General features: G+C 36.0%; 1 protein-coding gene across 1 annotated transcript; it reads right to left on the minus strand.

Annotated features, from left to right (window-relative positions):
* Nucleotides 1–27484: 27484 nt before the first annotated feature.
* LOC128640711 (uncharacterized) lies at nucleotides 27485–102538 on the minus strand. The gene is made up of 34 exons (XM_053693138.1): nucleotides 102424–102538; nucleotides 101055–101139; nucleotides 100560–100946; nucleotides 99667–99774; nucleotides 99350–99532; nucleotides 98617–98802; nucleotides 98031–98216; nucleotides 97661–97846; nucleotides 97343–97528; nucleotides 96753–96929; nucleotides 96326–96502; nucleotides 96008–96184; nucleotides 95588–95764; nucleotides 94938–95114; nucleotides 94332–94508; nucleotides 93895–94080; nucleotides 93195–93314; nucleotides 92091–92112; nucleotides 91925–91975; nucleotides 62875–63233; nucleotides 36468–36854; nucleotides 35742–35849; nucleotides 35423–35605; nucleotides 34678–34863; nucleotides 34080–34265; nucleotides 33717–33902; nucleotides 33399–33584; nucleotides 32789–32965; nucleotides 32153–32329; nucleotides 31725–31910; nucleotides 31053–31172; nucleotides 29909–29930; nucleotides 29338–29406; nucleotides 27485–28840 (listed from the first exon to the last, which is right to left on the minus strand). The coding sequence occupies exons 2-33, from the start codon at nucleotides 101089–101091 to the stop codon at nucleotides 29352–29354; spliced, it is 5418 nt and encodes a 1805-aa protein (XP_053549113.1). The 5' UTR covers nucleotides 101092–101139; nucleotides 102424–102538; the 3' UTR covers nucleotides 27485–28840; nucleotides 29338–29351.
* Between the last annotated feature and the right edge of the window lie 41641 nt (nucleotides 102539–144179).

Consider the following 144179-nt stretch of genomic DNA (forward strand, 5'->3'; position numbering starts at 1 on the left):
AATTATATTTAAGTTAGGGGGGTGTTAGGGTTAGGGTTAGACTTAGCGTTAGGGGTTAATACATTTATTAGAATAGCGGTGAGCTCCGATCGGAAGATTAGGGGTTAATAATTGAAGGTAGGTGTCGGCGATGTTAGGGAGGGCAGATTAGGGGTTAATACTATTTATGATAGGGTTAGTGAGGCGGATTAGGGGTTAATAACTTTATTATAGTAGCGCTCAGGTCCGCTCGGCAGATTAGGAGTTAATAAGTGTAGGCAGGTGGCGGCGATGTTGGGAGCGGCAGATTAGGGGTTAATAAATATAATATAGGGGTCGGCGATGTTAGGGCAGCAGATTAGGGGTACATAGGGATAACGTAGGTTGCGGCGGTTTACGGAGCGGCAGATTAGGGGTTAAAAAAAATATGCAGGGGTCAGCGATAGCGGGGGCGGCAGATTAGGGGTTAATAAGTGTAAGGCTAGGGGTGTTTAGACTCGGGGTACATGTTAGGGTGTTAGGTGCAGACGTAGGAAGTGTTTCCCCATAGGAAACAATGGGGCTGCGTTAGGAGCTGAATGCTGCTTTTTTGCAGGTGTTAGGTTTTTTTTCAGCTCAAACAGCCCCATTGTTTTCTATGGGGGAATCGTGCACGAGCACGTTTTTGAGGCCGGCCGCGTCCGTAAGCAACTCTGGTATCGAGAGTTGCATTTGCGGTAAAAATGCTCTACGCTCCTTTTTTGGAGCCTAACGCAGCATTTGTTTGAACTCTCGATACCAGAGTTAAATTTATGGTGCGGCCGGAAAAAAGCCCGCGGAGCGTTAACAGCCCTTCTACCGCCAAACTCCAAATCTAGGCCTTATTTTCTTTGTTCATGATTATTTGGAAGAAGGGATTTATAATTTTCTGCAACTGGAATTTTTTTCTAAGGCCCCCAAAACCAATGTAACAGAATATTATGTATCACTTTGTGGAATCAAAACCCTTTATAAAAACTTATGTAATTATTTTCAACAGAAAAACACTGCTAAAGTCTACGGGGAATTTTGAAGATACATCATTTGATAAAAAAAAATTCTAAAGGGTTCTGACCAACCCCTTGATTTGGTATAGTGTGTAAACCATTATTCAAACGTGATATTGAAAATTATTCTTCAGTAGCTATTCCTAGTACATTTAGAAATGTCAGAAAATTATTCACTAAACCATGGGTTCATTTCTAAAATATGGAGGTTGATCCCAATTCTTTTTTTTTATTAATATTTTTTTTTATTATTTAAGAAACAAAAATACAGAAACAGGATATGTATCTGAACGCGCAGCGTAGAGATACAACAAAAATATGATTCACAGTCAGAAATACACTTAGTGATCAAAATCAAAACGTTGTTAAATAATAATAACTTTTTTAAGCAGAAAGCAGGAATTATTACAATTGCTATTTTCATTTAAAAACAAAATTAAAGCAAACCCAATTTAAACAAATAAACTGTGAGCTTTAAGTGCGTACCGATAAAAGTATCAAAGATAATTCCAAAATTAGTCAGGTGTCATTTCCTAATATACTTATGTGTCTTATATTTATAAAACACCAAGAAATGGTAGAAAGAGAAGAAGAGAAAAGAAAAAAATAAGAGAAAGAGATAATCCTGATGTGAATTACCTTACTCATTAACATTATTTTCTTATTTTTCGAGTTATATCCAATAAAGCACCCCACAAAATACCATTAAAAATTTAACCTATGATCCCAATTCTTTAGAAAAACTTATCTAATAACAGAAAAACACATATCTGTGCGAAAATAAAGCGCAACCAGAATCAAGTGTAGGTAATTAAAAATGAGCACACAACACTGTTGTATTGCACTTGCAATGTTGACAGTCTTTATTGCATATCAATTAATCCCAACGGGTCTTCTAGTAAGATGAAGGATGATACAAAGTAATGATGATAAAAGTTAAAACCAAAAGTCCCCCCGTGAGTCTTTTTTTTTTTTTTTTTTTTTTTTTTAAACCTCTTTATTGATTGCCGCACAAAAAGAAAAAAGAATGACAATAGACAAATCTTAAAATAAACTGTACAGTAAACAAGGATCTTGCCATATTGTCAATTACATTACTTATCAGGCTCTAAAATTTATGAACCATAGAAACACCTGAATCTGAAAAACAACATATACTAATCATTTGTCGGCATTTTCTTGTTTTTTTAGCACCTCATGGGATTAGCCAGGAGGGGCTGGGGAAAAAAAACAAAACAAAACAAAACAACACAAACCAAAAAAAAAAAAAAAAACACAACCCTCCTACTCTCTGTATTTATATCTCGGCAGGATTCCTAATCCAATTATATGGAAACAATTCTAATACTACCATCTCAATAAAACTAATGGAAGATAAGAAAGGAGCTAATATCTGTTTTTGAATGGCTGGAGAATATGTCTTAATAATAGAATACCACCCATATAAGAAATTTTTAATTCTTTTTTCTGAGGGAGTCTGAAGATGGTAAGATTCAAAAATAATCTGTTCCTGTATCATCTGAAAAACAATAGATAGAGGGGGAGCTCTTCTCGCTTTCCAACTCTTTAAAATACACTGTCTTACAACTAAAATTATAATATTTAAAGGGTATACCCAACGAAAATCTTGATTACTGGATGTCTTAAATAATAAGACGATATCCTGGAATGTGAGGGAGACAGATGAATTCTGAACGGTATTGAAACAGTAAGAGATTTTTTGCCATAACTGCCTTATCTTGGGACAGGCCCAGAACATGTGATACAGATCCGCATTTTGATAGTGACATGGACATTCTGCGGATCCGGCCTGATAAAATCTAGCTATTTTCGCTGGATGTAGATAGAAATTATTTATAAGTTTCATGTGTGATTCCTTCCAATTTGAAGGAATTCGGCACACATCCAAACTATTAAAACTCTGGTGGATTCTATCGTGATCTATATCTGGAATTAATGGTATCCAAAAATTACAAATCTTATCCAAGAAGCCTTGAGTTTGCTTTGACAACATAATATCATACATTAATGAAATTGATGTTACACCAGAGATAAATCTTTGTAAGATAATCCTGACATCGGACCACGCAATAGGCAAAGGCAACTTCCAATTTTGTGCAGCGATAAAATGGCGAGTCTGAAAAAATGCAAATTAATCAGATCTGGGTAGATTAAATGAAGCAAACAAGATTTCCCCTTGTAGTACTAAGTCATCCGGGCCTATTATTTGACATACCAGCTTTAAGCCTTTTTCTGCCCATAGCTTAAAGGACCTCTGGTTGATACCAGGTAAAAAAAAGTGGATTACCCAGAATAGGGAGAAATTCCGAGAAAGAAAAGTCTATCTCTAATATTTTACAAAATTTCTGCCAAGCAAGAACTATATTTTTTTTTTTTTTTTTTTTTTTTTTTTTGCAAAACCAAGCTTTATTGATGACAAATTGAGTTATACATTACATATTAAATCATTTACAGGCATAAAGGCTTTTACATATGAATAAAGTGCTGTAACTGGTTCCTCTAATGTGTCTACAGTTATTTATATAGTATTGTGGTCATAGAGAGGGTGTAGTCCAATATGCATTAAGATCTCAACCTTGTCAATTACTTCTTTCTTATTAGACATGACCATTGAGCTTGTTATTTCTATGTAAGATTAAAGTATCCTAAGATATATTAACTGATAAACTGAATATTAACATTTTGAAAGGTGCATCAGGCAGATTTTTATATATTGCTCAGGATTCCAGCTTTTCAGGGTCACGTTGCTGGAAGTTTCTAGATACCTGATGTTTACTCATTGATATGAGCGTAGACAAAGTCTTAGAAAAGAAAAGTTTAGGAGGAAGGTAGTGCTAAGCAAGTATATGTTGAGGGGGAGAGAGAGGAAGGGGGAGGAGAAGAAAAAAAAAAAAAAAAAAAAAAAAGGGAAAGAAGAGAAGTGGGAGGGAGGGGGGAGAATGGTAGGGAGGAGGAGAGGGGTGGGGGAGGAGGGCCAGGGCACTGGGTGTTTGTCAGAGGGTTCTTTCCTCGAGAACCTACAGGGTCTATATGAAGTGGGTTAGAATTCTCTACCCTCCCAAATCAAAGTCATCATTTCGTGTGTTGCTAGTTTGTCAATTTTTAGGAAGTGATAGCGTTCCAGTCTCAACAGTTCCCCCACCCTGTCCTCCCACTCCCTCCCGCTGGGGATCTGTGTGCTTTTCCAGTGGGCTGGAATGAGCCCCTTAGCTCCGCTCATCATCAAAAGGAAGAGAAGGTATTTGTCTTCTCCAATTATCTTGGGGTAACCATGGGAGATCAAGTATGTTGGCTTTGGAGGAATTATGATCTTAAGTCGTTTACTCATCTCTCCCAGCACCTCCTCCCAGAACGGCTGAATACGCGGGCAGTCCCACCATATGTGTAGTATAGTTCCTTCGCCTCCACATCCCCTCCAGCATTCCCTCCCGGCTTGGGGGTAGATCCTGTGAAGCCTCGAAGGGGTGAGGTACCACCGGCTCAGCAGCTTATAGTGCATTTCCTGCAGTCGTGCCGAAACCGAGGCCCTTTTGGTTTTCATAAAGATTTTGTCCCAGTCTTTGGGAGATATTTCTATATTTAGTTCATTTTGCCATGCAGTAGTGTATGACGGGAGTTCCGATCCACCCCTCATCAGGAGCATCCTATATATGCTTGAAATCAAGTGAGTTGGGGTCTGTTGCGTTACACACATGGATTCAAACTGAGTCCTTTGCCTGCTCAAGGCAGTGCGTTCCTTGTGCGTGGTATAATAGTGCATGATCTGCGCATACCTGTACCATGATGAGAACATGTTTCCATCCCATTCCATGAGGTCTGAGTGCGGTTTGAGTTTCCCCTGATGCAAAATGTTAGAGATTGTTGTCTCACCCAGAGTATAGCTGCCTCTCCGGGTTAGTGGCTCAGTTTCTATACCTAGGTCCGGATTGTCATGGACTGGTATATTGGGCGATGTCCTGGAGGAAATAGAGGGTTCCTTTACCAGGATTTTGTCCCAGATCTTAAGGGTATCAGATATCAGTGGGTATGACGAGACCTCCAGGGGGCGTTTCCCCTCTGTGATCCAAGCCAGTGATCCAGTGTTTCGCCTACCAAGGATCTCACTGTCCACCTGTATCCATCTCTTGTTTGGGGAATTTCTGCACCACTCAACAATATGCTGAAGAAAGATTGATCTCTGATACTCCCTCAGCAATGGTACCCCGAGCCCACCCCTCTCCCTAGGGAGGTAGACGGTGCGCTTCCTGATCCTGGGTCTGATCTCATTCCATATGTATGATTCCATAGCAGTTTGGATATGGTTAAGATAACCAGTTGCCGCCAGGGCAGGGACCGTCTGCATTATGTACAGAACTCTTGGGAGGATGTTCATTTTAACCACCCCGATGCGACCAAGCCACGAGATGGTTTTCTTTTTCCAGTTGTTGAGGTCTTTTATGACCTCCACACTGATGTTTTTGTAGTTCAGTTCAATAATCTCTGTCAGATCCCGAGTGATCATGATACCCAGGTAAGTAATGTTATGATCAGCTACCTTTATTGGGTAGCTTGATTTACCGTCGGCAAAGGCGTCCGCAGGCACCGTGATATTTAGTATTTCTGACTTAGATGGGTTGAGGAGGAAATTCGAGACCCGTCCGTAGGACCCGAACTCCTCCAGAGCTGCCGTCAGTGATTCAACGGAGTCTGAGAGGGTGAGGAGTATGTCGTCGGCATACATTGATAATTTATGTTCCGTTTTTCCTATAACAAAACCCCTCACCTCCCGGTTGACTCTAATTCTGCTCGCCAGTACCTCAATAGAGAGGGCAAAGAGGAGGGGGGACAGAGGGCACCCCTGCCTTGTCCCATTCCTTATTAGAAAGGTATTTGAAAGAGTCCCATTTACTCTCACCCTGGCGTTTGGGGCTGAATATAAGGACATAGCCTTATTGATGAAGCCAGGACCAAATCCAAATTTTAACAAGGTATTCCGAATGAACTGCCAGCTGACCCGGTCGAACGCCTTCTCAGCGTCGGTTGTGACCAGGGCCAGTGGCATATTGTTCAAATGGGCGTGGGTTATCAGTTGTAGTACTTTGAGGGTATTGTCTCTTGCCTCCCGATAGGGGATAAACCCCACTTGGTCGGTTGAGACGAGGTCCGGCAGGAATCTGTTTAGGCGAGTTGCCAAGATCTTTGCAAGTATTTTGACGTCTGCGTTGAGCAGCGAGATCGGTCTATAGCTCTCAGGCTTATCTTGGGGCTTTCCTGGCTTGGGGATCACCGCTATGTGCGCCTCGAGCATGGAGTTCGGTAGGGTGGGGTGCTCTGCAAGTGTGTTGAACAAGTTTGTTAGTTTTGGGACAAGAAGGTCTGCGTAGAGTTTATAATATTTGAGTCCGTAGCCATCAGGCCCTGGGGACTTGCCCGTTGGTAGGTCTTTTATAGCTTTGTGGACTTCCTCGTTTGAAAACGGGAGGTCCAGTGACTCAGAGTCTGGTTTAGAAAGGGATGGGAGCTCAGTGTTTTCAAGATACGTCAGGACGCGTTCTTCGTCAGTCTCAGCTGCTGGGGGTGCTTGTTCGTTCTGGCTAGGGGAGGGCAGGTTATATAAGGACTCATAATAGGTCCGGAAGCTTTCTGCTATTGAATTGCCGTCGGAACATACTGTTCCCTGTGCGTTAGTCATATGATGCACATATGCTTTTGTTCTCTTTCTCGCAATTGCCCTGGCTAGAAGCTTGCCAGGTTTGTCGCCCTGCTCAAAGTAATACTGCTTGAGTATAAGAGCTTGTTTTTGATAGCCTTCCTGGAGGAATTGCAGTAAAGTTTTCCTGGTGGAAAGCAGATGAGTCAATCGTGCTTCATCTTGGGGATGGGCCTTATGGGCCTCTTCAGCCCTTTCGACCTGAGAGAGGAGACTATTGTATCGTTCTCTACTAAGTCTTTTGAGCTTCGCCTTGTGCTTAATCAACAGACCTCTGATGGTGCACTTGTGTGCTTCCCAGATGGTAGTGGCTTTTAGTTGCTCGGAGGCGTTGATTTGGAAGAATTCCGTCAGGGCTTTTCGAATTTCTAATTGAAATATCGGGTCTGCCAGAAGCGTGTCATCTAGCTTCCACACAAAGGGGGTGATCGGAACCGTGGGCCATTGTATTGAGCAACTCACCGGGGCATGATCCGACCAGGTGATCGCAGAGATGTTGCTACTCCTAGTGATTATGAGTCCTGTAGAGTCAGTGAACAGGTAATCGATCCTAGAGTATTTCCGGTGCGGGTGGGAATAAAAGGTGTAATTTTTCAGCTGTGGGTGGTGTGTGCGCCAAATATCATGTAGTGCTAATTCTGCTAAAATAGCGGTTATGCGCCTCCGTACTTTCTGAGGGGCGCTTGAGATGCCGTTCGAGGTGTCAAGCATGGGGTCTAGTGCCGCGTTTAGGTCCCCACCAAGGAGGAGGACGCCGGTCCGAAGTTCCATTATTTTACTAGAGACCTTCTGAAAGAAGAGGTGCTGGGATGTGTTAGGGCAGTAGACATTGACCAGTGTTATGGGCCTACCATATAGAGTGCCAGTTAGGAGCAAACACCTACCCTCAGGGTCTCTGTGAATCTGTGTCATCTGGAAGGGTATACCTTCGCGAAAGAGGATTCCTACCCCATTCCTTTTGTGTGGGCTCGAGGCGAAGTATGCAGTCGGGTAATGTCGACTGATCCACTGAGGCTCATGTGCAGTCGAAAAGTGGGTTTCTTGTAGGTAAATTATGTCTCCCCCCATTCTCTGTAAGTCCCTTAACACTATGGAACGCTTGTTGGGGCTGTTCAGTCCTTTCGCGTTTATGGAGATAAGCTCCAAAGGGTGGGCTTGACAGGGACGTTGCATCTTGTTGTGGGGTAGATCCAGGCCAATAATAGGGAGAGAGGGGGAGTTGTCTGAGATAAGATCCCGAGGAGGTGTGCACAGGTGGGAGGGAAGCGGAGTAGGGCGCACGGCAAGAGGGGTAGGCGGGCACAGGGAGGGGAGCTGACAGGGAATGGGAAGAAAGGGGAAAAAAAAAAAAAAAAAAAAAAAAAAAAGGGGGGGAAGGGAGAGACGAGGAAGGGTGAAGAGTGGCGAAGAGAGTATGTGTAAAAGGGTTAGTTCAAGTACAGAAGAGGGTCCTTCTTAAGATGGGTATAGGGTGCTCTACTAAAAGTTCGCAACCTATGTAACAGTACAAGGGTGAGAGGAGGACAAGGTGGGGGAACCGGGAGAAAAAGGGAGAGAGAGGAAGGAATAAAGAAAGAGAGAAATAGAAAAAAAAGAGGTTTTTGCAATAAACAACAATATAATCAAGTTTTATATTTTACAGTGCAATACCAATATCAACTACTAAACCAAACAGGGGTAGTTGTCCCTGTATACCTTGCCAGAATCATAAACATATAAATAACTTTTGTAACTAGGAATGATCTAAGTGTGTTAATAGTAAGTACTTGTGGTAGGGGAACCTTGGGGGCATCTTTAACTAGATTGCCTATCTGTACTATTGTCCCCTACTACCCTTAAATTTAGGCGTGTGCATGTCTGTGCGATAGTCTAATGATGTTTGCCCATCCCATCCTATGTCGGATCCTTCTCGTGGGTAACAGACTGAGGAAGCATGTGTCACATGATCTAGTGGGGTGTAATGTTCTTAGAGCGTGAAGTAGCTTATTATGTGTTATGCTGGGGTTTCGGCCTTCTGAGAGACACTCCATATGTGGCTTATTTAGCTGTTGTGCTATTCTATGTGTATAACCCTGTATTCTTAAGGAATTATAATAAAACTCTCTGACACTCAAACAGGTTATTGGTGCTTTGTGGTTCCTACTTCTCTACTTATCGTTCCATTACTATTCTAAAGTTAAATGCCCTTGAAGTGGTCTACCTGGCTATGTATATCGTTAGGGGGGCTCTGGCATTTTTCCCCACTTAAATGGATGTATCACATTCCGTCCCAATTAGAGGGTATAACTTTTCATAGATAACAAATATCGGGTGCATAGTTAGAGTGACATGCAACATTGCTTCCTGTAACATTATTCTAACATGAGGCTGAGTGGTAGGTTAAGGCTAAACATTGGTACAAAGTTCCACCTTGTAGGCAAAATGTCTCTGCAAGGCCTGTTGTCCAAATGTCCTGTGTGATTTAAAGAGTCTATGGAACAGCATATATTATAGTTACAATTATACAAATAAACATACGACCTTAATGCTCTTCAGCTTCAGTCCAGGGATCAAGGACCTTGTGTGAGATGGTTATCTCACTGATGCCAGTGACAAGAGGTGGACTCATTTAGGGCAGTAGGGGTATGGATACCATACCAAGGACACCTATGGAAAGAGTGGGTTCTTCTGCTCATATTTGGTGAGCGTCATCCTGATTTCTGTGGTTTGGAGCAGCCTCCCCCTCTCTAGGTGGTCTGATGTCGAGCCCCAGTGCTTGCACAAAGCCTGGGATATCCTCCGGGGTTTTCAGGGTGTGGGTGGTGTTGTTCTTGGTTGCTATAATACTGGTAGGAAAACCCCATCTGTATGGGATCCGTTTTTCACGAAGAGCTGAGGTAATGTGCCTTAAATCCCTTCTTTTTTGTAGGGTTGCGGGACACAGGTCTGAGAACACCTGGATTTCCGTTCCCCTGAACCTTAGTGGGTGTGGATGCTTGGATCTTGCGAGTTTAAGCACTTCCTCTTTTTCTTTGAATGAAAGAAATTTCATAATGACATCTCTTGGTGGAGCTCTATTAGGGGGTTTAGGACGCAGTGCTCTATGGGCCCTTTCAATTTGTATATCTGGAGCTGTGGGGTCAGCTTTGAGATGTTTGACGAAGTCTTGTATATACTGCTGGAGAGCAGGGGGGTCCACAGTCTCTGGGATGCTTCTCAGTCTTAGGTTGCTCCTCCTACTCCTATTCTCAAGGTCTTCTATTCTCTCCATGAGGCCTTGTACAGTGCCCTCCTGGGCCTGTAAGTAACTTGCTTGCTGCTGCATATCCGAACTGAGAGTCTCTTGTTTTTCTTCGATCTGTGTGACCCGCCTGCTTACTGCTCCCATGTCCCTCTTAAGTTCACCAAACATATTCTTAAAGTCCAACATTGCGTTTTTAATGTCATCCTTTGAAGAAAGATGCATTATGTCGTTTTTTGTGAGATATCCGTGTGATTGCATAATGTGTGCTTGGTCATTTGCTTGTGCTAGGTTCTGCTGCCCTGTGTTATCTTGTGCGGGCTTGTTAGAGGGATCTGCAGCTATCAAAAAGTTCTCCATCACTGATGAATGCGTTCCCTTTTGGGGTTTGTTAGTCTTTTTACTTGTCATGTTGCTATAAAGCAATGCTATTGCAGAGTGCTTTCTGTGTGGCCCTGTTTTCAAATCAGCGAAGAGCTATATTTTTAAATGTAATCAACGTAGAGACATTAGAAGGTAGCTGTCTAGGTTTGCAATGAATTATGGCTGCCACTGCAAAAGGATGTATCAAAAAATATTCTTCTTCAAAAGTAGAATATATATTTGATTTAGCTAGCCAATCAATGGCAATTTTTACTAATGAGGCAATATTGTATAGTCTAATATCTGGAAATGATAGCCCGGCTGCCCATGATTTCTGTGTTAATCTAGCTAGTGATATACGCGTTTTTTTTTTCCCCCATATAAATTTCGAGAAATAAGAACACAATTTCCTTACATCGCTGTTACGTAAAAATAATGGTAAGTTTTGTAGGGGGTATAGCAACCGTGGAAAAATAATGGTTTTAACTAAATTGACTCTCGCCGTTAAAGATAACGGGAAAGAGGTCCATAGTTGCAGATCTACTTTAATTTTTTGAAATAGAGAAGTATAATTATCAATATACCAGTATTTAGGATTTTTATGCAGGACTAGCCCCAGATAATTGATGGACTCCACCTCCTTAAAAGCATTAATAGATAATCTGGAAGGAGATTTGCCTACAATCATCAATTCGCTTTTCCCAGTATTGACTCTATATCCTGAGAACAAACTAAACTCTTCCAGCAACTGGATCAAAATTGGGATAGATTGTTGTGAATCTTTTATAAAAAGTAATATATCATCCGCATAAAGTGATATATTCAAACAAGATGAACCTAATGGGATCCCAGTTAGATACTTTCTTACCTGAATCGCAAGTGGTTCTAACGCAATATTAAATAGTAGAGGTGATAGTGGGCATCCTTGTCTGGTACCACGCTGCAATAGAATTTTAGAAGAAGTAGTCCCATTTACCACTAGATACGAAATAGGTTCTGAGTATATTCTATGAATGCATTGTGCAAAATTACCTCTAATCCCAAATTTTCCTAATGAAGTAAATAAGTGCTCCCAGACTATGGAGTCGAACGCTTTAACTGGATCTAATGTTAAAACTGCCATGTCGTGTCTTCTGTTTAGCTGCTCATGATCCCATGCATAATCCACAAAAGTTGTTAATTTACGTATGTTCTTGCTAGAGTTTCTATTGGTCATGAACCCAGATTGATCTGGATGAATACGTTTTTGTAGACATAGCGCAAACCTACTAGCTAAAATAGCCGTTAAGATCTTGTAATCAGAGTTTAAGACCGATATCGGTCTATAAGAGGCTGGGTCCTCTACATCCTTGTCTTTCTTCAATATAAGAGAGATATTGGCCATTGAAAAATAAGTTGAAATCGGCGTATTGTCTGTATAGTATTTATTGAAAAGCTGCTCTAAAACTGGCACTAATTCTTCCTTTAGACATTTATAGAACTCTGATGGAAATCCATCCGGGCCAGCGGCTTTGTTACCTTTCAATTTATCAGTGGCATTGCTAATTTCTTCTTTAGTTATAGGTTCATTTAATATTTTTAAGTCATCCTCTGAACTTTCTGGAGTCACTATTTTTGACCAAAATCTCTCTTGATTATCAAGGTTTATTTCTATTGTAGAATATAGATTCTGGTAATAGGCAGCAAAAATTTCGCAAATTTTCCCTGTTTCATAATGTCTAGTCTCTTTGTCTTTAATGACAGGTATAAAGTTTTTTTTCTTTCTACATTTAGTAAGACTAGCTAGATATTTAGCTGACCTTCCATGGAAACCCCTATAAAATCTATTTAATCTTAGTTCCTCAGCTATCGATTTTTGTTTTAAATAGAGATCTCTTTCCTGTCTAATAAGAATATAACTGTCCCAGTTTTGCTGAGAAGGATCCTGTTGTACCTGAATGTATCTCTTCTGAACACATGTTGCCAATGCAACTTCTCTAGCTTTAATCTTTTTTGAGCGAACATTTAAATATGCTACAATCTCTCCTCTAAGCACAGCTTTAGCCGCTTCCCAAAAGATTTCAATTTTATTTCTATACTCAACATTATCCATCACATATTCATGCCATTTCATTTGTAGCCATGCTCGAAATCTGGGCTCAGAACATAGAGACCGAGGGAAAGAAAATACCTTATTCTGGGAATTACCTATGTTCTTCAATAAAATTGTTAAAGAAATTATTGCGTGGTCCGATATCAGGATCTCTCCAATATCAGGTTTTACTTGCCAGATAGAGAGTGATTCAGCCACTAGAAACAGGTCAATCCTGGAAAATGTTCTATGTGTACGTGATTCACAAGTGTATCTGAGACTATCAGGGTTTTGGATCCGCCAAATGTCTACCAACTTCAGTTTATTACAAAATTTCTTAAAGTATTTTGACATATATCTGTTACTAGCTATGTTTCTTTGTGAAAATCGATCCAACTCAGGATCTAATGTCATGTTAAAATCTCCACAAACTACTAAATTTTGATTTTTATATGGAAATACCTTATTTTGAATTTTCTCCCAAAAATCCACTGATAATCTATTCGGTGCATATATATTGCAAATTACAAACCTTATATTTTTAACTAATATTTGAAGTAGGATATATCTCACTTGACTATCAACCTCTATCTTGATTATTTTGTAATCTAATTGTTTATGTAATAAAATCACTACGCCGCATTATCTATTTGAACCTTTAGTAGAGATTACTTGACCAACCCATTTAATCTTTAATTTAGTTGCTTCCATCACTAGTTTTAATCACTAGTTTGCGTTTCACTGGGGATAATATCCCCCCCACATTCCAGGATAACATCCTCACACTATCTGTCATTCTGTTTATTACAACTCATCTTCCCGTTTTTTTTTTTCTTTTCCCCTTTCCTTTCTCTCTCTCCCTTCCTTCCCATTCTCTCTCTTTTGTCCTCAAAAGCAGCCAGAGCAAAAACACAACAAAAAAAAAACAAAAAAAAGGGAAAAAAAAAAAAAAAGAACTTAATCCAACCATAAACCTTCACTCTAAACATCAAGATCAAAGCGCAGACATTTTGCTATGTATTCTGGACATGTCTTTGTTATCCCACAGTTTTTAAAAATTCAATAATTTCAGTTACTTCATTAAATACTTGTCTGCTACCTTTAACATCTGTTACAATTCTAGCCGGATACATCAGCCATGCATTTATACCTTTATTTATTAACTGAGTACAGTATGGGGCCATGATTTTTCTTTTAGCAGAAGTTTCAGTGGAGAAATCCTGAAACAACAAAATCTTGTTGTTACCGAATATCACCGGCTCATTTTTCCTTTTCTTAAAAAGGTTCAATAATTCTATTTTATTCTGAAACTTCAGGAGTCTGAAGATAATCATTCTTGGTCTAGCTGCCCCGTTCTCAACATTTTTCCTGGGACCAGTTCTATGTGCCCTTTCCACAATCAAAGGTAACTGGTGTGATGGCATACCCAGGGCCTGAGGCAAAGTCATAGAAGTGAATGTCATGAGATCTTCAAACTCCGGGAGCTCCGGAAGGCCAATAATTCTTATGTTATTGCGCCTTGAGCGATCCTCCAGGTCCTCCAGGCGCAATTGCATATTACTTATTTTATCCTCATGTTTTTTAAGAATTCCTTGCTGTATGTTTGTCTGATCCTCTACTGCCGATATCCTTTCTTCGGCTTCAACTAATCTAATTGAAAAATGCTTAATTTCTGAAGTAAGTGTTGCAATGTCAGTAGAGATCGCACCTAACTCTTTTTTGATAGAATCAAACTGGGGTGAAAAAATGGCCGCCAATTGACCAGTTAAGGCCTGGGTATCTATAACTAAAGGAACTGAATCTGACATAGTGTCTACGCTAGTGTCTGCTGTCTTAGTTCTCTTATTTTTAGATTTTGCCAGCATTTTTGGGGAGCTAGAGCTTTTATGAGTAATACATTTTTCCATTGGTGGGATAGAAAAAAGGAGAAAAAGTACCAAGTGATATGAACACTCTCAAATTTGTGGGGGGGGGGGGGAAATATTCCTTCGGGGTGTTAAATAAGTGAATTAAGTGTTGAAAAAACCTGGTGATGTATAGCATACAACTGTATAAAAAAGAGAAAAGGAGAGGAGCGCCGACTCAAATGTAGGGATAAAACAATTTATTAAAACATGAAAAACGGTTCAAAAACACTCACAAGATAAGAGGGGTAAATTTCATATCTGGGCCGTCTGCCGTGAATATTCCCCTGCGGTCAGTTTGTAGTCACTCCGATGTTAGGAGGTGTATATTCTGGCTGTTAGAGTCTCACGCTTTGTAATCAGTCCTTGCCACACCGATCTGCAGTCGCGGGTGGTGACGTAGAGTTCAGCGTGCAGTCTCAGTGATTGAAAATGGATCAATACACTACGGATCCCTTGTAGGGACAAACGAGCCTGGATCTTTCTTCTACGCGTTTCGTCCTGATCGACAGGACTTTGTCAAGAATACTTGAACGGCTCTACTGGCACCTTAATATACCAGCTTTTAACCAATGCGGTTCAGGCTCTGGATTGATGTGACTCAGACAGGTCATAGATATTCACTAGCTAATTTGCAATTATTGTTAGAGAACTATACACCTTACAAATTTGCGATCTAATAATATTAAAGATACTAAAAAAATACTTACAACAGTGCGTATAAATAAGTATAGACTAAAAGGCAATCTGAATGAATATTCAAATGTGAAAATAAACACATAAATGTCACAAAACAGCAGCGAATGTATACTTAACAGGTATTAAATTTGCTATATATACTTCATAAATTATTAGTATAAAATCATTATATAATATACAAATACATACCTATGGTTCAAATATTAGATCATAATTTCTCATAAAAACATGATTCATAATAATCTTTTTGATGTGGTGGTGTTGGTTGTTGTATCTTGTAATAAATTTAACAGATAAATGTATTACAAGATACAACAACCAACACCACCACATCAAAAAGATTATTAATAAACACTGGAATGTGTTAAAACTTGATCCAGTATTACAGAAGGCACTTAGTGATAAGCCTGAGGTTATATTTAGGAAAAATAAGGATCTCAAAAACTACATAGCACCCACCAAACTTCGACAAAAAACATTAAATGGTACTCTTACTAGTTGGTGTGGTAGTAATGTAGGTCTGTATCCATGTAAGGTCTCTGAATGCATTATGTGCCCTTTAATTGATAGTAACCACACTACATTTACCAACTATAATGGCAAACGGACATACAAGTGCAAATTCAGATGCACTTGCCATACCACCTATGTTGTATATCAGTTGAGCTGTAAATGTGGAAAAATCTATATAGGTAGGACGAAAAGAAAAATTAAATACAGACTCAGAGAGCATGTTAAAAATATTGAGTCAGGTTTCGACAATCATAGTGTTTCGCATCATTTTAAAGTTTGCCACAATCAAAACCCAAAAGATCTTAGTATAAAAGTCATTGAATGGGTAGCACCAGACAAATGGGACACCAATAGGTTGTTGAAACTAAGACAAAGAGAAACCTATTGGATTAAAACTTTAGACTGCTTAGAACCTAAAGGGTTAAACATTGAACTAGATATACAAGCTTTTTTATGAATTAATTAATTTTTTAAGAAGTAATTTTTATCTTGTATCCCCATCACAGTTTTTTCTTTTATATGTATCCTGTTTTAATTGGTTCAATATATTTTTGTCTTAGTGATATGATACACAACTTTTATTGAAGTGTTATAGTTTTCCTTTAATGATTTTATCTTTCAGTGAATATATAGAAATCCCTATGAATCATGTTTTTATGAGAAATTATGATCTAATATTTGAACCATAGGTATGTATTTGTATATTATATAATGATTTTATACTAATAATTTATGAAGTATATATAGCAAATTTAATACCTGTTAAGTATACATTCGCTGCTGTTTTGTGACATTTATGTGTTTATTTTCACATTTGAATATTCATTCAGATTGCCTTTTAGTCTATACTTATTTATACGCACTGTTGTAAGTATTTTTTTAGTATCTTTAATATTATTAGATCGCAAATTTGTAAGGTGTATAGTTCTCTAACAATAATTGCAAATTAGCTAGTGAATATCTATGACCTGTCTGAGTCACATCAATCCAGAGCCTGAACCGCATTGGTTAAAAGCTGGTATATTAAGGTGCCAGTAGAGCCGTTCAAGTATTCTTGACAAAGTCCTGTCGATCAGGACGAAACGCGTAGAAGAAAGATCCAGGCTCGCTACTTCGTTTGTCCCTACAAGGGATCCGTAGTGTATTGATCCATTTTCAATCACTGAGGCCTAGATTTGGAGTTCGGCGGTAAAAGGGCTGTTAACGCTCCGCGGGCTTTTTTCTGGCCGCACCATAAAATTAACTCTGGTATCGAGAGTTCAAACAAATGCTGCGTTAGGCTCCAAAAAAGGAGCGTAGAGCATTTTTACCGCAAATGCAACTCTCGATACCAGAGTTGCTTACGGACGCGGCCGGCCTCAAAAACGTGCTCGTGCACGATTCTCCCATAGGAAACAATGGGACTGTTTGAGCTGAAAAAAAACCTAACACCTGCAAAAAAGCAGCGTTCAGCTCCTAACGCAGCCCCATTGTTTCCTATGGGGAAACACTTCCTACGTCTGCACCTAACACTCTAACATGTACCCAGAGTCTAAACACCCCTAACCTTACACTTATTAACCCCTAATCTGCCGCCCCCGCTATCGCTGACCCCTGCATTATATTATTAACCCCTAATCTGCCGCTCCGTAAACCGCCGCAACCTACGTTATCCCTATGTACCCCTAATCTGCTGCCCTAACATCGCCGACCCCTATATTATATTTATTAACCCCTAATCTGCCCCCCTCAACGTCGCCGACACCTGCCTACACTTATTAACCCCTAATCTGCCGAGCGGACCTGAGCGCTACTATAATAAAGTTATTAACCCCTAATCCGCCTCACTAACCCTATCATAAATAGTATTAACCCCTAATCTGCCCTCCCTAACATCGCCGACACCTAACTTCAATTATTAACCCCTAATCTGCCGAGCGGAGCTCACCGCTATTCTAATAAATGGATTAACCCCTAAAGCTAAGTCTAACCCTAACACTAACACCCCCATAACTTAAATATAATTTACATCTAACGAAATAAATTAACTCTTATTAAATAAATTATTCCTATTTAAAGCTAAATACTTACCTGTAAAATAAATCCTAATATAGCTACAATATAAATTATAATTACATTGTAGCTATTTTAGGATTAATATTTATTTTACAGGCAACTTTGTAATTATTTTAACCAGGTACAATAGCTATTAAATAGTTAAGAACTATTTAATAGCTAAAATAGTTAAAATAATAACAAATTTACCTGTAAAATAAATCCTAACCTAAGATATAATTAAACCTAACACTACCCTATCAATAAAATAATTAAATAAACTACCTACAATTACCTACAATTAACCTAACACTACACTATCAATAAATTAATTAAACACAATTGCTACAAATAAATACAATTAAATAAACTAGCTAAAGTACAAAAAATAAAAAAGAACTAAGTTACAAAAAATAAAAAAATATTTACAAACATAAGAAAAATATTACAACAATTTTAAACTAATTACACCTACTCTAAGCCCCCTAATAAAATAACAAAGCCCCCCTACCCTATTCTAAATTAAAAAAGTTACAAGCTCTTTTACCTTACCAGCCCTGAACAGGGCCCTTTGCGGGGCATGCCCCAAGAATTTCAGCTCTTTTGCCTGTAAAAGAATAAATACAATACCCCCCCCCCAACATTACAACCCACCACCCACATACCCCTAATCTAACCCAAACCCCCCTTAAATAAACCTAACACTAAGCCCCTGAAGATCTTCCTACCTTGTCTTCACCATCCAGGTATCACCGATTGGTCCTGGCTCCGATATCTTCATCCAACCCAAGCGGGGGCTAGACATCCACTGAAGAAGTCCAGAAGAGGGTCCAAAGTCTTCCTCCTATCCGGCAAGAAGAGGACATCCGGACCGGCAAACATCTTCTCCAAGCGGCATCTTCGATCTTCTTCCATCCGGAGCGAAGCGGCAGGATCCTGAAGACCTCCAGCGCGGAACATCCATCCGGACCGACGACTGAACGACGAATGACTGTTCCTTTAAGGGACGTCATCCAAGATGGCGTCCCTCGAATTCCGATTGGCTGATAGGATTCTATCAGCCAATCGGAATTAAGGTAGGAAAATTCTGATTGGCTGATGGAATCAGCCAATCAGAATCAAGTTCAATCCGATTGGCTGATCCAATCAGCCAATCAGATTGAGCTCGCATTCTATTGGCTGTTCCGATCAGCCAATAGAATGCGAGCTCAATCTGATTGGCTGATTGGATCGGCCAATCGGATTGAACTAGATTCTGATTGGCTGATTCCATCAGCCAATCAGAAAATTCCTACCTTAATTCCGATTGGCTGATAGAATCCTATCAGCCAATCGGAATTCGAGGGACGCCATCTTGGATGATGTCCATTAAAGGAACAGTCATTCGTCGTTCAGTCGTCGGTCCGGATGGATGTTCCGCGCTGGAGGTCTTCAGGATCCTGCCGCTTCGCTCCGGATGGAAGAAGATCGAAGATGCCGCTTGGAGAAGATGTTTGCCGGTCCGGATGTCCTCTTCTTGCCGGATAGGAGGAAGACTTTGGACCCTCTTCTGGACTTCTTCAGTGGATGTCTAGCCCCCGCTTGGGTTGGATGAAGATATCGGAGCCAGGACCGATCGGTGATACCCGGTGAGGTGAAGACAAGGTAGGAAGATCTTCAGGGGCTTAGTGTTAGGTTTATTTAAGGGGGGTTTGGGTTAGATTAGGGGTATGTGGGTGGTGGGTTGTAATGTTGGGGGGCTTGGGTATTGTATGTTTTTTTTCCAGGCAAAAGAGCTGTATTTCTGGGGGCATGCCCCGCAAAGGGCCCTGTTCAGGGCTGGTAAGGTAAAAGAGCTTGTAACTTTTTTAATTTAGAATAGGGTAGGGAATTTTTTATTTTGGGGGGCTTTGTTATTTTATTAGGGGGCTTAGAGTAGGTGTAATTAGTTTAAAATTGTTGTAATATTTTTCTTATGTTTGTAAATATTTTTTTATTTTTTGTAACTTAGTTCTTTTTTATTTTTTGTACTTTAGCTAGTTTATTTAATTGTATTTATTTGTAGCAATTGTGTTTAATTAATTTATTGATAGTGTAGTGTTAGGTTAATTGTAGGTAATTGTAGGTAGTTTATTTAATTATTTTATTGATAGGGTAGTGTTAGGTTTAATTATATCTTAGGTTAGGATTTATTTTACAGGTAAATTTGTTATTATTTTAACTATTTTAGCTATTAAATAGTTCTTAACTATTTAATAGCTATTGTACCTGGTTAAAATAAATACCAAGTTGCCTGTAAAATAAATATTAATCCTAAAATAGCTATAATATAATTATAATTTATATTGTAGCTATATTAGGATTTATTTTACAGGTAAGTATTTAGCTTTAAATAGGAATAATTTATTTAATAAGAGTTAATTTATTTCGTTAGATGTAAATTATATTTAAGTTAGGGGGGTGTTAGGGTTAGGGTTAGACTTAGCTTTAGGGGTTAATACATTTATTAGAATAGCGGTGAGCTCCGGTCGGCAGATTAGGGGTTAATAATTGAAGGTAGGTGTCGGCGATGTTAGGGAGGGCAGATTAGGGGTTAATACTATTTATGATAGGGTTAGTGAGGCGGGTTAGGGGTTAATAACTTTATTATAGTAGCGCTCAGGTCCGCTCGGCAGATTAGGGGTTAATAAGTGTAGGCAGGTGTCGGCGACGTTGAGGGGGGCAGATTAGGGGTTAATAAATATAATATAGGGGTCGGCGGTGTTAGGGGCAGCAGATTAGGGGTACATAGGGATAACGTAGGTGGCGGCGCTTTGCGGTCGGGGATGTGGGGTTAATTATTTTAAGTAGCTGGCGGCGACGTTGTGGGGGGCAGGTTAGGGGTTAATAAATATAATACAGGGGTCGGCGGGGTTAGGGGCAGCAGATTAGGGGTACATAAGTATAACGTAGGTGGCGGTCGGCAGATTAGGGGTTAAAAATTTTAATCGAGTGGCGGCGATGTGGGGGGAGCTCGGTTTAGGGGTACATAGGTAGTTTATGGGTGTTAGTGTACTTTAGGGTACAGTAGTTAAGAGCTTTATGAACCGGCGTTAGCCAGAAAGCTCTTAACTACTGACTTTTTTCCTGCGGCTGGAGTTTTGTCGTTAGATGTCTAACGCTCACTTCAGACACGACTCTAAATACCGGAGTTAGAAAGATCCCATTGAAAATATAGGCTACGCAAATGGCGTAGGGGGATCTGCGGTATGGAAAAGTCGCGGCTGAAAAGTGAGCGTTAGACCCTTTAATCACTGACTCCAAATACCAGCGGGCGGCCAAAACCAGCGTTAGGAGCCTCTAACGCTGGTTTTGACGGCTACCGCCGAACTCCAAATCTAGGCCTGAGACTGCACACTGAACTCTACGTCACCACCCGCGACTGCAGAGCGGTGTGGCAAGGACTGATTACAAAGCGTGAGACTCTAACAGCCAGAATATACACCTCCTAACATCGGAGTGACTACAAACTGACCGCAGGGGAATATTCACGGCAGACGGCCCAGATATGAAATTTACCCCTCTTATCTTGTGAGTGTTTTTGAACCGTTTTTCATGTTTTAATAAATTGTTTTATCCCTACATTTGAGTCGGCGCTCCTCTCCTTTTCTCTTTTTTATACAGTTTCTTGGGAACTTTGGAAGTCCTTTTTGGAGGAGCAGCGAGACCACACACATATCTGTTTATTTCTCTCTGTGACTTGGGAGACATTTCTCGGACTCATACACCAGCTATTTTGACTCTGGACTTTGTGAGTACCTGTGTACTGGCTGTATGTTTAATCCAGTTACCAGTGTACCCATATGTTGACAAATATTTTATACAGGGTTTTTATTAATATCATATTGTTTGGGATAAGTTTATAGCGCTTTACCATATATTTTTATATATACACCTGTTTCTCTATAGCATACAACTATTTGTTTGGTTGATAAGGGCCAGTGTGTATCCTGTTTACGAAAAGAGGAGACATTGAATGTCAATATATGTGAAATAGGAAAAGTTTCCTAGAAAGTGAGATTAAGTTTGTATTAGTGTGTGTTGAGGTGCTATGTGTGTACAGGAAAAATTATGTGAATTTGCTGGAAAAGCCAGCCAATACCCTATCGGGAGGAAAACCAGTAATATCAGTCTCTGTAAAAAACAACACAGGAAATCATTTTAGACAGCCACGCAGCAACAATATTGCTCAAATCTTAACTTATACACTATAACCGAGAGATATCTCTAAAGGGACGTAGTTTCATTAAATCCAGTTTTGACTACAGCTAAGTAAGAACTACCTTGTAACTTTTATTCTTTTCTTTTTTTCTTTTTTTTTAAAAAGCTCTAGTCCCTCTTTATATAGATTTAAGCTATACCATTTGCGTATTAGACAGATATACTAGCTTAACCCACTTATGCTCCCTTTTATGCAAACCAAGAAACAACAAAAAGAAAGAGAAAGAAACCAAGAGACTATGAGAGAACAAAGAGACTTGAAATAGTCAGTTTTTGTTTTTCTTTTCCTTTTTCTCTGTAAGCAGGGGAAAACAAAGTCACTCAGTTCACATTGCTTCAATCATAATTGCCATATGAAAAAGGTATAATCCACCCTTTATGCAATTCTTCGACCTGCTGCACCAAGATACTTAATTCAGAGTCAATCCTTTCAAAGAATAAATTCTGTCAAACTCTTTCCCATAATGATTTTAACCTTTTTTAGTCACTTTTAGCTTAGTGCAGAAATATGTTTCCTTTCGGTGATAGAAAAGAGATATACATTTTAACCCGTATACTTGCAGTTCAGGAGTGTGCACTTCTAGTGCCGGCTATACAAAAAGATCTGCCTTCTGGTCCGGAGCGCCTTCACCTGGATTTGACCTCCGCTACACTTGCAGCTTGACCGAGACAGTCACACGAAGCCTGCTTGAACGCTGTGGCCCACTTCCTCCTTGCAAACACTCTGGGCCTTTCCGGAACTTTAGCGTGAGCTGTTAGATATGGATCCTTCCGCCGCACCCGGGCGGCTCTCGCAGGGACACGTCACCAGACCAGGCAGTGACACACGACCCACTGCACAGGCTCCTAGGTATCACCGGGACCACGGTAATTATGCACTCCCAGCTTTATTCCTGCCGGGTCACAACTTGTGGCAGTAAATCCCTCTATGAGGGGTACACTCTTCGAGACTTGTTTTATATAGGCTTTATATAGACTCCATACCCAGAGAATTCTCTTGTACTGAGCGGGTGTTTAGAGTGAGGAGAAAAAAAAGAACACTTCAACAGTTAAGAGCAGGTATGCGGCTCAGCCGCTAGCCTCACAGGCCTTTTAGACTTTCTTTCTCCTGCACGACGTCCCTCGCCGTGGCCCCACGAAAACCCCAGGGTCTGGGGCAATAGAGCAAAGAGAGGGGGGATAAAATGATGGTAGTCAGCCAGCACGCCGACTTGCAACCTGCGGCCAGTAGTCTCCACCCCCCCCCCGTGAGTCTATCACTCATTCAAAATCCTTTTCCAGCGAATCTCAGTTTCCAACGCATACGTCCTCACGTCCTGCGTGTGACTCTAGCCTGTAGCGTGAATCTCAATAGCCGGGCTGAGAGGTGAAAGCAGGGTAGATCTTCTACGGTCCTCAGATGTACCAATAGTAGTCTCAACGCGTTTCTACCGCCACTGTGCGGTCTTTCTCAAGAGGGAATATATCCACAATGGGAAAAGAGTTCTTTACATAGCTAGTAATCTGTTTTTATTGGTCGGGAAACGCTCCAATCACCATTTTTCAAAGTCTTTTCAATTGAGAGTTACAATCTAAATTTAAAACAACTTAAAAACATATTTAGTACTTGGAGCTGATATGATTATTACACTACAATTCATTATACTTATTGTAAATAGCACCAAATTTCATAGCAAAAAACTAAAAAACATTATTTCACGCTACAGGCTAGAGTCACACGCAGGACGTGAGGACATATGCTGTGAGCGTTGGAAATTGAGATTAGCTGGAAGAGGATTTTGAATGAGTGATAGACTCACGGGGGGCCTTTTGGTTTTAACTTTTATCATCATTACTTTGTATCATCCTTCATCTTACTAGAAGACCCGTTGGGATTAATTGATATGCAATAAAGACTGTCAACATTGCAAGTGCAATACAGCAGTGTTGTGCGCTCATTTTTAATTACCTACACTTGATTCTGGTTGCGCTTTATTTTCTCACAGATAAATGTTGGATTCTACCCTGCTCCGGGTGGCTCGAAGGACACCTCCGGTAAATCAGCTGCAACGGGTCCCTTGGCTATCTTGTTGTATGTAAACCTTTGTGGTTTAGGGTGAGATTTCTTTTCATATTATTTTGTTTTTGCATTTATTTGTTATTTTATATTATATTATTTTGTTTTTATATTTTTTATTCTTTGATCCATCCTAATATCACAAGTGTATGATTTTATTTTATTTTATTTCTGTTAACCTTATTTTGTATGTTGTATTTTGATTTTTATGATTAATATTTTTCCTATATTATTCACCAATAAGCAATATTGTGATAAGTTCCTCCACCCTGGTAGCAACAAGCACTGTTTAATTCCCTTTTTCTTACTTTTAACAGAAAAACACAATTAAATTCTATGGGGACAAATCAGTGATCAACCCCATGATCTCCAATACCCAAAATACTTCACAGAGACACTTATGCATTTATTTCTGTGCTTGGCATTTCTAAAAGTTTATTGCAAACCAGAGGTCAAGTCTTACAAAAAAAGTGTGGGAACTCACCAAGACTTCCACCTCCCTTACAATTAATTTTGTTTTATAAACACACACAGAAACACTCTATTTATATGTATATAATCTATACACCTTGGTTAAGGAAAGCAAATTAAAACCATCAAATGGCTGCCTTTGGGCCTACGACTCCTCCTCTGTCACACAGTCTCACCCACTTAAGGTGCCATAGTACTATTTTTGATGAGGGGAGCTAAAGAACCCAAGAGCAAGCCACACAGAAATGTAAGCACCAAATGTTCCACACAGTGTGGGGTGATCACACAGCAGGACCGCTGACAGGCTTGCATTTAGTGTATTGTAGGAAGTGTTACTGCCCATTACTAGAGGATCTCACTATCTCTCTAGCCAGACTGTGCTCCAGCTCCTCCCACCACCAGCAGCAGTGTTTACTGAAGTGTTTCTGTTCTCTGTCCGCTTCACTTGACCCCTGTTGGAAATGCTTTCTCTATATTAGGTTGGGTAAGTGTAAAGCTATAAATAGGCAGCTGCATAGTTTTTCTAATGACCGGTAATACTAATAATTTTAAAGATTTAGGGCTAGATTACAAGTGAAGTGTTATCTTAACGCACACCCGTAATGGGGCAAATTTGCCAGTTTACGAGCACACGTTAAATAACCAGCCATTACAAGTGGCTTAGTGCAATTAATCAGTGGTCAGATCGCTGGGTTGATTAAAAAAATGTGCCCCAATTGCTCCCCAAATAAAATTGACAGCTCCTTTCTGTAGTTTTTACTTTGAATATAAATGTATAAACATATAAACACATAAATATATTTGTGTGTGTATATATATATATATATATATATACACATATACACAGATAAATATACTGTATATGTATATATATATATATATATATATATATATATATATATATATATATACATATAAACACATAAATATATATGTATATATTCATATACCTATATATTTTTAATTTGCTTCCCAACGCTGCGTGAATTACCCCGTGCGCTGCACTAAGTTCTTTGCCGTGTCTCACGGTATCAGAACGGGACCCCCACTGGAGCCTATGGAAGCGCGCTCTTGTGAGCGCACGGCTTCCAGGCAATATGAACACAAGTTTTCATATTTGCAGTGCGCCTGACTTGTAATACCAGCGCACATTTGTGTGAGCTGGTATTACTGAATGGAGGGCAAATATTGCGCTTGTGAAAGCACAATTTTGCGTCCCACTCATAATCTAGGCCTTAGTAATTTATTTAAAAAAAATATTTATTTTTATAACAGTATAGAATTCAATACAAAGTTTATAAATGTCTTTTTTTTCAACTTTTCCTATTTTTTTTTTCAGGTACTAGTACTATTTATATAATTTTTGAGCAGCAACCATACAGGGTCAGAGACAAAAGTACATTAAACATCTCAAGATATTTAGTAAAACAACTTTGCAATATACTTTCATTATTTATTTTGTTCTCCTTTCCTGTAATTTAATTCTGAATATTGTGGGCTTTCCAATTCATATGAAACATGGAATTGCAGACACAGTTATATTCCACACATTCATTGGTTGCACACTCTAGTAAACCATTCATAACCATTCCTAATTGGCCACAGCAGAAAAGGTAACCTAAGTTACAATATGGCGGTGCCCACTGCATTATGAACATTAAAGGGACACTAAACCCAAATTTTTTCTTTTGTGATTCAGATAGAGCATGCAATTTTAAGCAACTTTCTAATTTACTCCTATTATCAAATTTTCTACCTTCTCTTGGTATCTTTATTTGAAATGCAAGAATGAAAGTTTAGATGCTGGTCCATTTTTGGTGAATAACCTTGGTTATTCTTGTTGATTGGTGGATAAATTAATCCACCAATAAAAAAGTGCTCTCCAGAGTTCTGAAGCAAAAAAGAAGCTTAGATGCCTTCTTTTTCAAATAAAGATAGCAAGTGAACGAAGAAAAATTGATAATAGGAGTAAATTAGAAACTTGCTTAAAATTGCATGCTCTATCTGAATCACGAAAGAAAAAATTTGGGTTCAGTGTCGCTTTAACTTTACCCTTATTTTTTTAATATTTAAACAACTAATATAATTTTTAAAATACAAATACAAATTAATCTCAGGTTGATCTTTGTTCTGAATACATCACTGAAACAATGATTTATCTAGTGTTTAATGACCCTTTAATTATTGGCTGCTGGTTATTCTAAACCATGATTTGAATTGTATCTATGCTGCTGTTAATACCTACAGGGGTATTAGTATTTAGTTGCTTCTATCTTATATAGAATTGCCATGAATGAGCAATGTACATATTTACCTCAAATTATATGTACTTTAATATTGTAAATTTATAACTAGATCAGAATTAAAAATGAGTTACTTAGTTTATACACAAGTTTTTCCAAGCTACATGAATGGGTAAGATAATTCTTTGCCCATTATAACCTGCTGCTTAAACGTCTCGTTTGGATAATCTCAACCTGTTATCATATAGTAATAATGTATTTCAGCAATTAAAGGGACAGTCTACAAAAGTATTTGTATTGTTTAAAAAGATAGATAATCCTTTATTATCCATTCCCCAGTTTTGCATAACCAACATATTATTAATATATTAATATACTTTTTACCTCTGTGATTACCTTCTATCTAAGCCTCTGCAGACTGCCCCCTTATTTCAGACTTGCATTTTAGCCAATCAGTGCTGACTCCTAGGTAACTCTACAGGCGTCAGCGAAATGTTATCCATATGGCACACATGACTAATGCCCTCTAGTTGTGAAAAAATGTCAAATACTTTCAGATAAGAGGCAGCCTTCAAGGGCTTAGAAATTAGCACAAGAGCCTACCTTGGCTTTAGCTTTTATCTAAGAATACCAAGAGAACAAAGAAAAAATGATGATAAAAGTTAATTGGAAAGTTGTTTAAAATTACATGCCCTATCGGAATCATGAAAGTTTATTTTTGACAAAACTGTCCCTTTAAGACTATAATTTCCTTTTCTTTTATTAATTCAATTTTTAGAGCTTTTTGACTTTGCAACACAAACATCTTTCTGACTAAGCAGTGGTATATTCCCTAAGAGATCCAATACATGAAGTTGCTTTTATTAAATAGTATTGTTTTTTTGTGAAACAGACATGCATTCATAAGATTTCAATTCATGAATTAGTCCTTTGAATTAAAAACATACAACTGTAATATCCATAAACAACAATTTATTAAATACAATATTTTCACAAGTGTACAATATAAATAAAAAACAAATAATTATCAAATAAATAATACAATAATAATTACAAAATAAAAATAACAAGAAATATATTTACATTTATGATATTCTAATGTTTTTTTTATTTTTTATCATTACTTGCACAGCTACAATTCACATCTAGTATTGGTTCACTAAAGTGCCATTACTTTACGCCATGTACACACGTTTAATTTTGACTATTTGAAGTGTTATGTAGGCTGTGCATTTCATGAACTCATTTTGCTAAGCATAAATAAATTAAATCTCAATAATAACACACAGTGCAATAAATACATATTTTTAAAATACAACTGCAATAAAAAATGCATTTAACCCTTTCGTGACAGGGTTAAAGTGCCTACATCGGAACAACTGTTCCGATGTAGACAAATTGAAACTACGCGATCGTGCATACGATCGCGAGATTTCAATTATTGGATCGCATCTGGGGGGCGTCCCTACAATCCTAGGAACGCCCTCCAGACCGCGATTAAATCCCTGAAGCACAGAAGGCTTCAGGACAGCCGTTAGTTATGACGTTCCATTCCGTCATAACGGCTTTAAAGCCCAGTCTAATTATGACGGAATGGAACGGCATAACGGCTTTAAAAGGTTAATGAAGCTATCTAAACATACACCATGATAGACAAACGCTAACACTATCAATACATGACAGCAACAAAAAATAAATAAAATGACAAATAAATACATACTATTGACACAAAAAATAGCATAATACTTATTATGCACAGAACAATAGATGGTAAAAACAAAGATAAATACTTTTGTATATTTAATCCCATTGGGATAAACCTATTTTACAGTCTGTTTTAAACAGGTACCACAGTTGTCGTTTGACTTTGTATTAGTTTATAAAACTAATAAGTTAAACAAGAATTGAAAAAAAAAACACATTAGCTAATTGGCTAATGGTATTCTACAAATCCATTGCATTGATAGGCAAAATTCACTAAAAGGTCCATCCAGTATCTCCAATAGTTAAGATGGAGTTTAGCCGAGTTAGTATAATAATTTATTTATTTTGACATTTCTTTCTGAAAACTGTTCTAAAAAAAATGTAATTTGTACACCCTGTATCTCCATATATTCTTTTCTCCTAAATCCCTTTTAGTGCCCGGGAGTTCTGTTGGTGGAAGTTCATAGAACAAACCAAGTCATTTTATTCAACATCTCGAAAAAATGTTCTTTTGATGTGGGTTCTATAGTGTTTGGTATTGATGATGTCATAGACCAATCAATGAGCTATAACATTGGTTAGTACCACGTACATTCCGTTTCTTCTTTCCTATGTAAAATAGATATATAAATATAGTGATATTTTCAGGTTGGTTTACTCATTAAATTGAACACAGAATTGATAAATTATTAATAAAAAAAGAAAACTTTACCAATTTTTCATAAATTTTAATAACATTTTTAAATTTATGTGATTACATTCTTCTGTATTTTTACTCATGTACTATAATTGATTCTATTCTATAGTTTATTACTTCTAGCAGTTGATTAATATAACAATTTTAGGCATGAAGAAAATTAAAGTAATGTAGCAAGAAGAAACAATTGGTTAATAAAACCCATATCACAATATCACAGAATATATCTATTAGCATTGCCACTTTTCAACCCCGTACTTATGACAAATGTTTGTTTCTTTAATTTGATTAATAAAATTTGAGTCATTAACTGTTATTACATCTTTTTATCTGACCATTTTTTTATTTGTCACTGATATTTCTATTTGATTAGCCATAAATTAGTTAGCTACATTGACATAATATTTACCTTAATATGGAAAATCACACGTCTTCAGCATTCTGGTAAATGCCAGCATCTTCAAGGGATTGGCAGCTACTGTTAAGCACAAAAACAAGCAACTCGGTAAATCATTATGTTTCATATTACAAATAATTAAAAAATAAATAGCATGCTTAAAGGGACACTGAACCCAATTTTTTTCTTTTGTGATTCAGATAAAGCATGACATTTTAAGCAACTTTCTAATTTATTCCTGTTATCAAATTTTCTTTATTCTCTTGGTATCTTTATTTGAAATGCAAGAATGTAAATTTAGATGCCGGCCCATTTTTGATTAACAACCTGGGTTGTCCTTGCTGATTGGTGGATAAATTCATCCACCAATAAAAAAAATGCTGTCCATAGTTCTGAACCCAAAAAAAGCTTAGATGCCTTCTTTTTCAAATAAAGATAGCAAGAGAACGAAGAAGATTTGATAGTAGGAGTAAATTAGAAAATTGCTTAAAATTGCATGCTCTATCTGAATCACGAAAGAAAAAATTTGGGTTCAGTGTCCCTTTAACATAATATAATTTTTTTTTTAAAACCACTGGCTTACCTGGAAGGAGTAAATTTCTTTGCTGTAAAATAAAAAAAACAAACATTAAATATATTTTAAATCAATATTCACACTATGAGGTGGATCACAATAATTTAGAAAAATGTATCTAATGATTTATCTACAATAATCCCTATATACTTTAATAGGGATTTTCTGTGGATAAATCATTAAGAGGACACTGAACCCAAATTTTCTTTCATGATTCAGATAGAACATTCAATTTTAAGCAACTTTCTATTTTACTCCTATTATCAATTTTTCTTTGTTCTCTTAGTATATTTATTTGAAAAAGCAGGAATGTAAGCAAGAGAGCCTACCCATCCTTGGTTCAGCATCTGGATATAGCTTGCTGATTGGTGGCTAAATGTATCAACCAATCAGCAAGCGCTACCCAGAATGCTGAACCAAAAAATGAACCGGATCCTAAGATTATATACCTGCTTTTCAAATAAAGATACCTAAAGAACGAAGACAAATTGATAATAAGAATAATTAGAAAGTTGCTTAAAATTGTCTGCTCTATCTGAAGTGTGAAAGAAAAAATTTGGGTTCAGTATCCCTTTAAATAAAGTTTTGTAACAGATTATGAGCGAATCCTATAATAGCTAACATGCCTCTTAATTATTCTAGATATACATTTTCCTGATAGATCTCTCAGTGTCTCCATTTATAAAAATAAAACTGATTAATGTAAGGCCAGTATTTTAAGTCTAATGACCTATTAGTAGATACTGGACAGTAATTATATTTAACTGATTTTAAGAAAACAGACAACTATATGCATTGTTACTAGAAAAAGTGGTATATATTCAGTGGATAAATATGTAATTTATCATTAGCAACATACTGTATATGCTTTATTTTAATCTACATTAAAACAGCTATTTAAGTGGTCTATCTCAAACCTTTAGAAAAACATATCTATTGATTAATCTACAAAAATTCCAATACACTTTAATGGTGATTTTATCTTGAAAACCATTATATATTATATGTTTTTTTTTCAAATGATTGTGATTAACACCTAAATGGTTGTGACTTTGTATATCTAATACCACTAAATATGGTTTGTGATAAAACAGCTATTGTCTTGTGTGATAAATATTCTAATTACATGGCTAAATTTGCCTACTGTTCTTACCTGATTTCCGAAGACGTTTAACAAGCCAGGCTAGTAAGGAAGCAGTAGACAAGACAGATGCACCAGTGGCTACAGCTCCTACAGTAATCTTCAAAGTGGGATCATCAGGAACTTGGGGACCTGGAATAATGAAAAAATAATTGTTTCAGATAGAGCATGGAATTTTAAACAACGTTCTAATTTACTTCTATTATTACATGTTCTTTGTCTCTTGTATCTTTTGTTGAAAAGCATTGACATAAGCTCAGGAGCGTGGTTGTGGAACAGCATTTTTGCAACAATGTTATACATTTCAAAAGCCCTAGGTGGCAGCCCTATTTCCTGCCATGTAGTGCTCCAGACAACAAAGTAAAAGTAAATTGCAAGCTTTTAAAAATTGTATGCTCTGTCTGAATCACAATATATATTTTTTGGATTTCATATCCCTTTAATCTCCAATAACATTTTAATATTTATTTTAAAAAAAATAACTTTGTGTAACTATGTTGACTGCTTTGTGTCGGTTATTTATAAGAGATATGCTAGTGTTTACAACTGAAAAAATGTTTTCCAAATAAGTGGATATAGTAAAATTAGCTGCCTTATTAGTAATGTTCCAAAGTGAAGGATGCTTTGCTACCAAATACCCAACTGAGAAAAAAAATACAATTTTAGTCAATATAGCGTTATTACCTTCGCAAGTGGGAATAGTAGCGCTCCATTTGCCATCACTGCTGCACTCTAAAGTATTTGATCCATTTAGAAGCCATTCACTTTTGCAATCAAATTTACACACAGTGCCAAATTTGAAGTCTCCAAGAACATTAGTACAATTCATGATGCCCATGTCTGGAATAGGAAGAGTTCCACATTGCACAGCTGCAAAGAACAAAGAATAAATATATTAATATTTGTAGATTTTTGTTACAGAAGAAGCATCATAAAATAAGCTATTGGAGCAATGAGTTTCTTTGCTCACTAATCAATTAAAATAAAATTATTTTCTGGAGTATATTGTGGTTCTGAAACTTGTATCAATGAAATTAAATCTTAATAGCAGCCATTAACTATGCCTAAACTACTTTATCTATTATTACAAACCTACAGCATGTAACAGTTACCTTTACATGTTGGTGTAGAAGAGGTCCACTCTCCAGAAGACGCACAAGTGAGCTCTGATGCACCCATTAACTTGAACCCTTCTGCACAAGTAAAAGAACACCTGGAGTTGTAAGATGATTTTCCCTGGCAATCAATATGTCCATTTTCTGGGGCATTTAAAGATGGACACTGAACAGCTGTGAAAAAAAGAGAGATGAAAATAGCTAAATAAATTAATCTGAACTGTATATAAGAAAAGGCAAAGTGCAACAGATAAATTGACCATTAATAGTAAATGAATTAAATGATAGATAAACAAGTCATAAAACATTTATATTTATATATTTTTATTAAAGAGATATACAATACCCACGTACTATAAATGCTCTCTCTTGAAAATTATTTCAAATAAATTTGGAAATCCAAGTTAAAAACTTTCAATAATTACACATTAAGTTAAATATGTACTGTTTCACTGTACATATAAAATCAAATACAGTAAAAAAAAAATAATTACCAATCAAACAATGATGCTAAATAATAGACTTTTGCTTGAGAATAAATATATTATTTTGACTTATATATAAGCACACAAATTAATTCACTGCTGATCACATGCAAACAATGTTATTGTATGCACATGATGTAACAGTTACCTTCACATGTTGGCCCAGAAGAGGTCCACTCTCCAGAGGCTTCACAGTTGAGCTCTGATCTTCCGATTAACTTGAACCCTTCTGCACAAGTAAAGGAACATTTGGAGTTGTAAAACGATTTTCCTTGGCAATCGATATATCCATTTTCTGGGGCTTTCAAAGATGGACATTGTACAGCTATAAGAATAAAAATGGTAAAAATAATGTAATTGGTAAAACAAAACTGGACAGCTTTTGAGAAAGGGCAAAGTCCAATAGTTATCTGGGTTATAAATATTAACTGAATGAAACAATACCTATGTACATGCCTATTCAAATTAAACAAAATCTACCTATTGGTTCAATTAATTATGCAGTAGGCATGTATTGTTTCTAAAGTTCATGCAAAATCAAATGAAATAAAAAAAATATCCCTTTTAGCCTTTAATAAAATTATATAAATTGAGAATGTCAGTCAACATTTAAAATATGGTACAGACAAAAGTTTAATATATGTGAGTAATGAGCATTTGATTAAGGTATGTTAGATTTAAAATAATAAACTGTTGCAAATACTTATAGATTTATTACCCAAGTATATATATAAATGTAATTTATATACATTAAATACCTTGACACTCAGGTACTATGGCGCTCCAAGACCCAGATGAGGAACACTGCAGTGACTCAGTTCCAATTAAGACAAAACCTTCATTGCACTGGAAAGAGCAATTTGAGTTATATTTAAATCTTCCAAAATCATCTTCGCAGTCCATCGTAGCTTGTTCAGGGTTTGTAAGATCTGGGCATGACACAGCTATGAGAAAATAACAATATTGTTTATGATCATAATAATAAGCAGATTTTTTAGGATTTGTAAATATGAATATAGTCACTCTATACATGTATTTAACAGTTCTATATAGTTGTGAGAATATAGATTATTTACCTTTACATATTGGTGCTTCTTCTGTCCACTGTCCAGGAGCAATACAATGTAGAGAGGGCGACCCAACCAATGCAAAGCCTTTAACACAACTAAAATTGCAGGTAGCGTTTTCTGGTAGATTGTCTTCTGCATTAGAACAGCTGATTAATCCATATTGTGGTTCAACTGGACGCTCACATTGAATAACTGTCCAAATAACAAAAAAAAAATGGTTTATTATATATATAGTAGCACTACTTTTATAATTTTTTTAAAAAACAGATTGTTCTGAATCTGATACATACGATACATATCTGAAACTTTACAATATAATACTCTGGTGAATTCAAAATAATGTACGGAAATTATGATATTTTTGTATACCTTCACAGTGAGGAATTTCATTTGTCCACTCTCCTTGTGCTGTGCATTGGACGCTTTCTGATCCAATCAAAGCAAATCCTTCGGGACAATTGAAATGACAACTTGATTTATATGTGAAGTCCCCATTAGTAAGGCTGCAGGTAACTGTTCCTTGGTCAATGTTATTTATTGCTTGGCACTTGACAGCTAAAATAAAACAATGGTATTATTAATGCTTTATTAATAGAATTCCAATAATTAAGTTTTGTCTCTAAAACGTAACTACCCAATAAAGATAGTATTACCTCACAAGGACATTGATTTTCAATTAACTTTATTTGTACTTATTCAGAATTATAAGTCTGGACAAAGTTATTTTATGATAACATCAGAATATGTCTGTTTGGACAGTGAGGTATATTTATGCCCCTGTGTTTACACGTTTTCTATTTTAGGCTCATTATATTTAAGAATAAAAATCTTACAAAATGATGTAGAGATGTTTCTTACTACAAAATAAATAATACATGATTACTACATTGTAAAAATGTGTCTATTAACATTGTGTAAAATGGTGGAACTTATTTAGTTGTTTGTTTAAGACATGATCTTCTCATACCTGTACACTGTGGTACCACACCATTCCATTCAGAGTTTCCCATACACTGGAGTTTATTATTCCCAACAAGCTCAAATCCTTCATCACAGGAAAACTCACAGCTGGAGTTATACAAAGATTCACCAAAGGGGCCACTGCATCTCATGGATCCATGATCTGGAGTTTTCAAATTATAGCAATTTATCACTGAAAAAAATATGAGGGTAAATTAATGTAGTGCAAAATAATATGATATTAATATTTATTTTAATGTATACAAATGACTATATTAACAACGCTGTTTGAAAAGAGACAATTTGAAATATCATATCTCATTACTACAATGAGTCAGGAGTCTCACTAAGGATGTATGTAGCTCATGTAAGGCAATAATTATTCAGTCATTTTACCATATATTTGTGAATCAAATGTTTTTTTTGGAAGAAACTCTGTTGATGATGAATATTATAGAGATCAAGGGTTTATATATTGTTGCTTCATTTAAATATAAGCATATATGTAGCAAAGATACCTATCTTTAGAGGTACCTATCAATATCTATTGAGAATAGTCCAAAAGCAATGGTACAAACTGTTGATGCCTCTGAAGAAAGAGACATCAATTCTTAACTAATATCAGACAAGAACATTTATTATCATTGTGTTATTATTATGCGAGTTAACACCACTTGTCAAAAATTAGAGTTGGGAACTGGTTACCATGAAGGGGTTGAAGAAGAAAAAAATACTGGCTATGATTTAATTACCATTGCATTGAGGGGCACTTGAAGACCATCCAGAAACAGTGCAGTGGATTGTGCTATCAGAGTCCATATCGTACCCTTCCTGGCAGCTAAACTCACAAGATGTCCCGTAATTGAAGTTGCCATTAGGAGCAAAGCAATTAAATGATCCTTTATCGGGTTGTTCCAAAGGTTCACAGGTTACAACTAAAATGTAAAAAAAAAGACATTTGTTAACACGTGATTCCAATACAGTTTCCTACATACTCATTGCTCTAAATGTAAACGTTCAAGGATGTGTATTTATGCACTTTAGTTTAAATGAAATATAGAATGCAGTTACCTTTATCACACTCCTCTCCATAAAAACCTTCATTACACTTGCATGTATAATTATTTATTGTTTCAATACATTCTCCATGACCACTGCAAGAGGTAGCATTGCACGCAGCTGTAAAATAATGAAAATATATGTTAATCAGATTAGAGAGAACCTGTTTTCATGGGATAAACTTCCAAAAGAGATGGTAAAGATGACAATAAAGGAATTCAAGAATGCTTGGGATATCCTTAAGCCAATCCTATAAATTAAGCATACTCTGGTTTTCTGCCTTCTGCCAAAGTCTATCTAAATATATATATATATACTATTTCAAAATAAGCACTCACTGGACTTCAGCCAACTGTAACAAGTGTATTCTTTAATGTGACGTTTCGGGACACAAACAGTCCCTTCCTCTGAGGAAGGGACTGTCTGTGTCCCGAAACGTCACATTAAAGAATACACTTGTCGTCACAGTTGGCTGAAGTCCAGTGAGTGCTTGTTTTGAAATAGTATCATTGAGTTCAATAGTACACACCTGGACTGTATAGATTATATATATATATATATATATATATATATATATATATATATATATATATATATATATATATATATATATATATTTTGTGAAAGCAATTTTAAATTATAGATATCAATCAAACAATTAAATGTATAGGCATATATACAAATGCATAAATAGGTAAGGTTATAAATCGAACTAAGTTTGGGGCTATATTTTCATACCTGTGTAACACAAAGCAACTTTTCGGTTATTACAGGATTCATCATTCCATTTTCCAGCATCTGCTTTTCTTCCAACATACATCTCAACACAGTCCTCATCCTTCCTCTTGTTGTTGGGTTCGCCAGTGGCCCAGTTTTTTGCTTCTTTGGTAAGCATTTTGTTGGTTCCCACCCAAGTCCACTGGTTGTTGATCTTACGGATGCCGATCCAGTAGTATGCACGGTTGAAAGGAAGAATCTCATTCAGATACTTAATTTCCTCTTGGTTTTGAATTGCCACCAAATCTGTATAATGAGTTTTACAATAATTTCTTGCCTCTTGATAAGTCATGTTGACTGAAGAGTAGAAATAAGACCAGCCGTGTACTCCAGAAAACATTGAAAAACCTATAATAAAGGGCAGAATATAAATGAATGGTTTACAGATATAGCCAAAATGATCTACATTATTTGATAATTGATAAAGAACACTGCATCATGTCCACAATGGCTTACCATAACTTAAGATGGAGAAATATAACAGAGCAGTCATCCTTCTGTTTTATTTGCGAAACTGTGCAGCAATAACCAGTGACAAAATTCTGTAAAAATAAATGTATCAGTTATTGCTGTAAAATATCTCAGTGCAGCTAAGCACTAAAAACTTAAAGGGATACTTAACCCAAATTTTTTCTTTAATGGTTCAGATAGAGCATGCAATTTTAAACAACTTTCTAAATTACTCCTATTATAATTTTTTATTTGTTCTCTTGCTATCTTTATTTAAAAAATTTAAAAGCAGGAATCTAAAGCTTAGAAGTTGACCCATTTTTGGTTCAGAACCTGTGTTATGCTTGCTGATTGGTGGCTAAATTTAGATCATTTTCTTTTTATACTGGACGGTAAAGTCAAAATGAAACATTCATGATTCAGATAGAGCATGTCAATTTATATAACTTTCCAATTTATTTTTATTATCTAATTTGCACCGCTCCCTCCTATATCTCAGACCCTGTCTCCAGTTACTCTCCCTTCCGTCTCCTTCGCTCTGCTCATGACCTCCTACTCTCCTCCTCTCTTGTTACCTCCTCACACTACCACTTACAGGACTTCTCCAGACTGGCTCCCATCTTGTGGAACTCTCTGCTCCACTCCACAAGACTTCCACTAGTTTTGAAAACATCAAGCACTCCCTAAATACTCTACTGTTCAGGGATGCATACAACCTATACTAATCTTTCTTTAAACCGTTTCCTCTCCTCCATTGCTATCCCCTTGAACCCCCTTAGCATGTAAGCCTAAGAGTCCAGCTGTTTGTAGATCACCTTCTTTAGAGCTGACTACAACAGTACAACTCTTGCCAGGGCCCTCTACCCGTTTGATCCCTATAAATGTTTCCTTGTATTCCGCCTATGTTTATAGCGCTGCGGAATCTGTTGGCGCTCTATAAATAAGCGATAATAATAATAATGAAAACGAAGCATATTTCAAAATAGAAGTAAAATGGAAAATTGTTTTAAATTGTATGCTCTATTTGAATCATGAAAGAAAAAAAAATGTTTTATGTCCCTTTAATTAGCAGCTAATATCAGCTAACTATAAAACCTGTTTTTTAAAAAGTTAGAAATGTTTCCTCTGCTAAACTGACTTTGCTTCTATACAAAGCACAACACCAGTTTCATTTTCTTATCAAAACAACCTGTGTTCTTTTATCAATCTGTGTTAGTTTATAAGGGAAAATCAATTTAAAGAAAAAAATTAAATTTGAAAACTAAGGTAGCCATGCAAAATAATCACAATATAATAGTATCTTCTATTATCTGTACAAATTAATAAGTGTATTGCCAGATTAAGTAAATGAATGAAAAAGCTCTATTGATGTGCACATTACTATAAAGCATAGCTAAACATTACTACAGACATCGCATTACTGAAATAAAATAAAAGGCAGTTAGCAAAATACATTAATACAATATAGTATCACAGTCAAATGAGAGTGTTTATTTAAAGCATTAATAAATTATAAAAGAATATACAGAATATAATGATTAATTAAAAAGGAGTTACTTACAGTTCTTTGAAGAAAAAGATCTCAGAACAATAATTGTTAGCTGAAGTTTTAGGTGTAATTTTCTTCAAGAAGGAAATCCAAAAAAGGGACTAAAGAGCTGTTTGCTGGACTCCTGGAGTCTACTGGATACATTGTGTTACTGTCGCCGTCTTTTATACTCTATACTGCTGAGTTAGTGAGAAATTCCCCAATGACGTAGCTCATCTGCATAAAATAGTAGGATGTCCTTCTCTGGAAGTGAAGAAAGTCCTGGGAGAGACAGGAATTTTCCCTGAAATATCAGTATGGAAAAAGTCTACCCATTTAAATATCCGCAACCATTAACATAAATAGAAAACAAAATGATTTGTTTCATTAACCTTTTTCTATAATATTCCATAAACAGTAATGCAAAGTCCATACCAACAAAAGGCACTGTATTTAAATAAAGTCTACAACATGCATGTGGTTTATTTAAAATAGGCTAACATTTATATAATAAAAAAATCTATAATGTGCTTTATTACCCACCGTTAAAATGATCTCAGTTCCATTTTCAAATACAAACTAGGAATATTCCTTAAATTTAATTTCATTATATATATATGTGTATGTATGTGTGTGTGAGTGTGTGTGTGTATATGTGTGTGTATGTGTGTGAGTGTGTGTGTATGTATGTATGTATGTATGTATGAGTGTGTGTGTGTATATGAGTGTATGTATGAGTGTGTGTGTGTATGAGTGTACGTATGAGTGTGTGTGTGTATGTATGTATGTATGAGTGTGTGTGTGTATATGTGTGTGAGTGTGTATGTATGTATGTATGTATGAGTGTGTGTGTGTATGAGTGTATGTATGAGTGTGTGTGTGTATGTATGAGTGTGTGTGTGTATGAGTGTGTGTGTATGATTGTGTGTGTGTATGACTGTGTGTGTATGTGCGCATGAATGTGTGTGTGTTTATGTATGTATGAATGTGTTTGTGTATGTATGAGTGTGTGTGTGTGTATGTGTGTATGTATGTATTAGTTTGTGTATGTATGAATGTGTGTATAATAATGCCGGTATTACGAGTCTTGGAAAAAGTGAGCAGTACACGCTCTCCTGTCAATACTCCTACCGCATTTAAAAGTCAGTAGTTAAGAATTTTATGGGCTAACGCCGTAACATAAAACTCTTAACTACAGTGCTAAAAAGTACACTAACACTCATAAACTACCTATTAACCCCTAAACCAAGCCCCCCCCACATTACATAATAAATCTATTAACCCTTAAACTGCCACACCCCCGCCTCACAAAAACTAGTTAAATATTATTAACCCCTAATCTGCCGTCCCTAACATCGCCGACACCTACCTACATTTATTAACCCCTAATCTGCCGCCCCAACGTCGTAACAAAAGTACAAAAAAAAAAAACAATAAATTACAGAAAATAATAAAATAATTACAAGGATTTTAAACTAATTATACCTAATCTAATCACCCTAATAAAATAAAAAGCCCCCCAAAATAAAAAAAATCCCTACCCTATACTAAATTACAAATAGCCCATAAAAGGGCCTTTTGCGGGGCATTGCCCCAAAGTAATCAGCTCTTTTACCTGTAAAAAGAAACACAATACCCCCTCCCAACATTACAACCCACCACCCACACACCAAACCCTACTCTAAAACCCACCCAATCCCCCCTTAATAAAACCTAACACTAACCCCTTGAAGATCACCCTACCTTGAGACGTCTTCACCCAACCGGGCAGAAGTGGTCCTCCAGACGGGCAGAAGTCTTCATCCGATCCGGGCAGAAGAGGACCTCCAGATGGCCAGAAGTCTTCATCCAGGCAGCATCTTCTATCTTCATCCATCCAGAGCGGAGCGGGTCCATCTTCAAGCCATCCGACGCGCAGCATCCTCTTCCATCCAACGACTAACACTAAATGACGGTACCTTTAAGTGATGTCATCCAAAATGGCGTCCCTTCAATTCCGATTGGCCATCAGTATTTTATTTTGATTATTGAACTTAATTTGTATTTTAGAAAGTTAATTAGGGCTACATGTACTAAGCAGTAGATGCTGCTTTGGAGCACTTGCAGTACAGGGTCATTCATTTTTTGTCTTGTCAAGTGGTCCTAGAACTACACATATGGAATAAAATGATTTGCTTTAAGTCCAGTGAGATTCTACCGCTACTATATATATTGTATATATATATATATATATATATATATATATATATATATATATATATATATATATATATATATATATATATGGGGCAATAGATCCAGCACTAGTAGAAATAACCAAAGTTCATTATAGGTAATAAAGTGCACGTCTGCCAGAGGGTCCTGTGTCACCTCTTACATATAAATCCAGAAGAGAAATGAGAAATGGCGCCTGCACTGTGTCATCATAGAAGGACAGCAACGTTTCAGGTCACATAGACACACAGGGGTGTCCTTCTATGATGACAACCCAATAAATATTTTCAACTTTTAAAGAAACAGTGCTGGCACCATTTGTCATTTATCTTCTATCTTCTGGATTTATATATATATATATATATATATATATATATATATATATATATATATATATATATATATATATATATATATATATATCAGTATAATGGTATTCCAACTGTGTGTCATAATTAAGACTAGACTTTATCTTTCGATTGTATATAGTAGGTATAGTTAAAATATTTTAACTATTTAAATGTGTTTACTAGTTTTGACAATGTAGTCCTTTGCCATATTAAAACAACAAACTTTATGGTTGGTTACAATCTATTGTTTGATAATTACCGGCTAGTTAACAGGTGCCAATGAGCTGTTTCTATGTCAATGCAATCACAATTCACTTTCAGAAACCATTGTCTGCCAAAAACAAGCCAAGATGGGGATCAATCCCACCAATTCTCTCATTTCTGCTCAATCAAATCAAATATACTGGTTTATAAACAGTGGGACCAAATCATCTTTATAAAAGTCCTGTAGGACCAGGCTCAAAGACATAAGTATTAAAAAAGAGTTTGGCTTTTATTGTAAGTATAAACTGGAAATATTTAATAAATTAGGCATATCAAGGAACTGTTGTCCTAACTAGATTTTTTATTAGGCAAAATAAGGATTTGTACGAGAGAGTTTACCTGCTGAGTGATACCAATCAGCCTAATGTCTATTACAGCCACCATGTCTAACCTTTACTGCATAGTACACTTAGGTCCCAATTATCAAAAACTCACCAGCATAGAGAAACATCACTCAAAAACTATGGGGTTTATTTATTATTCCATCACATCCAAATCTTTGCAGAGTGAGATAAACAGGTCTGAAGCTAAAATTTGCATTTCTAAAATTCTTTGAGGGGCCTTATAGTACCATTGAGACTTCTTAGATAACCTAGCCCATTGGTTTTCAAACCTGTTCTCAGGCCTTCCCAAGAGGTCAGGTTTTCAGGATTAGTGCAAAGTTAGGATGTGGGTGCACAAGGGGGTTGTAAGCCTCTCTCTAGGAACCTCCTCAAAAAGCTCCAAAAGGGTATAAGATAGAGATGTAGTGTGGGAGAGGGCGTTAGTTAGCTTAAACACCAAAATTCCAAACTATATACTGTAAAAAATACCTTATATATGATGCTGTCAACCTCTATTGTGAAAAAACTCTCATATGAAAAATCTAAATAGCACAATGTGTAAAAAAAAAAAGATATATTATTTTAATAAGCACTAAGCTCAAGTGCTGATCTATACATATAAAATACAAATCTCTTTAGCATATGTAAAGTGCATGCAACTCAAAGTCCGTATTCAACCACCTTGCTTTAGAAAAGATAAAAAGTTCAATGTGTCCTTTTAAGGTACCATTGGCATAAAAACAATTGTGCTAAGATGCAATAAAGTGCTGAGTGAGCAGAGATTTTCCATACTCCCGGTGGTGAGTCTATTCAAGGCAAAACCCGAAGATATTGTGTCATTTGACATCTCTGGAAATCACTGAAAATCGCTCAGCACTTTATTGCTTCTTAGCGCAATTGTTTTTATGCCAATGGTACCTTAAAGGACAAATTGAACCGTTTAGCTTTTCTAAAGCAAGGTGGTTAAATACTTTGAGTTGCATGCACTTTACATATGCTAAAGGGAGACGTTCCTGATTTTTATTCAATGTAGAGATTTGTATTTTCTATGTATAGATTAGCACTTGAGCTTATTAAAAGAATATATATTATTTTTACACATTGTGCTATTTTGATTTTTCATATGAGAGTTTTTCACAATATGGGTTGACAGCATCATATATAAGGTTTTTTTTTTTATATAGTTTTGAATTTTGGTGTTTAAGCTAACTAGCGCCCTCTCGCAACACCACATCTGCAGGTTTTGAGGATTACCTTGGATGAGGGCAGATAAAATAACCGTTTACTAATCAGCTGATTATCTCACCTGTGTTTCACTACAGATATCCTCAAAATCTGGCCTGTTTAGGAAACCTGAGGACAAGTTTGAAAACCAGTGAGTTAGCCAGACAAAAGAGCTTTAGGGAATCAAGCCCTCAGAGACAGCCGACTTACAGTCTGTTCTATATAGAGAAATCTTTGTACAGACTCAATGAAGTGGTGATGATATTACTGGAAAAACATGCATGGAATTGAGTAATCTGTGTCCAGATACACAACAAATGTATATTTGTCTCTGACTGATACATTCTTCTAAGTCCCAGGGCAGTAATTTGGTTTCATAATAGGCTAAAAAAAAAAAAAAAAAAAAAAAAAAAAGGACAATGCAACTTTAGAATTCAAAAGAAATTGTACTGACTTGTTTTCTATGTAACAAAATCCAAATAACATAACTGGAAAAAAAACAAATTTGTATCCTAAGTGCAACAACGTACTATTGTATGAGTAAGACCCATAATGACACAGTGTTGCCCAAATGTCTTTTTAATGAAATCACAATAAAATAAATATTTTTTTTCCTTTTGAGTGTAGAACACTTTTTTTGGTTCAACTATAAACTGAAATCACAGTTTTTAAATGTTTTCCATTCATCACAAACGATCTTCTAGACCAGCACATAGAGATCTGTCTGCTTTGTGGAGTTGTTTTAAACAAACCTAGGGTTAGTAACAAAATAGTCAGGGTCCATTTACTATGTAGATCTGTTTCTCAATCTACTGGTTTATAAAAGTGGTGCTGTTCCACATATTTTTTTGCAAAACACACTTACAGGGGGAAGCAAGTACTTATAAGCAGTTTGCTTATTTACAGAAGAGAAAATAAGAGTTCAAACAATGTAGGAGCCACTTACAATTGTTCTCAAAAGTCCAACTTCCTTTTTTCAAGATGCTCTGCTTTTTTCTACTTACTGGCAAACTTCTGAATTCCTCATGGGAGACTGTGAAGTGAAATAAAATGTGGTCATTACTAGCATAATGAATTTTGTGTCATACACAGGTTCTGCTTGACTCCAAAGGTGCACTGAGCCAAACTGAACGACTGTATGACGCATGAGAAATGTGCATAATGCGGTGATATAAAACCATCATGATGGTAAATTACATGTGAAAATCTTATAAACACACATGTGGTAGACATTTTGGGACCAATTCATCAAGCCCCGAAGCTTGATGCAGCTGTTTCCACGCAAACCTTCAGGCTCATCGGAAACAGGAATTAAGAAGCAACAGATCATGTCCGTCCGCACTTTCTAAAATCGGCCCCATAATATCATTTTAGTTGAAAGCCCAGTGATAAACAAGAAACTGTAAGACAATAAGGCAAGACATGACACATTTGTCAATGCATTTTCTCATAGCTTCACTTTAAAGTTAATTATCTTTTACTTTTTGTGTGAAAAAATACTTTTAACGTGTTTAACTGCTGCTACTTCATATACATGACAGAAAATGTTTCAGATCTATGTCCTTTTTTTGCTAAACCTATTACATACTGTAGTTCAGCCCTAGGGATTTAGCCATTTATTTCTGACTAATATCTTAGAAGTAAAATGTGTTGGATATATTACTTGTACTCTGCAAGCATTAGCTATGCTTAGGCGTTTATAACTTTGTTCTGAAAAAAAAATCGGACTTGTTTTTGACTGCTGTACACTGAGGGCGAGATTACAATTAGCGCACTAACGGGTAGATTACGAGTTTTGTGGTAAGCTAAAAAAAGCAGCGTTAACAGGTGCTAACTGCTTTTTTACTACCGCTGTTATTACGAGTCTTTCAGGTATAGGGGCACCGCACACTTTTTTGGCCTTACCACAAAACGACTTACGTAAACTTCGTAAAGTCTTTTTTCTATGGGACTTCCATAGTGCTGGTATTACAAGTCTGTCCTGGGAGGCCAAAAAGTGAGCGGTACACTCTATCCTGTCAAGATTCCTAACGCATTTGAAAGTCAGTATTTATGAGTTTTATGGTACAACGCCGTAACATAAAACTCATAACTAAAGTGCTAAAAAGCACAGAAACACCCATAAACTACCTATAATAACATTTTTAACCCCTAATCTGCCGCTCCGGACATTGCCACCACTATAATAAACATATTAACTCCTAAACCACCGCACTCCCGCCTCGCAAACACTAGTTATATATTATTAACCCCTAATCTGCCACCCCTAACATCGCCACCACCTACATTATACTTAATAACCCCTAATCTTCTGCTCCGGACATCGCCGCAACCTACATTATATTTATTAACCCCAAATCTGCCGCCCCCAACATCGCCGTAACCTACTTACACTTATTAACCCCTAATCTGCCGCCCCCAACGTCGCCGCCACTATACTAAATGTATTAACCCCTAAATCTAAGTCTAACCCTAACACTAACACCTCCTAACTTAAAAATAATTTATATAAATCGAAATAAAATTACTATCATTACCTAAATAATTCCTATTTAAAACTAAATACCTACCTATAAAATAAACCCTAAAGCTAGCTACAATATAACTAAAAGTTACATTGTATCTAGCTTAGGGTTTATTTTTATTTTACAGGCAAGTTTGTATTTATTTTAACTGATAGAATAGTTATTAAATAGTTATTAACTATTTAATAACTACCTAGCTAAAATAAATACAAAAGTACCTGTAAAATAAAACCTAACCTAAGTTACAATAACACCTAACACTACACTATAATTAAATGAATTAACTACATTAAACTTCCTCAAGAGGTAGTAGCAACAAACACTGTGGGGGACTTTAAAAATGCATGGGACAAGCATAAGGCTATCCTACGAACTAGATAAGTTTATACTGTTAGGTAAGGTCGGGCAGACTTGCTGGGCCTATGGCTCTTATCTGCCGTCAATATCTATGTTTCTATTAAATACAATTAAATACATTAAATTAAATTAGCTAAAGTACAAAAAAAACAAAACACTAAATTACAGAAAATAATAAACAAATTACAAGATATTTAAACTAATCACACCTATTCTAATAGCCCTATCAAAATAAAAAAGCCCCCCCCCCAAAAAAAAAACAAAAAAAACCCTAGCCTAACTAAACTACCAATAGCCCTTAAAAGGGCCTTTTGCGGGGCATTGCCCCAAAGTATTCAGCTCTTTTACCTGTAAAAAAAAATATATAAACACCCCCCAACAGTAAAACCCACCACCCACACAACCAACCCTCCAAATAAAAGCCTAACTAAAAAACCTAAGCTCCCCATTGCCTTGAAAAGGGCATTTGGATGGGCATTGCCCTTATAAGGGCAGTTAGCTCTTTTGCGGCCCAAAACCTAATCTAAAAAATAAAACCCACCCAATACACCCTTAAAAAAATAGAATAGAATTCTATCAGCCAATCGGAATTAAGGTAGAAAAAATCCTATTGGCTGATGCAATCAGCCAATAGGATTGAAGTTCAATCCTATTGGCTGATCCAATCAGTCAATAGGATTGAGCTTGCATTCTATTGGCTGATTGGAACAGTCAATAGAATGCCAGCTCCATCCTATTGGCTGATTGGATCAGTCAATAGGATTAAACTTCAATCCTATTGGCTGATTGCATCAGCCAATAGGATTTTTACTACCTTAATTCTGATTGGCTGATAGAATTCTATCAGCCAATCGGAATCTAAGAAACGCCATCTTGGATGACGTCACTTAAAGGAACCGTCATTCAGTAAGAAGAATCCGGATGAAGAGGATGCTCCGCGTTGGATGGATGAAGATAGAAGATGCCGTCTGGATGAAGACTGCTGCCCGTCTGGAGGACCGCTTCGCCCGGCTTGGAAGAAGACTTCTCCCGGCTTCGTTGAGGACTTCGGCCCGGTTAGATGAAGACTTCTGCCGCTTCCTTGAGGATGGATGTCTGGTCTTCAGAACAGTAAGTCGATCTTCAGGGGGTTAGTGTTAGTTTTTTTTAAGGGTGTATTGAGTGGGTTTTATTTTTTAGATTAGGGTTTAAGGGCAATGCCCATCAAAATGCCATTTTCAGGGCAATGGGGAGCTTAGGTTTTTTAGATAGTATTTTATTTGGGGGGTTGGTTATGTGGGTGGTGGGTTTTACTGTTGGGGGGTGTTTGTATTTCTTTTTTACAGGTAAAAGAGCTGATTACTTTGGGGCAATGCCCCGCAAAAGGACTTTTAAAGACTATTTGTAGTTTATTGTAGGCTAGGGTTTTTTTATTTTGGGGGGGGGGGGCTTTTTATTTTGATAGGGCTCTTAGATTAGGTGTAATTAGTTTAAATATCTTGTAATTTGTTTTTTATTTTCTGTAATTTAGTGGGGGGTATTTTGTGATTTAGATAATTTAATTGTTTTTAATTTAGTTAATTTAGTTAATTGTAGGGTTAGGTTAGGTGTTAGTGTAACATAGGTTAGGTTTTATTTTACAGGTAAATTTGTATTTATTTTAGCTAGGTAGTTAGTAAATAGTTAATAACTATTTAGTAACTATTCTACCTAGTTAAAATAAATACATACTTGCCTGTAAAATAAAAATAAACCCTAAGTTAGATACAATGTAACTATTAGTTATATTTTAGCTAGCTTAGGGTTTATTTTTTAGGTAAGTATTTATTTTGAAATAGGAATTATTTAGTTAATGATAGTAATTTTATTTAGATTTATTTAAATTATATTTAAGTTAGGGGGTGTTAGGGTTAGGGTTAGACTTAGGTTTAGGGGTTAATAAATTTATAATAGTGGCGGCGACTTTGGGGGCGGTAGATTAGGGATTAATAAGTGTAGGTAGGTGGCGACTATGTCGGGGGCAGCAGATTAGGGTTAATAAAAATAATGTAGGTGGCGGCGATGTTGGGGGCAGCAGATTAGTGGTTCATAAGTATAATGTACGTGGTGGTGATGTCCGGAGTGGCAGATTAGGGGTTAATAAGTATAATGCAGGTGTCGGCGATGTCGGGGCGGCAGATTAGGGGTTAATAAGTGTAAGATTAGGGGTGTTTAGACTCGGGATTCACGTTAGGGTGTTAGGTGTAAACATAAATTTTATTTCCCCATAGGAATCAATGGGGCTGCGTTACTGAGTTTTACGCTGCTTTTTTGCAGGTGTTAGACTTTTTTTCAGCTTACTCTCCTTGTTGATTCCTATGGGGAAATCGTGCACGAGCACGATACACCAGCTCACCGCTGACTTAAGCAGCGCTGCTATTGAAGTGAAATGTGGAGCAAAATTTTGCTCTACGCTCACTTTTTGTCTTTTAATGCCGGGTTTGTAAAAACCTGTAATACCAGCGCTGTAGGTAAGTGAGCGGTGAGAATAAACTGCTCGTTAGCACCGCACCCCTGTTACCGCAAAACTGGTAATCTACTCGTATATATATGGGTTAGCGTGTATATTAAAAGTTGAAAGTAAAAAGTTAGCACAAGAGGAAAACCCGATGCGTGCTAACTTCGATTTCGGATATCCCAATAGACTTCAATGGAGTGCGCCTAAAAAAATACATTTATAGATTGCACGCTATCCCGGAGGTAGTAAAGAATATTTCACATTCCAATGTTCTTTGCATTGAAGAAAATTTTATTTTTATTTTTATATATATAGATATACTAGGCGATAAGCCTGCCCAGAGGGTAGTCTATTTAAAAAAAAAACTACAACTTCAAAGCTAAAATTACAAAAAATAAAAAATGTAAAGTTAGAGAAAAAATAAACAAAGCTATCCAAAATAAACAATTTTAACCTAAACTAATACGCCTATAAAAATAAAAAAATCCCCACAAAATAAAAACACCCCTAATCTAATACTAAACTACCAATAGCACTTAAAAGGGCTTTTGTAGGGCATTGCCATAAGTTAAACAGCTCTTTTACCTAAACAAATGACCAATTACCTCCTAACAGTAAAAACCCCGCACCCATCAAACCCCCCAAAATAAAAAAACTAGCACTAAAAAAAATTTAAACTACCCATTGCCCCTAAAGGGGCATTTGTATGGGCATTGCCCTTAAAAGGGCATTCAGCTCTTTTCCAGCCCATTAAATCCCTAATCTTAAAAATAAAAAAAGAACAAAAATAAAAAAAAATCCTAACACTAAGCCCGAAATAGGTACTCACTGTTCCTGAAGTACAGTGGAGAAGGTCTTGGAGCGAAGGCCGTGTGGAGCGGAGGTGCGGAGCTGTGGATCCTCAGTGGCGGTCCTCACCAGTGGCGCGGAGGTGCGGAGCTGTCTTCCCTGATGCGTGGATCCTCAGCTGCTGTCCTCAACGGCGTCAGTCGTTCTAAATAATCTATAGAATTCAAAAACGCGCATTAAAGTTAGCAATTCTTCATGTGCGCCAACCCAACTCTGTTAGACCTAAATCGCAAAACCCAATGCACGTTATGCATATTTTACATTCCTATGTTCTTCACATAGAATTTTTTTTTTTTATTATCAAATATATGTTTCTATATATATCTGATAAGGTTAATGTAAAATAAATATCTATACCTAAATATAAATATATATAGAAATATGTATTTACAAATAAAAAGTATATTGTTCTATAAGTGAAGACCATTGGAATTTTAAATATGTACAATACATATATAAAGGAAGGGACATATAAATACTTAAATACATATATACACACAGCTGTACATATATATATATATATATATATATATATATATATATATATATATATATATATATATATATATATATATATATACACCGTATATTAATGCATACATACACATATTTAGACATGTCTAAGTATGCATATATATGCTAAAGCCCTTTGCAGCCCTTTTTTTTTATCAAACAGCTTATACCATGAGCCCTTATAACTTTTTAAATGGACAGACTACTCCAGAATATTTATTATTTAACCCCTTCATGACCAGACCACTTTTCAATTTTCTGACCGTTTGGGACCAAGGCTATTTTTACATTTCTGCTGTGTTTGTGTTTAGCTGTAATTTTCCTCTTACTCATTTACTGTACCCACACATATTATATACCGTTTTTCTTGCCATTAAATGGACTTTCTAAAGATACCATTATTTTCATTGTATCTTATAATTTACTATAAAATAAATTTAAAAATATGATGAAAAAATGGAAAAAATACACTTTTTCTAACTTTGACCCCCAAAATCTCTTACAACCATGCTAAAATTCTAATTTTTGTCCTGAGTTTAGAAATACCCAATGTTTACATGTTCTTTCTTTATTTTAAGTTATAGTGCAATAAGTACAAGTAGCACTTTGCTATTTCCAAACTATTTTTTTTTTTTCAAAATTAGCGATAGTTACATTGGAACACTGATATCTTTTAGGAATCCCTGAATATCCATTGACATGTATATATTTTTTTTAGTAGACAAACCAAAGTATTGATCTAGGCCCATTTTGGTATATTTCATGCCACCATTTCACTGTCAAATGCGATCGAATAAAAAAATCATTAACTTTTTCACAAACTTTAGGTTTCTCACTGAAATTATTTATAAACAGCTTCTGCAATTATGGCACAAATGGTTGTAAATGCTTCTCTGGGATCCCCTTTGTTCACAAATAGCAGTCATATATGGCTTTGGGGTTGTTTTTTGGTAATTAGAAGGACGCTATATGCTGCTGCACACCACACTTATATTATATTATATTATTATTAAATGCCGCTGTGCACCACGTGCATTATGCCCAGCAGTGAAGGGGTTAATTAGGGAGCTTGTAGGAAGCTTGTAGGGTTAATTGTAGCTTTAGTGTAGTGTAGTAAACAACCCAAAGTATTGATCTAGGCCCATTTTGGTATATTTCATGCCACCATTTCATCGCCAAATGCCATCAAATAAAATATTTTTTCACTTTTTCACAAACTTTAGGTTTCACACTGAACTTATTTACAAACAGCTTGTGCAATCATGGCAAAAATTATTGTAAATGCTTTTCTGGGATCCCCTTTGTTCAGAAATAGCAGACTTATATGGCTTTAGCATTGCTTTTTTGGTAATTAGAAGGACGCTATATGCTGCTGCGCACCACACTTATAGTATGCCCAGCAGTGACAGGGTTAATTAGGTAGCTTGTAGGGAGCTTGAAGGGTTAATTTTAGCTTTAGTGTAGAGATCAGCCTCCCACTTGACACATCCCACCCCCTGATCCCTCCCAAACAGCTCCCTTCCCTCCCCCACCCCACAATTGTCCCTGCCATCTTAAGTACTGGCAGAAAGTCTGCCAGTATAAAAAAAAAAGTTTGTATTGTTTTTTTTTTAAAATTATATATTTTCTGCAGTGTAGGATGCCCCCTTACCACCCAATCTCCCTGAGCCCCCCCCCCCCAAACAGCTCTCTAACCCTCCCCCTTTCACTATTTGGTGCCATTTGGGGTACTGGCAGCTTTCTGCTAGTACCCACTTTTCAAAATAATGTGCCCATTCAATAAATAAATATTTAATATTTAAAACATAATTTCCCCCTCCCTCTCCTAACATCTGCTCCCATCAAGACTTCAACGCACATAAGTGCAGCTCTCTCTGCATCAGTGTGCCAAAAAAGGTATTGCTGTGATGCCTCAACATCGAGGCATCACGGCAATACCTTGAAACCCCTGAGGACGTCCTTGGTCGTTAAGGGTATTTTTTTGTAGGGCGTTCCTGGCACGTCCTCGGTCGTGAAGGGGTTAAAAAGATAGATAAACCCTTTATTACCCATTAACAATTTTGGAATAACCAACATGGTTAAATTAATAAACATGCTAACCCCAGTGATTACCTTGTATCTAAGCCTCTGCAGACTGCCCCTTTATTTCAGTTCGTTTGACAGACTTGCATTTTAGCCAATCAGTGCCCTCTAATAAGTAACTCCATGGGCGTGAGCACAATGTTATCTATATGGCACACCGGAACTAAGACCCTCTATCTGTGAAAAACTGTCAAATGCATTCATATAAGAGACGACTTACTTCAAGGGCTTAGAAATTAGCATATGAGCCTACCTACGTTTAGCTTTCAATAAAGCATACCAAGAGAACAAAAACAAATGTGATGATAAAAGTAAATTGGAAAGTTGTTTAAAATTACATGCCCTATCTCAGTCATGAAAGTTTAATTTTGACTAGACTGTCCCTTTAAATAATTTATATCAGGCATTTCTTTAAATGAGTGTATCTGTACTTTTAAGTGTATTTATGTTGTGTTTCATGCAACTTTTTTTTCTTCCCCTACCCTTTACGCAAGCTCTCAAGTCGCACTAACCCAATGAGCAGAAAAAGCAATTGCGCTTGAGTGAAAAAGGAAAAAGCTTTCATTCTATTGGCTGATTTTAATTTGAAAATTTAAATCAGCCAATAGGAATGCAAGTTACCCCCATATAAAAGGGGTACCTTGATTTCACTATTCAGTGTGCGGCTGGAGACTGCATAAAGAGGACCTCCTTGTTGAAGGTCAGAAGAGGACCACCAACGTCGTCTCTGCCATTGCCGCCGACACTGGGAAGAAGATAGTAGATAGACCACAGCCAAAGATGGACCCTCGATAAAGATGGATGAAGATGGAGCGCCACCGGGATGAAGATGGATCACCGCCCATCATCATCGATCATCGATGAGTACCAACTTTGGGGTTAGTCTTATGTTTTTGTTTAATTTTGGGGGTGTTTACAATAGAATAGTATTTTTTTCTTTTTTTGGGGGGCAGCAAAAGAGCGGAATTCCCTTTTAAGGGCAATTCCTATCCAAAAGCCCTCACTGTCTCACACTGACCCAAATGGATGAGAAGAAAACAGTGCATCTGCGACTCAAAGCTTCTGTTTATTAAATAACATAAAACGCAAGAGAAAATTGCACTTAGAGTATTTAAAAGAAATATAGTAACATCAAGGTCAGCTCTCTTTGAGAATCCTCTCCCCTGTAGATGCCCTGAATGCCGACCCATGGCTCCGGTTACCACTTGGGAAATCTCAACAGCTGGAGCGTCCTTAACAGGTGTAAGCATCCGGGCTTCTACCGTGATAAACTTCCCCTACGCATTTCGTCCATGCACAAATGGACTTTCTCTAGGGCTTGTTGAATTATCGGATGCCTGGGACGCCTGCTCTGATATTTTTAAATATTCCGTTAGACCTGCCTTTTGTGACGTAGCCACCTACATCAGTCATTAGTCAGGATGGTGTATCGGGTGTAAGTTACAAAAACATTTGGAAACATCTATAAACATTTGCTGCAAAACAATAAATTTGAAACAGTAAGTTTAACATAGAAGACGTTGACATCATCAAATTACCAGTTAGAAATATATGCAAATTTCATAGCAATTGTAAATATAATGTGAATACATTTGTTAAAAACTCATGACAGATACCACAGTCGGTAGTTGATCAACTGTGGGAAAGGTGTCAACGCACATTTCATAGCAATTGTGGATATAGAGAATATTAGTACATTCAATAAAAGTAACTGTCTATTGCACATGCTATCGTATTGCAAATGCAAGGAAACTACTTATATTTCATAGCAGCATTTCATTGTATCACTACATTTGTTAAAAAAACACACACACATAGGACAACTATTAAAGTCAGTAATCTACCAATTCTAATATATTAATTGGAGAAATGTATACCTAATTTGATTGTTAAAAAACTAATACTATAATTTAGATCAAAATCAAATTTAAAATATACGAAATACAATAGAAAAGAATGAATGATGATTTAATTTTCCCACTTATATATAAAAAAAAACACGCCCAATTTTCTTAAAGAACCTAATTTTCCTTAGAGAGCCTAATACAGTACTGTTGATTAGTAAATCAGCTACTAGTACACTTGGTGATGGCAGGCGTCACCAGGGTACTTATAAGAGGCGCCTAGGGGCAAATAAAATTGCCACAAAGTAAATGTAGGTAATGAGTAGTATGTTAGGATAACTAGGTGATTCAGTGAACCAACAATAAAACAACGACAATATGTGGGACTACAGGGAGTGCAGAATTATTAGGCAAATTAGTATTTTGACCACATCATCCTCTTTATGCATGTTGTCTTACTCCAAGCTGTATAGGCTCGAAAGCCTACTACCAATTAAGCATATTAGGTGATGTGCATCTCTGTAATGAGAAGGGGTGTGGTCTAATGACATCAACACCCTATATCAGGTGTGCATAATTATTAGGCAACTTCCTTTCCTTTGGCAAAATGGGTCAAAAGAAGGACTTGACAGGCTCAGAAAAGTCAAAAATAGTGAGATATCTTGCAGAGGGATGCAGCACTCTTAAAATTGCAAAGCTTCTGAAGCGTGATCATCGAACAATCAAGCGTTTCATTCAAAATAGTCAACAGGGTCGCAAGAAGCGTGTGGAAAAACCAAGGCGCAAAATAACTGCCCATGAACTGAGAAAAGTCAAGCGTGCAGCTGCCAAGATACCACTTGCCACCAGTTTGGCCATATTTCAGAGCTGCAACATCACTGGAGTGCCCAAAAGCACAAGGTGTGCAATACTCAGAGACATGGCCAAGGTAAGAAAGGCTGAAAGACGACCACCACTGAACAAGACACACAAGCTGAAACGTCAAGACTGGGCCAAGAAATATCTCAAGACTGATTTTTCTAAGGTTTTATGGACTGATGAAATGAGAGTGAGTCTTGATGGGCCAGATGGATGGGCCCATGGCTGGATTGGTAAAGGGCAGAGAGCTCCAGTCCGACTCAGACGCCAGCAAGGTGGAGGTGGAGTACTGGTTTGGGCTGGTATCATCAAAGATGAGCTTGTGGGGCCTTTTCGGGTTGAGGATGGAGTCAAGCTCAACTCCCAGTCCTACTGCCAGTTTCTGGAAGACACCTTCTTCAAGCAGTGGTACAGGAAGAAGTCTGCATCCTTCAAGAAAAACATGATTTTCATGCAGGACAATGCTCCATCACACGCGTCCAAGTACTCCACAGCGTGGCTGGCAAGAAAGGGTATAAAAGAAGAAAATCTAATGACATGGCCTCCTTGTTCACCTGATCTGAACCCCATTGAGAACCTGTGGTCCATCATCAAATGTGAGATTTACAATCAGGGAAAACAGTACACCTCTCTGAACAGTGTCTGGGAGGCTGTGGTTGCTGCTGCACGCAATGTTGATGGTGAACAGATCAAAACACTGACAGAATCCATGGATGGCAGGCTTTTGAGTGTCCTTGCAAAGAAAGGTGGCTATATTGGTCACTGATTTGTTTTTGTTTTGTTTTTGAATGTCAGAAATGTATATTTGTGAATGTTGAGATGTTATATTGGTTTCACTGGTAAAAATAAATAATTGAAATGGGTATATATTTGTTTTTTGTTAAGTTGCCTAATAATTATGCACAGTAATAGTCACCTGCACACACAGATATCCCCCTAAAATAGCTATAACTAAAAACAAACTAAAAACTACTTCCAAAACTATTCAGCTTTGATATTAATGAGTTTTTTGGGTTAATTGAGAACATGGTTGTTGTTCAATAATAAAATTAATCCTCAAAAATACAACTTGCCTAATAATTCTGCACTCCCTGTATAAATGTGCAATAAAGGACAACAATATAAGCAAGTAAAAACCAAAGGGCGGATATATATGAATATACAGACTTTATAGTCCAATAAGTGATTGGTTAAAGAAGTCCTCTTATATGCAAATCCAGAGGGTATACAATGGGGTACATCCAGGATAAGTAAGCCGCTCCTCCAGGGTGTCTTGCCACAACACAGGAAAGAGAATCTAAAAGGAACAGAATAAAGGGCGCCACATAGTGCAGATCAAAACAACTTTGAATGGTGAGCGATAAGATAAGTGAAATCCTACTCACACAATGTAAAGCACAGATGTGCAGAACCAGCAGTCCAGAACCACACGTCGTCCGGTAGACCAGCAAAAGATATCACCAATGGGAGTCCTCGTCTCACCAGGGAGAGTCCAGAGATACCCAGATGGGAGTGGTCAGAGTATGCCAATGGAGCAGGAGTCAGTGGGGATCAACCAACAGGTCCAGAGGTCCAATGCAGCGTGTCAAGAGGGTCCAGGGGATATTTCACCAAGGACAAATGTAATAAATCAGCAGCAGATGGAGAGTTAAAAAAGGATTAAAATTTATTATAATGATAAAAACAACAGCAACACGTTTCTCAGTGCAACACACTGTTTCATCAGGCTATACAAACCAACTCTCAGCTGCCATATTTAAAACTAAATTAGACCAATCATGAATCAGAAAAAAAGCACACCCCAAAAAAGGAGCAAACCAAAATAACTGTGGGGGGTGAACAATTTACATGAATACAAATAATATATTTGAGAGGACTAGTATTGTGATTATATAAATATAAATAAAGACCAACTTAATCAATTTCTAAAGACAACAGATCCCTAAAATATGTATATCTGTAAATAAATAATATCAGTGTATTTGTTTGATTTATTGTAGTCATCAGGGAACCCTGGAGCTACCTGGTAATGGTATGTTCCATTGTTCATAGATAACGTTTCATTAGAGACATATGGGCCTAGATTTGGAGTTTGGCGGTAAAAGGGCTGTTAACGCTCCGCGGGCTTTTTTCTGGCCGCACCATAAATTTAACTCTGGTATCGAGAGTTCAAACAAATGCTGCGTTAGCCTCCAAAAAAGGAGCGTAGAGCATTTTTACCGCAAATGCAACTCTCGATACCAGAGTTGCTTACGGACGCGGCCAGCCTCAAAAACGTGCTCGTGCACGATTCCCCCATAGGAAACAATGGGGCTGTTTGAGCAGAAAAAAAACCTAACACCTGCAAAAAAGCAGCGTTCAGCTCCTAACGCAGCCCCATTGTTTCCTATGGGGAAACACTTCCTACGTCTGCACCTACCCCGAGTCTAAACACCCTAACCTTACACTTATTAACCCCTAATCTGCCGCCCCCGCTATCGCTGACCCCTGCATATTTTTTTTAACCCCTAATCTGCCGCTCCGTAAACCGCCGCAACCTACGTTATCCCTATGTACCCCTAATCTGCTGCCCTAACATCGCCGACCCCTATATTATATTTATTAACCCCTAATCTGCCCCCCTCAACGTCGCCGACACCTGCCTACACTTATTAACCCCTATTCTGCCGAGCGGACCTGAGCGCTACTATAATAAAGTTATTAACCCCTAATCCGCCTCACTAACCCTATCATAAATAGTATTAACCCCTAATCTGCCCTCCCTAACATCGCCGACACCTACCTTCAATTATTAACCCCTAATCTGCCGAGCGGAGCTCACCGCTATTCTAATAAATTGATTAACCCCTAAAGCTAAGTCTAACCCTAACACTAACACCCCCCTAACTTAAATATAATTTACATCTAACGAAATAAATTAACTCTTATTAAATAAATGATTCCTATTTAAAGCTAAATACTTACCTGTAAAATAAATCCTAATATAGCTACAATATAAATTATAATTATATTATAGCTATTTTAGGATTAATATTTATTTTACAGGCAACTTGGTATTTATTTTAACTAGGTACAATAGCTATTAAATAGTTAAGAACTATTTAATAGCTAAAATAGTTAAAATAATAACAAATTTACCTGTAAAATAAATCCTAACCTAAGATATAATTAAACCTAACACTACCCTATCAATAAAATAATTAAATAAACTACCTACAATTACCTACAATTAACCTAACACTACACTATCAATAAATTAATTAAACACAATTCCTACAAATAAATACAATTAAATAAACTAGCTAAAGTACAAAAAATAAAAAAGAACTAAGTTACAAAAAATAAAAGAGTATTTACAAACATAAGAAAAATATTACAACAATTTTAAACTAATTACACCTACTCTAAGCCCCCTAATAAAATAACAAATCCCCCCAAAATAAAAAATTCCCTACCCTATTCTAAATTAAAAAAGTTACAAGCTCTTTTACCTTACCAGCCCTGAACAGGGCCCTTTGCGGGGCATGCCCCAAGAATTTCAGCTCTTTTGCCTGTAAAAGAATAAATACAATACCCCCCCCCAACATTACAACCCACCACCCACATACCCCTAATCTAACCCAAACCCCCCTTAAATAAACCTAACACTAAGCCCCTGAAGATCTTCCTACCTTGTCTTCACCATCCAGGTATCACCGATCCGTCCTGGCTCCAACATCTTCATCCAACCCAAGCGGGGGTTGGCGATCCATCATCCGGTGCTGAAGAGGTCCAGAAGAGGCTCCAAAGTCTTCCTCCTATCCGGCAAGAAGAGGACATCCGGACCGGCAAACATCTTCTCCAAGCGGCATCTTCGATCTTCTTCCATCCGGTGCGGAGCGGGTCCATCTTGAAGCAGGCGACGCGGATCCATCCTCTTCTTCCGATGTCTCCCGACTAATGACGGTTCCTTTAAGGGACGTCATCCAAGATGGCGTCCCTCGAATTCCGATTGGCTGATAGGATTCTATCAGCCAATCGGAATTAAGGTAGGAATTTTCTGATTGGCTGATGGAATCAGCCAATCAGAATCTAGTTCAATCCGATTGGCCGATCCAATCAGCCAATCAGATTGAGCTCGCATTCTATTGGCTGATCGGAACAGCCAATAGAATGCGAGCTCAATCTGATTGGCTGATTGGATCAGCCAATCAGATTGAACTTGATTCTGATTGGCTGAATCAAGTTCTGCAGGGTTTTTTTTCAGCTCAAACAGCCCCATTGTTTCCTATGGGAGAATCGTGCACGATCCAATCAGCCAATCAGATTGAGCTCGCATTCTATTGGCTGTTCCGCTTGGGTTGGATGAAGATGTTGGAGCCAGGACGGATCGGTGATACCTGGATGGTGAAGACAAGGTAGGAAGATCTTCAGGGGCTTAGTGTTAGGTTTATTTAAGGGGGGTTTGGGTTAGATTAGGGGTATGTGGGTGGTGGGTTGTAATGTTGGGGGGGGGGTATTGTATTTATTCTTTTACAGGCAAAAGAGCTGAAATTCTTGGGGCATGCCCCGCAAAGGGCCCTGTTCAGGGCTGGTAAGGTAAAAGAGCTTGTAACTTTTTTAATTTAGAATAGGGTAGGGAATTTTTTATTTTGGGGGGATTTGTTATTTTATTAGGGGGCTTAGAGTAGGTGTAATTAGTTTAAAATTGTTGTAATATTTTTCTTATGTTTGTAAATATTTTTTTATTTTTTGTAACTTAGTTCTTTTTTATTTTTTGTACTTTAGCTAGTTTATTTAATTGTATTTATTTGTAGGAATTGTGTTTAATTAATTTATTGATAGTGTAGTGTTAGGTTAATTGTAGGTAATTGTAGGTAGTTTATTTAATTATTTTATTGATAGGGTAGTGTTAGGTTTAATTATATCTTAGGTTTGGATTTATTTTACAGGTAAATTTGTTATTATTTTAACTATTTTAGCTATTAAATAGTTCTTAACTATTTAATAGCTATTGTACCTAGTTAAAATAAATACCAAGTTGCCTGTAAAATAAATATTAATCCTAAAATAGCTATAATATAATTATAATTTATATTGTAGCTATATTAGGATTTATTTTACAGGTAAGTATTTAGCTTTAAATAGGAATCATTTATTTAATAAGAGTTAATTTATTTCGTTAGATGTAAATTATATTTAAGTTAGGGGGGTGTTAGTGTTAGGGTTAGACTTAGCTTTAGGGGTTAATCAATTTATTAGAATAGCGGTGAGCTCCGGTCATCACATTAGGGGTTAATAATTGAAGTTAGGTGTCGGCGATGTTAGGGAGGGCAGATTAGGGGGTTAATACTATTTATGATAGGGTTAGTGAGGCGGGTTAGGGGTTAATAACTTTATTATAGTAGCGCTCAGGTCCGCTCGGCAGATTAGGGGTTAATAAGTGTAGGCAGGTGTCGGCGACGTTGAGGGGGGCAGATTAGGGGTTAATAAATATAATATAGGGGTCGGCGGTGTTAGGGGTAGCAGATTAGGGGTACATAGGGATAACGTAGGTGGCGGCGCTTTGCGGTCGGAAGATTAGGGGTTAATTATTTTAAGTAGCTGGCGGCGACGTTGTGGGGGGCAGGTTAGGGGTTAATAAATGTAATATAGGGGTCGGCGGGGTTAGGGGCAGCAGATTAGGGGTACATAAGTATAACGTAGGTGGCGGTCGGCAGATTAGGGGTTAAAAATTTTAATCGAGTGGCGGCAATGTGGGGGGAGCTCGGTTTAGGGGTACATAGGTAGTTTATGGGTGTTAGTGTACTTTAGGGTACAGTAGTTAAGAGCTTTATGAACCGGCGTTAGCCAGAAAGCTCTTAACTCCTGCTATTTTCAGGCGGCTGAAGTTTTGTCGTTAGAGCTCTAACGCTCACTTCAGAAACGACTCTAAATACCAGCGTTAGAAAGATCCCATTGAAAACATAGGATACGCAAATGGCGTAGGGGGATCTGCGGTATGGAAAAGTCGCGGCTGAAAAGTGAGCGTTAGACCCTTTAATCACTGACTCCAAATACCAGCGGGCGGCCAAAACCAGCGTTAGGAGCCTCTAACGCTGGTTTTGACTGCTACCGCCGAACTCCAAATCTAGGCCATAGTTTGTACTCAATAATGATACTTGTTTTGTGTTGCCAATCAGCTGATACAGCCAGATTCAGGGAACATGTACTTATTATAGAAAAGTAATTAACCAGTTTATACGTGTGTTTAATAAAAAGAGTATTGTGATCGGGTGATGTCAGAAAAGAGGAGGGGATTACATAGCAGGATCGCCATAATATAATATAAAGGTGCCGAGAATGTCATAAAAATAAAATACACAGACCTCAGATTACGCTTGCAGAGGCTGAAGGACCCCTCGTGAGTTAAATACTTAACCGATCAATCCCGTGATACAATAGAACCATAATATTGTAATGTACAAAAGGCTCCTTGTTGCCATGGCTACGGGGGTATGTGCAGCTCATACAGAGCTGATGATGTCAGTAAAAGGGGCGTGACGGTGCACGCAATGGGTGATAAAGAATCTAAATCGTTAATACCAACTGGTCAGACAGGAAGAGGATTTGATCTCCCCTGAGTGACTATTATTTGGTTATATGATATGGACAGATTACTATGTCTGTAGATTCTGGTATGCGTAATCATAAATAATCAAAGGGGGGGGTGTCAACGTGACGTGTATACTGTACACAAATGGGCGTGAATCAACATGCCTGATGTAAAGGATATATAATAATAATGGTACACACATATAAAGCTTAAACATTTCAATTTTGCATAATAATATGTGAATGGGTTATGTTAATATTTATACTGATGACCGTGCACAATAAGCTATATGGAGATTCCGAGTGTGACTAGGGATCATGAGAGGGGAGTGGTGATACCCATAATAATAAGGGTGTGACTGTGTGAGTATTAACCAATAAGTGGATCCCTGTCTATTGGAAGGGGTAAATAGAAGTCCAATCATGAATGAGGTGAGGTGATGATTGGGAAGTGTGTAAAAAAAGAGATCTTAACCGAAATGAAGCTATGAGTGTCAAAGAACTGATAAGGGTTAGAATAAAAGACACTAATGTGAGTAGATTAGTGCCGATCTATATATATAAACAACTAAAGTGGTGAGAAGATATGATGAGGGAATGGGGTGTGGAACCTTAAGGGAGAGACCGATCAGAACATCGGTAACTATAAATCATCTACAATAGGGCAGTCCCAATGTGCAATAAAAAGATATAAAGATATAAGTGGGAATAACGCTATGGGGGTATAAGGACATAAATCCCCATATTATTGAAAGTGATAAATGCCATGGTAAGCATATATAAAATGAAGGATATATATATATATACACACAAGGTTGTGTATTGGGATAACAGCAGTGGAGGAATATTACCTATGTATACAATCAATGAAATGTGAATGCCCATCAAGGGCATATAGCGAGTGAGGTGAATGGGATGAAACAAGGGTACCTATTTGGGAATGTGGATGTTACCAGTTATGCAGTTGCTAGCAGGAAGGGGGGAGGAAAGGTGAAAATTACACAATAAAGACTATATAATAAAAGTGGGGGTGTGTACGTGTCTCGATAGTGATAATAAACATACATTCTCAGTCCACAGTGCATATAGTCATGCAAGGTGGACAACATGGGGTTAAAAATAGAATATGATGAATATGATTAAGAATTCCATCTAATGTAAAATGCCAAGATATTCAGAAATTGATTCCAGGACTAAACATCCGTGATAAAGGGATGGATCCTATGACATGAGATGATACCAGGGATAGTGTGTTAAAAATAGGGGACCATAAACCATAATGCATGTACACAATATATATGGGTAATAAAAAAGCCGCTAGATCCATATTAAGGTTGAGACCAGAGGGAAACAGGGTCTTCAATTTGTAGATCCAATAGGTTTCCCTCTGCCTCAACCTATTAAATCTATTATATAGGTGAGAATGAGGGATCATCTCAATTGGACAGATGTTAAATGTATTAGATGTTTGATTATGTGTATTATTACAATCTCTCGGGACACTGTGGTTTTGAAATTTATTTTTAATGTTTCTTAGGTGTTCGTTCCATCTATTTCTAATAAGCCTACATGTACGACCTACATATTGAATCCCACAAAGATTGCAGGTTAATTGGTATACTATATAGGTCGAAGTACATGTCAGAAATTGATGGATATTATATGGATTTTTTGTGATACTAGATGAAAAGGTGTTACAACCAGGTTTAATGTATTTACACATATTACATTTTTTAAGGGAACATTTTCCTATTCCGTTCTTTTTAGATTGCCTGTGTACCTGGGTTCCTTTATTGAATTTGTGAACTACCACCTTACTGGGAGCTAATACGCTTTTAAGTGTCAGCGCTCGTCAAAATACACACTTTGGTTCAGGGTCTACCATTTTTTCCAAAATTGGATCCTTCATCACCAGATTACAATGTTTTTTAATTATACGTTTAATCTTAGTATGGTTGACGTTAAATTGGGTAATGAACATTGGGTTGGGTTGATCTGTTATCTTGTTATTCCTAATGTTTTTGTTAGTACTCTTTAGTTCGAAATAAGAATCTCTGTTGTCGAATTTAGCCCGTTCGTACCCAGTATCAATTATTTGTTGGGGGTAGCCTTTTTCCCTAAATCTGGCCTTTAGGATAGTACTTTGTTGTTCAAAATCCTCAATATGGCTACAGTTTCTGTGTATCCTCTTAAACTGTCCATATGGGATGTTGTTGAGCCATGAATTATAATGATTGCTTCTATAGTTGAGGTAACTATTGCAATCAACAGTTTTGAAATGTGTAGTGGTGATAATTCTGTTGTCATTAGAAAAAGACAAACATAAATACAAAAATACTATAGATTGATGTTACATATTGCTTGAAAAAGTTAGGCCCATCTCATTAGAATTTAAATAAGTGACAAAAGATTTGGCAGACATAGCATAATATGGGGATTTATGTCCTTATACCCCCATAGCGTTATTCCCACTTATATCTTTATATCTTTTTATTGCACATTGGGACTGCCCTATTGTAGATGATTTATAGTTACCGATGTTCTGATCTGTCTCTCCCTTAAGGTTCTACACCCCATTCCCTCGTCACATCTTCTCACCACTTTAGTTGTTTATATATAGATCGGCACTACAGTAATCTACTCACATTAGTGTCTTTTATTCTAACCCTTATCAGTTCTTTGACACTCATCGCTTCCTTTCGGTTAAGATCTCTTTTTTACACACTTCCCAATCATCACGTCACCTCATTCATGATTGGACTTCTATTTACCCCTTCCAATAGACAGGGATCCACTTATTGGTTAATACTCACACAGTCACACCCTTATTATTATGGGTATCACCACTCCCCTCTCATGATCCCTAGTCACACTCGGAATCTCCATATAGCTTATTGTGCACGGTCATCAGTATAAATATTAACATAACCCACGCACATATTATTATGCCAAATTGATATGTTTAAGCTTTTTATGTGTGTACCATTATTATTATATATCCTTTACATCAGGCATGTTGATTCACGCCCCTTTGTGTACACTATACACGTCACGTTGGTGCATTTCGCACATTACAATATTATGGTTCTATTGTATCACGGGATTGATCGGTTAAGTATTTAACTCACGAGGGGTCCTTCAGCCTCTGCAAGCGTAATCTGAGGTCTGTGTATTTTATTTTTATGACATTCTCGGCACCTTTATATTATATTATGGCGATCCTGCTATGTAATCCCCTCCTCTTTTCTGACATCACCGATCACAATACTCTTTTTATTAAACACACGTATAAACTGGTTAATTACTTTTCTATAATAAGTACATGTTCCCTGAATCTGGCTGTATCAGCTGATTCGCAACACAAAACAAGTATCATTATTGAGTACAAACTATGGCCTAGATTTAGAGTTCGGCGGTAGCCGTCAAAACCAGCGTTAGAGGCTCCTAACGCGGGTTTTTTACGCACTCCGGTATTTAGAGTTTATTTACCGCGACTCAAAATACACCTAACGCTCAACTTTCTACCGCCACCTCAGACCCAGTAGTAAACATATACCGCACAAAAAAACATCCACGAATCACAAAACAAATATTACACAAAGTACACTTACACTCATACAAACACAACACTATCTTTATTTTTCGGAATTGTTATTTTTTCTTTAAAATACAAAGGATTAAAGTTGCGAGATCTCGGGTGTTTGAAAAAAATCCACACAAATCCATTTTCCCATTGACTTACATGGACATACGGGAAAAGACCCTCATATACCTACATCTAACGAATAACATTATCACAAACATACACTCATCGATGCATACAAACAATATACACCACATTACATACACAAAATATTTATTTATTACAAAAAGAACACGATTTAGTTACTTTTTCACACAAGCTCATGACGTCACTCACTTTACGAGGAAAACCAGTCTTAGAAAAAAAAATATAGAAATCTTTGGAGCCTCCATTGACTTCTATTGGGAAGACGTGCTCGTGCACGCGAAACCCTCATTTCCCTAACGCACGCAAATAGCGTAGACGGAAAAACTCCAAATACCAGCGCTAGAAAATACATGCTTTTATGCGTTAGACCCAGCTATGATAAATAGATCAAGAAATGACTATTTCCCTATGGTGGATTTATGTTTTTTAATATTAAATATTCACCACACCATAAATATTTTTAACACTTTTAGATTACATCAACTACAAATCCCCATCACTAGTAACACATTATTATTTCAATAAAATTACATTTACAATTAAAATAAAATTCAATACACATTTCTGGATTCACAAACACTACACAATGGGAAACATCTCTCATTTACCTTTATTATTGCATTTCTGTTATTCAACTCATATGCTTGCAGCAACTGCATATCTACATAGGCTTAACACATGATCACTCATGGATGCACATACATTACTTTTAACATTCACTCATACATGTGCATTCAAATGATGGGGGAAAAACACATTACATTCTCTCGAGGAATCACAAAACACAACATATGGATTTTACTGTACTTTTAACATCATGATTCCATCACCAGAAACCATTAGGAATTACCTACAACAATAACATCATTACACCAGATTACAGATGTCACTTTATGGGAAGGAACAACAATGCCAGACCGCTATATAGAAGTCAGCATATGTGGGACACAATCACAATATATACGTACATGTACATAACACGCATCACCCATCACGCAACCACAAAGCACACATTTAGATTTTATTCAGCACACAATAACAATGTAGCACAATACAACAACACAATGAGGATTTCACAACTACATAGGCAGGTTAATAATATCATGACGTCATTACAAGATTCAACCATACACATCACAGATTCACCACTGTACCGCCCCTTTAGGAACTTTAACACTCAATACTACAATACAACATATACGTAAAACACACTTTTGAACAGCATTATTATGGAGATTTCAATGGGACAATTCAGAAATATTGTCAGATCGCACATCAATTATATATATATAATACTACAGATGGCAGCCGGAAGTTATTCAGTATTCGTGCAATTTTTATGGGACGCATACAATATCGTCAGATCGAAAATCACTTATATATATAATACTACAGATGACAGACGGGAAGTTCGGAATTATTATTGCGATTTTAAAGGGACGCGTACAATATTCACATCTCGGCAATCACTTATATATACAATACTACAGATGACAGCCGGAAGTTATTCAGTATTAGTGCGATTTGAAAGGGACGCGTACAATATTCACATCTCGGCAATCACTTATATATACAATACTACAGATGACAGCCGGAAGTTATTCAGTATTAGTGCCATTTGAAAGGGACGCATACAATATTGACAGCTCGGCAATCACTTATATATACAATACTACAGATGGCAGACGGGAATTTCGGAATTATTATTGCGATTTGAAAGGGACGCGTACAATATTTTACAGCTCGGCAATCACTTATATATACAATACTACAGATGGCAGACGGGAATTTCGGAATTATTATTGCGATTTGAAAGGGACGCGTACAATATTTTACAGCTCGGCAATCACTTATATATACAATACTACAGATGGCAGACGGGAAGTTCGGAATTATTATTGCGATTTTAAAGGGACGCGTACAATATTGACAGCTCGGCAATCACTTATATATATAATACTACAGATGGCAGACGGGAAGTTCTGAATTATTATTGCGATTTTAAAGGGACGCATACAATATTGACAGCTCGGCAATAACTTATATATACAATCCTACAGATGGCAGATGTTCCTTTATCATTTACAAACAATATTGCAGCAACATTGATCGATCACATTTGATGCACATTATACACAACTATGCACTTTCATTCATGTTAGCCTGGACGTGTGCTTGTTACTATAACATCGCGTTTAGGAAATATTGATTACGCATATGAACAAACATTACAAACATGCACTGTATGTGTGATATTTGACACTTTCACATTGAGAATCATTGTTTGAAAATAACATTTCAGCAAACAACAAATAAACGCCCACTGTGAAAGCATTCGCGCCGCTCACATACAAACAGGTGAATACAATCAGCAATCATTACAAACTCACTACCATTGGACTAATTGTACTATAAATCCCCCAAACAACATGGCCAATGCATCACTTGTGATCCACATCAGATCAAGTGCTTACCTTGTTACGCTGTTTTGAAAGATGGATGACGATGACATGGTAGACGCTGCTGGTGGTGCTATTGGCGAACTAGCTGTTGGTCGAATCAGGCAGCCTCGGCGGCTCAGACCGAGACGAAGGGGTCGTCTGGTTCGAGGTCCTCGTGTCTACAGGGTGAGACCCACCTTGGAAAACATGAGTGACTTTGAGGTTTTTGATAAGTATCGGCTCGATCGCGAACAGCTCATTGGCCTTTACGAGCTTCTTAAACCTCATTTGGAGCCACGTATACAAATAAGGACTGCTGTTCCCCCCATGAGTAAGATGCTAAGCTGTCTATACGTCCTGGCCTCCGGGAGTTTTCAATCCGGAGAACTGTACATGCATGGCCTGGCTCAAGGTACATTCTCTGGGGTGTTTGATAACTTTCTGAACGCCATGGTACGTATCAGTAAGCAATACATAGGATTCCCACAGAATGATGGTGATTGGAGGCGCCTGAAGCGGGAATTCTTTGATATTGCTCAATTGCCCAATGTCTTGGGAGCCATTGATTGTACCCACATTGCGCTGCGTGCTCCAATTGATGACTTGCCCTTCAGAAATCGCAAACATTTTCATAGCCTCAACGTGCAGTATGTTTGTGACGCACGGATGAGGATTATGCATGTGTATGCGAATTTTGGAGGTGCTTGTCATGATGCCCGCATCCTCTCTCTGTCGTCCCTGTGGAGACAGTTTGAGGAAAGACAAATGCCCCCTGGTTATCTCGTTGGTGAGTATTTGTGCACAACATGGTTAATTATTTTGACAATTGCCCCTGTATTTTTTAACTGTTAGCGTCATGTTCAGCTATAGGATTAAATTTAACCATTTGTTATTTACCGACGCTAATGTCTATTTTTATTGAAATGCAGATATGTAGCATGTCTTACCTTAAGTGTTCAGATAGAGAATGCAATGTAAACATGTAGTTAGCATTTTACACAAGGTTTGGTTTAGGAGAAATACGCATATGTAGCATGTCTTAGATGAAATGGCAAGATATTATCTCATGCAATTTAACCCTGTCATTGTCTTTTTCTGCTAATGTCTATTTTTATTGAAATGCAGATATGTAGCATGTCTTACCTTAAGTGTTCATATAGAGAATGCAATGTAAACATGTAGTTAGCATTTTACACAAGGTTTGGTTTAGGAGAAATACGCATATGTAGCATGTCTTAGATGAAATGGCAAGATATTATCTCATGCAATTTAACCCTGTCATTGTATTTTTCTGCTAATGTCTATTTTTATTGAAAAGCAGATATGTAGCATGTCTTACCTTAAGTGTTCATATAGAGAATGCAATGTAAACATGTAGTTAGCATTTTACACAAGGTTTGGTTTAGGAGAAATACGCATATGTAGCATGTCTTAGATGAAATGGCAATATATTATCTCATGCAATTTAACCCTGTCATTTTATTTTTCTGCTAATGTCTAGTTTTATTGAAATGCAGATATGTAGCATGTCTTACCTTAAGTGTTCATATAGAGAATGCAATGTAAACATGTAGTTAGCATTTTACACAAGGTTTGGTTTAGGAGAAATACGCATATGTAGCATGTCTTCGATGAAATGGCTAGATACAGATTTAGATATAATTTTTTATTTTTTTTTTATGTTTCTGACAACTTTTAATATGGATTATGGTTTTTAAAAAATATATTTATACAACAATATACTAGTTTAAGTATTCTGTTTGAATTATGTTCTGTTCTAAATTTATAGGTGATTCTGGGTACATGAGCCGGCCTTGGCTCATTACCCCCTTGCGTAGCCCAACTGATGTGTCTGAGGAGCGCTACAATAGGGCTCATAAGAGAACCAGGGCGGTGGTTGAAAGGATGTTCGGGCTCCTGAAGATGAGATTCAGGTGCCTGGACCGTTCTGGAGGAGCACTCCAGTACAACCCAAAGAAGGTGGCTAAGATCGTTGTAGCCTGTAGCGTCCTGCATAATATTGCACAGCGGGCTGGGATGCTGCAGGCCGTCCCGGTGGACAGAGACCTCCTCAGAGATGAGGAGGATGATCCTGTTCTAGAGGGGGAATTCCAGGACGAGGGACTTGATGTCAGAGCAGACGTCATCAACCGCCACTTTAGACGGTAAATAATAGAAGTTACACTGGAGTATTTTCAATAGATGTGAACTCTAGGGAAATGACAAGTAGAGAATTGTGCAAACATGTTAGTATTGATAAAATGTTATAATAATATTTATTTCTCATAATATAGGTGATGCTCTGGGCATTGGGTCCTATAGCGAGTCTTTGCCACCTGGTTTTTATAGAGGACATCAGATGGTAAGTAGAAATGTATGGACTGTTGCTGGCATGATTTGTACACAAATACATAATATGGCATAAATTTTTAAAAATATAACTTTGTTTACACATTACTTATGTACATAATCAGAAAGGGATACTCTAGAATGACTATGGTTCAATGTCACACAGAGGTTTGTTCTGCTCAATATGACTCATCTTCACACTTGATAGAAAATAACACAGGTTCATACACAGGCTTAGTAAGCTAGTGATAGATATTTATTATGAAATGGGGGGTGGGAGAGGGGTACAGAACTGATTCACACACTTGTATGAAATCTTTATATATAATTTCTTACATTAGGGAGATGACTTAATATAAAGACTGAAAGGGAACAATTTGAAGCCTGACAGTGAAGATTTCCAAGACTGACAGTGGGGAAAAAGCCAAGATTGAAATTGAAGTATACCAATGGGATCATGTCTGGCATATTTAAATTCTGCTGACCTTGAAAACCATACAAAGACATGTTCACATGGTAAGTGCAAACTATTTGATAGAATAAGGCTGTGGAGACATCCTATTGGAGACACTTAGATGATTTTCTATTTTGTAGATGGTATTTCCCAGTCCTCTATTTAATGAACTGATGAATAAGACACCTATTGAAGATCAACTGTTTACCCCTGAATTGACATTCAAAGACCATGCATTGTCCAGGTTGGTGTACCAATGCATGCTAGTGAAGACTGTAGAATATTAGTAGCTTACATACATTAGTCATATTTAGTTCTTAATTAGATATTTAGGGATCACAATCAGACACTTAGATGATTTTACTTTTTTAGATGGTATTTCCCAGTCCTCTATTTAATGAACTGATGAATAAGACACCTATTGAAGATCAACTGTTTACCCCTGAATTGACTTTCAAAGACCATGCATTGTCCAGGTTGGTGTACCAATGCATGCTAGTGAAGACTGTAGAATATTAGTAGCTTACATACATTAGTCATATTTAGTTCTTAATTAGATATTTAGGGATCACAATCAGAAAAAGGAATACATATTATAGTTGATATAGAGGTATTTGAATGGACATGAAATATTACATTTATGTTCAGCATACATATATTGTTTACATGTGATATACATTATTATGTATAAATTTAATTTTTGAAATTTAAATATTATTTTTAATCAACAATATAATGGTGTATGTATTTCATTAATTTAAAATGAATGTAATGATTATCTTTAAAAAATGTTGATCAAAGTTAGAGCATAGACACCATATGATTTTAAATGTATTTTATGAATATTTTACAACGTGTGTATTAACTTTGTTCCATTTTTATTATTTGTCATTTCAGATTGGCATCTGATGACTTCATGGAATATTTATTTATTTTCTATTAAATATATATTTTTTTTTTAGCAGATTCTAATATATATCAATATAATCTGTAAATAAATAAAACTTGGACTCCCATGACTGGTAGTTGGCTATTTGACAAGCACATGCATAAGAGAAAATAATGCATTAATAGTAGAAAATAAAATTCTTCAGAGAATATTAAAAGATATATTTTAACATTAATTGGGGAGTCATATTCTTCAATGCTTTTATATTGAAAAAGTATATATTAAAAATATTTAGGATATGTATTAATATTATGATTGTTTTAACATTTAATAAGGTGAAGTGGTTCAATTACATGAAAGTGACAGTGTTGTTGAATGTAAAAAGAATTGTATAAGATCATGTATCTTCCTTAGGTATCTCAAAACATTATTAGAAAATATTTTACAATTATTACATTTATAAATGGTAGGTCATTTAACTTTATAATTTTTAATAATTAGTTATTGGATGCCAGGTTAATCTATGTAATTTTCTAGTGGAGTCATTTAACTATACTTAGTAATATTATGTATTTATTACAATCTTACCTCTTGGGTTAGACATCAAATATCTATATAGAATGTAATTTCCCCTTTAGTTTATTTTGTCAATGTTAAATAAAAATACAATATGTTTGGGTCCTTAAAGGGGTCATTCAAAATGTATATTTTGTATACATTGTTACAAATATCATACAAGAATTTAAACATATTTAGAATGTACTATAGAATTACATTCAGTCTTTAAATATACTTGTTAAAATAAAAATAAATGCACATATCTTAGTGAATGATATAAGGCATCTATATGCAAACAACAATCAGCATCAAAATAGCCTATGTAGAGATGTATTTAATCCACGAATATATATAATTACAATATAATGATTGAATAACAAAACATATTAAGTTGGTCAAATATAAGATTATGATACAAAATGCATACATAACATATAGCTTAATGTCCCTCTACGCTGAAGGCTAAAAAATACCTCATTTAATAAATATATTTCAGTCAGTGTGTAAAACAATCTAGAAGTTAATCTAAATTTGCTTTACTCATATGTTAGACTCATTTAGCAAAAGGAAGGTGCCTAGGTTTATGATATATTAAGCATTATTGTGAAATGTTTATTTAAAGGGACATGAACTCAAAATATACTTAAAGGTAGCCATTTAAAAAAACAATGATTTATACATTCTGAATGAGTATTCTATTTTAATCAACTTTAAAACTTGTCTCATATTATGAATGCTCATTGTGATGTTGCTATCATTACTTTAGAAATAAGGCAGTAAATAGCTAATTTATTTGCTTCAGTACTCTGGACAGAACTTGATTGTTTGGAATAATTGATGCAACAATCGTCAAGGACAACCCAGGTTTTTATTAAACAATTGTCCGTAATATAAAATATCATTATTGATTTTCAAAGAAACATAACAAGATAACTTAACATTTGATAATCGTATTAAATAATAAAGTTGATTAAAATTTAATGCTCAATCACCAATGGTAAATTTGTTTGGACAGTGTCCCTTTAAGAGCTTGAAATAGTGTATTTACTTCTCTTCCTATCTTGACATACTTTGCTTGAAAAGCATATCGAGATAGGCTCAGTAGATGAAGATTGGTGGATGCACAGAGATGCCTTATGTGATTGGCTCAACCATGTGCATTTAAATTTCTTATGTTGAGGATATATAAATACTAAGAGAAAATGATTTACATTTTAAAGTCTAAACAATCTTCTATCTCTACAGATCATTTGATACAATTGTTTGTAATGTCTCTTTAAAACTAAAGACGCCATTGCACAATAACATATATGAGCACTTCAGAGAAATACAAGCTCGAGGTTTATTTGCGAATAACAAAGCTGTAGTTTAACATTTATAAACAGATTATCAAAGTTACTGACATTCTTCCCGGAATTTTAACATTAATAAATATTGCGTTGGAAACGCATCTTCAAACACCAGATTAGCATATTTAAACATTAGTGTAATGTCACGCAATAGCACACAATCAATGTGCATTATAAATACATTTAATAGAGCAATGTCAATACTTCACAATCAATTTATTTAAAGAACAATAAAGACATACAATATTAAATGTGTATTTGTATTAAAGAAACAGACCGTTATTAAACCGAGAAATGTCTACAACATTAATAATGTGACAGGATGAGATTTTAAAGAGTATTTAATCATTAATATTTCACGGATCACGGATATTAAATCTGCGTCACACATATCCGCATGACAGGCCCATGAGTTACAAATAAGTCTACATGAAAAATGAAGTTACAGCACCACCAAGCGGTATGTGTAAGGAAGTTACTAAGATATGAAACATTAAGGAACGGCCAATCAGAGTTCATCACACAAACACAACTTGAGTCAGGATGGTCTCACAGACATTATAACAATATTTCAAACTTTTATCCAATCAGATGTACAGATAAATTGTCCCATGGTGCATCTCATGTTTACTTCACCATATAAAAGTCCATTACACGTTGCCATCTTTGTCAGTTCTCTAATGCATGCAGGCAGTCTTATATATTAATATTATTATAATATATTTAGTAGCCAACCGAGCAGGCATGTCAGTTCCCAGGTTCACCAAGGAGGAGAGCGCTGCACTGGTCCACGCCGTCAAGGACTTTTATCCCCAGCTGTTTGGGAACAAGAGGAGCTCGACAGATGCGCCTGTTAAGAAGGCCCTCTGGGAGTCTATCACCAATGCGGTTAGATTGGTGTGTGACGTCCAGAGGACCCAGGATCAGATCATGAGGAGATTCGGAGATATGAGGTTGCGTTTATCGAAAAAAGTCAACCTCATAAGGGACTGGGTACAAGCCCGTAAAAGAGGGGGCCAAAGAAAGGCCCCGCGGAAACTGTACCTACTCCCTTATGAGGTGACTTTATGCGAGCTCCTCAATCTCCGGGTCCCCAAAAGATTTAGATCCTCGCCATCCTCGGCCTCCTCTTCTTCCCTCCCAGCTGCGGGATCTGAAAGTCCTGACGCGGGGGACAGGGCAGATGCTTCTCCGTCCGGTGGCCTGGGAGGACCCGATAGAGAATCTGAACCAGGTAATTATCCAACTTCATATAATATTTATAATGTTAAAAATCCAAAATGTGTATTTAGTCAGATACTAAACCTATACAGATCTCACAACATACACTACATATGATGTTTAGATATCTGATTTTACATTAGTGATACATGAAATTGGAATGATGTTTATTGCGCTCTACAGAATATGCGTCACAGAGCGGAAATCTAATTTCGCATCCACGTTAACATGGGTTTGCGGAAAGTGGCATTGCTTTATACATGTTGGTCAAATGACGGATGCGTAATTCCGCTTGGAATCATTGCGCAATGATCGCGAAAATGGCATTTCTCATCCACGTTAACATGGGTTTGCGGAAAGTGGCATTGCTTTATACATGTTGTTAAAAATTAAATGGAAAATCTTAGATTAGTGAAGAATACAGTATTCTTATTTTAAATATTATATCTAATAAAAAACGAATAATACTAATAAATTATAACATATGGCCATCAATTGATGATTATGTAATAACAAGCATATATTCTTAAAGATACAGTAAACAACACAACTGATTGAAAATAAGAGTCCAGGATATATTTATCATTCATTTAATTGCGGAAACTATTAACTCATGGGACTACCAAAGGATTAATATTTTTCTATTGATTTGTTATTAATGTAAATATTTTAAACATGGCATGATTAGTATTAATGATATGCAATCCTCATTTAATATATTACAGATATGGATGTGGCTGCTGGATCCTCAAGCCAGGGCTTGTCACAGTATGGTATGTCTCATTTTAATTGACATTTGTCTTAGAAACATGGAATGAACATTACATACTAAATACACATTGTTCTATATTTATATGTAATGTCTATTTAATAGATGAAAATTATATAATTATTCGGATATACTTAAATAACATATTTGATTTTAATTGCATGCTCAATACCATTCATTACATCAACATATGGAGTAGATAATTCATTAACAAACAACAACATTGTGGAATCTATTTAATTTTAGATTAAAGGGATACTGAACTACAATTATTAATATTGTCTTTCACATACAGTATGCAATATTAATAAACATAAAATATAATACTATCATCATATGTGACATATTCTATTGCTAAATGTATTTTAAAATAAATAAAGTACGTTTATGTGCATCTAAATATTTGTTGACCAACCTGGGTTTATATTGATGATTGGTGGATACCTTCAACAAACAATATTTATTGAATCCAATATTCCTTATCTGCCTTTAAGATTAATATCGAACAACATTCGAATTATAATAGGAGTCAATGTTAAATCATTTTTTACAGTTTGAACATAGAAATCAATTATTTAAATTAATCATGTCAGTGTCCCTTTAAGACAAAATAGATTCATTCATCATTACATTATTTTTATTAAAAACTATTGATATATAAATCTAATTATCTGTTGGAGTTACTTTATATATATCTGCATACTCTAACAGCACCATGATTACATATTTGTAATAATAAAGTTTGTTATGTATTGTGATAAATATGTGTTGTGTCCTAAACAAGATTACTGTACATTGAAAAAATGGCTCGATGTGACACATGTTTGTTTAGATTTGTCAACAGATGCTCCTCAATATGTGGTTTGTGTGTATTCTTGTAACTTCTTAAGGACATATGACGGAATTATTCCGTCATAAAACAATTGAGCTAAGTGAAAGCTGTGTCCTTAAAGGGTTAAGAACATTGATCATTGGGTATATTTAGATATGCAATAGCAGCATCTGAGATGAATTTGATGTCTAATGTAGTCTGACATTAAACATATGTTGAATACAGATATGTTTACAGAATCCCCTTGATTCAATCAAGCATTTTCTGGTGTAATGACTGCTCTATTCTTCACATTTTAAAGTTGATTAATGTTAAAATTCTAGACAGATGTGATTTAGTGATATCCAAAATGTGTTTAATAATATATATCTATATCATTCATAGAGAGAGTTGGTGTGGGGAGCCCACAGGAATCCAGCAGTGACATAGAGCCGCCTTTGCGGTCTCCTGGTAAGTCCATTGACTCATTTATATGTAATTGAAGGTGTATTGCTAATCAATATTATGATCATGATTCCGATGAAGCATAACATTATAAAAAATCATAGAATTTATCTTCTGATTATATATTTATTTTTTATATTGAGCGATTAATAATTTCTACTTTATTATTCTACACATTTGTTATTCATAAGATGTCTAACATATGTTTTTTTAAATTATTTTTTTTTAACAACAGTCATCAAGTGATACACACATGAGAAATCTTAAATGTTCTATGTACTATGCTTTTATGAATTTAACATTAAGACAAACAATACATTAATATTCTGATTTATTGACAATAACAAATCTATTGTCATTTGTATGCTCCATCAAAATGATGTAAATCATAACTTTGTGTGTGTATATCTTTAATGCAACATTGATGTGCGTATTTGAGCAACAGTAACATATGTTATAATATCTGATCTTAAGGTGTACACAACATGTTATGTTTTACAGAGATTGATGTCACATGTGGGATGGAGGAGGAAGAGGCTGCCTTGGAGTCTGATGGTATGTGAAATATATCTATCATGTTTCCAACATGTTTCTTTTTTTGAAATCATTTTATTGAAGACATTCAAAGTCTACAGCTTTTTCCCTTTAAAAAGGAATATTATTTGTCTGTTCAAATACACTACTGCCCCCTTTCTATATCAGGCAGCATGAAAATCTGCTTGTATATATTTTTTTAAGAATATATAATTCATGCCATCATTATGTCACATGCATATTCCATGCCAAAACACAATAATAAGTTTCACATTGTACAGACAGTCATTGAGATTCATCTGAGTGCCTATATAGATACCATATCCTCATTTCAGAATAGTTTACAGATTCAAACACACTTCGAGGTATATTGAAAACATAATCAATTTTAAATGCGTTGATTTGATGTCAGGATGTATGAGATGTTAATATATTTATTTTACATTTTCAGATGGATCCACCACTTCTGGTCATCTGGATTCCGCCCCTGCCCAGTCACAGACCCCTCCCCGTGCACACACCCCTGACCATGGCCACACCTCTGCACACACCCAGAGCCCTTCCCATCACCAAACCCATGACCATGCCCCGACCACTGCCAGCCCTTCCCATATTTCATATCCTGTCCCTCCCAAAAAACGCCCATACACCCCCCTTCGCCGCTCTCCCCGTATTCTGGCCCGTACAGCTGCCCAGACCCAAACTCCCCACTCCCCAGCTGTACGGCCTACCCTGGAGCAGCAGCTCACCACTCCCCAAGCCATTCCCATCCCTCCCCGAGCCAATCCCATCCCTCCCCCCTGTTTAAACCTTCATTGTCCTGGGTGTCAGATTGTCCTTCCCAGGCACAGCTGTAAGTATCATTCTAAATACACTTTATAAGATACTTAAAGGTACAGTGAAGTTAAATTGGTTAAATTGTGATTCAAATCCAGCATGCAATGTTAAGCCAATGTATAATAGAATACTCTTATGAATTATTCGTCATTCTCTTGATATATTAATTGAAAACAACTTATTCCTATAATTAGTTTAAACAATAAAATAAATGTGGCCATCATTTCTTTATTGTTGGATGAATGTATCCATCAACCAGCATGCACAAACAAGGTTCATCAACAAATATTGGCTTCCATAAAAACCAACATTCTTGCATTCAAAATATAGCTTGACAATTAAAACATATAATGAATATGTGTAATTTCTAAAGATTTGTCATGTCATGCTCTATCTGAATCAGTCCATTAAATATTTAGGTTCAGTGTCCCTTTAATTGGATATCACTACATATACCAAACACCACTACTTGGATACAAAATTTTATGTCCAAATGTGGATACATTATCTCTTGTCTAACCCAGTGGGAATGTAATTTCTTCTGGTTGCTATGTTTACACAGCTTGTCCTCAATGCCAAAATGTTTAAGGATATGTGTGCCTACCACAGTCTAAATTGAATTTTTAAATTGCTAATGTAAGTACAATGTAAATCCTTTAACAAGATTTGATACACTCAAGCTGTATAAGTGGATCATCTAAAACCAATTAAAGGGTTCAACATGTTTGAGTAACATGAGCCTTTAATGATTTCTGTCTGTCTGAATAACCTAATTCATGTGTAAAGAATATATGAAAAATAATTGATGTAAATAATTATTTGTCTTTATGATGACAATGTATGTATTAAAATCTTTTATTCTGTTGTGTAATTATCCTTAATATTAATTTTTATTTTATTTTAGGCTGTGACTCAGCATGGCTCATGCTAGAAGGGATAGCAAGAGTAGAGCAGGCCGTGTTGAGGAACGCAGCTGTCCTGAGAGGGATGAACGACACCATGCAGGCCCAGCTCCGGGTTCAGGACTTGACTCTGCGTGAAATTATGCAATTACGTTCAAGGCCTGAATCTGGAGCTGGACATGCACAGGACAATGAAGAGGATGACCAGTAAGTGGAGGATCTGGATATGCTCCATGGTGGCAGATAATAATCCTCTGTCCACATGTTGAATTTGTATTTATATTGTTGCCATTTGGCCTTTTTATGAGTTTTTTGTTGTGCCTGTTGCACTCTTTTACCTTGTCATGTGTCTCCAATGAGGCTATGCTGGCCCTTGGCAACTCTCTTCATGGACTGTGATGCACTGTGTTACCTTGTCATGTGTCTCCAATGAGGCTATGCTGGCCCTTGGCAACTCTCTTCATGGACTGTGATGCACTGTGTTACCTTGTCATGTGTCTCCAATGAGGCTATGCTGGCCCTTGGCAACTCTCTTCATGGACTGTGATGCACTGTGTTACCTTGTCATGTGTCTCCAATGGGGCTATGCTGGCCCTTGGCAACTCTCTTCATGGACTGTGATGCACTGTGTTACCTTGTCATGTGTCTCCAATGAGGCTATGCTGGCCCTTGGCAACTCTCTTCATGGACTGTGATGCACTGTGTTACCTTGTCATGTGTCTCCAATGAGGCTATGCTGGCCCTTGGCAACTCTCTTCATGGACTGTGATGCACTGTGTTACCTTGTCATGTGTCTCCAATGGGGCTATGCTGGCCCTTGGCAACTCTCTTCATGGACTGTGATGCACTGTGTTACCTTGTCATGTGTCTCCAATGAGGCTATGCTGGCCCTTGGCAACTCTCTTCATGGACTGTGATGCACTGTGTTACCTTGTCATGTGTCTCCAATGGGGCTATGCTGGCCCTTGGCAACTCTCTTCATGGACTGTGATGCACTGTGTTACCTTGTCATGTGTCTCCAATGGGGCTATGCTGGCCCTTGGCAACTCTCTTCATGGACTGTGATGCACTGTGTTACCTTGTCATGTGTCTCCAATGGGGCTATGCTGGCCCTTGGCAACTCTCTTCATGGACTGTGATGCACTGTGTTACCTTGTCATATGGCTCATATATTCCTTATTTTTACAAGATTATTTATAAACGTTGTGTATGTTTTCTTACATACTAATAAAATAAATTTTATTTCACAAATATTTGTCCTCATTCTTCCTGTTATTTTTTGCAAGCTCTAGTTTATGTTGTTTATCCTTAAAGGGACCTAACAAATCTATTTGTTATAATGAAATCATATATGTAAGACAATAGTAAATGACTTTAAGATTAACATCTCCAATGTAATCTTATTATTTGTGTTTATATTATTTTCTCTTAGCTCTATCATTGCCTGATTATGATTAGCAGAGTAATTTCTTTATATATGTATATATATTTTTGTATTTGTGTATATATGTATATTTAAATGTTCATATCCATGTGTGTATTTATAAACTCTGCATGAATTGATGCACCTTTACCAAATGATCTGAGTATTGATACAATGATATAATCCCTGTAAAGTGTTCATTTTATTTAAATAGTATTGACTATGTGTATGCTCTTTTTAAAAACAAAATAATGTCCCTTTAAGTGATGTTGATCACTATTGTAAATGAATGTATTTCCATTTGTAAAGCGTTTTTGTCCTTTTTACAAGAACAAGGACATATAGTTTTATTAATAAACAATCTTATTGTAATGTTGACAGCACCTGTATTTCATTTTCTAATCTATATTATTGTCAAAGTGTAACCAAATCAATCTCTGTGTGTAATACAAATAATGTAGATGATGAATATTAGTTAACTAATATGTTAACAAAATACATCTCCTCCCATATATGGCTATAGGTAGGCTGACCATAATTAAACTTGAATAAATGACACGTTTAATCAATACATGTATAACTATTGTTATTCAACAACAATCCAAAGATATCTTAAAACATCAATGGCATATGTATTTCTCATGTGTATCTTTTAAATGTTAAAGATATACACCATAGCTATAGTTCAAGGGACAGTCAAGTCCGAAAAGATGATTCATGATTTGGTGACATTCCTAGATAGCAATCTACACACATACTAGTTCCTAAAATATAAATACGTTTCTTAATGATATGCCAAGATGTCACTGAGTCCTTGTATTGTCTGCGGTTTTTCAGCGATCTCGGATGCGCCATGTTGCTTAAGACGTCACCTGCCAGGCTGTCCAATGATTCCTTGTATTGACTGACGTTCTTACGTGATCAGGAATATGCCTTTTATTGGATTGCGTTTTGACGCGATCAAGGATGCGCCTTTTTTTTTTGGGCGTTCTTACGTGATCAATAATGTGCCTTTCATTGGATGGCGTTCTTACGTGATCAAGGAAGCGCCATGTTAAGACGGCACATGTAAAGTTAAAAAAACGTGTGATTGGATTGCGTAGTCCCGCAATATTTGTGCACGTTAAAAACGTTTGTGACTGCATGCAATTTTAAAAAGCTTGCGAATATGTATTATTTGCATCATGTTACATTGTTGACCCGTAGCTGATAAAGACCAACACATTCTCTTTTGCTGGATGTCTGGTTGAATCAACGAACGAAAGCAAAATGTTTTCATGCATAGGATATTTCTAGGCAAGTGCAAATCTCTACAGTCCATGTTTAATATGTTTGTCAACAATGTTCCTTTTTCTTAAAAATTAATGTTGTGTTTAATGTTGAACATATCTAATTAATAAATATGCGCTATTGTGTTTGAATAAAGTAATCAATATGCATTTATCATATGCTAAATATATGATGCCGACTTCTTCTAAATGTAATTTCGTTGTATATTTTATGAAAGGTTCATTAGACACTCACATTATAAATAAAAATATTTGATTTTGTCTCTAGTTAGATAGTCCATTGTTTAACCAATAGGTTTATTTTGTCTTGTGTTGTAAGAAAATGTAAGTAATTTTCTTACTCCTCGCAAAGCCAATGAGTTTCATGTGAGTACCATCTCCAGCTTTGTCCAGTTTGTGTAAAGGTTCTTTTCATATGTTAATGATGGGGTATTGTGTTTTACGGTTGTAATGGTGGTTCATCTATATTTAAAATATAGCTAACCCTATTTTATTTGCAAGTGTTTGAAGATTTTTAATATTGCTATCAGTATATGGTAATCTTGTTGTTTGTAGTAGTGTCTATTACATACAGTTATGTAAAAAATATAGGATACTGTCCCTTGAATGCAAATGTTGTTTTTTTGTATCATGTATGAGATCCACATAGTTTAATCTTCAAATATATTTTTGTTAGCATATTTCACCCCCCCACTCCTAAAAGGACTTTAAACCATATTCATTGTTAAAATAAAAATAGTTACAATAAAATATTAACACAATAATGTCTCTTAAAGAAAATAGACTTTATTTAACACGTCAATATAAATGTGATTTTCAAATATTTTTTTTTACAAAGTACATGTAGATATAGCAACAAGCTTAAAATGTGTTAGCATATGTAATGTTGTTAAAGGGACAGTTTCGAAAAAAAATATTTTTACATTATTCGAAAAGTCAATTCTGTAATAACAAGGATATCAAATGTTTCTCAACAATTGAACATTTGCTATCTAAATTTGCTATCTAAACCTATGAGGTTGGTGTGCTCATTTCTTAAATCTTGAAGAGTGCTTGTAATCATTATACAATTTGAGCACTAGAGGGCATTTGGATAGCATTTGTATATGTAAAATCTTGTGCTCATACAGCATATTATTGACCATGTATTGATCATTGATATCTAAAATGTTGTTATGTCAGAACAACAAATAAGTGGTCATTTTTCATAGTCATAGATACAAGGGTAAGCACATAAGTCACACATGTATTTCTCCATGTTTTGTTGTTTCAAACTTTATAATGCGTAATACAGTGTTTTCTTTGTAATCAATAATTTTCTGACTGTCCCTTTAAGCTGTGTTATTGGCATTCAAACAGTAATATGCCATCATGGATAATTGTTATGGTAATTTAGTTAGCGATTCGGGAAACAGTTTGGACATCACATCACAGAAACCAATCAATATCATGAACAAGGATAGGTATGTGATGATGTGGTTTTCACACACTTATAACCCACACTCTGCAAAGAATCTTCCTCCATGGACCCGGTCCCATAGAAGTCGATTATATACAGAGTGTGGTCCACAAGTGTATGAAAACCACATCATCACATACCTATCCATTACACAAAAAACAAAATTTAAGATGGAAAAAAAAAATTACTTCCTCTTCCTTCCCCTCTTCCCACGGGGCTGAGGCTCTGGGAGAGGCAACTGCCGACTCCGAAGAGTCCTCCTTGGAGCTGTTGTGGGAGGAGTGGAAGGAAGAGTACTGGGACGACCAAGGTGAGGAGTAGATGGCTGAGGAGGAGGAGGAGAAGATGGCTGAGGAGGAGGAGGAGAAGATGGCTGAGGAGGAGGAGGAGTAGATGGCTGAGGAGGAGGAGGAGATGGGCCGGCAGGAGGAGATGGCCCAGCAGCAAGAGGCCCAGCAACAAGAGGCCCAGCAACAGGAGGTAGACCAGCATGCGCCTCCCGGAAAAATGTGAACATTTCCTGATGAAGATTGAACATTCTTGTTTGTCCTTCTTGTATTGTATTCAGTATACTGATTATTTCGTTTTGGCCTTGAATTATTTGATTCTGCCCATCAAGTATTCTGCGTCGTCCTTCTATGTTTTCTATCCGGGAGGTACGCATCTGGTCTATGTACTCCAGTAGAACCCGCACCTCCGCTATTTCTTCTTGTTGTGCCTGTTGAACCCGTGCACGGCGGGGTGCCCGTGCACGGCGGAGTGCGGGTCTTTGAGGGACCTCGGGTTCCGCGGCTTCAGCGGCATCCTCCTGTGCTTCCGGGGCCTCTTGATCATCTCCCGTGCGCTGTTCGTCACGGGGGGCCTCTTCCCTCCGAAGTGGGAATTCCTCACCACCACTCTCATCCCGGGGAGATGCAGGAGGCTGTGCTGCCTCGTCCCCAGACTCTGTATATTAAAAAAAAAATAAAAAAAGAAATGTATATATTAGCATATTTGCAAATAAAGGTTTAAATGACTTAGCTTACGATACAATTACAAATGCAGAATCATTAATCCACTTTGAAATCTAACAAACAATCAATACGATTTCCGCTTTTTCTAAACAGTGTTTGTGATATCTGGTCAATGTGAATGTTTTTGCGTTTGTTTTCAGTCTGTTTAAATGCACACCTAACCTATAGCCTAGATACTGATGTAACCGCTAAGTAATAGAATGCGTGTAAACAGCGTAATAGCATTAATCGGATCCTTAACACATGAAACCCAATGTTTTATCTTTCATGATTTATAAGCATACATTTAGTATCAACTTTCGAATGTACTTTTGTTATCTAATTAGCTTCATTCTCTGGATATTCTTTGCTGAAAAGCATATCTAAATATGTTTATAAGATTCTGATTGTTAGCTGAATATAGCTGCCTCCTGTGATTGTTTCACCGTGTGCATGGCTATTTCTTCATTAAAATATATCTCAAGAATGAATCAAATTATGTAATATAAGTACATTTGAATGTTTTGTCAAATTGTATTCGCTACCTCAATCATGAAAGTAAATGTTTGCGTATAGTGTCCATTGAAATACATTCGTATGTGAAATTATTGTTAAATGAGCTTACCGTCAGATGAGAGTGGCAGGTTCCCGGTATCGATTCCTCCGATACCGACTACTTCCACCTCGGAGATGCTGGGCCGCAACATTTCCTCCCATCTGCAGTACTCCATTTCAAGGGCAGGGCCGCCACCGGTCCCTGCGGCATGTCGGGCCTCCAGGCTTAACTTTTTTTTAAGTTCAAGTTTACAGTCCCGGTACCGATGTTTGATGGAATCCATATCCCTGTTCCGGCAACCCACTGCATTGACTGCATTCCGAATCTCGTTCCAGAGCCTCCTCCTGTCAGTCGGGGTAGTCTTCTGGTGCTGCAGCATCCTATACCTGGCCATATAGGCCTCTACGAGGGCCTCCTTCTCCTCCATCGTAAACCTCGCCTCCCTAGTCGCCTTGGCCTTCCCCTGTGACGATGCCCTCTGTTTCCCGGACTGTGAAGCCCTACTCTGACCGCCACTGGGCCCAGCCACTTGGTCATCTTGAACCAAGTGGCTGGGTCCACCCACCGCTTCCACCCCCGCTTCCTGCCCCCCTTCCTGCCCCCCTTCCTGCCCTGTTCCTCTCCCCCTCCCTCTACTCCCCCCTCTACCTGTCCCCTGCCTGGCCTCCATCTCCTCCCTAAACTAAACCCCAAATAATCAAAAAAAAGTGAGTGTGATGAAATGAAAGGGGGTCAAAATAAAGAACTAAAAAGACAAAAAAGGTGCTTAAAGTGTGAGGGATGTAAAAAAAAACAAAGAGGGTAAGGAGTATTTAAATAAACGAAAAGAATAAGACTAAAAGGAGGATATGTAAACTAAATGTAACTAGGGGATGGGTATGGGATGGGTATGGGGTATGGGATAAGAGTAAATGGGATGAAAGGGAATGGGACTACAAGGAATGGGGTATGGAGTGTAGTATGAGGGGGTAGGGGGTATGGAGTGTATGTAGTGTTATTGATAAGTGTATGTATGTATTGAATGTGTTTGCGTGTAAATGTGTTAAGTGTACAGATAAATCACTCGCTCGCTAACTAACACTACTTCTAATTCTCAATAACAAACACTCCCACTAACGCTCACTAACTACCACTAACTGACGCTCACACTAACAACTATCACTAATAACTCCCACTAACTCACTCACGCTCCCACTAACAGACTCTCTCCCACTCCCGCTACCTCCCACTAACTCACTCACTCTCTCACGCTAACACTACCAACTGACTATCTCACGCTAACACTACCAACTGACTCTCTCACGCTAACACTACCAACTGACTCTCTCACACTAACACTAACTCACTCTCAAAAAATCGCAAAATCTCTATTCTTAACTCTCCAAAGACCCACCAGCAACACAGTCAAAGAAGCCCTGCTTGTGTGGTGCTTATATACCCTGTGTAAATGTTTAATGATGTCCCAATTTCCATTGTAATTAGTGTTCAGGTGTGCTTTATTAGCAATTAATATTATTGCAATGTGTATTAGGTGTGTTAATTTGCGCATGCTCATTTTGAGTTGGTATTTGTGGAATGTGTAGAATGCGATGATGTCATAGTGGTCGTTTTCTCTAACATTGTCCAATAGTATTCTTTTTAAATGTGAATTTGCGATGGTGTGTTCTTCGTGAAGTGTTGTATATGTATGTTTTTCATAATATATAATGATATTGAATGCGATTTTTTTTTTAGTGTATGTATATATTTTTTAATCCTTGTTGTTATTGTGCGATTTTCCGCATCTTAAAGTATATGCGTATTCCCCGTATAAATAGTATTAAAACTTCCCCCGCTTGTGAATGTGTAATGCTTGTGTGCTTTGTTGATTGATTGATGTTGTGACATTTGCGGCGTGTTATTGTTGTGCATGATGTGGTATGCGTCATATGACCGAGCTGTGCGTATTTCTCGCGAGATCGAGTGTTAGGTGAAAAAAGCTATTTTTTGCCTTTCCCATTGTTCTCTATGGGAGACTGTCTAACGCGGGCAGGATTACGCGTGTGACATACACGCGTTAGGAGCATCGTTAGATGGTCTTATATTAACTCTAAATACCGGAGTCAAACAATGCCGTGCGTTAGACATAAAACACGCGTGGCGTTAACAGCCCATCTACCGCCGAACTCTAAATCTAGCCGTTAATGTCTCTAATGAAACGTTATCTATGAACAATGGAACATACCATTACCAGGTAGCTCCAGGGTTCCCTGATGACTACAATAAATCAAACAAATACACTGATATTATTTATTTACAGATATACATATTTTAGGGATCTGTTGTCTTTAGAAATTGATTAAGTTGGTTCCTAATTATATTTATATAATCACAATACTAGTCCTCTCAAATATATTATTTGTATTCATGTGAATTGTTCACCCCCCACAGTTATTTTGGTATGCTCCTTTTTTTGGGGTGTGCTTTTTTTTTCTGATTCATGATTGGTCTAATTCAGTTTTAAATATGGCAGCTGAGAGCTGGTTTGTATAGCCTGATGAAACAGTGTGTTGCACTGAGAAACGCGTTGCTGTTGTTTTTATCATTATAATAAATTTTAATCCTTTTTTAACTCTCCATCTGCTACTGATTTATTACATTTGTCCTTGGTGAAATATCCCCTGGACCCTCTTGACACGCTGCATTGAACCTCTGGACCTGTTGGTTGATCCCCACTGACTCCTGCTCCATTGGCATACTCTGACCACTCCCATCTGGGTATCTCTGGACTCTCCCTGGTGAGACGAGGACTCCCATTGGTGATATCTTTTGCTGATCTACCGGACGACGTGTGGTTCCGGACTGCTGGTACTGCACATCTGTGCTTTACATTGTGTGAGTAGGATTTCTCTTATCTTATCGCTCACCATTCAAAGTTGTTTTGATCTGCACTATGTGGCGCCCTCTATTCTGTTCCTTTTATACTGTTGATTAGTACTTGTTAGAGGTCAATTAAAATTGATTTAATTCATAAAAGCTTGAAGGTCAAGGTCTATGTTTAACCCTTTGGGCTCTAAGCATTCTAAACGGTGAATTCACTTGGTTTCACATTTTCTTAATAAAAGAAGTCTTCTGTTTTCACATGGACCTCGTGCAATCTGCTCCAGAGCTCTAATATTAAGTCCTGTGTGGTTTTCACCATGTTTAATGTTAAAATGGTTTGAAACGCTATGTTTATCAAACCCTATCTGTGTTCATACTATCTTCTTTTTATACTTCTTTTCGTGCGGCCTACATAAATTTTGCCACATTTACACAATAGCTGATAAACTACATGTGTTGCTTGACAGTTTCCTCTGGAATCTATTTTGAATGTTTTAAAGCCATCCCAATTCTTTGCCTCATTACCCTTAATGACATTACCACACATAACGCACCCTTTCCTTACACATCTATATGTTCCTGCTTGTACTTTTAACCAGTTTGATGTGATCCTTGGGTTTGCTTTTTTGGATTTCAATCTTGAGGGAGCTATTAGGTTTTTTAGATTCTTGTTTTTCCTAAATATTATATGTGGGGGTCTCCCCTATATTATCCTTTAGTATGGGGTTATTAAGCAAAATATCCTAATGTTTTTTCAAAATTAATTTGGCGACTTTTGCACCTTCGCTGTATGTGGTAATGAACTTGGCTTGGCTATTGTAGTCATTATTCTTAGTTTTTACTTTTTTAGAGTGTATGATTTCTGTTCTTGGGATGTCAAGACATTTGTTTTTTGCTTCATATATTAGACTGACATCATATCCTTTCAGTATGAGTTTATTCCTTAATATATTGGCCTCTATATTATAATCTTCCACATAGGTACAATTTCTCCTAAGTTTTCTAAATTAGCCATATGGTATATTTTCTTTCCAGTTCTTCATATGGCCACTATTGGCATTTAAGAAATCATTTCTATCAGACAGCTTTCTACAGTTATTTTACAGCTATTTTGTTCTCACTCGTGAAAAAGGTAACATCCAGGAAATCTAGTTTATCATCACTAACATTTTCAGTAAAAGGTAAAATAAAATTATTTTGATTCATATGTTCAACAAAAGTACTAGCTTCATCTTTAGTCCCTATCCATACAATTAAAATGTCGTCTATGTACCTAAAGTATCTCCATAGCTTGGACTCAAATGGATTATTATTCCATATATATCTATATATCTATATAAATCAAATTAAGTATTTTTTAATTTAAGGGTCAATTGCTGCTATTATTGTTATTATTGATTTTATAAATGTACCCATATCCTTTTACCCACAATTATAATGAAATGAGTATACATTTCTCCAATTGGTATATTAGAAATTGGTAGATTACTGCCTTTAATAGTTGTCCTATGTGTGTGTGTGTTTTTTTAACAAATGTAGTGATACCATTTATAACCGCATTTGTAATACGATGAATTGCTGCTATGAAATGTGCGTTGTTTTCTTGCATTTGCAATACGATAGCATGTGCAATAGACAATTACTTCTATTGAATGTGCTAATATTCTCTATATCTACAATTGCTATGAAATGTGCATTGACTCTTTACTTAGATATTCCCGTAATTGATCAACTACTGACTGTGGTATCTGTCATGAGTTTTTAACAAATGTATTCAAATTATATTTACAATTGCTATGAAATTTGCATATATTTCTAACTGGTAATTTGATGATGTCAACGGCTGCTATGTTAAACTTTGGTTAGTGTGGTCTGGGCTGTGGCATGAAGTGGATCGGGTAAGCTCCCTCTCCAGTGGGCAAAAGAGAACTATTAACCCTTGAACATTTTTTTCAAGGAAATAAATACTGACAAATTTTCTCAGTATTTTTTCATTTTCTTAAATTTTTTGGTGCATTCATTCAGATATTCATTTTGTTAAAACAAAAAAAAATCTGATTATAGTTACAAATGTTTATTCGTACAAAAACATAAAGCCATATACTGATTCTTTAACCTAAGGCTGACCTTTTTAGTATTTCTTTATATCATATATGATAAAATATTAATTTAAGACATATAAACATTAAACACTTTGAGATGGTAATATAAAATGATAAATATCATATATATATATATATATATATATATATATATATATATATATATATATATATATATATATATATAAAGATTGCAATATGCTTTCATTATTTATGTTGTCACCTTTTCCTGTAATTCCATTCAGAAATTATGAGCTTTTAAGTTCCTGTTAAAAATGGAAGTGCAGAACACTGTTATATTCCACACACTCTAGTGACTTATTTATAACTGTCTTTAATGTAACCTACATTACAACATGGCAGCTCCCATTGCTTTATAGACACTAAAACGTTCCCTCTATTTTGTCACTATTTAAACATCAAATGAAACTTTCTCAAACTAATCTTTTCTTTGGATGCATCATTCTATCTAGCAATAATTTAGTGTTTATTGTCCCTTTAATGTGATATTTCTTAGTGTTCTAGGTTTCAAGCCTAATATACCAATTGTTTTAATAATGGTATAATGAGATAGTGAGGTAGGTTTGTGGATTAAAGTTGTATTTTGTTTTTATAGTAAAAAATAATTTAGTACTCCACTTGCAATCTAGCACTTATAAATTAAACAAATACTAATAATTTTGTAGCTTTAGTAATTCATTTTAAAAATATGTTTAATTTAATTATAGAATTAAATACAATTTTTACAAATTTGCCCCAAATAAATGTATTTCTGTTGCTATTAATGGGACATTAAACACCTCAATATAGTAATATAAATTCTTTAATTACATGTAGTAAAACAACTTTTCTTCAAACTTTCATTATTTATTTTCTTCTCCTTTCCTATAATTTAATTCTGAATATTGTGGGCTTTCCAATTTATAATAAATATAGAAGTTATATTCTGCACAGTCATTGGCTGCACACTCTAGTAAGCCATTAATAACCATTCCTAATTTATAACTAGATCAGAATTAAAATGAGTTTTTACAGAAGGGTTTCCAAGCTACATGTATGGGTGAGATAATTCATTGTCCATTGTAACCTGACGCTTCTAGAGTTTTTAAATTTGCAACACATTTATCTATCTGACTGAGTAGTGGTGAAGTTAATAAGAGATGCAATATGTTAAGTTTATTTTAACTTAGTTAAAAAGTATTGTTTTCTTGAGAAACAGACATGCATTCATAAGATTTCAATTAATGAATTAGTGCTTTAAAATAAAAACATACAATTGTAATATCCATAAAAAGCAATTTATTGAATGCAATATTTTCATAAGTGTACAATATAAATAAAAAACAAATAATTATCAAATAAATAATACAATAATAATTACAAAATAAAAATAACAAGAAATATATTTACATTTAGGATATTTTAATTATTTTTTTTTTAACATTTCTTGCACAGCTACAATTCACATCTAGTACTGGTTCACAAAAGTGCCATGTACACAAGTTTAATATTAATGACTATTTGAAGTGTTATGTAAACTGTGCATTTCATAAACTAATTTTGCTTGGCATGAAATTAAATCTCAATAATAACACGCAGTGCAATAAATACATATTTTCAAAATACAACTGCAATAAAAAAATGCATATAATGAAGCTATCTAAATGTACACAATGAGAGTCAAACCCTAACACTTTTAATACATGAAAGCAACAATTTTTTTAAAAAAAAGACAAATAAATAAATTTTATTGACACAAAAAAACATAGCTTAATACTTATTATACACAGAACAATAGATGGTAAAAACATAGATAAAAATAAAAGCAATTTATAAATATACGTTTATACTTTTGTATATTTAATCCCATTGGGATTAACATATTTTACAGTCTGTTTTAAACAGGTACCACAGTTGTCATTTGACTTTGTATTAGTTTATAAAACTAATAAATTAAACATGAATTGAGAAAATGCATGTAATTGGCTAATGATACTCTACAAATCCATTGCATTGCTAGGCAAATTTCACTAAAAGGTCCCTCCAGTATCTCCACTAGTTAAGATGGAGATGACTTTTAATGAGTTTAGCAAAGTTAGAATAATAGTTTATTTATTTTGAAATTTCCTTCTGAAAACTGTAAAATGTAATTTGTACACCCTGTGTCTCCATATATTCTTTTCTCTTTAATCACTTTTAGTACCCCAGAGTTCTGTTGGTGGAAGTTCATAGAACAAACCAAGTCATTTTATTCAACATCTCGAAAAAATGTTCTTTTGATGTGGGTCTTATAGCGTTTGGTATTGATGATGTCATAGACCAATCAATGAGCTATAAAATTGGTTAGTACCACGTACATTCCGTTTCTTCTTTTCATGTAGTACTCATATTTCATTCCAGACAGAAAGAAGACTTCCAGGTGCCATTAGTTCTTGTAATAAGTTTATTGTAGACTTCCTCTGTAAAATAGATAATTAAACATAAATATACAAATTTTCAAAACATTTTCAGGTTGGTTTACTCATTAAATAGAACACTGAATGTATAAGTTATTGGGGGGGGGGGAAGAACCCTTTACCAATTTTTGATAAATTTTGAAAACATTTTTAAATTTATGTGATCAAATTATTCTGTATTATTTTTACTCAAGTACTATAATTGATTATATTCTATAGTTTATGACTTCTAGCAGTTGATTAATATAACAATTTTAGGAATTAAGAAACTTGAAATAATGTAGCAAGAAGAAACAATGGGTTAATAAAACCCATATTACAATATCACAGAATATATCTATTAGCGTTGAAACACTTTTTAACCCCGTACTTATGACAAATGATTGTTTCTTTAATTTGATTAATACAACTCCAGTCATTAACTGTTATTACATCTTTTTATCTAATCATTTTTTTTATTTGTCACTGATATCTCTATTTGATTAGCCATAAATCAGTTGGCCAAATTGACTTAATATTTACCTTAATATGGAAAATCACACGTCTTCTGCGTTCTGGTAAATGCCAGCATTTTCAAGAGTTTGGCAGCTACTGTTAATCACAAAAACAAGCAACTCGGTAAATCATTATGTTTCATATTTCAAATCATTAAAAAAATAAATAGCAAGCTTAACATAATATAATTTAAAAAACCACACTGGCTTACCTGGAAGGAGTAAATTTCTTTGCTGCAAAAAAAAAAAAAAGAAAAAAGATTTTAAATATATTTTAAATAAATATCTAGACTATGAGGTAGATAACAATAATTAGAAACATGTATCTAATAATTTATCTGCAAAAATCCATATAGACTTTAATTGAGATTTTCTATTGATAAATCATTAAAGGGATACTGAACCCACATTTTTTCTTTCATGATTCAGATATAGCATACAATTTTAAGCAAGTTTCTAATTTACTCCTATTATCAATTTTCCTTCATTCTCTTGGTATCTTTATTTGAAAAAGCAGGAATGTAAGTTAATGAGCCAGCTTATCTTTGGTTCAGAACCTGGTTATAGCTTGCTGATTGGTGTCTACATGTAGCCACCAACCAGCAAGCGCTACCCAGGGTTTCTGAACCAAAAATGGGTCGGATCTTGAGCTTATATTCCTACTTTTCAAATAAAGATGCAATAAGAACAAAGACAAATTAATAATAGGAGTAAATTAGAAAGTTTTTTTAAAATTGCATGCTCTATCTGAATCATAAAAAATAATAATTTGGGTTCCATATCCCTTTAAATAAAATTTTTTAACGAATTGTGATCGACTCCTATGATAGATCTCACAGTGCCTCCATTTATAAAAATAAAACTGACTGTTGTAAGCCCAGTATTTTAAGACATGTCTAATTATTTATTAGCAGATACTGGACAGTGATTATATTTTACTGATTCTAAGGAAAACAGACAAATATATGCATTGTTACTAGAAAAAGTGGTATATATTCAGTGGATATATATGTAATTCATCATTAGCAACATATATGCTTTATTGTAATCTACATTAAAAAAGCTATTTAAGCGGTCGATCACAAACCTTTAGAAAAACCTATCTATTCATTTATTTACAAAAAATTCCAATACACTTTAATGGTGGTTTTGTCTTGAAAACCATTAGATATGTTTTTCTAAATGATTGTGATCAACACCTAAATGGTTGTGACTTTGTATATCTAATACCACTAAATATGGTTTGTGATAAAACAGCTATTGTCTTGTGTGATAAATATTCTAATTACATGGCTAAATTTGCCTACTGTTCTTACCTGATTTCCGAAGACGTTTAACAAGCCAGGCTAGTAAGGAAGCAGTAGACAAGACAGATGCACCAGTGGCTACAGCTCCTACAGTAATCTTCAAAGTGGGATCATCAGGAACTTTGGGACCTGGAATAATGAAAATATAATTGATTCAGATAGAGCATGGAATTCTAAACAACGTTCTAATTTACTTATATTATTACACTTTCTTTGTTCACTTGTATCTTTTGTTGAAAAGCATGAAGCGTGGTTGTGGAACACTATATGGCAGTAGTTTTGCAACATTGTCATCCATTTCAAAAGCCCTAGATGGCAACACTTTTTCCTGCCATGTAGTGATCCAGACAACAAAGAATAAAATGTGAACAAAGCACATTTGATAGTAAAAGTAAATTGCAAGCTTTATAAAATTGTATGCTCTGTCTGAATCACAATATATATTTTTTTGGATTTCAAATCCCTTTAATCTCCAAGAACATTTTAATATTTCTTTAAAAAAAATAACTTTGTGTAACTATGTTGACTGCTATTGGTCAGGTATTTATAAAAGATATGCTAGTGTTCACAACTGCAAAAAATGTTTTCCAAATAATGGATATAGTAAAAATTGGCTGCCTTATTAGTAGTGTTTCAAAGTGAATGATGCTTTGCTACCAAATACCCAACTAAGAAAATAATACAATTTTAGTCAATATAGCGTTATTACCTTCACAAGTGGGAATAGTAGCGCTCCATTTGCCATCACTGCTGCACTCTAAAGTATTTGATCCATTTAGAAGCCATTCATCTTTGCAATCAAATTTACACACAGTGCCAAATTTGAAGTCTCCAAGAACATTAGTACAGTTCATTATGCCCATGTCTGGAATAGGAAGAGTTCCACATTGCACAGCTGCAAAGAAAAAATAAAAAATATATTAATGGCTTCAATACTTGTAGATTTTTGTTATGGAAAAAGCATCATAAAATAAGCTGTTGGAGCAATAAGTTTATTTGCTCACAAATCCATTAAAATAAAATTATTTTCTGGAGTATATTAAAGTTCTGAAACTTGTATCAATAAAATAAAATCTTAATAGCAGCCATTAACTATGCCTAAACTACTTTATCTATTATTACAAACCTACAGCATGTAACAGTTACCTTCACATGTTGGTGCAGAAGAGGTCCACTCTCCAGAAGACGCACAAGTGAGCTCCGATGCACCCATTAACTTGAACCCTTCTGCACAAGTAAAAGAACACCTGGAGTTGTAAGATGATTTTCCCTGGCAATCAATATGTCCATTTTCTGGGGCATTTAAAGATGGACACTGAACAGCTGTGAAAAAAAAGATGAAAATAGCTAAATAAATTAATCTGAACTGTATATAAGAAAAGGCAAAGTGCAACAGATAAATTGACCATTAATAGTAAATAAATTAAATTACAGCTACACAAGTCATAAGACATTTACATTAATCTTTTTTTAATAAAGAGATATACAATACCCACATACTATAAATGCACTTGCTTGAAATTTAGATTTAAAATAAGTTTTGGAAGTCCAAGTTAAAAAAACTTTAAATAATTACATATTAAGTTAAATATGTACTGTTTCATTGTACATGTAATATCAAATACAGTAAACTATAATGCTAAATAATAGACTTTTGCTTGAGCGTTAATATATTCATTTCACTTGTAATATAAGTACGCAAATTAATAATAATAAAACGATGTTATCGCATGTACATGACGTAACAGTTACCTTCACATTTTGGCGCAGAAGATGTCCACTCTCCAGACGATTCACAGTTGAGCTCTGATGTTCCGAATAACTTGAACCCTTCTGCACAAGTAAAGGAACATTTGGAGTTGTAAAATGATTTTCCTTGGCAATCGATATATCCATTTTCTGGGGCTTTTAAAGACGGACACTGAACAGCTGTAAAAAAAATAAGAAATAATAATATATAAATAAATAAATACTGTGCAGCTATAAAAAAAAAGTACATATAAATGATAAAATTAGCTAAATAAATATATGAGAAAAATGCAATAAATAAATTGATTAATAGTAAAGGAAGTAAATTAATTTTAATATAATACGCTCATACTATAAATGCACTCGCTTGAAAATTAAATTTAAAATACGTTTTGAAAAATCCAAGTTATAATCTTTTTTATAATTACATATTGTTTCATTGTACATGTAAAATCAAATACAGTAAAAAAAAGCATTACCAATTAAACTATATTGCAAAAGGGGTATAAACTGACAATATCAGATGTTGTTGCATCATAGACTATTGCTCGAGCGTTAATATATTATTGTCACTTGTAATATAAGCACGAAAATTAAAGCACTGCTGTTCACATGCAAACAATGTTATTGTATGCACATGACGTAACAGTTACCTTCACATGTTGGCCCAGAAGATGTCCACTCTCCAGAGGCTTCACAGTTGAGCTCTGATCTTCCGATTAACTTGAACCCTTCTGCACAAGTGAAGGAACATTTGGAGTTGTAAAATGATTTTTCTTGGCAATCAATATATCCATTTTCTGGGGCTTTCAAAGATGGACATTGTACAGCTATAAGAATAAAACATGTGAAAATAATGTAATTAGTAAAACAAATCTAGACAGTGTTTGAATAAAAGGGCAAAGTTCAATGGTTAACTTGATTATAAATAGTAACCGAATAAAACAATAGCTATGTACTTTCAAATTCAAATGAAACAAAAGCTACATATAATGCTAAAGAGATATAATATTTCAGACAGCTATCAGTTGTTAGTCTAACAAAGTTTGAAATGTACATGATGTAACTGTTACCTTCACATATGGGGATATCCGATGTCCACTCTCCAGAGAAGGCACAAGTGAGCTCTGACGCTCCAATTAAATTAAAGCCTTCTGCGCAAGTAACAGAACATCTTGAGTTGTAAAATGGTTTTCCTTGGCAATCGATGAGTCCATTTTGTGGGGCATTTAAAGATGGACACTGAACAGCTGTAAAAAGATAAATAAATCAAAATAAATATATAAATACTGTGTAGCTATAAAATAGTACATATAGATGATAAAAGTAGCTAAATAAATATCTGAGAAAAGGGCAAAGTGCAATAGATAAATTAATAATGTGACAGTTACCTTCACATGTTGGTGCAAAAGATGTCCACTCTCCAGAGGCTTCACAGTTGAGCTCTGATGCTCCGATTAACTTGAACCCTTCTGCACAAGTAAAGGAACATTTGGAGTTGTAAAATAATTTTCCTTGGCAATCGATATATCCATTTTCTGGGGCTTTCAAAGATGGACATTGTACAGCTATAAGAATAAAACATGTGAAAATAATGTAATTGGTAAAACAAAACTGGACAGCTTTTGAGAAATGGGCAAAGTTCAATAGTTAACTGGGTTATAAATATTAACTGAATGAAACAATACCTATGTACATGCAAATTCAAATTAAACAAAAGCTAGCTATTAACATATAAAGCTAAAGAGATATAACATTTCAGACAGCTATCAGTTGTTAGTCTAACAAAGTTTGAAATGTACATGATGTTACTGTTACCTTCACATTCGGGGATATCAGATGTCCACTCTCCAGAGGAGGCACAAGTGAGCTCTGACGCTCCAATTAAATTGAACCCTTCTGCACAAGTAACGGAACATCTCGAGTTGTAAGTTGATTTGCCTTGGCAATTGATATTGCCATTTTCTGGGGCATTTAAAGACCGACACTGAATAGCTGTAAAAAAAAAAAAAAAAAAAGAATAAAAATAAATAAATAAATACTGTGCAGCTATAAAAAAAGTACATATAAATGATAAAATAAGCTAAATAAATAAAACTGAAGTGTTTTTTGAGAAAAGGATAAAGTGCAATGGTTCAAATGATTATTTAGTAGGCATGTATTGTTTCTAAAGTTCATGCAAAATCAAATTAAATAAAAAAATATTCCCTTTTAGCCTATAATGTTAAAATGATATACATTGACAATGTCAGTCAACATTAAAGATATGGTACAGATACAAGTTTAATATATGTGAGTAATGAGCAGTTGATTAAGGTATGTTAGATTTAAAATAATAAACTGTAACAAATACGTATAGATGAATTATCCAAGTATATATATAAATATACTTTATATACATTAAATACCTTGACATTCAGGTACTATGGCGCTCCAAGACTCAGATGAGGAACACTGCAGTGACTCAGTTCCAATTAAGATAAAACCTTCATTGCACTGGAAAGAGCAATTTGAGTTATATTTAAATCTTCCAAAATCATCTTCGCAGTCCATCGTAGCTTGTTCAGGGTTTGTAAGATCTGGGCATGACACAGCTATGAGAAAATAACAATATTGTTTATAATCATAATAATAAGCAGATGTTTTATAATTAGTAAATATGAATACAGTCACTCTATCCATGTATTTAACAGTTCTATATAGTTGGGAGACTATAGATTATTTACCTTTACATATTGGTGCTTCTTCTGTCCACTGTCCAGGAGCAATACAAAGTAGAGAGGGCGACCCAACCAATGCAAAGCCTTTAACACAACTAAAATCGCATGTAGAGTTTTCTGGTAGATTGTCTTCTGCATTAGAACAGCTGATTAATCCATATTGTGGTTCAACTGGACGCTCACATTGAATAACTGTCCAAATAACAAAACAAAAACATTATTTATTATATATATTGTAGCATTGCTTTTATATATATATATTTTTTTTAAATAGATTGTTCTGAATCTGATACATACGATACATATCTGAAAATTTACAACATAATACTCTGGTGAATTCAAAATAATGTACGGAAATTGTGATATTTTTGTATACCTTCACAGTGAGGAATTTCATTTGTCCACTCTCCTTGTGCTGTGCATTGGACGCTTTCTGATCCAATCAAAGCAAATCCTTTGGAACATTTGAAATGACAACTTGATTTATATGTGAAGTCCCCACTAGTAAGGCTGCAGGTAACTGTTCCTTGGTCAATGTTATTTATTGCTTGGCACTTGACAGCTAAAATAAAACAATGGTATTATTAATGCTTTATTAATAGAATTCCAATAATTAAGTTTTGTCTCTAAAACATAACTACCCAATAAAGATAGTATTACATCACAAGGACATTGATTTTCAATTAACTTTATTTGTGCTTATTCAGACAAAGTTATTTTATGATAAAATCAGAATATGTCTGTTTGGACAGTGAGGTATATTTATGCTCCTGTGTTTACACATGTTTTCTAATTTAGGGCCATTATATTTAAGAATAAAAATCTTACAAAATGATGTAGAGATGTGTCTTACTACAGAAGAAATAATAAATAATTACTACATTGTAAAAATGTGTGTATTAACATTGTGTAAAATGGTGGAACTTATTTAGTTGTTTGTTTAAGACATAATCTTATCATACCTGTACACTGTGGTACCACACCATTCCATTCAGAGTTTCCCATACACTGGAGTTTATTATTCCCAACAAGCTCAAATCCTTCATCACAGGAAAACTCACAACTGGAGTTATACAAAGATTCACCAAAGGGGCCACTGCATCTCATGGATCCATGATCTGGAGTTTTCAAATTATAACAATTTATCACTGAAAAAAATAAGAGGGTAAATTAATGTAGTGCAAAATGATATGATATTAATATTTATTTGTAATGTATACAAATTACTATATTAACAACGCTGTTTGAAAAGAGACAATTTGAAAAATCATATCTCATTACTACAATGAGTCAGGAGTCTCACTAAGGATGTATGTAGCTCATGTAAGCAATCATTTTACTATATATTTGTGAATCAAATGGTTTTATGGAAGAAGCTCTGTTATTGATGAATATTATGGAGATCAAGGGTTTATATATTGTTGCTTCATTTAATTATACGCATATATGTAGCAAAGATACCAATATTTAGAGGTACCTATCCATATCTATTGAGAATAGTCCAAAAGAAATGGTACACACTGTTGATGCCTCTGAAGAAAGAGACATCAATTCTTAACTAATATCAGACAAGAACATTTATCATCATTGTGTTATTATTATGCGAGTTAACACCACTTGTCAACATTTAGAAGTGGGAACTGGTTACCATGATGGGGTTGAAAAAGAAAAAAATACTGGCTATGATTTAATTACCATTGCATTGAGGGGCACTTGAAGACCATCCAGAAACAGTACAGTGGATTGTGCTATCAGAGTCCGTATCGTAACCTTCCTGGCAGCTAAACTCACAAGATGTCCCATAGTTAAAGTTGCCATTAGGAGCAAAGCAATTAAATGATCCTTTATCGGGTTGTTCCAAAGGTTCACAGGTTACAACTAAAAATAAAAAAAAGACATTTGTTAACACGTGATTCCAATACAGTTTCCTACATACTCATTGCTCTAAATGTAAACGTTCAAGGATGTGTACTTATGCACTTTAGTTTAAATGAAATATAGAATGCAGTTACCTTTATCACACTCCTCTCCATAAAAACCTTCATTACACTTGCATGTATAATTATTTATTGTTTCAATACATTCTCCATGACCACTGCAAGAGGTAGCATTGCACGCAGCTGAAAAATAATGAAAAAATTATGTTAATCAAATTAGAGAGAACCTGTTTTCATGGGATAAACTTCAAAAAGAGGATGACAATAAAGGAATTCAAGAATGCGTGGGATATCCTTAAAGTGAATGTAAACTTTGACGAATGTGTGCCCGTTTTTTAAAAATCCTATTAAAAACAGGGGCACTTTCATTCATCAAAGTTTACATATCAGCCGTTTTGTTAAAATACTTACCTTTTCTTCTTGACAGTCAGACCAACAATTCCCCCGCTTGCTGCGCGTTTCTTCTTATGTCAGAAATTAAGAATCTGGCTTCCTCCAATCACAGCTTCCTCCCCAGAGCAAACATTGCCAGAGGCCATGCCATGATTGGAGGAAGCGGGATTCTTCATTTCTGACCAATGAAGAGACACGCGGTAGGCGGGGAAATCACTGCTCCGACTGTCAGAAAGAAAAGGTAAGTATTTTAGCCAAACTGCTGAAATGTAAACTTTGATGAATGAAAGTGCCCCTGTTTTTAATAGGAATTTTTAAAACCGGGCACACATTCGTCAAAGTTTACATTCACTTTAAACCTATCCTATAAATTAAGCATACACTGGTTTTCTGATAAAGTATATATATATATATATATATATATATATATATATATATATATATATAGTTTTTTTGTGAACGTAATTTTAAATGATAGATACCAATAAAATAATTACATTTATAGGCATATGTACAATGCCTAAATAGGTAAGGTTATAAATCTAATAACTTAGTTTGGGGTGATATTTTCATACCTGTGTAACACAAAGCAACTTTTCGGTTTTTACAGGATGCATCATTCCATTTTCCAGCATCTGCTTTTCTTCCAACATACATCTCAACACAGTCCTCATCCTTCCTCTTGTTGTTGGGTTCATTGCTGGCCCAGTTTTCTGCCTCTTTGGTAAGCTTTTTGTTGGTTCCCACCCAAGTCCACTGGTTGTTGATCTTACGGATGCCGATCCAGTAGTATGCACGATTGAAAGGAAGAATCTCGTTCAGATACTTGATTTCCTCTTGGTTTTGAATTGCCACCAAATCTGTATAATGAGTTTTACAATAATTTCTTGCCTCTTGATAAGTCATGTTGACTGAAGAGTAGAAATAAGACCAGCCGTGTACTCCAGAAAACATTGAAAAGCCTATAATAAAGTGCAGGATATAAATTAATAGTTTACAGATATAGCCAAAATGATCTACATTATTTGGTAATTGATAAAGAACACTGCATCATGTCCACAATGGCTTACCATAACTTAAGAAGGAGAAATAAAATAGTGCAATCATTCTTCTACTTTATTTCAGAAACTGTGCAGCAATAACCAGTGACAAAATCTGAAAAAAAAAAAAATGTATCAGTTATTGCTGTAAAATATCTCAGTGCAGCTAAGCACCAAAAACGTAAAAGGTCATTATCTCTAGAAAATGACTATCTCAGATATGAAAGTGCAGATAAACATGTACATACATTTAGCAAAATAAAATAATGTGTATATATAACTAGAGAGAGAAAAATGTGTTTGTGCACAAGCAATAATGCTCTATCAATATGCACTGGCTCTATGGGAGAGACAAACAAGCCTTCACAAGCCTGTCAAGACAAAGTTGGTTTATTCAGTGCAGGAAGAACCCACAAACAGTATAAAAACATAGCTAAACAAATATGTAAGCAACAGTGCAATATTAAAAGCCTCTAACACAATAGATCATTTTCTTTTTATACTTGTATGTTCCTTTAATTGGACGGTAAAGTCAAAATTAAACTTTCATGATTCAGATAGAGCATGCAAATTTATACAACTTTTCATTTTATTGTTATTATCTAATTTGGTTTGTTGTCTCAGTATCCTTTGATGCAGTCAATACCTAGGTATGCTCAGGAACAGCAATGCACTACTGCGATCTAGCTGCTGATTGGTGGCAGCACATATGAACTTGTGGTCATTGGCTCACCCAATATGTTCAGCCAGCCCCCTGTAAGGCACTTCTTCTCCTTCAACAAAGGATGCCATGAGAGTCAATCAAATATAATAGAAGTAAAATGGAAAATTGTTTTAAATTGTATGCTCTATTTGAATCATAAAAGAAAAAAAAAAGTTTTTTATGTCCCTTTAATTAGCAGCTAATATCAGCTAACTATAAAACTTTTTTCCAAGTTAAAAATGTTTCCTCTGCTAAATTTACTTTTCTTCTCTCCAAAGCACAACTCCAGTTTCATTTTCTTATCAGAACAACCTGTGTTATTTTATCAATCTGTGTTAGTTTATAAAGGAAAATCAATTTAAAGAAAAAAATTGAATTTGAAAATTAAGGTAGCCATGTAAAATAACCACAATATAACTGTATTTTCCATTATCTGTACAAATTAGTAACTCTATTGCCAGATAAAGTAAATGAATGAAAAAGCTCTATTGATGTGCACATTACTATAAAGCATAGCTAAACAGTACTACAGACATCGCATTACTGAAATACAATGAAAGGCAGTTAGCAAAATACATTAATACAATATAGTATCACAGTCAAATGGGAGTGTTTAATCCTATTTAAAATAAAGGATTAATAAATTATAAAAGAATATACAGAATATAATGATTAAATTAAAAAGGAGTTACTTACAGTTCTTTGAGGAAAAAGATCTCAGAACAATAATTGTTAGCTGAAGTTTTAGGTGTAATCTTCTTCAAGAAGGAAATCCAAAATAGGGACTAAAGAGCAGTTTGCTTGACTCCTGGAGTCTACTGGATACATCGTGTTACTGTCACCGTCTTTTATACTCTATACTGCTGAGTTAGTGAGAAATTCCCCAATGACGTAGCTCATCTGCATAAAATAGTAGGATGTCCTTCTCTGGAAGTGAAGAAAGTCCTGGGAGAGACAGGAATTTTCCCTGAAATATCAGTATGGAAAAAGTCTACCCATTTAGATATCCGCAACCATTAACATAAATAGAAAACAAAATTATTTGTTTCATTAACCTTTTTCTATAATATTCCATAAACAGTAATGCAAAGTCCATACCAACAAAAGGCACTGTATTTAAATATTTAAATAAAGTTTAGAACATGCATTGTGGTATATTTAGCATAGGCTAAAATTTATATAAAAAAAATTCTATAATGTGATTTATTACCCACCATTAAAATTATTATTTCATTATATGTGTGTGTGTGAGAGAGAGAGAGAGAGAGAGAGAGAGAGAGAGTGTATATGTGTGTGTGTGTATGTCTGTGTGTGTATGTGTGTATATGTTTGTGTGTCTGTATATGTGTGTGTGTGTATGTCTGTGTGTGTATGTATATGTGTGTGTATGTGTGTATGTGTATGTGTATGCATGTGTGTGTGTATGTATGCATGTTTATGTATATATGTGTGTGTATGTGTGTATGTGTATGTGTGTGTGTATGCCTGTATGTGTATGTATATATGTGTTTGTATGTGTGTATGTGTATGTATGAGTGTGTATATGTGTGTGTGCGTATGTGTGTGTGTATATGTTTGTGTGTCTGTATATGTGTGTGTATGTCTGTGTGTGTGTGCATATATGTGTGTGTATGTCAAAGAAATTAGGCAGACACTCAGGAATCAATTTGAATCAAGATTTCTTTACTGTATATGTGTGTGTATGTTTATGAGAGAGTGTGTGTGTGTGTGTGTATATGTGTGTGTATATGTATTACAAGTTAGTAAAAAGTTTTCGCATGCCCGCTAACTGGATGCGTTCAAAATGCTGAAGTCCGAATATCGCGACCGTGTTAACTTATTCCCTCATAAACTTAAATGAAGCTCGAAAAGTGAGGAAAAACTAAAATTCTACTCACACGCAAACCCAATCACATTTTTTTTAAAGGTGCGCTAACCTGACATGAAATATTAATATGTCACATTCCAATGTTCTTCACATAGAAGAATATGTTCTATTTATTCATAAATTAAAAATTTCTATAACTATTTGATGGCATTTTGGAGAAATATATATCTATACCTATATATATATATATATATATATATATATATATATATATATATATATATATATATATATATATATACAGTATATATATAATTATATAGATATAGATACGTATATACAGATATATGTAGTAATATCTATTAGAACATATTCCCTCATGTGAAAAACATTGGAATGTGAAGTATTTACAGTAAATAAATAGTTAATCACTTTAATATATATGAATATGGCATACATTTTACAAGTTTTCAGCTACTTAAATGCAAGGACTACAATGTACTTATATATACATATACCTGTATATATGTCTATATATGTATACAACATAGCATATTTGCATTATTAAAATGATTTACAGTAAATACAAAGTTAAAATCGTTATTAAAAATGAATATTGCGGGGGCGGAGCCGACCATGGACTGAAATGGCCGCAGATAAGTGAAGCTCTGCAATCATAAAGACACAAATGGGGGCTAAAACCTTATATCTTCAAGTTAGACCTACATAAGCATATCGGAGCAGCAATCTAAACTACAGTGTTTAAAATAAGAAGTCAGAGAGAAAGTGAGTGTCTCATCTATACCGCGCACAAAGATAATACCGCCAAACACAGTGGGGGATCATGGCCGCACAGAAGTAAAACTTCTCAAAACACCAAGACCTTACACAAGGATTCAGCTTTGACACCCGGTTCTGACAATGCTCTGTTGGAGATGACAGCACTGACCGGGAGATTGTGCAGGCGCTAAAACGGAGTGAAAGTGAAAACGGCACTTTAAGGAGCGGCCATTACAGCACTAACCCGCACTGTAAGGTGAGCGTCTTAGCATAACATAATATTACAAGGGACTGTGCAAACTTATATTGCCACTTACCGGAACATTAAATATACGGCCACACACAAGATCTACTGGGATAGACATAATTTTGCTTTATACTGGCTGTGTTTCCACTGAGCTCCACGTTGCAGCACTGAAGGGCAATGTGGGGTTTGACAGAGGCAGCACTGTGACGCAGCTAAAGGCTTGCTGTTAGGCCTTTACACTCTTTAATCACCATAAAGCTAAAAGTGCCATCAACAGGACACAAGATACTGAGAGCTGTCTTTAATACACACTTACTAAGAGAAGAATATTTAACTTAAACCCACATGCAACTCTAAATAGGGATAAAAAAGGAAAAATCTGCTATTTATGATAGCATTTAGAGTGGAAAGGTAGTTAGTGGGTTGTGCTGTACCCATTCTATAACTTCTTCAAAATTGTCTGACACACTCGCTAAGGATATTTCTAGGAAGTCTGCAGCCTGCAGAGCTCCAAGTCTCAGTTATAATAAGGAGTTAAGAGATCCCTGACATTAACCACAAATTCTGTATATAAGAATCCCACAATCACTGGTTTCAGGAAGGAATATAGCTCACTAGAAACCTTCTGAAATATCAAATATGGCGTCAAAAAGAACACATAAAAATGACAAGACTCAGAAAAACACTCCTAATAAGATGAATATGTTCTTTAAAACATCACATGCTCTAACAATGGAGGGAGAGGATTCATCTCAGACTCCAGATGAGGCTGAAAACCAACAGGAGGTGACAAACGATACACCACTCACAAGGGCCGATTTGAAAGACCTTCCTACAAAGGGAGACTTTACATCCTTTATACAGCAAGTGGGCCGTATGATTAAAGATGGGCTAGCGGAGGTAAGGAAAGAGGTCAATGAGTTGGGGAATAGAGTGGAATACCTAGAGGAGCAATCTGAGACGCAAACCACAGATATGGATCTGGTGAATAGAAAACTTCTGGCCCAAGAATCGCAAATATCCTTCCTTCAAGAAAAATTGGAGGACTTGGACAATAGAGGGAGGAGACAGAATATAAGGATTAGAGGTCTATCAGAAAAAGTTGTTTCCGAAAATCTGCACTCCTCCCTCCAGGATTTGTTCAAAATCATCCTAAAGGACCCAGAATACACAGAAATCCCCTTGGATAGAGCCCATAGGGCATTGCGCCCACAACCCAAAGACACAGACCCTCCAAGGGATGTAATTATAAAGTTCCACAAATATCTAGATAAAGAAAAGATAATGAAAGCAGCAAGACAGCTACACTCATTGACCTATAAAGGAAATCAACTGCAGCTCTACTCCGACTTAAGCCCACTCACGTTGCAAAATAGAAAGGAGACAAGATTCTTGACACAGCACCTTCAGGACAATGGGATCCCTTACAGATGGGGCTTTCCATTCAGCATTAAAGTGATGAAAAATAACCGAATCTATATATATAAATCCCTGGAGGACTTAGAAACCTTCTGCACACAAATTGGAATACCACAGCCTTCCTTGCCGTCTCTGCATGAGACAAAAGCTCCAAAGGAAATTAACCCACTACAACAGAGACCACAATGGCAAACGGTTCAACGAAAGAGAACAAGAGATCCCGCCACAAGTGACTCAACACTTGCTCAAGAACCAGATGAAGACTGATACAGAGCCCTCCAGATCAACACATGCCACAGAGACATCTGGGAGATTTGAAAGTAGTTTATGAACTGTTCCTGGATTTAAGAGAACTTTCTACATGCAGGTAATACGATTTACTATTGCTTTTGTTTGAATACTAATGGCATGGGACACAGAGGAGGATTTGTGACTTTCTCTTTTCCTCTTGAAGCCCACTTAACTTAGAAAGACTCAACCTCAATACCTAAGTATTAGAGACACTGGAACATTACAGATTTGCCATCTATTATAAATATTATAATAATAATATATTAAAAAAAAAAAAAAATTAGCTGCTCTAATAAACAAATACATTTTGTAAGCTACTTAACCCCAATTGTGTCTTGACCTAATTAGGTCTTTGGATTCCCCTATCCTATCATTTGCATCTCACATTTGAGAGTGAGAACATGTTATTTGTTTTTGCGATTACGTTGTTGTTTCTGTTTTTTTCTGTTTTATTGTTCTTAATGTTTTATTCTTATTGCTGGTCGCTAATTTATAAGATAGAATGTCATGCTGCCCGTCTGATTATAGTACATATAAAGCTAATGAGAGAGCCAAACACATATCTATGCAATGTCTTATAATATAAAATTGTTATCACAGAATTGTAAGGGTTTAAACTCTCCAAATAAGAGGTCCATGGCCTTGGCCTGGTTTAAAAAATCACAGGGTTCGATAATATTCCTCCAAGAAACCCATTTTCCTAAACATAAGGAGCCTACCCTATATTCAAAAATATATACCCAACAATTCTTTAATTCCAATGAAAAAAAAAAAAAATGGGGTGGGTATACTAATTAGCAGAGATATACCATTTCAGGTCTCAGAACAATATGCTGATGAGGAGGGTAGGTTCTTGATATTAATAGGGACATTATATAATAGCCAGCTAACGTTAGTGAGCATTTATGCGCCCAATATGGGTCAACAACCTTTCTATAATAAAGCACTAACCAAACTAGGGGAAGTTAAGAAAGGTATGGTAATAGTAGGTGGAGACTTGAATATCACAATGAATCCTCACATAGATAGTTCTTCAGGTAAAAGCCAAATAACCCATAAAAATAGATCACGTATCACACAACAACTCGACACCCTGTTATTAATAGACGTTTGGAGGCTGAAACACCCTAGAGCCCGGAGCTTTACTTTTTACTCACACCCAGGACACTCCTATTCTAGGATAGATTATTGGCTGGTGGATCATAATAACATAGCTTTAGCTACAGAAGCTGAGATCCTGCCAATCTCATGGTCAGACCATGCCTCCATCACCCTGGAACTCCTGTGGCCTTCGATGCCAAAACGCCAACCTATGTGGCGCCTAGACTCTACTATACTACACAACCCAAATATTAAAAACCACATAGGCGAGACTATACAAGAATTCTTCCAACTTAACACATCAGCAGATACGAACGGGATTAACAATTGGTTGGCCCATAAGGCAACCATTAGAGGGGAAATCATTAAGCAAAAAGCAACTCTACGCAAGCAGTATAATATTGAATACGAAAATCTATTCTCTAAGTTAAAATCACTAGAACAACAACATAAACTTAACCCTACGAATGATAATCTTACCCAGTTAGTAACTGGTGCTAGAGAAGCCTTTAGAAAGCTTCTGCAACAAAATACAATTAAAAAAGCATTTTATCTTAAAAAAATGTATTTCCACAACAGTAATAAAGCAGGTACATGGTTAGCAAAAGCCCTGGCAAAAAAAACATTCCAATCCCATATTTTTAAAATCGACAATGATAAAGGGCAGGCGGAAACGGACCCAAAAAAAATAGCAAATGTGTTCGGAGACTACTACACCAAGTTATATAACATTGCAAAACCACATGATGCAAAAAATTCTAAGGCGCTTTTGCAATACTTAAATACTGTAGATACCCCCAAAATCTCAACACAAGAGGCAGATAGCCTAGACTCTCCCTTTACGCTGAAAGAGATCATAGCAGCTATTGAAACTTTACCTAATAATAAAAGCCCTGGGCCGGACGGATACTCAAATGAATATTATAAGATGTATAAGACACTAATAGCCCCACAATTACTAAAAGCATTCCAACATGTAGATAAATTAGGCCGATTCCCGACAGAGTGCTTAGAAGCCCACATATCTGTGCTACCTAAACCAAATAAACCAGTTAATTTACCGGGTAGCTATAGGCCCATTTCCCTGCTCAACACGGATCTCAAAATATATGCGAAAGTCCTAGCAGAGCGCATTAACAAAATCTTACCCCAAATAGTGCATTTAGATCAAGCCGGATTTGTTCCAGGCAGAGAAGCAAGGGACAATACCATTAGAACACTACAATTAATTGATTATGCTAAAACTCATAAGATAGGTATGGTGATTGTCTCTGCAGACGCGGAAAAAGCTTTTGACCGCCTGGACTGGAGATTCCTGCAGGCGGTCTTAGGCAAGATGGGATTCGGAGAAACTATTTTAAAGAGAATTTTCAGTTTATACCAAGGTCCATCAGCTAAAGTAAAAGCTAATAATATACTATCGGACGCGTTTTCTATACAAAATGGCACCCGGCAGGGATGTCCCCTGTCCCCCCTGCTATTTGTGTTGAGCATGGAAATACTGGCCCACAAAATCAGACAAAATAAACAGATTTCGGGAATTAAGATAGGGCAAGATAATTATAAGTTATCACTTTATGCGGATGACGTGTTACTTACCCTGACCAACCCTGCAGAATCAATATCGGAAGTGTTGAGGGAGTTCACAGAGTTTGGATCTTTCTCTAATTTTTTAATAAATGATCAAAAGTCGGAGATTTTAAATATCACTATGCCAGCTGCGGAATATTTAGAAATATTAAAGAAGTGTCCATTTAGCCCCCCAAAAAAAGCCATTAAATATCTGGGGATATACCTATCACCTAGGCCCTCTATCCTGTTTGAATGGAATTATCAGACCCTTTACAGAGAATTGGAGAGGGAGCTAAATAGATGGGGGGATAAATCAATTTCATGGTGGGGACGCATTCAGGCAGTAAAAATGACTGTATTGCCCAGAATTCTTTATATATTCCAAACGGTGCCCATCGCATTGACTACCTCATTCCGCAATGCACTACAAACATTGATAAATAAATACATTTGGGGTAAAATCAAACCTAGAATCATTAAGAAGACAATGTATCGGCCTACCCGAGAAGGTGGATTGGGACTTCCCAATTTAGAGTTGTATTATAAGGCAAAATGTCTACAAAAAATATTGGATTGGCACCGCAATGCAGAAAGTAAGGCCTGGATAGCGCTAGACTCCCATATCTTGAAATCCCCGTCTCCTGGTGCATTGTGTTGGGTAGATAAAAAGAGACGCCCGCCATGGGTCAAAGCATACCCTCTATATCAGCACGTGTTCGAAATCTGGGATAATATTTTAGTCAATAATGAGAAGATATCTTCTCTGAGATCCCCCATGTCCCCAGTATCGGCCAACGCAGAACTCCATGGGGGGTTAGAGCAAAAACTGAACACACAACATAATTGGGAGATGGGATATACGGTACCCATATGCAAATTTTTGAACGGTGGTAAGCTCAAGCCGAGAAATGAATTAAATAATATACTGGGGGGAGCATTCTCGAAATGGTTGAAATATTACCAACTTAAACACTTCCTTGCCACTTCGCCGGATACAGAAGCGATGACCAGACAACCCTCCCTGTTTGAACAACTGTGCCTTAGTACACAGCCATTATGCCACACTTTAACATGGGCAAAAAAAGCATTATCACTTAGAGAACTAAAAGAAATCCCTAACTATGTAGATAGATGGCATAGGGAACTAGGGTTAGAATTAACAGAAAAAGATTGGAAACACATTATACATAACACCAGAACATAATCAGTATCTGCTAAAGCATTAGAATTAAATTTTAAGATCTTAACGAGATGGTATCTCACACCGGTAAGGATTAAGACGATATACCCAACTGCCTCTGACACATGTTGGAGGGGCTGCGGCGGTAGAGGCAATATGATCCACATATGGTGGTCTTGCAATAAACTACAACCTTTCTGGCTAAAAATAGGGGAATACATTAAATCTATTAGTAACCAAAACCCCGAGTACCAACTCCAACCCACTACAGCACTATTAAATCTGCTCCCGCAATGCACGTGTAAAATACGTAGGAAATTAGTACAACTGGCTCTAAACACTGCAAAATCCTTGATAGCTATAAATTGGAAATCCCAAACAATCCCTACATACCAAGCATGGGAGTCACTAATGGAACAAACAATCCAATTAGAGGAATATGGATACTTTGTAAAGAAAGATATGGAAATGTTCCATAATATAAAATTTTATTGGGAAACACGAATGCATATACACTGATTACTCTATAACAATATATAGTGTAATACTGTTAGATAGGAGAGGGACCCCCACCACGTAAATTGTGTAGAAGATGAATTAGATCAAACTGTTTCTATGAAGATGGGCAAAGTGACCTCAGTTTTAAATGAATAAAATGACCAATTAAGGTTCAGTTATTTTACTAAGTTGTATAAATTGTTTTATAATTCACTAAATGTAAATTAAATGCTGGATGTTAAACTTTCGCATTGCATAAAAACTGATATAGCTTTTATTGACATGTATCCTTTGTGATCTGAAATACGTTATTATGTACTGTTTTTCTTTTCATCCAATAAAAATATTATTTAAAAAAAAAAAAAAAATGAATATTGCACGCATATGTTAAACCGCTGCTTCTTTCTTGGTGATTGACAGTCCCTTCTCTCACGAGATTGGTCATGCAAGAAAAGGGACGGGCTTTACACGCTCACTTGAGCGTGTAATGATACATAAGGGCAGCAGATCCTGATTGTCCGCTGCCCATATGTAGTGAAGGCGAGCGGACAACTTCTCAAGTTGAGAAGCTTGTCCGCTTGCTACTTAGTACATGGGGGCCTTAGAGACAATTTGTAGGTAAAAATGGAAACCATGCTTAGATGTCTGAATAGTGAGACATAGGGACCCCTGATACCCCTGTTTCTGATGGCCCCTGATGACCGCTGCTCCTTAACTGGTCCACTGCCTCTTAGGCTGTGGACATCAATCCAACCAATCTCATGCGATCGGGCTGATTGACACACCTGCTAACGGCCAATCTGCATGGGGCTGCATTGCACAAGCAGTTCATCAGGCATTCAGCGATGTTTGTCGGACATGTTCCGCTAAGCAGATCATGTCGGACAGACATTTGATAAATCAGCACCAATATCTTAATGTTATGATACAGTTAACCTTTTTTTACTAAATGTGCTTTTATTTTTACATCATATAGTATCGATGTGACATAGAATAAGTAACAGGTTGAAAAAAAGTGCTCCAAGTTCAACCTGTTAGATTAGAGAGACAATCAAGCTCCCATGTTTCTACTATTGATCTAAAAACGAGGCACAAAAAAACAGATTGAAAAAACACAATGCAGTAGTGAAAGTTTTAAAGGGACATCAAACACTTGAGGGAGGGTCTTTTGAGTATGGGAGAGACTTTTGCGTGTTTGAAATAAGATAGGAATGAGCTGGTAGAGAGAGATAGGTTGAAGATGTGAGTAAGAGCAGGAGTGAAGGTGGAAGACAGGGAGGGTATTAGATGGGAAGGGATAGGGTCGAGTGGGCAGGTAGTAAGGTGTGAGGAAGATAGTAAGGAAGAAACTTCATTCTCAGTGGCTGGATGGAAGATGCAGAGGGTGGCAGAGGGAGTAACTGGGCCTGTTGTTGGAATATTGCAGGTTGGTGTTGGGATGTTGCTTCGGATAGTACGTGTTTTGTTTCAAAAGTAGTCTGCCAGGTTTTGAGCACTAAAGACAGATGGGGGGCTGGAGCAGGTGGGTAGAGCAGAGAGTTAAAGGTGGAGAAGAGTTGTTTAGGGTTTGAGGAAAGAGTAGATATTAAAGAAGAGAAGTAGGTTTGCTTGGCTAAGTGAAGGGCAGAAGTGTATGAACGAAGAATAAACTGGCATGATGATGGCATGGTGTTTTGCGCAGCTGGGGAGTGGCAAGCGTGTCTCATGCAGAGGAGAGAGTTTTGTTATAGTGGCAAGAAACAGAATGGCAAGAAACAGAATGTTTTTTGTTTTTTTTATTAATTATCACCTAGATTACGAGTCTTGCATTAGCCTTAAAAAGCAGCGTTGAGAGGTCCCAACGCTGCTTTTTAACACCCGCTGGTGTTACGAGTCTTGAAATGACAGGTGTGCTGCTCACTTTTTTGGTCAGACTCGAAAATACATCAAATCCACTTACGTCAATTGCGTATCCTATATTTTCAATGGGATTTGCCTAACGCCGGTATTGCAAGTCTTCCAAAAAGTGAGCAGTACAGCCTCTCCTGTCAAGACTGATACCGCATTTAAAAGTCAGTAGTTAAGAGTTTTATGGGCTAAGGCAGTAGTATCACAAACACTAGTTACATTTTATTAACCCCTAATCTGCCGTCCCTAACATCGCCGACACCTACCTACATTTATTAACCCTTAATCTGCCGCCCCCAACGTCGCCACAACTATATTAAATGTATTAACCACTAAATCTAAGTCTAAACCTAACCCTAACACCCCCCCTAACTTAAATATAATTTAAATAAATCTAAATAAAATAACTATCATTAACTAAATTATTCCTATTTAAAACTAAATACTTACCTATAAAATAAACCCTAAAATAGCTACAATATAATTAATAGTTACATTGATTGCATCAGCCAATAGGATTTTTTCTACCTTAATTCCGATTGACTGATAGAATTCTATCAGCCAATCGGAATTCAAGGGATGCCATCTTGGATGACGTCATTTAAAGGAACCTTCATTCTTCAGTTGGACTTCGTTTGAAGAGGATGCTCCTCGTCGGATGTCTTGAAGATGGAGCCGCTCCGCGCTGGATGAATGAAGATAGAAGCTGCCGCCTGGATGAAGACTGGAGGACCTCTTCTGGCCGGCTTGGATGAAGACTTCTGCCCATCTGGAGGACCACTTCGCCCGGCTTCGTTGAGGACTTCGGCCCGGCTGGGTGAAGACTTCTCAAGGTAGGGTGATCTTCAAGGGGTTAGTGTTAGGTTTTATTAAGGGGGTATTGGGTGGGTTTTAGAGTAGGCTTGGGTGTGTGGGTGGTGGGTTTTAATGTTGGGGGTGGTATTGTACTTTTTTTAAAGGTAATAGAGCTGATTACTTTGGGGCAATGCCCCGCAAAAGGCCCTATTAAGGGCTATTTGTAATTAAGTATAGGGTAGGACTTTTTATTATTTTGGGGGGCTTTTTATTTTATTAGGGGATTAGATTAGGTGTAATTAGTTTAAAAAACTTGTAATTATTTTATTATTTTCTGTAATTTAGTGGGGGGGGTTTCGTACTTTAGATATTTTTTTTTAATTGTATTTAATTGTATTTAGTTTAGGTAATTAATTTAATTATAGTGTAGTGTTAGGTGTAATTGTAACTTAGGTATGGATTTATTTTACAGGTAAATTTGAATTTATTTTAACTAGGTAGCTATTAAATAGTTAATAACTATTTAATAACTATTCTACCTAGTTAAAATAAATACAAAGTTGCCTGTAAAATAAAATAAATCCTAAGCTAGCTACAATGTAACTATTAGTTATATTGTAGCTATCTTAGGGTTTATTTTATAGGTAAGTATTTAGTTTTAAATAGGAATAATTTAGTTAATTATAGTTATTTTATTTAGATTTATTTAAATTATATTTAAGTTAGGGGGGTGTTAGGGTTAGGGTTAGACTTAGATTTAGGGGTTAATAACTTTAATATAGTGGCGATGACAGGGGCGGCAGATTAGGGGTTAATAAGTGTAGGTAGTTTGCGGCGACATTGGGGGTGGCAGATTAGGGGTTAATAAATATAATGTAGGTGTCGGCGATGTTGGGGGCAGCAGATTAGGGGTTCATAAGTATAATGTAGGTGGCGGCAGTGTCCGGAGCGGCAGATTAGGGATTAATAATATAATGTAGGTGTCGGCGATGTCGGGGGCGGCAGATTAGGGGTTAATAAGTGTAAGATTAGGGGTGTTTAGACTCGGGGTTCATGTTAGGGTGTTAGGGGTAGACATAAAATGTGTTTCCCCATAGGAATCAATGGGGCTGCATTAGGAGCTTTACGCTGCTTTTTTTCAGGTGTTAGGCTTTTTTCAGCCGGCTCTCCCCCATTGATTCCTATGAGGAAATCGTGCACGAGCACGTGTTGCCAGCTCACCGCTACCGTAAGCAGCGCTGGTATTGAGGTGAGATGTGGAGCTAAATTTTGCTCTACGCTCACTTTTTTGCGGCTAATGCCGGGTTTGTAAAAACCCGTAATACCAGAGTTGTCTGCAGGTGAGTGGTGAGGGAAAACTGCTCGTTAGCACCGCACAGCATTACCGACAAAACTCGTAATCTAGGCGTTAGTGTTTAATGTCCCTTTAAAGTGAATGTAAACTTTCAAGAATGACTGCCCGGTTTTTAAAAATACTATTAATAACAGGGGCACTTTCATTCATGAAAGTTTACATTTCACCCATTTTGTTAAAATACTTACCTTTTCTTCTTGAAGCCTCTCCAGCGCTTCACCAGTCCGTCGCAAGCCTCTTCATACATCCGCAATGACGATTCCGGCATCCTCCAATCACGGCCCCCCCCCCCCCGGGGGAATCATTGCCTGAAGCAACGCCGTGATTGGAGGAAGCCTGATTCGTCATTGCTGGGTAAGTTAACCAGGAAGAAGCAGGCGGGGGAATCGTTTCAGAACGGCAATCCGGCGTTTCAGAAGAAAAAGATAAGTATTTTTAAAAACCGGGCACTTTCACATGAAAATTGACATTCACTTTAAGATACTGACTATGTTCTCAGTATTTTATTTTTGATTATTGAACTTAATTTGTATTTTAGAAAGTTAATTAGGGCTACATGTACTAAGCAGTAGATGCTGCTGTGGAGCACTTGCAGTACAGGGTCATTCATTTTTGGTCTTGTCTGAAGAAGGGACTCAAGTGGTCCTGAAACTTCATATATGGAATAAAATGATTTGCTTTATGTTCAGTGAGTGCTTAATTCTACAGCTACTCTCTCTCTCTCTCTCTCTCTCTCTCTCTCTCTCTCTCTATATATATATATATATATATATATATATATATATATATATATATATATATAATTATAATGGTATTCCAGCTGTGTGTCATAATTAAGACTAGACTTTATCTTTTGATTGTATATAGTAGGTTTAGTTAAAACATTTTAACTATTTAAATGCCTTTACTAGTTTTGGCAATGTAGTCCTTTGACATATTAAAACAACAAACTTTATGGTTGGTTAAAATCTATTGTTTGATAATTATCGTCTAGTTAAAGGGACACTAAACCCAAAAAATTTCTTTCATGATTCAGATAGAGAATACAATTTTAAACAACATTCCAATTTACTTCTATTATCTAATTTGCTTCATTCTTTAGATATCCTTTGTTAAAGAAATAGCAATGCACATGGGTGAGCCAATCAGACGAGGCATCTATGTGCAGCAACCAATCAGCAGTTACTGAGCATATCTAGATATGCGTTTCGGCAAAGTATATCAAGAGAATAAAGCAAATTAGACAATAGAAGTAAATTAAAACGTTGTTTAAAATGGCATGCTCTATCTAAATCATGAAAGAAAAAAAATGGGTTTAATGTCCCTTTAACAGCTGCCAATGAGCTGTTTCTATGTCAGTGCAATCACAATTCTCTTTCAGAGACCATTGTCTGCCAAAAACAAGCCAAGATGGTGATCAATCCCACCAATCCTCTCATTTCTGCTCAATCAAATCAAATTTACTGGTTTAAAAACAGTGGGACCAAATCATCTTTATACCAGTTCTCTAGGACCAGGCTCAAAGACATTAAGTATTAAAAGTGTTTGGCTTTTATGGTAAATATAATCTGGAAATATTTAATAAATTAGGCATATCAAGGAACTGTTGTCATAACTAGATTTATTATTAGGCAAAATAAGGATTTGTACAAGAGAGTTTACCTGCTGAGTGATACCAATCAGTCCAATTTGTATTACAACCACCATGTCTAACCTTTACTGCATAGTACACTTAGGGCCCAATTATCAAAAACTCACCAGCATAGAGAGACATCACCCAAAAACTATGGGGTTTATTTATTATTCCATCACATCCAGAACTTTGCAGAGTGAAATAAACAGGTCTGAAGCTAAAATGTGCATTTCTACAATTCTTTGAGGGACCTTATAGTACCGTTGAGACTTCTAAGATAAGAGGTCAGATTTTCAGGATTACCTTGGATGAGGGCAGATAAAATAACCATATTTACTAATCAGCTGATTATTTCACCTGTGTTTCAGTACAGATATCCTCAAAATCTGGCCTGTTAGGGAAGCCTGAGGACAAGTTTCAGAACCATTGAGCTAGCCAGACAAGACAGCTTTAGGGAATCAAACCCTCAGAGACAGCCGACTTACAGTCTGTTCTATATAGAGAAATCTTTGTACATACTCAATGAAGTGGTGATGATATCACTGAAGAAACATGCATGGAATTGAGTAATCTGTGTCCAGATACACAACAAATGTATATTTGTCTCTGACTGATACATTCTTCTAAGTCCCAGGGCAGTAATCTGGTTTCATAATAGGCTAAAAAAATAATAAAAAGGACAATGCAATTTTAGAATTAAAAACAAATTGTACTGAATTGTTCTTCATGAATATACCTGTTTTCCATGTAACAAAACACAAATAACATAATTGAAAAAAGACAACAAATGTATATCCTAATTACAACAACATACTATTTATTGTATGAGTAAGACCCAAAATGACACAGTATTGCCCAAATGTCTTTTTAATGGAATCACAATAAAATATGTATTTATTTCTTATTTTGAGTGTAAAAAACTTTCTTTTGTTCAGGGATAAACTGAAATCACAGTTTTTAAATGTTTTCCAGTCGTCACAAACGATCTTCTAGACCAGCACATGGAGATATGTCTGCTTTGTGGAGTTGTTTTAAACAAACCTAGGGTTAGTAACAAAAAAGTCAGGGTCCATGTACTATGTAGATCTGTTTCTCCCTCTACTGGTTTATAAAAGTGGTGCTGTTCAACATATTTACTTGCAAAACACACTGTTACCGTTGGAAGCAAGTACTTATAAGCAGTTTGCTTATTTACAGAAGAGAAAATAAGAGTTCAAACAATGTAGAAGCCACTTACAATTGTTCTCAAAAGTCCAACTTCCTTTTTTCAAGAGGATCTGCTTTTATCTACTTACTGCCAAACTTATGAATCTCTAATGGTAGACTGTGAAGCGAAATACAATTTTGGTCTTTACTAGCGTAATGAATTTATATCCGTGCATCATGTGCTTCTCTACAAACAATTATTTTGCATCATGCACAGGCTCTGCTTGACTCCATAGGTCCACTGAGCCAAACTGAATGACTGTATGACGCATGAGAAATGTGCATAATGCGGTGATATAAAACCATCATGATGGTAAATTACATGTGAGAATCTTATAAACACACATGTGGTAGACATTTTATATCATTTTAGTTGGAAGCCAAGTGATAAACAAGAAATTGTAAGACAATAAGGCAAGACATGGCATATTTGTCCATGCATTTTCTCATAGCTTCACTTTAAATATAAGCAGCTTTTGCTTTTTGTGTGCAAAAATACTTTTAACATGTTTAACGGCTGCTACTTCATATACATGACAGAAAATGTTTCAGATTTATGTCCCTTTTTCCATTACATCTTACATAGTTCAGTCCTAGGGATGTAGTCATATATTTATGACTAATGTATTAGATCTAAAATGCGTTGGATATATTAGTTCTTGTACTCTGCAAGCATTAGCCGTGTTTAACCGTCTATAACTGTTCTGAAAAACAATCTGACTTGTTTTGAAGTACTGTTCACTGAGGTCGAGATAAAATGTGGCACACTAAATATGTCTTTTAACACTGGCGGGTTAGTGTGCGTACAAGTTGAAAGTAAAAAATTAGTACAAAAGTAAAACCCAAAGCGTACTAACTTTGAGACCTCGGATATTGCTACCTTATTATATTTTTCTCCCAATAGACTTCAATGGAATGCACTATAAAAAAAACTTAACACTTATAGCTCGCACGCTAACCCGAAACCATGTTAGACCAACTGCTCTAAACCCAAAGGTAGTAAAGAATATTTTACGTTTCAATGTTCTTCACATAGAAGAAAATTTTATTTTTTATTTTTAACTCTCTCTCTATAGATAGATAGATAGATAGATAGATAGATAGATAGATAGATAGATAGATAGATAGATAGATGATATATAGATATGGTATAGATATAGATATATGTATATGAATTTTTAAAATATATCTCTATACATATATACATATATAAAAACATAAATATACATGCATATACATATATGTATATTTCCCTTTCCAGTCAAATATTGTCATATACCATATACCTTTTAACACTTGTTTTTAATATTTATATTAATACATTTATTCAGATATTGAATATTTGAGAGTAATATTTTATTTTAATGTATTTACGTTGTGCTTGGGGCATCTTTTTGTTTTTTTAACCCTTACACTTTACGAGAGTTCTTCACTCACGCTAACCTGATGAGCGCAAATTTACTTTTAATTTGTGATATGCAAGCAAGTCAGCGTGGTCACGATATTGTTTTTGCGACCCAAGCTAACTTTAGCGTGCCACTTTAGGATTAAGAACGATTACACATACCGTAAAATATTCTAAATAATCCATAGAATATATCTAAGGTTAAACTTTTTTTTTTTTTTTTTTTTTTAAAAACACAATAAAAAACGTGGACAAACCACCTAATAATAAATTACAAATAAAGATTTTAGCACCAGGTACAAAGTACACTGGAGATAAAGAAAATTAAAGGCCAGTTTATCATCTAGGTATCTTATCCCTGGGGTATACTAGTATAAAAGAGTTAGTATCAGAAATAAATCTGTGACCTTACTTGGAAATTAATCAAAGGGATATATATATTTTTTTAGTTTCCCTCTAAGTCAATTATCTCTTCATCTCTAACACGAAAGACAATGCTTTATGGAAAGTGTATTTTAAAAAGACTGTTGATATTTACAAGAAGGAAGGAAATTCAGCAGCAGTGGGTTTTCCTCCCGCCTGGTAGACCTAATGTCTGCTGCGGCCAACTAATAAGCAAGCGTAATAAATGAGTATTCCTGATTATCCTAGAAAAATCAGCCAGCCAAGTCTATTTTCTTTGGCTGAGTTCACTGCTGCTAGCGCAAATTTTGTGGAAACTCTCAGACAATATTCCACAGAGAAAGACCAAAATTAGTCTTTTAATAAACAAATTATTAGCATACTTCCCAGCATATATATATATATATATATAGACTCCAAATAAGTGCACTCTCACTTGCCAACCCAAACACAGACCAGGGTGCTTAACAAAATATTCAATCTGGACAAGGATAAGCACTCACTGGATTTAAACACAACAAATTATTTATTCGGCAGTGACATTTCGGGGCATTCACCCCTTCCTCAGACAACCCAACTGTATGTATATATATATATATATATATATATAAGGGGTAGTTTATTTGCTAATCCATTATTTGAAATGTATTCAAACTATATACATATGTGAAAGTTTTAATTGGATATTTTATAGCCATTAAATATACATAGTAAATACATTTTGTCAAAGTCAAAATTAATTAAAGGGAAACTAAACCCAATTTTTTTCTTTCATAGTAACATAGTAGATGAGGTTGAAAAAAGACCGAAGTAAATTGAGTTTAACCTATACAAATCTAATATAACTACAAAAAGCTCCAGTTGATCTTAAAGGGATATTTCAGCCAAAATTGAAAACCACATGGGCACATTTTGGTATTGAACAGAAGCAATTTTGTGTTCAAAAGTGTATTTAAGTATGCGCCGTGCACCAGCATTTTAAACACAACACTTGATCTGAGAGCCTAAGGTGCTTGTACCATCTTGAAATTACTCAATTTGTTAATTGCTGACATGATTACAAACCCCACTGATGATCTGAGCAGCTGCATTATTTAAAATGTGGGTGCAGTGACAATATCTAGCTATGCTTCACATGTACGTACAGAGAAAAATGTTAACTCTAAAACAGTGATATTTTTATTTACCCACATTGGCTTGGATTTTTTATTTTTAAAACCATATGGTATTTATTGATATGTATATTTATTTAACAACGTTTTAAATGTTATCCATTTATCCTCTGTATTTTCATTAGAGAATACTTTATCCCAATTTATGTTATTTAATGATTTCCTTAAATTGTTGAATTTTGCTTTCTTAGTTAAACCTTTAAGACACTGCTTATGAAAAGAGATTTCAAATGTGACCATGTTATGATCACTGTTACCCAAATGTTCTTTGACTTCTATGTCTGATATTATATCTGTATTATTTGATAGCACTAAATCCAATATATCTTTACTCCTAGTTGGCACCTCTATTAATTGTGTATAAAACACAGATTCAGAGCAGCGGATGTAAAAGTTAAAAAGTAACTTTTATTGGCAACACTTTAAAATACAATGTCAAGAATCATGAGGCCAGTGCAGCACTGGTCTTACGCGTTTCAGCTTGCGCCTTTCTCATGTAATGTCCTTTTAATGTTAATTCATGCTATCAGCTTTCAGTTTTCGGTCTATGAGGAAGGCGCAAGCTGAAACGCGTAAGACCGGTGCTGCACTGGCCTCATGATTCCTGACATTGTATTTTAAAGTGTTGCCAATAAAAGTTACTTTTTAACTTTTACATCCGCTGCTCCAAATCTGTGTTTTATACACAATTAATAGAGGAGCCAACTAGGAGTAAAGATATATTGGATTTAGTGCTATCAAATAATACAGATATAATATCAGACATAGGCCTCTAGTTATCAAGCCGTCAACCGCAAATACGCTGGAATTCCGCAGCGTATTTGTGGCGAGGCTGATTTGCCGTAGTTATCAAGCCCTACAGCCCGGCAAAAGTAGAATTTAGTGACGTAACCTACGATCCGCTGGACTCAGTCTGACACAGATCGATGGTTACGTCACTACAGATGTTCGGCACAATCTGACTACTTTTGGTAGATATCAAACTACTACCAGGTACGCTCGCCACTATTCCGCCCTGGAGGCGGCGGATCCCATAGGAATCAATGGGAGTCTGACAGCAGCAAAAGCTCATGTTCGCTGCTGCCCGATATCCCATTGATTTCTAAGGGAGATGTCTGCACCTAACACCCTAACATGTACCCCGAGTCTAAACACCCCTAATCTGCCCCCCCTACACTGCCATCACCTACTTTATACTTATTAACCCCTAAACCGCCACTCCCAGACCCCGCCGCAACTAAATAAACTTACTAACCCCTAAACCGCCGCTCCCGGACCCCGTCGCAACTATAATAAATAAATTAACCCCTAAACCACCGCTCCCGGACCCCGCCGCCCCCTACATAATACCTATTAAACCCTAATCTGCCCCCCCATACCACTGCCACCTATCTTAAACTTATTAACCCCTATCCTGAGGATCCCGGACCCCGCCACAACTAAATAAATTGTATAACCCCTAAACCGCCGCTCCCGGACCCAGCCGCCATCTACATAATACCTATTAACCCCTAATCTGCCCCCCCTATACCGCCGCCACCTATCTTAAACTTATTAACCCCTATCCTGCGGATCCCGGACCCCGCCGCAACTAAATCAATTGTTTAACCCCTAAACCGCCGCTCCCGGACCCCGCCGCCACCTATATTAAACTTATTAACCCCTATCCTGCCCCCCTATACCGCCGCCACATATATTAAACTTATTAACCCCTAAACCTAAGTCTAACACTAACACTAACACCCCCCTAACTTTAATATTATTTTAATAAATCTAAATAAAACTTACTATTATTAACTAAATTATTCCTATTTAAAAATAAATACTTACTTGTAAAATAAACCCTAAGATAGCTACAATATAATTAATTTTAGGATTTATTTTTATTTTACAGGTAACTTTGTATTTATTTAACCAGGTACAATAGTTATTAAATAGTTATTAACTATTTAATAACTACCTAGCTAAAATACTTAAAAAAATACCTGTAAAATAAATCCTAACCTAAGTTACAATTAAACCTAACACTACACTATAATTAAAATGATTACATAAATTAACTACAATTACCTAAAATTAAATTCAATTAAATAAACTAAACTATAGTACAAACCCCCCCCCACTAAATTACAGAAAAAAAAATACAAGACGTTTAAACTAATTACACCTAATCTAAACCCCCTAATAAAATAATAAAGCCCCCCAAAATAAAAAAATGCCCTACCCTATTCTAAATTACAAAGTAACCAGCTCTTTTACCAGCCCTTAAAAGGGCTTTTTGCGGGCATTGCCCCAAAGTAATCAGCTCTTTTACCTGTAAAAAAAATACAATACCTCCCCCAACATTAAAACCCACCACCCACATACCCCTACTCTAACCCACCCAAACCCCCTTAATAAAACCTAACACTAACCTTCTTTAGATCTTCCTACCTTGAGTCGTCTTCACTCAGCCGAGCCGAATTCTTCATCCAAGCGGGGCAAGAAGAGGTCCTCCATCCGGTAGAAGTCTTCATCCAAGCGGGGTAAGAAGAGGTCCTCCATCCGGTAGAAGTCTTCATCCAAGTGGGGCAAGAAGAGGTCCTCCATCCGGTAGAAGTCTTCATCCAAGCGGTGTCTTCAATCTTCATCCAACCGCGGCTCCATCTTCCAGACCTCCGACGCGGAACATCCAGCTGGCCTGACGAACTAAAGACGAATGAAGGTTCCTTTAAGGGACGTCATCAAAGATGGCGTCTCTCGAATTCCGATTGGCTGATAGGATTCTATCAGCCAATCGGAATTAAGGTAGGAAAAATCCGATTGGCTGATTCGATCAGCCAATCGGATTGACCTCGCATTCTATTGGCTGATCGGAACAGCCAATAGAATGCAAGGTCAATCCGATTGGCTGATTGGATCAGCCAATCGTATTGAGCTTCAATCCGATTGGCTGATTGAATCAGCCAATCTGATTTTCCCTACCTTAATTCCGATTGGCTGATAGAATCCTATCAGCCAATCGGAATTCGAGGGACGCCATCTTTGATGACGTCCCTTAAAGGAACCTTCATTCGTCTTTAGTCCGTTGGGCCAGCTGGATATTCCGCGTCGGAGGTCTGGAAGATGGAGCCGCGGTTGGATGAAGATTGAAGACACCGCTTGGATAGGGAGATCTTCAGGGGGTTAGTGTTAGGTTTTTTTAAGGGGGGTTTGGGTGGGTTACAGTAGGGGTATGTGGGTGGTGGGTTTTAATGTTGGGGGGTATTGTATTTTTTTTACAGGTAAAAGAGCTGATTACTTTGGGGCAATGCCCCGCAAAAAGCCCTTTTAAGGGCTGGTAAAAGAGCTGGTTACTTTGTAATTTAGAATAGGGTAGGGCATTTTTTTATTTTGGGGGGCTTTATTATTTTATTAGGGGGCTTAGATTAGGTGTAATTAGTTTAAACGTCTTGTTTTTTTTCTGTAATTTAGTGTGGGGTTTTTTGTACTATAGTTTAGTTTATTTAATTGAATTTAATTTTAAGTAATTGTAGTTAATTTATGTAATTATTTTAATGATAGTGTAGTGTTAGGTTTAATTGTAACTTAGGTTAGGATTTATTTTACAGGTAATTTTGTAAGTATTTTAGCTAGGTAGTTATTAAATAGTTAATAACTATTTAATAACTATTGTACCTAGTTAAAATAAATTAAAAGTTGTCTGTAAAATAAAAATAAATCCTAAAATAGCTACAAAATACAGCTTTCTTGATAACTTTGGCGAACGTATTCAGGTCAGCGGCAGCGATGGTAGGCGAGATTAGGTGAGCGTATTGGGCTGGCAAATGCAGGAAAGTAGACGGCTTCATAACTAGAGGCCATAGACTTAACTTTTACATCTGCTGCTCCGAATCTGTGTTTTATATACTTAACCAAGGCTGGGAACCTGTAAAGCGGTTTGCACACGGATGTTTTTATTTGAAAGTGGGTGTTGCCTAGCTGAAGCGTGGGGACACCGAGAAAGTAAAGAGCATCGAAGATAGAAGAGGATACGCTACTGCATATCAGAGACAGAGGCTAGCCCTATGGAAGTGGAACACAAAAGGCAGTAAGTTGTTTGGATTATATCTGCCGTAGTTTTACTGTGTGGGGGCCACTGTGAATGCAGTAGTTAGGCTTGGTTACATTAAGCTATATCCTGGGCACTGATGCACTGTTTTAAGGGTTCTAGCTAACGTTGTTGTCTATTAATTGTGACCAGAAGTTATCCCTGAGAACATTTCAAAATCTATCCCCCTTAGCTAAATTACTAGTTTCATTGGCCCAGTTTATATCAGGGTAGTTAAAATTTCCCATAATTACAGCACTGTAATTAGCAGCCTTACCTATTTGCATTAGTAGTTGAGTTTCCTCCATGCCACTAATGTTTGGGGGATTGTAGCATGTTCCAAGTAATATTTTTTTAGGATTTTTCCCCCCACTCTTAATTTTAACCTACAGGGTCTCTACATTGTCACCTGTACCCCCCCCCCCTTTGCCTAGTTTAAAATATTCTCTAACATACTACCATCATTTCCCCCAACACACCTGCACCCATGTCATTCAGGTGCAATCCATCCTTACTGTACAAATTGTACCCAAGTGAAAAGTCAGCCCAGTGTTCTAAAAAGTCAAACCCCTCATTTTTACACTATGTTTTTAACCATGAATTAATAGACCTTAGCTCCTTCTGCCTTACTGAGTTAGCACATGGCACTGGTAATATCTCCGAAAATATTACTTTGGAGGTCCTTGCTTTAAGCTTGCTACCTAACTCCCTGAAGTGATTTTTAGGACTCTCCATCTCCCTCTTATTCCTTAATTAGTACCAATATGTACCATGACTGCAGGATCAGACCCACATCCCTCTATCCTCACATCCCTCAATCTATCAATATGCTCCACAATATGCCTAACACGAGCCCCTGGAAGACAGAAAACTGTTCTATTTAAAGGGTCTGGATGACAAATTACCCTGTCAACCTTCCTAATAATAAAGTCTCCTACCACCAACATCTGCCTCAAGCCTTGACTTGTATGCCCCTCTTCCATGACTGAAGGACTGTTAACTATAGTATGCCCCACTATCATGTCTGAAGGACTGCCCACCATAGTATGCTCCTCTTCCAAAACTGAAGGACTGTTCACTATACTAGGCAAAACAGCCCTCTCTGACACTGCCACCCCGAACTGATATTCCCAACATCTTCACTTAATCTAGTAAATCTGTTGTGGTGTACCAACTCAGAGCTGGCCTGTGTCTTCCGCTTACCTTTACTTCAGATACAAATACAGCATGCAATTTCAAGCAACTTTCTAATTTACTCCTGTTATCAATTTTTCTTCATTCTCTTGGTATCTTTATTTGAAAAAACAAAAATGTATAAGCTTACGAGCTGGCCCATCTTTGGTTCAGCACCTGGGTACAGCTTGCTGATTGGTGGATAAATGTACCCACCAATCAGCAAGCGCTACCCAGCGTTCTGAACCAAATATGGGTTGGCTCGTAAACTTAAATTTCTTTATTTTCAAGTAAAAATACCAAGAGAACGAAGATTAATAGGAGTAAATTAAAAGGTTGCTTAAAATTGCTGCTTTATCTGAATCATGAAAGAAAAGAATTGGGTTCAGTATCCCTTTAAATATTGTGTTAGATGTTTTAGTTATTATGTTTATATTTGCCTTGAACTCTAATACTTGCAACACAAACTACACCTGCCCTTTTCTTCTGGTTGCTATTTGCATGCTGTTTCATGGCCCCAAGATCATGTACCATTATAACATAGCCCCAATCTTGTGGGGGGATCTTGACTAAACAATAATTCATTGCCAATGACATTCTGCTGCGAGAATATCACCGCTCACTATCTTGATGACAGAGGATGGTTGAATGTGCTAGTTACTGCTAGTTTAACGTTTAGTGCTAAAGGTAGGGTTAACTTATTGGATAGCAAGCATTGAGGGCCAGATTACATGTGGAGCGGTATTTTACACTTGCGCTAGAGCGCTAACTCCAGTAGAATTAAGATTTTTGTGGTAGTTGGGTTGCGCTTTAATTACAAGTTGAAAATAAACTGTTTTCGCTCTAGCAGTAAACCCAACTAGCGTAAATTCAAACTCAGTATGTTCAGTTAGTACAGACCTCGGCACACACTGAGTGCTCAAGTCCTGCTTATGTACCGAACTTTGAACAGAAGCGTTTGTGACTAAGACGTTTGTGATGCGACAACTACAGTGGATATTGCCACTTTGTTTTCTCATATGTATCAATTACTTGATATTATAATGAGGGTTCTAAATGTAAGCAGGTTTTTTAAAGAAACTTATTTAAATAAAACTTGTTTTTAACGGTATAACACTATTGCGGTTTTTCTGCTTTATTTATAATCTTGGGAGACACACCGGGGAACCAGAGAATATATCATACTCCAAGAGTCCCTAAAGGGATCCAATAATTCATTCAACAGAGGGAAATCGAGCAAACTAAAAGCGACAGATCCCACAGATTAATCTTTTTCCATAAGGGCCGACAAAAAAGCGCCGTCCAAACAGAGTTTTCCACTTATCTCATATGATTGGTTTAAATTTCTGTAAGTAGTCACTTCAGAAATGTTTCACTTGGATTATATACTTTATTGCACCCTGCCGAGGTGTTTTACTTACCCTTTGTGAACTTTTATGCTTCAACCCTTAAACGATTGTCTTTACAGTACACATACATTATTTATTCTTTCAAACTTTGGACTCTATATATACTGTATATATACATTGTGTTTGTATTCTTTATGTAAATCAGTAATAATTCATCTACTACGTGTTTTCATATACTGTATATATATATAGTATTTATTCATACATATGCATTCCACACAGACACTTTGTATTAAGTGTATATTTATTTATAGTGGGCAGGATCAGCGCTATTTAACCCTTTACGTTCTCTTGATTTACATATTTTTCTAGGATTGTGGTAAGGTTCCTTCTCACAATACCTTTATTTGGGTTTTAGCTGCTTGTTTTTTCCTGTAATTGATAACCTGTGGGACAATATCCATCTCTGCTCTGGGTATTGCCTTTCCTCTCCCTTGTGTCTTATATATAGATGAAAATAAACAAAAAAACACAACGCTGAAAAGGCAACCTGGAATCTAACAGTATGAAATTAATATAATGCTTAAAGGGACACTGAACCCAAATTTTTTCTTTTGTGATTCAAATAGAGCAGCAATTTTAAACAACTTTCTAATTTACTGCTATTATCAAATTTTCTTTGTTCTCTTGCTTTCTTTATTTGAAAAAGAAGGCATCTAAGCTATTTTTTGGGTTCAGAACCATGGAAAGCACTTGTTTATTGGTAGGTGAATTTACCCACCGATCAGCAAGAACAACACAGTGTGTTCACCAAAAATGGGCTGGCATCTAAACTTACATTCTTGCATTTCAAATAAAGATACTAAGAGAATGAAAAGAATTGGATAATAGGAGTAAATTAGAAAGTTGTTTAAAATTGCATGCTCTATCTGAATCACAATAGAAATTTTTTGGGTTCAGTGTCCCTTTAATATATGGGAAGAAGCACAAATGGATACTAGTTAATATCACTATAAACCTGAAAGAGTATATAGTAAACACATTTTGAAGAGATATAGAAAACTAAAAAATGTGTAGAATAGGACAAACAGAGTCATAGGAGCCTATCTATCAAGCTCCGAATGGAGCTTAATGCCCCGTATTTCTGGCGAGCCTGCAGGCTCGCCAGAAATAGCAGTTATGAAGCAGCGGTCACAAAGACCGCTGCTCCATAACCTGTCCGCCTGCTCTGAGCAGGCGGAAAGACATCGCCGGAATTCAACCCGATCGAGTTCGATCGGGTTGATTGACACCTCCCTGCTGGCGGCCCATTGGCCGCGAGTCTGCAGGGGGCGGCGTTGCACCAGCAGCTCTTGTGAGCTACTGGTGCAATGCTGAATACGGAGAGCGTATTGCTCTCCGTATTCAGCGAGGTCTGGCGGACCTGATCCGCACTGTCGGATCAGGTCCGCCAGACTTTAGTAAATAGAGGCCATAGTCACCAGTTTGGTATAATACTTTAAGGAGAGCTCCAATTCAGAGAGAACAATATCCACAAGGAACTTGATAGTAGATATGCCTGATCAATTCCAGTATTATCCAATAAACTCTTCCCTGGGTGCTGCTTTAATTAAGAAACAAGCTGCCGCTGTTTCATCAAAAGGAACAAATTCTGAGGGAAAAACACAAGCGCAACCCAGATTCAAGAAAGTAACACAAAATGTATTGAAACACAATGTGCTATATTGCACTTACAAGATTGCAGATTAAAACAGGCACATCATAGGTATCCTGGATTCCTGGCAGAGAACAGCTTCACTGACAGCTTAGGATCCACTGTGAGCCCAGTCTTTCAAAGGTTCAATCTTTGCAGGTTTAAACAGCTGATTGCGCCAAGGACACATGCGGATCCTTTTGAAATCTTTAGCTTTAAACTCTATAACTCTACGCGTTTCGTCTGCCTTCTGAGCAGACTGTGTTTAAAATGCTGGTGCACGGTTCACACTTTTAAAACAGCTATAGCTTTTACTAGAAGCATTTTTGCTAATACATGTATATTACAAAAATGCTTCTATTCAAAACTGAAATGCATCCATGTGGATTCCAATTTTGTCTTGAATATCCCTTTAATCCTTTAAAGCAATTCATTTGATTCAGATACAGAACAGCATTATGCAATGGACTTTATTTATTTTGAGGTACAATGGGGAAGGTTACAGCTATAGAGAAAGGAAGGAATCACTCCTCCATATAGATACATAAAAATTGGAAGTTTTTATCTTGTAAATTATTTTTTGTTTCTATATTATACAAATAATTATGTGCACATGGTTTGGAATCACTATTTTTATTTTATTACACTATTTTCATTTGTATTTGTTTTTAAATCATGTAGTCCTAAATAGATAAGGATATTTGGAGGAGGTTGATCAACAATAGCAGTGTTTTGAAACACTACAAATAATGTTGCAAAACCATGCTGCAATAGAATACTAAAGACACGTGCACACTCCTGAGCTCTTATCAGACTACTTTGTTTTACTCTTCAATAAAAGATACCAAGAGAACAGAAGTGAATTGGAAAGTTGTTTAAAACTGCATGCTTTAGCTGAAACATGAAAGTTTAATTTTGACTTTACTGTCCCTTTAATGATTTAGCATATGAGTATTATGTCCCTTTAAGTGATTTAGCATATGAGTATTTTGTCCCTTTAATACAGATCTGCATATTGCATTTGAGCTGAATTATGTAAGGTAATTGTAGTTATATTTATTCTGCCTATATAGTCTAGTTAAACATCTTATCCCTGCTTATGTTAGAGATCATATAACATTGATTGCTTTATCTATTTATTTTTGTGATATTTATTGCCAGAGTGATTCATTTCTTAACTATAATATTGTCAGTGGAGTTTCCTTAATTTGCAAAGAAAGTGTCTCAATCAAACAATGAATACAAGCTTAGTCACATGGGTTTAGAACATATTTAATTCTGTGGAGGTCTAATCAGGAAATGCAGGCTAACATTCCGGCGCTGTCTTAACAAAGCAATTCTTCTTTGATCATGAACACCCACATTTCTGACCTCTGCTAAAAAAAAATCAATGAAAAAAAAAATCACAGTTAATTAAATATTCTTAAATTGTACGACAGGGATCAATAAAAATAAAAATAACTTCCTAAGAATAAAACATTTTATGCATGTAAAGTCCCAAAAATTCTTTAATTTTTCATTAATCTGTTGTGTGAAATTTTTCTCTTTCCTGGATCTATAAAGGATATGTTTCAGTCCACTATTTGCTGTGGGGCAAACTAAACTATTGGTCGCACTCTTAAAGGACCAGTATGCTAAAAAGTAGTTTTAATGGCAATGTAAACATTTACAATGAATATGAGACCAAGATAAACTTATTTGGTTCAGATGGTGTCAAGCGTGTGTGGCGCCAACCAGGTGAGTAGTACAAAGACAAGTGTGTCTAGCCTACAGTCAAGCATGGTGATGGGAGTGTCATGAGTGCTGCTGACACTGGGGAGCCACAGTTCATTGAGGGAACCATGAATGCCAACATGTACTGTGACATACTGAAGCAGAGCATGATCCCCTCCCTTCAGAGACCGGGCCGCAGGGCAGTATTCCAACATGATATCGACCCCAAACATACGTCTAAGACGACAAATGCCTTGCTAAAGAATCTGAGAGTAAAGGTGATGGACTGTTACACTGAAGTTTAGCAATGTGAATAGTGGACGATCAACAATGGTATCCATTATGGCTTGACAAAGGCTCCTAGGAGCTGAAACGCGTTGCCGCAAAACGGACCATTTGCAAAGAACCAGAAGTTTTGGACGTCATCCCCGCATGTGTGAGCGTGTCTGGGAATAGACACCGGTAGTTTGGCGTCTCTGCAGCATACGAGGAATGCTGCAAATTGGATAATTATACTCGACAGCTCTAAAACCTAGAACACAGGACCCTCTGGAGATCACTAACACCTAAGGATAACAAGATATATACCGGATAACCTGGAAAAGAACTGCTAACCGGTGTTTCAGATAAACTATAAGTTTCACTCACAGGCTTATCACAGGTTTATCGCTAAACACCTTGGCTTATTCACTGAAACCGGAATACTAAAGAGACTCTTTCAGAGAGTTTGCACAATAAGGACATTCTTTATAAGAAGGACATTTTTACATATACATTTATGTGGCATTTAACGTTATTGTATCTATGTTTAAGTTATTATAAGATACAACAGTTTTAAAGTATCTTAAAGTATTTTAACAGTATATGTGTAAGGCACAAGTAATATATGACTTTAGCTATTTTTAGTAACATATACTATTAGACATTTTTTAGAATTGGTACCAATAGGGTTAGACACATATTCCTGCTACTTTTATATATATATTTAATGAATTTGATGTGACTCCTATTAAAACTGCTCTAAAAAAATAAAAATAAGTTTATCTTATATTTCAAACAATATTATACACAGCTTCTGCTTTTTCGATATATTATTGATCATTATCATTATTGGACAAGTATATTGATATTTTATATTATATATTATCTTTTATAGATATTAGGTTGGATACAAAGAGAACAAAAAGAAAAAAGTATTGTTAGTAATAAGAGGCCACTTATAAAGATCTTTAGCCATTTGAGTTTTACACATTAGGCGCTCACATATATCCACTATATTAAAGGTGATGGACTGGCCAAGCATGTCTCCAGACCTAAACCTTATTCAGCACCTGTGGGGCATCCTCAAATGGAAGGTGGGGGAGCGCAAGGTCTCTAACATCCACCAGCTCCGTTGTCATGGAGGAGTGGAAGAGGACTCCAGTGGCAACCTGTGAAGCTCTGGTGAACTCCATGACCAAGAGGGTTAAGGCAGTCCTGGAAAATAATGGTGGCCACACAAAATATTGACACTTTGGGCCCAATTTGGACATTTCCACTTAGGGGTGTACTCACTTTTGAAGGTGAGAAGGGGTCAATGGCACCACCCTAAGGAATTTTAATATGCTACTATATTGATATTATATATATATATATATATACTGTATATATATATATATATATATATATATATATATATATATATATATATATATATATATATATATATATATATAGTAGGAAATCCCCCGAAGGAGAAAAATTAAGAGGCTGGTTCTGGTCCCAAAAGGTTGGTTCAAGAGTGGTTTATTTGAACAAAACTGTTAGTGCATAGGTGAGAACACAGACTTAACACCTGAAGCATTTCGCGCATGCGCACATGCGCTTCATTAGAGGTGATGAATTCTAGGTAAGTGTAGACCTATATGCAGCGGAACAGCCAATCAAAGCCCCTGATAAGCAAAAGCCCAGGTGACACCTTAAAATAGGAGGGGCGTTAAAGGCTGCTTTTCTACAAATCGGTCCAATATCGTATTGCATATTTAATACATAATAACTACGTACAATAAAAACAAAATAGAAAAAAATATAATAAATGGATAGAGTAACATGACAAATATCCAAGGAACCTAAAACAAAATACAACCATATACAAATAAAATGAAAAGAAATACAATAGAAATGTTTAAGAAGTAAAGCATAAAATAAACAAGATCATAAAACTCTATTGGCTGGAATAGTTGTCACTACAAAGATTAGAGAAAAATTAGAAACAGTTTTGTTTTTCCAAAAGTACAACTAATTAGTTGTGAAACAGGTGTAAATAAACTGGTCATCCACAACAGCAAGTCTTGGGTTATGGCACACGCACATAGGAATGTCTTTAAAACCCTACGTATTGAAGTATTGCTGACCCAATAATAGTAGTAATTGGCATAGTTTTCCCAATAGGGATAGATGGGGATGAGCAGAAATTTGCAAAATCTATATCATTAGTGTGGCTCCGATAGCTTATTAAATATGTCACATAGTAAAATTCAATGAGGGAATGTAGGAAACGATATTGTATGATATGGTATAATTCAAAAGGGGCGGGTCAAGAAAACCTAATAACCAATCCAAATCGTGACTAAACACAGAAACAGCACAAAAAATGAACATCTATTCAACAAACAGATCTACATCCATTCTCTTATTAATTCCTTCTGGGGCCCTAGTGTGTAACTTAACTATCCAAAAAAAAATCTTTTTTCCTTAGGCTTTTTTCCCTATCTCCCCCCCTGGGATGTTTTTTAATTATTTCAATGCCAATGAATGAAAAGTACTTGGAACCCATAACATGTAACCTAAAATGTTTGGCAACAGGAGTTCTTGGTTCTTTTTCATCCAGAGAACGCAAGTGTTCACGGATCCTGTCTTTTAATGGGCGGGTAGTAATACCTATGTATTGGCATGAACAAAATAAACAGTTGACCAAATATATAACATATTGAGAATTACAATCTATCCTATCTCTAATATGAAACACTTGATAGGATATTTCATATTATATGAGATAGGATAGATTGTAATTCTCAATATGTTATATATTTGGTCAACTGTTTATTTTGTTCATGCCAACACATAGGTATTACCACCCGCCCGTTGAAAGACAGGATCCGTGAACACTTGCGTTCTCTGGAAGAAAAAGAACCAAGAACTCCTGTTGCCAGACATTTTAGGTTACATGGTATGGGTTCCAAGTACTTTTCATTCAGTGGCATTGACATAATTAAAAAAACATCCCAGCGAGGGAGATAGGGAAAAAAAAATGTTTGGATAGTTAAGTTACACACTAGGGCCCCAGAAGGAATTAATAAGAGAATGGATGTAGATCTGTTTGTTGAATAGATGTTCATTTTTTGTGCTGTTTCTGTGTTTAGTCACGATTTGGATTGGTTATTAGGTTTTCTTGACCCGCCCCTTTTGAATTATACCATAACATACCATATTGTTTCCAACATTCCCTCATTGAATTTTACTATGTGACATATTTAATAGGCTATCGGAGCCACATTAATGATATAGATTTTGCAAATTTCTGCTCATTCCCATCTATCCCTATTGGGAAAACTATGCCAATTACTACTATTATTGGGTCAGCAATACTTCAATACATAGGGTTTAAAAGACATACCTATGTGCGTGTTCCATACCCAAGACTTGCTGTTGTGGATGACCAGTTTATTTACACCTGTTTCACAACTAATTAGTTGTACTTTTGGAAAAACAAAACTGTTTCTAATTTTTCTCTAATCTTTGTAGTGACTCCTATTCCAGCCAATATAGTTTAAAGATCTTGTTTATTTTCTGCTTTACTTCTTAACCATTTCTATTGTATTTCTTTTCATTTTATTTGTATATGGTTGTATTTTGTTTTAGGTTCCTTGGATATTTGTCATGTTACTCTATTTATCCATTTATTATATTTTTTTCTATTTTGTTTTTATTGTACGTAGTTATTATGTAATAAATATGCAATATGATATTGGACCGATTTGTAGCAAAGCAGCCTTTAACTCCCCTCCTATTTTAAGGTGTCACCTGGGCTTTTGCTTATCAGGGGCTTTGATTGGCTGCTCTGCTGCATATAGGTCTACACTTACCTAGAATTCATCACCTCTGCGGAAGCGCATGCGTGAAACGCGTCAGGTATTAAGTCTGTGTTCTCACCTATGCACTAGCAGTTTTGGTCAAATAAACCACTCTTGAACCAACCTTTTGGGACCAGAACCAGCCTTTTCATTTTTCTCCTTCAGGGGATTTCCTACTACTATACCCAGCGGTGGGGATACCGCTTTGGCTGTTTCAAGTCCGGACCCTGGTCTCTGCTACTAAGAGCCTTCTATGATTACCTGCCTTTGGGATCCAGCGGACCTTCTGTGCGACGGAGCGCAGACCTCTGATGTCAGAGTTACCGTTCACTGTGGACGGGGTGTAGGAGCGACGTGGACATTTCCCGCCGACGGGACTGGCTGGCATCTGCCAGCCCGGCTACATCGGTAGAAGTTGTCCGGCAGCGACATTCACACGAATTGGTCCGGTCCATCTCCCCATAAGGTACTTTCTTACATATTCACACCTGGTTGTGTTAAGGCTCCTGGCCACTACAGCGGGGACTAAACAAGTACGGATTTCACTTATTGCCTACTTATTGTTCATACTGGAATCTCTGTACAAGTCGTTATGCTGTCCTTGCACATCTGGTTCAGCACAAGTACGGGACTTTGTACAGTTATATTACTTGAATTACCATCCGGCATTTGAACTCTCATTATTACTTTGGAACTTTCTTGTTCAGCATAAGTGCGGTACTTTCTACAGTTACCTAACTTGTACCAACATTTGGCATCTGAACTTTCATTACTATTTTGGAACTTTCCATCAAGTGTTCACTGCCGTCCTTGTTTAAATTACCCATTTGCTAAGAGTTTATCTTTGTTCTTAAGATATTATATATGTATATTAAAATTATGGGGGGAGAAAAAAAAACTGAAACTGAAATTAAAATCCTCCATGTCTCAAAATTAAATCAATGTAAATATTTGCATAGGAAATTAGTACATCTAGGCAAGTATCCCCGCTTGCTTTTCCCCAGAAATTCTTAATATACAATGTTTCCAATGCACAAGATAATTTCCTATGCAAATATTTAATACACGGCACCTCACTGCTCAATATATATATATATATATATATATATATAAATATGTATATGTATATATATATATATATACTGTATATATATATATATATATATATATATATATATATATATATATATATATATATATATATATATATAAATCAATGTAAATATTTGCATAGGAAATTAGTACATCTAGGCAAGTATCCCCGCTTGCTTTTCCCCAGAAATTCTTAATATACAATGTTTCCAATGCACAAGAGAATTGTGGGTAAGATATGCAAAATTAGATATGCAAATTTTTTGCTTCAAAAATACTGTTTTGACACAGCGATCCTTTTAAACAGGATTATGACAGCAAATCAGAAATCACTCACTAGACAAGCCTGTTTCGTTCTTTTTGGAACTCATCAGTAGGAGATAGATTTCTGGTTGCTGCATTGGAAAAGTTATTTTCATGGTTAAACCAAAATTCATTAAAATTATGGGGGGAGATAAAAAACTGAAATTAAAATCCTCCATGTCTCAAAATTAAATCAATGTAAATATTTGCATAGAAAATTCTCTTGTGCATTGGAAACATTGTATATTAAGAATTTCTGGGGAAAAGCAAGCGGGGATACTTGCCTAGATGTACTAATTTCCTATGCAAATATTTACATTGATTTAATTTTGAGACATGGAGGATTTTAATTTCAGTTTTTTATCTCCCCCCATAATTTTAATGAATTTTGTTTTAACCATGAAAATAGCTTTTCCAATGCAGCAACCAGAAATCAATCTCCTACTGATGAGTTCCAAAAAGAACGAAACAGGCTTGTCTAGTGAGTGATTTCTGGTTTGCTGTCATAATCCTGTTTAAAAGGATCGCTGTGTCAAAACATTATTTTTGAAGCAAAAAAACTGAGAATTTGCATATCTAATTTGCATATCGTACCCACAATTCTCTTGTGCATTGGAAACATTGTATATTAAGAATTTCTGGGGAAAAGCAAGCGGGGATACTTGCCTAGATGTACTAATTTCCTATGCAAATATTTACATTGATTTATATATATATATATATATATATATATACAGTATATATATATATATATATATATATATATATATATATACATATACATATATATATATATATATATATATATATATATATATATATATATATATATATATATATATATTGAGCAGTGAGGTGCTGTGTATTAAAGAGGATTATATACAACAATCTGTGGAAAGAAGCCCACCGATTGCAAAAAAAGAATACACTGTTAGCACTCTCTAATTCCTTTAGCGATCAAGTAAATACATGTAAGAAGTGTTTGGTGCAACTTTATACACAACAAAAAATAAAACATAACAACTTTATTAGAACAAATTAAAATCTGGGGTAATTAAAAACCAATATCTGAACCAACAGACTACTGAGATAGAAATTGCTGCCAGTCTGTTAGTAACATCAAATCTCCCCCATACATGCAGTAGTATACAGTATAGACTGAAATAAGTCAGTAGATCAAACCTGCAGTGGCGGTTACTCTAGGTGACTATAGCCACACTGGGATTCAGTACGTTTCAGTGTGTCAGGTGACATGCACTGGCATAATTAAAGTGAGCTAATAAGTTAAAGTTTAACACTCAGATATGCAGGTCCTGCTATCTGGTATCCAGTGCTGGATGAATCACTGGCTAATGGAGGAGGGTAACAACATATTTGATGTGCGCATAATAAGCAGAAGTATGGCCCACAGTCAGCAGCACTGACAAGAGCATATCACATATAAGATCTCAAATGCAAGTAGTGTAACTGCTTTAATAGGGATGCTATACTTATGTCTAGCATTAGGTGCCATAATGAGTTAATAAGATATCACCATAAACCTTCATATGCTATATGCATTAGTTAAATAAATACGGTCCGCACATTGCACTGGGCTGTTGCAAGGATGATAGTAATAACTTTGGAGTTTATAGTGGTATACAGTCTGTCGCAACAGACCCTGTTAGAAACATTAGCAACCTTCAGTAGAAAGATATATAGCACCAAATATGTGTTTCTGATAATCAGTAAGATGAGTTTAATATGGCTGAATTGTTACCACTGGCACACAACAGTGCTGCGACTGAAAAAGCCAGAAATATATATGTTACACGTAACCTCTCCAATGATAGCCAAAAATAATAAGCTATAAAAATGTATTGGACATTCGTTACCACATACGTTATCGCACTAGGCTTGACAAGATTATACACTCAGTAATACCGTAGGTCTTCATTATTGAAATATAATCAAGTATTTAGCAAAGCCCGCACATTTTGTTGGGCTGCTTAACATATATAAAAACTAGAGTTATTCGGTATACTGGACTATATTTACAGTGTGCATCGGTTAACTAACACCTGGCTTGTATAGTCAATTACGTATAATATATCAAGGTCTGAGTCAGATAAGTTAAAACCTTAATAAGAGAGCCCTATTAATCTCCCACCCGTCCTTGACATGTTTAGCCGTTTGACTTTCTAAAAAGGGTGAAGCGCGCCGGCTTCTGCAGGAATTTGTAGTCATGAATACTCGCGATGTCCGTGATTGTGACGTCACGAGATTAGCCGATCCGATTCGAATCTCCTGCATCTTGATAGATTTGCTTATTTCTAACATCTATAATGGTTATTTATGCAGGTATTAATTTATGGTATTATTATGGGATATGTATTTAATGCAGAGTGACTAAATAACAATCTCATGGATATGTATAGACTATAAAGGTGTGTTCCCTGCATTTAGTATATAGAATAAAGAACCCTAGGGTGGTAAATGGGTTTTAATGAATTTGGATCTTATGCAGATGGTTTTTAAGATGTAAGTAGGGTACAATATTCTCGAGGGAATTGATCTTTAAAAACATGTTTCCAAATCAATATATTAGAAACATAAGCAATGGTCAATGTATATGGCTAGTTCTCTAAGAGTATGGTGATGACCTAGTTCTTCTATTAGTTGATACATCATATAAATTATAATATTTAATTGCATGTTGATGAAGGTGCTTGACTGTGAAAGAATAATAATAAATATTCTAATAATGTGATGAAATCATTAAATAAATAAACACATGATTAAAGAGCCTTAAAGGGACATTAAACACTAATACATGCTAGATAGAATGATACATTCAAAGAAAAGATTAGTCCATGAGTAACATGTAGATGTATTTTTTAAAGTTTAATTAGTTGTTTAAAAAGTGACAAAATAAGTGTAAAGTTTTAGTGTCTATAAAACACTGGGAGCTACCATGTTGTAACTTGTGTTACCTTCTCTGCTGTGCCCAATTAGAGACAGTTATAAATAGGTCACTAGAGTGTGCAGCCAATGGTTGTGCTGGATTTAACAGTGTTCTGCACTTCCATTTCTAACAGGAACTGAAAAACTCACAATTTCAGAATGGAATTACAGGCAAAGAGAACAAAATAAATAATGAAAGTATATTGCAGAGCTTTTTTATATATACAATTTATCATTTTATATTACCATCTCAAAGTGTTTAATGTCCCTTTAAGAAGGGTCTATTCAGGAGTAATGTAATAATTACTACTAGGGTGCTGGAACATAAGTGATCAATGTGTGAGTGAAACTACAAAAATGTGAAACAAACGTGCTGGTGAACATAAACTCAAATTATATATTCACTTCCTATGCTGGAATATACCAGTTGTACTAATAGCTGATGAGTCATCTTGTATAAAGGGAAATTTAAGGAAAAATATAGTATTATAGTGATATGATATATCAAAAGGTAGGTTTGCCACAACATCAATATATTTCTAAAATACATTACACAAACATGCATATTTGTAATTATTTCACAAATAAGAAAAGTAATTATTTTTTTCATTTAATCCATGTGGATAAACAGTATTCAGTAGATAAATCCATCGCATTTCAGCTTTTAATAATTAATGTTCTAAATGACCCCCACTTTTTCCAAGATTTATGTGTTGTAATCCAAAACATCTAAGATTCTTAGTTCTGCATTTGTGTTTCTTTAGAAAGTGAGCGGCAACACTTGTTATCTTTTTGTCGGTGCTCGGACAAAATTCCGACGGACAAAATGCCGAAACACATTCGTCCGTCAGACATATGTCCGAAATACACTGCTTCCGACTGCACGCCGAACAGCACAATCACGCAATCACGTAATTGCGTAATTGTCATCAGTAAAAAAGCGGAAAATTTAAATATATATTGTGGCTACTGAGGTAAAAAAACAACACAAACACTTAAATAAATAAATTTAAAAAAAACATCAAATTAAAAAAATGGAGTTCATAAAGACGTGTAAAGGAGGAAGAAAAATGTTATATGAAGGTTATGCATACATTGTAGACAAAAAAAAAGAAAATGTCACATATTGGAGATGTGAAAAAAAAGGTTTTTGTGGAGGAAGGCTAAAAACCATTAATGATATAATTGAAAAAGATGCATCAAATCATTCACATCCACCTAATGCAGCAAGAATTTTATCTATGAAAACAATTGAAAAAATAAAAGAAGTTGCTAAAAATTCAGAAGAAGTAACATCAAGCATAATACAAAATTGCACATCTAATTTCCCCCTTGAAGCAGCAGGAGCTCTACCTAAAAAAGAAACTCTTGCCAGAATGGTACGTCGACATCGAACAACACCAAATGGAAACATTTTAAATGATGATTTAAGAAAAACAACCAGAGGAGAAGATTTCATCATGTACGAAAGTGAAAATTTAATCATTCTGTCTACTAAAAAAAATGTAGATCTTCTTTCAAAAAAACAACACTGGCTCTGTGACGGAACATTTGACTCAGCTCCTTTAGGTTTTCAGTTGTATACAATACATGTTTTAATAGAAGATAACCATACCATACCATTAGTATACTGCATATCAAAAAATAAAAATCAGGAAACTTATAATTTAATTTTTAGTATTATAAAAGAAAAAAATCCAGATATCAATCCTATATCAATTACTGTAGATTTTGAAAGAGCAGCAATAAATTGCATGACAAATTTTTTACAAAATACAATAATTTATGGATGCTTTTTCCATTTTTCCCAATGACTGTGGAGAAAAATACAATCTTTGTGCTTAAAAATATGGTATAATAATGAAAAAAATGCTCTGATCATAAAATGCTTAGAAGCATTAGCATTTGTGCCAGTGGAAGATGTAGTTGAAACATTTAATGACTTTGTAAAATCAATAGAAAAACAAAACAGTAACATTTTATCTGAATTTTTAAATTATTTTGAAAAAACCTGGATTGGCGAACTACAACAAGGTACAAGTAGAAAACCTACTTTCTATATTACGATGTGGAACACTTTTGAAAGAACAAAACTAGGGTTACCTAGAACAAACAACTCTCTAGAAGGATGGCACAGAGCATTTGACCAACGAATGTCTATAACCCACCCAAGCATTTGCAGACTAGTTTCAAAAATAAGAAAAGAACAAGCAGAATGGGAGTTAACAATTGAAAAAATTAATTCTGGAGTTGAACTGAGAAAACCAAAAAAAAAATATGAAATCATAAACAACAGGATAATGAAAGTTTTAGAAAAATACAGTGAATACTTAAGATTAGACTTTTTAAAGGCAATAGCACATAATATATAAGATTTACTTAAATAAATCAAGATACATTCGGCCGAGGGCAGATACGATCCAAAATTTTCTGTTACAATCAGTGACTCGGGCGCCGCAACCGCCTCTGGGAACCTATCCATGGGTCCCTACCCTCACGATGTACTTTTAACACATAATATAATTATTATAATTATAATATTATAATCAATATGTTATATATAAATTGATTTAATTGTCTTTTGTCAGTCCACTATTAAAAATGTTATAAATGTTATATATAAGTTGATTTAATTGTCTTTTGTCAGTCCACTATTAAAAATGTTATAAAACCGTGATTTTTAAGCTTCATTCCCACCCAGCAGCCGGATAAATGTCTTTCGGAATATTGTCCGTCGGATAACAGTCCGGCCACGCTTTTTGTCAGCTTGTTTGTCTTTAAAAGCATTTTTTATGTTTCTCAAGTCTTCCCCAAGTCTAGTTCTCAACTTTTTCGTTGTCATGCCCACGTACATCAAATTATATTCGCATATCAATGCATAGATCACACCTTTTGTTTGACATGCAACATATGAGTTGATAGATTGATTTTTGTTAAATCAATCTGTTACTGTCAATGTTTTAATCATGTAGTAACATATGCTGCATTCTCTTCATCTATATGAACCCAGTGTGGTTATAATCTTTTTCTTGACAGTATTTAAATGACTGGGACTGATCATAGACTGCAGATTGGTGGATTTCCTATATCCGATTTTTAATTTATCTCCAATTATATTTTTAATAATTGGATCTGTATGAAGGATATGTATGTGTTTTTGTAGAATCTCTGATACATGTTTCACTTGAGGATTGTAAGTGAGAATTAATCTTGTCTCATTATCTGATTTTCTAATTTTAGTTTGCAGCAGATTTTTCCTGTGAGTGTGTTCCGCTCTCCATTTAGCTTTTTTAATGGATCTGTTGCTGTAACTATCTTTGAGTCTGACAATGAGTTAATCTGCTCTTTTCTTAAATGTTTGTTCATCAGAGCAATTTCTTTTGACTCTTAAGAATTTGCCTATTGGTAATGCTTTGATAGTACCAGGTGCATGGGTACTGGAGGAGTGAAGAATGCCATTGGTGGCTGTTTCTTTCCTATTTACATCTGTTCGGATGCACTCCTCTTTATCTTTGATAATTTTAAGATCCAGGAATGAGAGTTGTTCTTGATCCATTTCCACGGTTAGTTTGATGTTGATTTGATTCTGATTTAGGATTGAGATAAATTATAGTAACTTATCTTGTGTTCCCTCCCAAAGGAAGAATTTGGTTATTTTCACTTAGGGGTATACTCACTTTTGTTGCCAACGGTTTAGACATTAATGGCTGTGTGTTGAGTTATTTTGAGGGGACAGCAAACTTAGACTATTATACAGGCTGTACACTCACTACTTTACATTGTAGCAAAGTGTAATTTCTTCAGTGTTGTCACATGAAAAGATATAATAAAATATTTACAAAAATGTGAGGGGTGTACTCACTTTTGTGGGATACTGTATATATATATATATATATATATATATATATATATATATATATATATATATATACAGTATATGTTCGTGAGAGGTTAGCCAATCATAAAAGTGCCATCCGTAAAGCGATTAATGATGGCCATAGTGAACAACTTGTGGCCAGGCATTTTTTAGAACATGGACATACGGTTGCCATGTTGAAAACCATGTTAATGGTAATAGAGATTTAGAGCTCTTAAAGAGAGAGGAACAATGGATTAATAGGCTTGGCACTATGACACCTAGGGGATTGAATACTCACTTAGATTATGCCCTGTTCTATTGAGATGCATATGATATATTCCAGTACCCCATTAGTGATATCGTTCATTAGGTTAGGGTGTAGATTGCTATAAGCTATTTAAATTGAGGGCCAGTTAAATCTGTTTGTTTTGTGATCAACAGATATTTAGCTACATGTTTTGTGATTAGATCTGGTTAAACTATGTTTGTATTACTTACAGGATTTAATTGATCATGCTCAGTAAACTAGCAAATTAGTTACATTTTCTATCTGTCATTATGGGAATTTGTGTAAATTATGCAGCATTTTAATAACAAGCTTAGTTTTCCTATAAGTGATCATTTGTGCGGTTCCCATGGCTCATACGTTCTATTACTGTGGGGCTAAATTGGTTCGCCTTGAGGATATAGGTTAAAATCCCCATTAGTCGGTTATATGACAGTTCTGATCGCATTCTGCTCATAACCGCTGTCACAATGAGCAAGACTGAGTTCCGCCCTTGTCTGCGTCATGGATGACGTCTTGACTAATGAGAGTTCAGCGGGTGGGTTAAAAAGGCTCCCCAGCATCCATGCATTCCTACTGTCACGGAATGGCATTTGAAGACGCCGAATTTTGCTAATTCAGAAACAGCTATGCTTGCATGAACACTTTTGGGATTCTATTTGTTAAAGTTTTATGCATTTAAGGTTAAGGTTAGTTGTGTCTATTAGAGGTATAGTTGTGCATGTATTATAGGCATACATAATGCCGGGCGATATAACTATGTTTAAGTGACAACACATTGTTTTGGACCCATAAGTTTCTATGATATGGGATAGCAATCAGTATATTATGACAGTTTGAGTAATCTGGTCATTATGCCTAAAATTTAAAACAATGTTGTTCTGGATTAAACAATACCTTGCTTCTATGATACTTTGTAATTGAGGTAATTTAGTTGCTGTCTTTATTAACAAGTATATTTGCTACAGTTTTAGGCTATATATATGTTCTAACAGTATCAGTTTAAATGCTTCAATGTATAACTGTTGCAGGGTTACATTTTTAATTATTCACCTTGGGTATTATTATTGTGTCCGGACTTTCCCATCAC

The sequence above is a fragment of the Bombina bombina genome, chromosome 10, assembly GCF_027579735.1.
Source record: "Bombina bombina isolate aBomBom1 chromosome 10, aBomBom1.pri, whole genome shotgun sequence".
Taxonomy (NCBI): domain Eukaryota; kingdom Metazoa; phylum Chordata; class Amphibia; order Anura; family Bombinatoridae; genus Bombina; species Bombina bombina.

Excerpts from the sequence above, each read along its gene's own strand:
- LOC128640711 (XM_053693138.1), bottom strand. The coding sequence starts at position 101,091 with ATGATTGCACTATTTTATTTCTCCTTCTTAAGTTATG. Across the intron at positions 95,765-96,007 it reads GGATATCCCCATATGTGAAG|CTGTACAATGTCCATCTTTG; the intron begins GTAACAGTTACA and ends TTATTCTTATAG. Across the intron at positions 31,911-32,152 it reads TTCTACACCAACATGTAAAG|CTGTGCAATGTGGAACTCTT; the intron begins GTAACTGTTACA and ends TGTTCTTTGCAG.